This window comes from Phocoena sinus, chromosome 4, assembly GCF_008692025.1.
Source record: "Phocoena sinus isolate mPhoSin1 chromosome 4, mPhoSin1.pri, whole genome shotgun sequence".
Classification (NCBI taxonomy): domain Eukaryota; kingdom Metazoa; phylum Chordata; class Mammalia; order Artiodactyla; family Phocoenidae; genus Phocoena; species Phocoena sinus.
The window spans coordinates 105,073,881-105,218,059 of record NC_045766.1 but is presented as its reverse complement, the minus strand read 5'-3'; the positions used below and the strand labels follow the sequence as shown (position 1 = coordinate 105,218,059).

Below are 144,179 nucleotides of genomic sequence, written 5' to 3'. Positions count from 1 at the left end.
AATGTTCTCTCAAAAACAGACTTAATAATAAATATATTTTAAAGGGATATTTATTTTAATATGCTGATGATGTGATGAAACATTACAATGAAATCTGAAAATAACCGAAATAAGGGTCTTCCCTGGACAATTTAATACCATGAGCTGAATGTACCAGAACAGTATTTTTTTTCACAGAGCTTTTGGTAATATTGAGCTGTACTACCTCAAAGTACATCCCTTGAGACGTTTCAGATATTCCAGGCTGCTTGTTATGTGCACACCTTTATTTTTTCACATTCAGTCACACTGAAAGCAAATATGACAACTACTTTTTTCTTTTTTTTTTGTGGTACGCGGGCCTCTCACTGTTGTGGCCTCTCCTGTTGCGGAGCACAGGCTCCGGACGCGCAGGCTCAGCGGCCATGGCTCACAGGCCTAGCCGCTCCGTGGCATGTGGGATCTTCCCGGACCGGGGCACGAACCCATGTCCCCTGCATCGGGAGGCGGACTCTCAACCACTGCGCCACCAGGGAAGCCCGACAACTACTTTTTAATGACAAAGGTACTAGTGAGGAAACATGCCTTATTAAACATGCTTTTTTGTAAAGTACTTTATTTGAACTTGTAAAACAAATGAGACTTGCTTAAAAGCGACATAATTATATACTAAACCATTAACTGACTTTAGTGACTAGTTAAAGCAAACCTGACACATAATTATAAGCATATCAGACAAGTATGAGTTTAGCTTTGAATAATAAGCCTGCTTCACAAAGAGTTTGTAAATATGGTCTAGCCATAGATGACTCCATCCACATGTCATTCCTGCTCTTGAAAAACTGTCTTCTACTTTCCTTTTCTCTTGAATCTGTGTATGTGTCCCCAGAGAACTGAGAACCCACTGTATTTACTCAATATCCAGGTATGATCCTACCAGGGTCCTGCAGTTTGGGAGGTGAATACAGATAAGCCTTCTTTCCTTTTTCTATACTTCCATTCTCTTCTCTCCCCTTTGCTTTTGTAGTCTCTCTTTTCTGCAGCTGCACCTTCTGGACAGGGTGGCACATTTCTACTGAGACTACCTCTCTCTTTTGAGCTTCTCTTTCGCGCTTCTCTTTCCACACATTTGGTCTCTGTCATGCGGTCACTGCTTTTCCTTCTCCTCCCGTGGTCAACTGCCCTGCATTCATGCCTCACTCTTTGTGCCCAGGTGACCCAAGGGGCAAGTTTCAAGGTATTGCTCCCCCGAGTGACTGACCGGTCCCCCACAGACTCCAAATTCCACGTTCAGACTTTTTCATCCTTTGCATTGAAGGAAGTTCTCAACCATGAGAAACTCAGTGTTGGTGGAAAGAAGCCTCTGAATTCTTAGTGAGAGTCACCAAGGAGACAACTGCCCTCTCCCTGGGAATCCAAACAGCTCGACACGTGATACTTTGCTTCTCCATTGGTTTGAAGTGCACATATCACAGCTAGGAGAGGAAAGCAAAGCGACTTTCTATCCCTAGGGCTGTGCAGACATCGGGAAAACTTTGATACTTAACGTCAATTCAATGTGTGTTACACCTGCAACTTTTTAGTTTCAAGAAGTGAATGCTCAAAAACACACGGATGGAAAAAAAACGCTTTCCAGACAATTTTCTAAGACAGCATAGGTTTATCATCCACCAGCCTAGAGAATGAATTAACAACATTAACAGTATTTGCAGGAAAAACACGCTCCTGGTCATCTGAGGATATTTCTCCCCCCAAATGGCCATGACAACAAATTTCATGACCTCAGAAACTTCTCTTTCTAGCAATACTGGTATAACGGTTTTCATTTTAAGAATTAGGCTGTCTTTGAAGTAAATTATCTCCATTAAACAATATGAAAAAAGGTGAATTAATATGATATTCTCTCATATATATAGGAAAAATATTGTTCTACTTTTACGTTAGTATTAATCACATATATTGGCATCCACTGCACAGAACATTCTACTGCTATATGGTGTCAGAAAGGGAAAAAAGTTAGATCCCTCTATCCCATTATTTCAATTCTGAGCAAAGTTCCCATAAGGAATGTTACTCTTTGAGAGCCAGTCAGGCATGTTGAGATAGTTCCTTCACATTGTCAGATCACATGGGTACTAATTAATTTACTGAAAGCAAAGTAATTCCATGAATGGAATTACTCTCTTGATTCAGATAATTAATTGAAGCTCCCACAGGTAACTGGCACCTGGTGAGCAGCTGACATGCTTGGAAGAGCTAGATCCTATACGCAGGGTAAAGGCCATAAAACAAGCCAGGGAGATACGGTACCATTACCCCATCAAAAAGCTGAGACCAGTCCCAAAGTGCAGTTTAACCCATTATTTTCTTTGATAAACAATATCCAAAATTGATAGATAAGCTAAAAAAAAATCACAGTAAAGGATGAACTTTACCAAAGAAACTATGATTAACAGTAACTAACACATATGGTGTTTTTTCTTATAAATGCTTTACAAATATGCATTTAATACTTACAAATTCTTAAGAGGCTGATGCATCATTATTATCCCTAGTTTAAAGATGAGGTGAGCAAGATGGAGAGAAGTTAAGTAAATTGTCTAGTAAATCATCCAAAGATACACTGCTAGTGAATGGCAAAGGGATATTTGAACTTGGAAGCCTGGATCCAGAATCTGTGCTCTTACTTACTCTACTTTAATTCTTATTTAAAAAACAGAAAATCAAAAGTAAAACCTAATGGGCATAAACTGCACATGATCCTGAACAAACTGTGGTTCTAATGTATTTTGATGTTGACAGAGTTAGGGAGCATTAGTCATTAACAGTAGTAATAGTTCAGTTTACTGAGCAACTACTGTGAGTTTAGCATTTTGCCTACATCACTTCTAACAGTAATTTTTCAAAGCAATTAGTTAATCCATATACATAAGATATATATATATATATATGGATTATATATATCTAAAGTTCTTATAAGAACTTCAGAGAAGTTCAGTCACTTGCTCAAGTTTTTATAGGCAGTGAGTGGCATCACTTGGATTTAAAAACAAGTCTCTCTGGGTTCAAAGACTGCACATATACTATGCTTGGATTCCTCTCACTTAAGACTGATAAAAACTTATTTGGTGTCTATAGTCCATATAAGTCTTAGCAAAGTGCCACCAATATATATTTGTCAAACACATTTGGAAATAAACATAATGGAACAAGAAGGAAGAGAATGAAAAACAGCATGAAGATTTTAGTTTAAATTGCATTAAGCTTTTGTCAGCATGGACCAATGAATGGATAACTAGAAATTGACCCACCACTCCAATTTTAGCTAATGCCATATTTCTTTAAGAATAACTTCCAGATGCTGGCTTGGGTGTCCATTTTGTTATTTCTGGCAAAGAAAATTCTTTTGCATTTTGCCAGCCTAAGAGAGCAGAATCTATTAATCAGTGCCAGCCATGATTTGTTCTTCCAGCATAAAAGCACAGGCCTTTTCTTTGGAATGCTTTTAGTTATAACCATCTTTTTCTCCATTTCTGCCTGCAAGGATGCACATTCATATTTCTACCATGAACTGTGTCAGGGTTTAGTGCTCATCTGTTAATTTAGTGAATTAATTATCATGAATCGGTAAATGGCATACCCCTTAGGGAACATAATAGTCCTTTTAAGGCAATGGTTCTCAAACTTAGGTATGTAATAGAATTACCTGAAGTGTTAATGAAGCACACAGAGGCTAAGCTTATTGAGGTAACATAGGATCTGGGTCTCTGCATTTTTATTAAGCTACCAAGTGATTCTGATACCAAGAAAAGTTTGAGAACCACTGTCCTGTGGTTCATGTCAGCCTTGCCTTTTTTCTGGTTCTCAAAGCTGAGTCAGTGAAGCTTCCCAGATTCATGTCTCCTTCGCTACCCAGTTTCTGAACTGAAGCAGTAGAGTTTAGCAGACATTGCCCTTGCAGATGCAAATGCCCTCTAAGCTAGCTTCTGAGTCACAGCTTCTCCCTGTCCATGTACCCAGTTCCCAAGCCTAAACTTAGGTTCTTCTGGACATGGAGCCCTTCTTCACAATGCCAGCTCTGTGGCCAGAGTTACACGTTGCTCTGGCCAGTCCCACTGCCTGTGTCCTGAAATGTTTCCACTGAAATCCACTTCCAAATAAATATCTCTAAAGCCATTTACCCAGCCTACTTGATTTTTTTCTCAAACTTTGGTTCGTGTTTTAGGCAGCCTGTAAGATGGCCCCAATGATTCTATCCTCCCTGAATGTACACCATGGTGTAAATCCGTCATGTAGCGTGTTAGCTGAACTTATTGATTTACTTCTAATGAAAATGGCAGAAGTGATGGGATGTCACTTCTGAGATGAAGTTATGAAAAGACTGGGGCTCCCATCTTGGCAGTGTTTCTCTCCCACTCTCTCTGTTGGATTGCTCACCCTGGAAGCACACAGCTGCCATGTCATGAGGCGGCCTATGGAAAGGCCCACCTGGCAAGAGACCAACTGCCATAAAACAAGTTGTTGGAAGCAATATTATAGACCTTGTGTGAGCACAAAAACCCCAGTGCACGATTTAAGGAATCAGCACGATTTAAGCTCAATGAGGAGGGCTCACCTCTCATTCTCATTTTATGGAAGGACATGTCCAAAAGAACAAACCATAGTTAACATACAGCAACTACCCACAAAACAAACTGTTGGAAGAAATAAGATAAACCTTATGTGAGTGTAAAAATCTGTTATATGTATCTGCTGAAACTCCTTCTGGCTTGTTCTAAAATATATGTAGCCAACTTCCTGATTTTATACAAAGAGCTTCATTAGCTAAGGGCAAGGAACAGAGAATAAGAAGAGTGAAACACTGTCTTCTTAGGAGTTATTGAAGTTCGTTTGGCACTCATGTGTCTTGGAACAAGAGAGCAATGTTAAAACCGTGACCACACAGAAAGTGCTGTAGAATAAAAATAAAGTATAGCATATTGGGAATTATAATAATTGAGCTACAAATTTAACAGAGCAGGAAAAGAAGTTCCAACATTGTGATGATATTGCACAGAACCCAACTTGTGGTTATTTCTAAGAAAAATATCTTAACATTTTTCATATGTAATCAACTTTTTAATCAAGTAAATCTCTAAACCCCCAAAACCTTGCAATTTTTAGACTAACATATTTTAAATGTAATTTTATTCTTTTTTTACTTGTTTATAGGCTTAATTTATTTCTCAACTATCCTTTTCTAGCTTTCAGATATTTAGCAACTAAGCAATCTTTTTTATAACAGTCAAAATTGTATTTTTTTCTATGTGTAAAAGCTAAATATTATAAACATGCAATTTCCCATTTCCCGACTGAATCCCACGTGTCTTCTAGAAAACAGAACAAAATTAAGTTTACTTCTAGGTCTTCCCCACTTCTGAATATCAACATACTTCAAGTATTCATCTACTCCAATACTACAAGTATTGAGTAGTGTATCCAACTACTCAATTGTATTGAGTACACTATTGTATTGAAATATTCTATTTGTGAAATACACAATTGTATTGAAATACACTATTTCAAGTGTATCCAACATGAAAATGGTAATAAAATCTTTTGGAGTCACTGAACAACTTCACAAAAGCAAACGGTATGGTTTTGAAAGCTGTTTTAACTTACTGAATCCTCAAGAGCATGTGTGGGCCCCCCAATCTCATCACTCTTAAAATGTGATTTATAGACTCATATTCTCTTCTCACTCATAGATTGGCTTTGTCCTACAAATGAAATAATATTATAAATACTGTTTTGTAATTTTCTTTTTTCCTCTTTAGAAGGTTTATCTATCTTCCCATGTCATTAAATATATTGTATTTTATTCTCTGGATGTCTTATTACTTATTAAACCTATTTCTTACCACTGAATATTTAGTTTGCAATTTTTCAACACAATTAACTCCAGTAAATAGTCTCAAGGACAAATTTTTGTGTATATTCAAGATTATTTCTTTAAAATAAGTTCCTAGAAGTGGAATTGGTAAACCAAAGGCAGGAATATTTCTAAGTCATTGACATGTATTGCCAAATGATCTCCCAGGAAGCTTTTTAGCACTGTATCTTCTTGCTGGCACTGTAGAAGAATGTTCATTTCCTTATTTACTTATCCATTGGTGCTTTGTTGTTGATGCTGTATGCTTGTGTGCTTCCTTTGATTTTTGGCTAATTTTATAGTAGAAAATATAATCTAACTGCCTTTTGTTAGTATTCCTTTGGTTATCTGTGATTCTGAACATTGAAAAATTGTAAATATTTTTAGTGGTTTCATAATATTTCATCCTAGGGAGGTACCAAAATTGCTCAGTCATTTCCCATTTTTTTCCTTACAGATTCCTTCTAAATAATTCCATTAAAAATGCTGCAGAGTCTGTCATACAGAGCGAAGTAAGTCAGAAAGAGAGAGACAAATACCGTATGCTAACACATATATATATGGAATTTAAGAAAAAAAAAAAAACTGTCATGAAGAACCTAGGGGTAAGACAGGAATAAAGACTGTGTCCTACTAGACCTACTAGAGAATGGACTTGAGGATATGGGGAGGGGGAAGGGTAAGTTGTGACAAGGCGAGAGAGAGGCATGGACATATATACACTACCAAACGTAAGGTAGATAGCTAGTGGGAAGCAGCCACATAGCACAGGGAGATCAGCTCAGTGCCTTGTGACCACCTAGAGGGGTGGGATAGGGAGGGTGGGAGGGAGGGAGACGCAAGAGGGAAGAGATACGGGAATATATGTATATGTATAACTGATTCACTTTGTTATAAAGCAGAAACTAACACATCATTGTAAAGCAATTATACCCCAATAAAGATGTTCAAAAAAAAAAAAAATCAAGTAGAGAAAGACAAATACTGCATAATATCACTTATAGGAGGAATCTAAAAAAAAGTTCAATTCATAGAGACCAAGTAGAAAAGTGGTTATCAGGTGCTGGGGGTTGAGGAAAACAGGGAGAGTTTGGTTAAAGAATATACTAAAAGCAATTATACTTCAATAAAGATGTTAAAATAAATAAATAAATGTATGAACAACAACAACAAAAAAAAAATGCTGCAAATAGGGCTTCCCTGGTGGCGCAGTGGTTGAGAGTCCGCCTGCCGATGCAGGGCACACGGGTTCGTGCCCCGGTCCGAGAAGATCCCACATGCCACAGAGCGGCTGGGCCCGTGAGCCATGGCAGCTGAGCCTGCGCGTCCGGAGCCTGTGCTCCGCAACGGGAGAGGCCATAACAGTGAGAGACCCGTGTACCCAAAAAAAAAAAATGCTGCAAATAATATTTTTGTATATTAGTTTACACTTCTGTTTATCCTCACGGTAAATTCCCGCAGAAATTAGTAGAAGAAATAGTATTGCTACGGTGCTTTGAAGAAAGGCTTTACTAATTTATCAGAATGGGATAGTGTTTGCTGTGGGTTAAATTATGTTAAAAGATATGCTGAAGTCCTAGCCTGGGAACTATGAATGTGAGTTTATTTGGAATTAGAGTTAGATGCTATCAAGTTGAGATGAGGTCATATTGAATTAGGGTGGACTCTAATTCAATGTGATCTGTATCTTTATAAGAAGAGCAGAGACAGACACAGAAGAAAGATGACCATGTAAAGACTACGGCATAGATTGGAGTCACAGTACCACAAACCAAGGAAGGCCTGGGGCTATCAGAAGCTGGAAGAGAAAAAGAAGGATTCTCTCTTCAAGGGAGCATGACCCTATCAACATCTTGATTTCAGACTTCTATTTTGTAAAACTGTGAGAGAATACATTTAAATTGTTTTAAGCCATTCAGTTTGTGGTACTTTGTTACAGCAGCCTGGGCAAATAATATAGTAATATTCTCAAAATATTTGCTAATTTAAAAGATTTGTATTTACCTGTTCTGATTTTCAAAAATATCTGCTAATTTAAATATCAGAATGACATTTAACTGTTTTGATTTTCTTTGAATTTAAAAATTTATGATGTATTCTGGACATTTATGTCTTCTTTTATATATTGTCTCTCAATATTTTTTATATTTCTTCTCTTGTTTATTATAACTTTAGTGTTCTTTTTCATCAATATATTAAGATTATCACTTGTTATCTGTCACATTTACTATACATTTTTTCCTTTAGTTTTTGGTTTGCTATATAACTAAGTACCTAAATGTATAAAATAAATAGAAATCATTTCATAATGTTTATGAAATATCTTTGCTTCATGAAAATAGATTGTCAAATTACAACTGACAACAACAAAAATATTTTTTGGTTTCCCTTATTTGATGATTCTGGCATGAGATTCTCTGGAAAATTATATCTAAATTCTATTAAAAGTCTAAAAAGAATGGTCTTTTAGGGGAAAGAGAGAATGAAAGGACTGCATATGTGGTTTTATTTTTGTGATGGGTAGGTTAGGGATAAAGAATATTTTTCCTCATCAGAGACCTTCACATTTACAGCAAAGAATATTTATTACTCTCAAATGAGTAATATGGAGTTAAACTTCCATTAAACACAGCAGAATAGGAAGTTGTGCAATTATTAACAAGGTTAAGAAAAATTAACATTTTTATTCCTTAGAAGAATTAACATTTTTATTTCTTAGAAGGAGGAGGAAAGAATGGAAGGGACAGAGGGAGTAAAAGAGAATGAGCAAAAAAAGCTCCGGAAAACTTTGAAGAAACGAGTAATAGGAATATTTTTAGATAACAAAATAAGTGTCTTGTGATAAAGAGATGAAACTGAAGGTAAGTCGTACAAGAGCTGCAGGAGTTATGATTCTGTCAGAATCCCCTCTCTACAATAAAAGCAAGAGGCCATGATGATAATCACTGTGGGAACCTCTAAGATAAGGATTTATCTCCAAGAATGGCAATGAAGAGCTGACAAGTACAATTTAATTATGATGAAGTAGGTCTTGAATGACTGTAAATCTATCACTGGGGTCTGTATAAAAATTAAGATGCAGGAGTATATGTTTTAATTTATAGGATTCTTCTTTAGACTGCTTATAAATCAAAAGAATAGCAGAAATTTCAAGGGCAAAACACATGCTCTGATCATTTTCTGAAGACTTCTTGGGTGGGTTAGGTTTTTTCCTTTGATTCTATAAAGTCAGCCAGCCAGAATTCTCATGCTTACATTTTTCTTGTTTGCCTTACTATGTCCATATGCACAAGGCCTAATGAATAGATACTATACAACGATATGGTGTAGAATCTTAAGATTTACATGCAATATCTGTGAACAAGGAATCAAGTAGAATCTTGCAAACCTACTTAATAAATAGACCCTAACGTGAAATAATATGTGAACATAGGAGCTTGTTTAGTTACAGATAATGGCATAGATATTTATTCTGTGAAACATTCAGTTTTATCTATTTGGCTTTCACAATTATAACAAGTAGTCTTAATTATGCCCCCCTTCTTTTAACCAATGCAAAAAATGATTTCCCTTGATATAAGAAAAATAGAAAAACAATGAATAATTTGTTCTCCCCCTTGTCAAAGGAAAATGTTAATCTATAAATCTAATTATGGCTAATGATTTTTCTTATGTTATATTTGAGATAAATTGCTTGAGTATACATATTATGTTTCAATGTGGGTAAATAGTATAAAAATTGTTACCCAGTCTTTTGCCCAATTCTTATTCTTTACTCACCCAAACCTTTTAAATAACTTTCCATGGTAACGAAATAACCATTTGACAACAAAGACTAGGTAATGTATTAGTGCAGAAGCTTAGAGAGTCTACATGAGAAAAGCAGGACTGGAAGACGAAAGGTATGCAGAAGACTCAGGTTGGGGTGTCTTCCTAGTTCACAATAAATTGAGGATTTATTCTTTCTCCCAATCCCACCTCACCACCCTGCTCTGATATAATGGGATCCTATATTTCTGACCACGGTGATTAAGGCAATGGTTTTCAATCAGGGGACAATTTTGTCCACCAGGAGACATTCGGCTACTAGCACTTAGTGGGTAGAAGCAAGGGATGCAGCTAAACCTCCTATTATACACGGGACAGCCATCCACGATGCATAGTTAGCTGGCTCAGAATGCAAATATGCCTAGGTGACAAACCGGATCTAAGGACAAATCAAGCAAGGTCAGGCAAACCTCTTTCTTAAGAGCTTTGATTTTGTTTTTTAAAACTTAAAGATGGGAGAATGAAGCTCAGTTTCCTTGCATGATAGAGCTTGGAATATGGAGTCTCGAAACTGCCTCATATGGAGGCAGTAGAGGGTGAGGCTGAAGCCACCACACAAAAGAAGCAGAGCTGGAAGCAGAAATGTCAGAGCCAGCGCAGGTTTCAGTTCTATTTCTGGCTGCATAGCCCCTAGTTACAATCCAGCTTCTCTCAGTTAGGTTAACCATTTTCTAAATTCTGTATTTAAAGTACCACACTCTTCTTTATAACCTGTCCCTATGTACAGAGAGTCTAGGGCAAAATGTTGGCCCCAAAGTCACACCACCCAGGGTGGTGGACCTGCATGCCCCCTGTGTTTCCTCTCAATGGGGAAAGCCCTCCCACTGACTAACAAGGGTCCTCCAAGCCTTTCATTCCACTGCCTATGCTTATATGGCATAAGGCATCCTCAGAGGGGCAGGGACAGGCCATTGTCAGGCTACAGCAATTGTTAAAGTAGCAAATGTGTATGAGTTATGCTCTGTGAAGCTGGCTCCAGACCCTTATAGTTATGAGTCACATTTTTGTAACTCCTAAAAATGAACACTTTTGGTTCCAGCCCCTGCCACTTTGGGGATGCAAGGCGATATTGGAAGGGTTCAATCTGAACCCAGAATCCCCTCATACTTCTTTCTCTCCTGAGTTGGTACTAGGGCCAGACCACAAGTCCCATCTCCCTCAGCTTTCCTGAGGTGTTTATCCATCTCTACGTTCCTCATACAAACTGAATGGCCTCATCTGAAGGGCCCTGAATACCGTGATTCCAGGCTGTTTTGCTAAGACAAGCAAAAGACCCTTTCACACATTCGCTCTAGGGCAAGTTAGCCTGGTCTAGACGGCATAATTATTAAGGACCATAATGATCTGCTCAAAGGTGAAGGATCCGGACAGTTTCTTTCCTTTCCCTGAAAAAAGCAAATCAATTATTTTCTCATAGGACATCCCATTGATAAGATGCTGTCACAATAAAAGTTCCTATCTCAATACAGTTTCACATTGTACACAGAAAGAGAAATTATTAAACAACTGTCTCTACTGCTCTTTACTATAACTTGCTTTTATTAATTTTGTGATTCAGAGAGAATTTTTTCAATAGTGTGTTTAAAATACTGTAAAATCACACAGCTGCTCTTGGAGATTTATGCCTGAGGAAAAACAATGCTCCAGGGAAGGTTGGCACACTGACCTGTATCCACCTGCTGCTAGCTATTCTCTTCCCTCCCTCCATTTCTTCCCTTTCTCCTTTCCTTGCCTCCTTTCCTCCCTCCCTTCCATCCTTCCTTCTTTTCCAAATGATAATCCTAATGAACTGTTATACAAGTCCATATGCTCTCCTGAAATCACTTGTTTTAGAATCCTAACAAATTAAATGAAAATCCACTTAATATTTCCAGTTTAATTGGGCTTATGTGCAATTAGAATAAAAGCACATATTAGCTGTCAATTAATAAGGAGTTATAATTTTTCTTGTATACTTTATAGCACTTTCCTACGCCAAAAAGAAAAAATAGAAAATGAGAGGGGAAGATTTAATTTCACTTCCGCCTAGTCAGTTCCCTATGTGGCTTTATTTCCCCATAACTACCTTCATTTTATTTTTTCTAATTACCATTAAAGATGTTACATTGACATTATAGTTAAAATTTCACATCTTTAATAAAATGTACTGCTCTTGAAAATTCTTTGGTATGGCAGAAACCTTCAAATTTAAGTCCCCTGGTAGGAAGAAACTCCTATATACTAAAATCACCATTTATTTTAAAAAAATATATTTTTTGTATCTTACTCATTAATTTAAGAAACCTATATTTTTACTCAGTTGATGTAAAATGCTAGAAGGGTGGGATAGGAAGGGTGGGAGGGAGACGCAAGAGGGAAGAGATATGGGGATATATGTATATGTATAACTGATTCACTTTGTTATAAAGCAGAAACTAACACACCACTGTAAAGCAATTATACACCAATAAAAATGTTAAAAAAACAAACAAACAAAAAAAGCATTGTTGAATTGTTTCTAAGGCAAGGCAAATTTTCCAACACATAGAGTTATTTCTATCTTTGACAAATGGAAATTTTACAAGAAAAATTATTGCTTTTTATGTTCCCTTTCTCAATCCATTTCCACAGGGATTCACTACTTGTGGGAGTTAAAGGTCAAATATACTTGAAATATGCTTGAGAGCTAGAAGTGCTTAGTGGCCCTGAGCAACATGGTTCTAGAATTGATGATGTCAATAACAGTCATGCTGATAAAGTTTTATTTGTGTGTATACACATAAAAGTCTTTAGAGCCATCTTCACACATGTGCAAAACTTTTTTTTCTAATGTATCATGTAGTACTCAACCTTAAATGTGTTTTACAGCATCCTCTTCTTCCATCAAAATCCATTTTAAATTTCCTGATCTGGACTGTAAATCTCCTTTCTCTATGTCCACAGACTATCTCACATTCTAATGCACAAGCTTAACATTTAATAAAAGCCAAAAGTAGAACATAATAAAATGTGAAAGTTTAGAATGAGGTGAACAGGGTCAACCCCACTGCTAACTGGGAGATCATCCATGTTTGTCTTCAACAATCCTCCCTTCTGCAGTATTCACCCTCTTCTCCTTGGAAGCCTCCTTTTCTCTGAATCTCTGTACCTCTGTGCTGCCTCCTAGATTCCTGGGTCAGAGAACTCTCAGAAATATAGACCAGCATTCACCAAAGAAGACTAAAGAATCCTGAGATGTGCCTGCCCGTGGTCTCATTTTCCAGTAAAAAGAAGAAGGATAAAAAATAAAGAAGTTGAAACAAACTTGTTCCTTACAATTTATTTCAATGTATTTGTTCATTTACTTAAAAATTACTCAATTTACAAGGGAAGAATTGAAGCTTATACACATGATTTTATTTTGTGAGACAATATCCTGCATATATTTTAAAAATAACTCAAGAATTTTCTTTTACTTATTTTTATAGTATATTTTAAGTTAAATGACTCAAATTCAGAGATAGGAAGAGATGGTATATCTATTGGCCTTAGCAGCAGATATATGAATGATTAATATTTTAACAACAATGTATACAAATTTTAATTACGATAAAGCCAAAAAAGGCAATTCTTACCCTCTATTGTTATATAAACAGCAATCCACAATAAATTAAGCTGATAATGAGGAAGCTAATCTCACTGTAACTTACACGCACGCACACACACACACACACGCACACACAAGACTGTAAGAAATAAAGGACCTGAACCAACTGAAGATCAAGGTGATTCATGAAACAGTGTGCTTGCAGAGAACCATTAATTCCAATGGTCCATGAGTGTCTGTAATAGGAACTCTGTAATAGTTGGTAATCCTACCTTGAAGACCAGTAATTATCCTCCTGAGCTGAACATGTCTCTCTTAATTGCCCTTAAGAGTAAGTATGTTACCCTTAGTAGTACAAACAAATGAAATTCTATGGAACTTCTTTTTATTGGCCTATATGAATCAAATAAATGACTTAGAATTTTAGAGTTAAGGCTAACATTTTGAGAATCAAACATCTGAAGTCTTCACATTGATCCATTTTACTTCTGTTTTGGCTCTTTCTTTGAATCAAATTTACCTGTCCTGAATAATTTATTTAAGATCCTACCTGTTTTGTATTTAAAAAAATCCTTCTGAGAATACTTATTAATTGCTGGTTTGTCCTATTACACTTCCCAGGTGACAAATACATAAGGGACAAGAAACACTTCTGAGGACATTATTTTCTTGGAAGGGACTTCAGCGCTATAATCAAAGCAACAAATTGAATGGCAGGAGTTTAAGAAGAAGGTAGAATGGTAGAAAGATATTTTTGTTGAAGAAACTTTTTTTTATTAAAATTACCTTATATGGACTCCAAGTTACTCTATACTTATTTCTTTGCTTGGTCACAACATCAATATAATACATAATAGATATCTGCTATCTCTGTAAAAGGAACTTAACATAGATATACTTTTTGGAGTAGGATCCTCATATCTAAATTTATTTAGTTGTTATTGTATTTCATAGATTTAAATTTACTGTTAGTATCTTTCTTCTTGATTTAAAAGCAATTAAATTTGAAGTGGAAATACCTCCTTTTTATTCTAGGTGGAATATATGGACCAAAATTCTTGGGATTAAATCTCAGCCCTTCACATTTTGGCTTTTGGGCCAAAAAGATTCTTGACCTTAAACTCTCCAATGTTCTGTTTTAATAAAAAAAATCCATACAACTTTTAGAGTTTTTGTAAAAATTAAAATGAGACTCTGTATGTTAAATACATTTATAAACAATGAAGATCATAAGTCATCATTTTTTATTATTATAATCAAGAGTTCAAAATTACATCTAGCATATCACTAATTTGTTTTCTTGTTTCTGGAACTATTTCTTAGTTAAGAAACTATTGATCGTCTTAAAAGGTTATTTTTTTTCTTTCTGTAACTTTTTTAATCATACTTTTTATTTTTAGATAATTATAGGATTACAAGGAGTTGTAAGAAATAATACAGAGATGTCCTGTGTACCATTTACCTAGTTTCTTCCAATAGTACTATCTTGCAACACAATAGCACAAACTACAACAGGTATTGACTTTGATATAATACACGAGTCTTATTCAGATTCCCCAGTTTTACTTGTCTGTGTGTGTGCACGTGCATGTGTGTATATTTAGTTCTATAGAATTTTATCATATCTGGAGCATCATGTATCCACCACCACATTCAAGAACAGATTCAGAACACATTCAGAACAGTTCCATTGTCACAGGGATCCCTCCTATTGTCCTATCATAACCATGTCCACCTCCTGCCTGCCCCACTACCTTCTCTCCTCCTGGTCCTAACATCTGGGAATTGCTAATCTGTTCTAAATCTCTAAACTGGTGTCTTTTAAATAACTTTTATATAAAAGGAATCATACATTATGTAACTTTGGAGATTTGGCCTTTTGCACTAACATTATTCCCTGGACATTCATTCAATTTGTTGTGTCCATAACTGTATTTCCTTTTCATGGCTGAGTAGTATTCCATTGTATGGATGTACCACTGTTTGTTTAACCATTCACTGGTTAAAGGGAACCTTGTTTCCAATTTGGGGATATTACAAATAAAGTAGTTATGAACATTTCTGTAAAGTTTTTGGTGTGAACAGAAGTTTTTATTTTTCTGCGACAAATGCCTACGAGTGCATTGGCTGGGCTGTATAGTAACTGCAGGTTTAGTTTTACAAGAAAAAAGAAAATTTTCCAGAGTAATTGTACCACTTTGTATCCACAGATGCCTAAATGGAAACATATGACTGGCATCCCCACATATGACTGGCATTTGATATTGTCATTATTTCATATTTTATTTCAGCCATTACATGCACACACACACACCACACATACACATTTATATATACATGAATATATAAATACATATATATGTACATATGTTTATTTTAGCTATTCTGATAGGTAGTTAGTGATGTCAAGTTGTGATTTTAATTTGCATTTTCCTGATGACTAGTGATAGTCAACATTTTTTTATGTGTTTATTTGCCATCTATATATCCTATTCAGTGAAATGTCTGTTCATTGATTTTGCCCGTGTTCTAATTGGATTGTTTGTGTTTTTACTGCTGAGTTTTGAGAGCTTTTGTAAATTTCACATTCTAGTCCTTTGTCTGGTATGTGGTTTGCAATTTTTTTTCTTCATAGTCTCATATTTTTTTATTCTCTTAACAGTGTCTTTTGCAAAACAAAATTGTTTTTATTTTTGATGAGGTCCAGTGTATCAGACTTTCCTTTTACAGTTCATGCTTGGATATCAAGTGTAATACCTCTCTACTTAGCTCAGGATACCAAAGATTTTCACCCAATTTTTCTGAAAGTTTTATAGTTTTCAATCTTATGTTTAAGTCAATGGTCCATTTTGATTTAATTTTTGGTATAAGGTATGAGTTTTAGTTTAAGGGTCATTTCTTTGCCTATGGATGTTCAATTACTCAGCATCATTTGTTGAAAAGGTTATCCTTCCTTATTGAATTGTTTCACAGTTTTTCCAAAAATCAGTTTGGCATATTTTTGTGGGTCTATTCCTGGGTTCTCTATCATCTTCATAGATTTATGTGTCTATCCCTCCCTCAGTACCACATAGTCTTGATTTCCATAGCTATATATTAAGTCTTAAGTCAGATAGAGTAATTTCTCTCACTTTATTTTTCTTTTCCAAGATTGTTTTAGTTATTCTAGTCCCTGTGCCTTTCCATATATATTTTATTTTATTTTTTATTTTTATTTTTTTCCTTTTGCGGTACGTGGGCCTCTCACTGTTGTGGCCTCTCCCATTGTGGAGCACAGGCTCCAGATGTGCAGGCTCAGTGGCCATGGCTCATGGGCCCAGCCGCTCCACGGCATGTGGGATTCTCCTGGACCGGGGCACAAACCCACGTCCCCTGCATCGGCAGGCAGACTCTCAACCACTGCGCCACCAGGGAAGCCCTCCATATATATTTTAGAATAAGCACGTCTGTGTCTACAAAAAGACTTGTTGTGATTTTTGTAAGAATTGTGTCAAACCTGTAAATCAATTTGGAGATAACTGACATCTTATTATGATGAATTTTCCAATCCATGAATATGGTATGCCTCTTCATTTATTTAGGACTTCTTGGGATTTCTTTCATTGCATTTTGTAATTTTCATGTACTTTTTTTGAATTTATACCTAATATTTTATTGTCTTTGGAGCAATTGTAAATGATACTGTGTCTTTAATTTTGGTTTTACACATACTCATTGTAGTATATAGAAATGTGTGTTGCTCTTGTATCCTATAACTTGCTGAACTCACTTGTTACTTCTAGGAGTATTTTTATAGTTGCCTTGGGATTTCTATGTAGGCAATCATAGCATTTGCAAATAGAGACAATTTTACTTCTTCTGCCTTTAATTTGTGCCTTTTAATTTCATTTTCTTGCCTCTTTGCAGTGGTTAGAACTTCCAGTACCATGTTGAGTGAGGGACGAAAAGGGACATCCTTGCCTTGTTCACAGTCTTAGGGGAAAGCATCCAATTTTTCCATTAATTCATTTAAAAATATTTATAGGGCATGAATATGAGCTTTTGTGTTGTTACTTGCATTTCTGAACTAAGTGTCTAAAAGCAAAAGTGACCCTTAAACAGATGAGTTAAATGAAGCCATGGCAAAAATTGGAACAAAAACTTTCACACCCTAAGCTTTAACCAGGTGTTAAAGCAGGTATCAAGGAAATAAGGTATCATTGTGAATTATAAAGATTCATTTTACAACTTATGGGTAGAATAAAAATGCATCTAAATGTATCAATAATATTCTGAGTTTAAATTTAAGATTAGCACCTGAATTATGACATGACATGTGGTAGTTAAATGGTAGCTGTTAAATAGGAAATACTTATACATATATAGATGTTTATAATTCTAGAATGACAAGTAGATTATACATAGTTTTTCACATGTATCCTCTTGTAAAACACTGAGAATAAAGGTTTTTTTTTTCTGTATCTCTTAACTGAAATTCTATTACAAGATATTCAAATATAGTTCTGCCCAATAGAAAAGAGAAGATTTGTAAGAAAGGAGTATTGAGCAGCTTTAGTAGATATACATCCTATCAAAATTTACTAACAAAAGTAATAAATATTCTCAGAAACATCATAGATAGAAACATGTTGGATATACCACATAGCTCTAAAACTTGGAACTTGATGGAGACTGGTGAACTGATTTACTCCGGCTGATTTGCAAACATATGTAATTTTCAAATATATGAGTTCTCCTTTTGAATTTAAAGAAATATATTTTTAGTATAGCTAAAATTTCCAGATGTGTAAAATAAAAAATTATGCATATTAGAAATGAGACAGTCACGGTCTCCTGGTTTTCCATTTGAATTGGGCAAATATGGATTTGGTAGGTGGCCTGTCTCCTGAAAATAGTGTTACATTTTATAAGAGTGATTAAGTCGTCCAGTGCTCAAAGAGAGAGATAGCATTTTGAAATCAGCAAGAACTCAAGGAGCCTAGAAAAAGTTGATGAGTGTTCTTAGAAGGATCTTATGAGCAGGTTAGTTTCAATTTTCTGATTACTGCAACAGGGAAAAAGAGACTGCTACTGCCATCTGTTGGTCAAATAAAACATCGTTCACTCAGCTCAGCCGATTACCTTGCTGCTAAGCACAATCTTCCCCCAAAATGCAAAGGATTCTTGCTAACACTGACTGCATTAGTTCTGAAAAACTTAATGTTCTGTTAGAATACCAAAAACAGGTTATTCTTCAAATAAACTTCTTTCTGTCCTGTGCATTGCACTGTTCCTTCCTGGTGCTTTCTGTTTAAGAAAGGGGAAATGTTCGTGTTCCAACAAAAATCAAGAGATCTGCAAAAACAGTTTCACTCAGAAGTGAAGAGTGATTCACTGTGTTTCCACGTGCGGGGGTGGTACAGGGTGGAGAGGGAGAGAGGGAGAACAGAAAGAGATGAGCGGTAGAAAAGAAGGGACAACAAAGAGAGAAGCTGTGATATAGCAGATATTCCTGGAATGGGGCACAAGTAGTTTGAAATACCATTTTTATCATTCTGATGACAGCATTATATTTAGGAAACGACCCTTAGCTAGGATGTAAGAATTCTGTGCCTTGTTCTCCAAGGTGTGGACCCCAAACTGGGTGCATTAGCATCACTTGCTTGCTTATTAAAAATGCAGAATCTCAGGTCCAATCCAAGAGTCAGAATCTAATTCAGAAATTGATTTTTCTTAATCAAATTTGCATTTCAAAAAGATTCTCAGATGATTCTTATGCAAATCAAAGTTTAAAAAGGGACATTCTATAAAGTTGGCTCCCATTAACGCATCAAAACAGATTATTTGACATGTTTGTCTACTACGTTTATTGATTCTAAAATGCACGTTTATATTTTAACATCTTTAAAAGTAAAATACGCATTATAATCTATAATGTCTGATATTTTAGCTAGCAGAAGGGTTTTTTCCTTTTTTTTGGTACATAATGTAATGATGCACCTTGAAACTGATGGAGTCTTTGATTATGAGAAACATAGTAGGCATCATTTTGTTAAACAGAGAAAGAATCTAGAGGGATGAAGCATAAAGCAGGTAATAATAGAAGTAGCTAATATTTCCTGAGCACTTACTACACACTACATATTTTGATAAATATGCATTTTACACTAAATCATAAGAGACACTATAATTGGCCCTATTTTGTACATAGAAGCTAAGACTTCAGTTAAATAAATTTCTATGTCACCATATGGACTATAAATGCAGATTCAGATACAAACTTAGGTCTATCTGATTCCAAATGCTCTTAACCATGAAGGCATCGCTTCTGATAGACTTTTTGTTAGTACAGGAAAGACTAGAAATGGGAAAGAATCTGACATTTTTGGGAGGGTTGGGAGGGGATGTTAAAGGACATGGCAATTTGAGGACCTAGAAATGTAAGAAAGGCATATATCAAAGAGAAGATGATATTCAAAACTGTTGTTATAGAAATAAGTTTCAAAACTCTGAGTATGAGGAACAGAAGAAGAGAACAGGCTGCAGTAGGGGCTGTGAGCCACGCCCATTATATCTCTATCATCAATTGAGTACTTGCTATTTCCCGGGTACCATAACAAGACCTTTATATACAAGAACCACCATATCAGTATGCCCACTTTAAAGATGAAGAAAGAGATGCTTAGTGGACTTGAGATCTTAATGTTAATGTTGCACAAACAGTAAATGGTAGAGCTGAAAATTCCTAATTTGTATTCACATGATCAATTAGTAGGAGAGGCAGGTAAGCAGGTATGAATGAAGTTGCTTCACCCATAACAAAGGTGACCAGGAAGGTGTCTAGTTTGCATGAAATAGTCTGCTTTATAGTTCTCCCAGGTAAATTATAAATGGGACCCCCATGCACTCTAACAGTTGTCATGGGTTGGACAATAAACCATATGGTCAACCTGGGCAAGTCAAAACAGTGGGTTCCATTCAGGTTACTTAGTGCACCTCAGTCAAGTAAGTGGCTACCAGATACTAAAGTCAGAAAGGTAAACAGAGAAGTATTTTCATGACTTGGCCCAAACCATATGCAACTATGATCTCTAAGAATAACTGCATCCTACAACTAGATCCTCAAGGCAGGGATTCTCTCTGCTGACACCAGTTTAGAAATAAACATTATTTATTACACTATATAAATATTACTAATAATGATGCTGATAATATCTTCCCATTAAAGGTTGCACTCACTGCTGTGTAAGCCTCCTCCTGATGATAAATGGCCCACAGATTAAGTCAAGTTATGTATAAATACTACAGCATGCCAACCAAGAATAAAAGTAGCACAACTTCAAAACAATTGTGGCAGAAAGCCATTTCCTATTGTCACTAAGTGTTTTAAAGGTTTTTATAATATAATAAAAACATGCCCACGTGATTTGTGGTTTCACAATATATATCTTCTTTCACAATTGGAAAATTTATTAAATATACAGTCCATCAACTTAATTGCTATGAAAGCCTGACTGAGTCCTGAGCAGAATGAATTCCCTCAGGTGCGCTTAGATCTGTTTGGCTTAGAGGCACTTTAATGCTAGGTGGATGCAGGGATCTCTCTGTTCCAATCCATTGATCTCCGAAAGTCTAGAAACACTTCCTGTATTTTCATGTACAGTATTTCTCCCGTCTTATTTGAATACATAGTGAAGGAATACAGTTACCAAGTGACTTTTTTAATTTATGCATCAGTGGGATGATATTTTTAAAACATAAAAGTAGAGAAATACTAGCACTTTAACAAGTGAGAAAAACTACAGGAAAAGAAAAAGGAAAGCAATTCAAAATTTTACAGCTGGAAAAAAGTTTATATTTCTAATATTTTGCTTGTGGAATTTTGATTTTGAAACTACAAATAAGGATCTTAGATTTTGTGGCTCTAAATCATTTGGGGTGAAGCATATGGCAAACCCAAACCTCTTTAGTTAATAGAGACAATTTACAATGCTTCATCTTTTCTTCTCAATAGTGCAAATTTTGCTTTACTTAGAGGAATATTCTCGCGCATAGCCTATATAACCACGATCTCAATCACTGTCTTTTTTTTCTTTTTTTCTTGAAAAATGGGTAGAGAATATTAGACTAGTAGAAAAGTCAAGGAGGAAAAAAGTGCATGATTTGTCTTGAATACCTGTATAATAAAGACTGGGTTACTAACAATTCTCTGGAAATAAAAATAGAATTTGGGTAATAAAATTGTCTAACCTTTTTTTTTCCTTTGTGCTTACTCTTGTTTCAGTTGCTTATAGGGTGCCGCGTGCAGAGGCCTCACATGCCGCCCTCCAGACCAGAGTTCCCAGTGTGAAACGGCTGCGCTGACACCTCAGCTCAATCTGTGGACAGAAGCGCCCGCACGCTGCTCAGTTCAAGATGGCGGGGGGCCGTGTGCAGAGACGCTGCACCCAGCCCTGCAATCTGGAGCGTGAGCAGCGCAGCTGCACCTGCCCGATGAGAACTCCGCCCCTCCCCCCCACACACAGGAGATCCCTATAAAGCAGCCCCGCCCACGGCCTGTGGGGAGATGAAGCGCTGCGGGTGCTCTAGAGTGGGAGCTCCCACCTCTCCCTTCTCTGATCAGAGAACAAAGCTTTCCTTTGCTTCTGAAAAAAAATAAAAAATAAACCTGGGTCACTAAAAAGAATTCCTACCCTTGAACTTCATAGTTGATTTCCCATACTTTCTACTTTCATCATATAACTTTCTTTCCCTTTCTGGATTGTGTGAATAGGATTATTTGCTGGGTTGATTCGTTCATATTCTTATTGTTACAGCCAGCTCTGTATTCCAGGTGTTATTAATATATATTTGTTCTTATTGTTGTTAAAACTGAAATTAAATTAGGAATGATGAGTTATTTTCCCAAGGTCATATATAAACAATTAATTACAGCATAGGTCTCTCTGATTAAAAGGCCATAATAAGACCTACCAGTTATTTAAGCCTACCATGTGCCAGGCACTGTATAAATTATCTCAACAAAGCTTCAAATTAGTATCATTTTACAAATGAAAAAATTGAGATGCAGAGAAATGAAGTGATATGCTGAAGGCTACAACATAGAGTTTGGATTTGAACTCTTATCTGTGTGGTGCAAAAACTGTACATTTTTTCTTATACCAATTTTGAGATAATTGATTAATTAATCTGTTACATGAAAATACCAACATTAGATGTGCTGTTTCAGGCATTAGATAAGCTAAGGTGTGAAGACTAGTTACCGCTGAAGAAAAAGTGTTATATCTTTAAGGTAGAAAAGATCTAAATATGAGGACTAGTTTAGGCAGATAATAAGCATGGAGATCCTATACATGGCCCAACTACTTATAACTTTTGTAGGAAAAGGTAGTTTTGCTTTAGAGAAATCACTTATATGATTTGTATTTCTCCCTGATGAAAAGAAATTTATTCACTTTCTTAGAGCAAAACAAACAAATATCAATTGATATCCTTATCTTTAATCTATTAGGAAATCATACTTATTTGATGCTTATATGACTCATTCCTCAATTTATTCCATTTTATCTTTGTTTTCCCTTTTAGAAAAAAGGAATTCTTCACAGTAATTTAAACAATAACAGAACTTTAAAATTTTGAAATTCATCTCTATATGAGACATTTGTTCCCTTATTGTTTTTCCCCTATTTATACATTTTTTTACTCAAAACAATAAGATAGTCTAGTGATGTGTTTATGGAATAAAAGTAAAAGGGAAAGTTCAGGTAATTATCCTCTGTATACGAATTCCCTCCACATAGAAGTGACAGGCAGAGAAGAGAAGCTGGGTTTTCTATGAGTTAACACAGTTGGCTTCATATACCAATTAAAAGCACTGTATAATGGCTCAGGTTTCCTCTCTTTGCCTGTAGCTATAATGAGAAGAAAGAGAAAAGAAGTTAATTTTACTAGTAACTACTCATGCTTTGCCTAATTTTGAATTGGGCAAAATTCAATTGTTTGAGCACATGGTAGAAATCATGTTTATTTTAGTCCTGAGACCCTAAGATATTTTTCTAGCACATGGTAGGCAGAGACCTCTATTTATGCATTTAGGTCATGTTTTTATTTATGCCTTAGTATTTTTAAAAATACCAGATCAAACTGTAAGCCAATCCATAATGCCTTCTGCATAACTGTGTGGGAGTTAAACCACAAATATTATCTATATTTATGTTGGGCCGCCCCACCCGTTGGCTGTCTTCAGAGCCCTGGTTTACTAGGACTGACACTCTTGAGTAGCAGTGGCGCCACATCCATTTGGCACAGCTGTCTACATGGGACCTTCCGTCTGTTGTCTTTCTTTGGCACGAATCAATGAATAGAGTCATGCAAAAGTGTGTATCTAGTCACTGGGGATGCCTGGCATTGTGATAATGGAGACTGCTCATCTGGCCCTCTGTCCTATGGTTTCTGAATTATTTCCTTGCCATTCAGGTTTTTGGCTGGTCTGATAAAGATGTGTCAAACTCCCCATACTCGAGAGCAGTGTGCACAGGAGCAGGGGACATGGAGGAGTGTACTTCAGTGGAGAGACGTCACCTCAATCTTCTGGTTGGTAAATTCTCACTGAGCCGCTCAAATAGCCCTTTAGTTTGGGTTTTAAGGGGCATACTTTCTTGGAGTTATAGAGTTGTACTCTGTGGTTTTACATACACTACTCTTAAGTCCCAGATATACTGATGACCCAGTTGTATCACAGTACAACAGTTTCACAGAAGTCTACAGATTTGTGACCTGGAAAAAGATTCAGATGTTTTCAGAGGAGCTACCAGTCAATCACAAATACTTATTATACAAGCTTGCAATGTGCCTACAGTCTTTAAAAGAAGGAGACAGACTCTCCTTCTTTTAAAGGAGGGGGAGGGAGAGAAAGAAAAATTAATTGTGGTGAAAAAAATGAAACTCACTAAAAGTATGAAAGAATTTTCAGAGAATGTAAAGTTACTTAGGCTTCATAGTCAGGCAAGGTCAAATGCAGCAGGCAGATTGGTACTGGGCGTGGAAAGCTGACCAGGAGTCACACAGGTGGTGAAGTTAAAGGATCATTGACATCATCAACAAATGTTCAGTGGGTATCTGTAATATGCATAGTGCAGGAGATTGTACAAGAATTGGGGAAACAAAGTGATATAAGACAATCTCTTTACTCAGGATCTTACGATCTAATCAGAAGCACACATTACTAGAAACACAAATAGTAATTCATGCCAACAAATTATAATGCTAAGGTAGAGATTCTGACAGTAAATGCAACCTAAGGTCAGAAACATGGGATTAGGTGGCCAGGAAAGAATGACTGAATGAGGTGAAATTTAAAAGCCTCTCTAAAAGGTAAGCTGGTCTCAGATATGTAGAAAATACACCCCAAACATTGTTTTATATCCAACATGAATATTAATTTAACATAAACAAAGTTTATAACAGGAATAGTGGGAATAAGTAAGAATTAAGGTCAAAAAGCTATGAATCGTAGAGTCATAAATTTAGAAGGGACTAGAATACCACCCAGCTTAAATGTGGCATTCACAACCATGGCTTTCACAACCAGGAAGCTTCTACAAAAACACTTTACAGTGTAAGGGGTACTCTATTAGGTAAATTGCACCTGGATTGTGTAGGACTATTCATGCCAGGATTAATAAACGTTTATGAATTACTCTCTAAGAGGCAAAGAATCACTGAAAATCACTAAAAATACTTGAGCAGGGAAGGTATGTATTAAAATATATATGCAGATGATAGGTATTAAAATCTATCAATCAAAATACCAGTTTTCTGATCAATTAGAAGATCTGAGCAAGAGCGATCAATGAGGAGACCTTTGAACTTGTCAAGCCATAAGGTGATATGAATAGGTGAAGGGTGGTGGCAGCAGAAATAGTGAAGTGATGGGTCCGTTGTTAGAATTAGGAGAGGTTGAAGAAAATGCTAGTTTAGTGGGAAACAAACATCGATTTCAGTTTTAGGCATGCTCATTTTGAATTAACAGTGGGACAGGACAGAAATTTAGCATGAAAAATATACAAGATTGACACCTTCCAGGATGCCTATAGATCGAGAGAGAAGACTCAGCTTGATCATTGAGCGTGGGGTGAGGTCTTCATCCTGCATCACAATGGAAGTTAAGATTGGAAGTATAAAAACAAGTCATAATTATCATGAAATTGAAAAAAATTCTAAATGTTTCTGTTTATAAAACTGACAAGTTGAGTTTTTAATTAATTTTTCTTCCCACATATTCAAAAATGTTTCAGGTCTGTTTTCTGTCCATCAATCTGTGTGGCAAAATGCAACCCCAAGATGGAACTGAATCCTTCTGCTGGTCTATTATTTATTGGTAAGCCTCAGATACTCCTAGCAATTCTGCTGCTTTGTTAAATGGAGAGCAGTAGCAGAAGCATTCACATAGACATGTTTCTTCCTTGCAAAACGAAGTGGCCTTAAATTCTACTTTCCCCTCCTACCTCCTGATTTCCAAACACCAGGCAAAAAAAACAAAAACAAAAGAAACATAAACAGTAGGGTTTCCTTCTATATCTAATTTCTGTGTCCAAATGAATACCAAAAAACTTGATGTGATAGCTGACTAAAGATAAACATAAAGCAAATAAGTGGAGCAATCAATAAAGAATATGGTTAAATCCATTCCACGAATACTTTTATTGCACCATATTGAATTAATACAAATGCCTTTGGTACAAAAGCAAAATTATTTATGAAACAATAGAAAATCTGTTCTTGAGTAGAAGAAAAAGCACTGCACATGATTTCAGTGAAAAAAAGAACCAGATGTTACACATACTTTAAAAAAACACAATCCCATATGCAGTTACCCATGAAATATTCAACACACAAATAAGTTTAGGGTTTACTGCCTTGATTTCTTTCTTCCCTCTCACCTTCATGCTAATCTTCCACATGTCAGCATTTCTTTGAAATCAGGGTGTGTCACTCAAGTAGAGAAGAGAGAGCCAATTGAGGATTGATTCCAGTTAAAATTTTTGTTGAGTGCCCAGGGATGTCCTCATCCATAAAAGGAAGAGAGTGCAGTCACTGCATGTCAAGAATGCAGGCGTGCAGACATCATAGTACCATTTGCCTTCTGTAGAACCAGAGTGGATAGACCTCTGGAAATGACGTTAATAATTAAGAGATGCCTGTGCAAGAAAAGGGGTTATTTAAATCGTCCAGATTCCTCTACTGCAGAAGAAAGGTCGACATAATATTATCGATTTAATTCCCACCTCTAAAAGTGACCTATGTTGTCTCAGTTACAAAATCGAACCCTTGATTATGGTATTCCAATTGAAATTAAGTTTATATATGAAAGGTTTTTTTTTTCTTTTTTTTAAGATAACACAGAATTACAGACAGCCAACTACACCAACCATATGTTTACCATCTCTTTGCTGTCTTTTCAACTGACACAAAAGCCCTAGGAATTTCCTACATTTGGGGTTTTTGTTAGCTCTTCTTTTTAAATTTGCTCTTAGACTTTTGACATTGATTTTATTTTTATTGTTTTTCCACTTTTAGATCTGGTATATTATGAAGCCCATAGCCATCACTAGGAAATACACAGATACCATATCACCCATTCAAAAATGCAAACCTTTATGTTCTTATATGCTGGTTTCTCTCTTTATACGTTTAAAAATACTGGTACTATCTCATATGCCCACATTACTTCCAGATTTCTGCCTGAAAGTAAGAGGCAATCATTTGGCAAAGAATCTCAGGACCCCAGATCCTAGAAGGTTCAAAGGGCACTGGAGGCTGACAGTGTGGGTTTTCCCTAGACCAATAGCTAAGCCCCTGTAGGCAAGATTAGATGTCTGGGCTGGAGGAGAAGGTGTTCTAAGCACTCTAATTATTTCACAAATATATAAATCACAAGCTTTCCCTAATATTTTATAAAGCATACATTAGCAGCCAACATCCCTTCCTTCATTCAAAGCAAGTGAGTCACAGATCTAGGTATTTGGGATTCATTAATTAACAAAGACAGAAAGACTCCCTGCCCTCCATAGAGCACTTATATCAAAGATAGTATAAATTTAGAATTGGATATGAATATGGATATACACATATAATGGTCATGTTTTATCATATATATATACATATACTTATATAAATGCTATTTCTCTAGATAGATATATCTATATAAGTAAATATATACATATAAAATGAAAACACACCCATTTATATATATGCATATATACGGCTGTCTTAACAGAGCATGTATGGTGTATACGCATACTCTTAGAAGGCAAACAGAGACTTGACTACATCTTGTTTGAGAACAAGAGTCATGGCCTTGTCAAATTAATCTGCCTTCTCTAATAAGGAAAAGCATGGCACAGGCAGAGCAAATACTCTCATGACACATGTAGGAGATTTTCCTGAAGTTTTGCCATAACCCTTTTAATCCATTTTAATCCAAAAAATAATTTGAGTTGGACCACAGAAATAGATCCCTCACAAGACAAGATAATGAAGAAAATTAGAAGCAGATGGGGAAGAGTGCAAAAAATTCAAACCACTACATCATCAGATACTATGAACAGAGGTAATGTATAAACTATTCCAATCATCAGGACTGAGCAGAGAGTCGCCTGTAGATAGTATTATACAATACCTGGTGATGTGCCATTTAGTCATCAGATATTCACCACTGGATGTATTACAAAAATGTTTTCCCTGCACAGTAAGAAGAGCTCACGTATTTGGAATTATTGGATTGGCCAAGAAGTTCGTTTGGGTTTTTCCTGGAATATGTTACAGGAAAACCCGAATGAACTTTTTGGCCGACCCAATAACTAAGCTAAGCAGAGGCTTTTTCTTTTAACATTGTCTTCCCTTAGAGAAAAAAAAAAAAAAAAAAACTACAAGAAGGGCATTGAGGAAGGAAATAATTAAAAACTGTTTTGAGTGGGAAATTACCAATCATGATTGTTGATATTAAAAACTATAAGCTCCAATAAGCTTTCTCCTCTTTTCCTCTTTACCTCTCCTTCATCACTTTTAATATATCTTCCTTTCATTCCATACTCAGTCTTATACAGTTTCTCTTAAAAATAAGCCATGATCAGGAAATTCTTTAACTCTTTAAATCTATGCACATTTAAAGAGACAGTGGATGGTGTCAAGTGTAAAGTTGGGAAGAAGACATGTCTGCAAATGCCTGAATAAAAGCCCAACTGGAAACAGAGCAAAAGATTGGCATTTGAAATATCCCAGAGGGCAGAATGGTTGTTATGAGTGGGTTTGGCTACTATTAGCCTTTCTGCAGGGTACTTAAGTCATAGATGGTGATTTTCATTCAATACCTAGGTTTGAGGTATGAAGCTTTAGAAATGAGATATACCAGCAAGGTAGTCAAGCACGAGGATGGGTAATCTAGTTAGATGACACTTGGATGTCCACTTAGGCAGGAAGACACTGGCCTTGAGTAAGTCAGTCCTTAAAAATGGAAGCCCAAGTCACCAAATGAGTTCGGAGGCAACTCCAGCACCCACGTAAGGAGCAGATCAAGGCAAAGCAAAAGCCAGCACCCCAGGGGCACTAAGAAATTAGACAGGCAATGAGAGCATGAATTAAAATAGAAACCAAATCAGAAGCTGAGGGCAGAGACAAGTACAGTTAGGACCTTTGGTATAGACACTCTGGTGCCAAAAACATCTTCAGAGCAGAAAGAACACAGAGAGTTTAAAAACTATGTGAGGTCCAAGTGTCAGCCCTGTGAACCATGGTCTCAGGTCAGGCTTGCCACAAATGTAACCAGTGGCACAGGAGAGAGCCTGGGAGGATATCATGATCTTAGTTAGTTTGGTACAAAGAATTCAGAAAATAATACTACCATTGATCAGATTCCATCTGTATGTTTGGCACAGTGTCAGATGCTATGCCTACATTTTTTCTAATCCTCACAAGCACTCTTTAAGGTAGGTATTATTAATCCCATCCATACTAATGAAGGATTTAAAGACAAAAAAGGGGCAGACTTAAACTTTTAAGTCCAGATTGGTCTAGGAATTAAAGCAGAGTTGACTGCATGGATAGGGATTTCAAGGAGAGGAGGAAAGCATGGGGAGACAATGAACAGATGGTCTTTTAGCTGATTTTCTGGGAGCATTATCTGTAGTTACCTGCCATATGTAGTAGTCATGAGGGTTTGAATATCTACTCAAAATTATAAGGTGAAACCCTATTATGTGCCAGATAATATCTAGGCATCTGGAATAGTCACGAGATAGATAGTATACACTCTCCCCAAGTCCATATGCTAGTAGTGGATGCCCAAATGGATTTTCTAAACCAATCATGGAAATCCCATGTCCAATATCTAACCTAGACTGTGGGACATGAGAAGTCAGTTGAGGACATTTGAGGAAGATTTTCTTTCCATAAAAGTTACAATCCGTCCCTTTCATGATGCAAGCACAAAGAAAATTAGCTCAATGTGAAGTTGACACTGAGGATGACAGAATGACAGAGAAAACAGAGGTACCCAAAGACATTATTGAGTATCTGATCATACTATTCTCTGGCCTGCTCTGTTTACGGACTTTGGTTATGTGAAATAATTTCCTGACTCAATGTGTAAGCCACCATAAACTGGGGTGTTCTGTAATTTGTAGCTAAAACTTCTCAACCTGATGCACAGACCAGGAACTGAATCAAAGTACCTGTCCTATCAGCTAATTTTAGCAAATAAATTAAGCCTCTGAAGGGACAGAACCAAAGAATATTATATGGGTTGGGGTGGGGGAGGTAGAGAGACAAAATCCAAAATGTAACAAGTAGAGGAGTAATGTTGAGAGGATAGAAAGAAAATGACCAATGAAAAAGCAAAGCATGAGATGTGAAAGGCCTTTTCTAAAAAATAAAACAAAAATATAAGGGAAAGAACCAGAATCAAGTACTGAAAAGACAAATCACCAAGTTGCCTTCCCAAAAGATTTTCTGGAATAAAATTTGCTTTTCCCAGAATTCCAGGAGCAGATTTAATACCCATCATTTCAATTTGTCCTTATTAATTTTAAAGATGCAGATTGTAGAATCTCCTGCCAGAGTCAAACAGCATTGACCTTGAAAATTTTCATTACAATGAACTCACTATCTTCTGTGAAGAGCCCTTTCAACCGCTGTGATATTTCTACACTTGGCCCCAGTTTCACACTGGAGATATTAACTCAAAGGTAGAGCCAGTGTAGAAAAGGAGAAAATGAATTTGATGAAGAAGACTCTTAGATTTAAATCTCATTTTTTTAAAATGGGCTTTTTAGTGAAACCAGCTATTATTAATATTGTTTTGTTCTGCTGATTGGCAGATTTTACAATATTTAACTGAATTCTCAAGCTTAAGTGCAAGTAGTTTTCTTTAAACAGTAAAAAGAAATATTACAAGGAATATGTGCATTTAAAATATCAAAATATCCTTTAAAAGGATTAAACCTGAGAATGTTAGTGAACACTACCATCTACTATAGTAGCAATTAAGTATTACTTATATTTTGCAAGCTTTAAATACTGTTATTTTACAAAGAGCACAGTTTTACATAGAAACAATATAAAATTAAAACAATAGCTCATTGCTAAACTTCCATCTAAGGATACCACACATAATTGAGTTACATTAACTCTCACGAAATAGGACCCTGTGGTGACATCCTGATTACCATTCTCAATTAACACTGCTACATTTTTTAATGCCTATGTTTAATGTCAAAACATTAGAGGCTTACAGGATAAGAAATCTATTAGTGTTTCAAAAATATGTTCCAAACCAGAGAGACTAGAAACAGAATGAAACCATATGTCATTTGCACTAAGGTGATAATTCCAGCAGTATGAATTAATCAAGTTTCTCAAGGGAAGGCTATAATTTAAAAAGTAGTAAAGAAATTCAGAACACTAGGCTGAATCAGCTTGTTTAAGATGCAAAACAACAAATCTGAAAAAAATTGAGAAGTATTACACATAGGAGAGAGAACATTTCCATATTTCCAACTGCCATGTGTGTCTATTCAAATCAAACGATGACCTTTCCATGTGTTCTTGTTTATTAATGATGACCCTCACAATACCAGGCAAAACGTTTGCCCTCAGTATATGGTTTTTAAATAAATGAACAGCTTAAAGAAAAAAAAATCAGGGTAAAAACCTTCAAAATTTAGGATTATAATGGAAAGAAGCCTGAAGAAATGTAATCTAGATCTGGGTTCTAGTCCTAACTTTGCAGTTATTTATTTTTAGAAACATGTGCAAATTTTTTGACACACAATTATTACATCTCTAAATTTACTTAGTGGATTACTAGGTCTCTAGAAATTCCTCCCAACTCTTCATTCTGTCACTAAAACTGTGACTTAGCTTTCAAAAATCAAGCCAATAAAATATCCCAGAAGTTGAGACAAAGAAAAAGAAGTATGGAAAATGGCCAAAAATTAGTAACGGTAAATGATTTGAAAGATTGTGTTTGTTTTTAAGACTGGAACCATCTGAATAAAATTAGATGAAAATGATCCCTTAGGGTCTTAATACATTTAAATAGAAACAACCAATCTAAAATACAAAGAATACAACCTTGAAGAAAAGAAAAAGGTAAATTTCCAAATAGAAGATACTAATATTTAGAAGTTGTTAATTTATACATCCAGTCAAAAAAATGTATTAAATGTGCTCACCACGCCAGGTACCCTGCTAAGGACAGAGGGTATAAGGATAAAGGAGAGAATCTGTTCTCTAGGAAGTACTAGTCTGGCAATGAATTCACAATATATTCTAGAAATATAATTCTAAGGGTTGAAAAAAAATGCCACAAAAAAGAAGTTCAGACAATAATAGTGTAGTCCTCAGATTAAAATTTATGTATTTTTTAAACATACAAAATTAAAATATAATTATTATGTTCATCTTGGATTTGTTGGGAAAGTCAAATTAATTGAATTGAATATTAATTTTTCAAAATGACAAGTTAAATGAGAAAATAGGCTAAAACAGGATGTTCTCTTGCATTTGACTTACCAAATGCATAAGCATTCTAAAACATCTTTAGAGAGACCTACAAGATGGTGAAGGAATAAGAGGTGGAGATCACCTTCCTCCCCACAAATACATCAGAAATACATCTATATGTGGGACAACTCCTACAGAACACCTACTGAGCGCTGGCAGAAGACCTCAGACTTCCGAAAAAACAAGAAACTCCCCACGTACCTGGGTAGGGCAAATGGAAAAAGAAAAAGCAGAGACAAAAGAATAGGGACGGGACCTGCACCAGTGGGAGGGAGTTGTGAAGGAGGGAAGGTTTCCACACACTAGGAAGCCCCTTCGTGGGCGGAGACTGCGGGTGGCAGAGGGGGAAAGCTTCTGAGCCACAGAGGAGAGCGCAGCAACAGGGGTGCAGAGGGCAAAGCGGAGAGATTCCCGCACAGAGGATCGCTGCCGACCAGCACTCACCAGCCCGAGAGGCTTGTCTGCTCACCCACCAGAATGGGCGGGGGCTGGGAGCTGAGGCTTGGACTTCTGAGGTCAGATACCAGGGAGAGGCCTGGGCTTGGCTGCGTGAACACAGCCTGAAGGGGGCTAGTGTGCCACAGCTAGCCAGGAGGGAGTCTGGGAAAAAAGACTGGATCTGCCTAAGAGGCAAGAGACCATTGTTTCATGGTGCGTGAGGAGAGGGGATTCAGAGCACTGCCTAAACAAGCTCCACAGACAGGCGAGAGCAGTGGCTATCAGTGCAGACCCCAGAGGCAGGCATGAAACGCTAAGGCTGCTACTGCAGCCACCAAGAAGCCTGTGTGCGAGCCTAAGTCACTATCCACACCTCCCCGCCCAGGAGCCTGTGCAGCCCGCCACTGCCAGGGTCCCGTGATCCAGGGACAACTTCCCCAGGAGAACACACGGTGTGCAAATCCAAAGCTGGACCCCAGGAGCTGTGGGAACAAAGAAGAGAAAGGGAAATTTCTCCCAGCAGCCTCAGGAAGAGTGGATTAAATCTCCATGATCAACTTGATGTACACTGAAACTGTGGAATACCTGGAGAGACAAAGAATCATACCAAAATATAGGTGGTGGACTCGGGGAGCAACTGTAACTTGGGGTTTGCTTTCTGCATCTAATTTGTTTCTAGATTTATGTTTATCTTAGTTTAATATTTAGAGTTTATTGTCATTGGGAGATTAGTTTACTGATTTGGTTGCTCTCTTCCTCCTTTTTTTTTATGTATAGATACATATGTGTTTTTTTTTCCTTTTTCTCTTTTTGTGAGTGTGTAGGTGTATGCTTCTTTGTGTGATTTGGTCTGTATAGCTTTCTTTTACCATTTGTCCTAGGGTTCTGTCTGTCTGTTTTTTTGTGTTTTTTTCTTAGTATAGTTTTTAGAGCTTGCTATCATTGGTGGATTTGTTTTTTTGGTTTGGTTGCTCTCTTCTTTCTTTCATTTTATTTTCTTTTTTAAATTACTCTTAATTTTTTTAATTTTAATAATTTTTTATTTTAATAACTTTTAAATTTAATTTCTTTCTTTCTTTCTTTCTCTCTTTCTTTCTCTTTTTCTCCCTTTTCTTCTGAGCTGTGTGGCTGATATGGTCTTGGTGCTCCTTCCGGGTGTCAGACCTGTGCCTCTAAGGTGGGAGACCCAAGTTCAGGACACTGATCCACAAGAAACATCCCAGCTCCATGTGATAACAGTGAAAGCTCTCCCAGATATGTCCATCTCAACACTAAGAGTCAGCTGCACTCAATGTCCAGCAAGCTACAGTGCTGGACACCCTATGCCAAAAAACTAGAAAGACAAGAACACAGCCCCATCCATTAGCAGAGAGGCTGCCTAAAATCATAATCAGGCCACAGACACGCCAGAACACACCACTGGATGCGGTCCTGTCAACCAGAAGGGCAATATACAGGCACATCTCCAGAACACAGGCACTGGTCCCCTCCATCAGGAAGCCTACACTACCCACTGAACCAAGCTTAGCCACTGGGGACCGACACCAAAAGCAAAGGGAACTACAAACGTGTAGCCTGTGAAAAGGAGACCCCAAACACAGTAAGTTAAGCAAAATGAGAAGACAAAGAAACACACAGCAGATGGAGGAGCAAGGTAAAAACCCACCAGACTAAACAAATGAAGAGGAAATAGACAGTCTACCTGAAAAAGAATTCAGAGTAATGATAGTAAAGATGATCCAAAATCTTGGAACTAGAATGGAGAAAATACAAGAAACATTTAACAAGGACCTAGAAGAACTAAAGAGCAAACAAACAATGATGAACAACACAATAAATGAAATTTAAAATTATTTAAATGAATCAATAGCAGAATAACTGAGGCAGAAGAATGGATAAGTCACCTGAACATAAAATAGTGGAAATAACTACTGCAGAGCAGAACAAAGAAAAAATAATGAAAAGAATTGAGGACAGTCTTAGAGACCTCTGCGACAACATTAAACGCATCAACATTCAAATTAAAAAGGTTCCAGAAGAAGAAGAGAAAAAAAAGGGACTGAGAAAATATTTGACGAGATTATAGTTGAAAACTTCCCTAATATGGGAAAGGAAATAGTCAATCAAGTCCAGGAAGTGCAGAGAGTCCCATTCAGGATAAACCAAAGGAGAAACATGCCAAGACACATATTAATCAAACTATCAAAAATTAAATACAAAGAAAAAATATTAAAAGCAGCAAGGGGAAAACAACAAATAATATACAAGGGAATCCCTATAAGGTTAAAAGCTGATCTATCAGCAGAAACTCTCCAAGCCAGAAGGGAGTGGCAGGAAATATTTAAAGTGATGAAGGGGAAAAATCTACAACAAAGATTACTCTACCCAGCAAGAATCTCATGCAGATTTAACGGAGAAATCAAAACCTTCACAGACAAGCAAAAGCTAAGAGAATTCAGCACCACCAAACGAGCTTTACAACAAATGCTAAAGGAACTTCTCTAGGCAGGAAACACAAGAGAAGAAAAAGACCTACAAAAACAAACCCAAAACACTTAAGAAAATGGTAATAGGAACATACATATCAATAATTACCTTAAATGTAAATGGATTAAATGTTCCAACCAAAACACATGGACTGGCTGAATGGATACAAAAACAAGACCCTTATATATGCTGTCTACAAGAGACCTACTTCAGACCTAGGGACACATACAGACTGAAAGTGAGGGGAGGGAAAAAGATATCCCATGCAAATGGAAATCAAAGAAAGCTGGAGTAGCAATTCTCATATCAGACAAAATAGAGTTTAAAATAAGGACTATTACAAGAGGCAAAGAAGTACACTACCTAATGATCAAGGGATCAATCCAAGAAGAAGATATAACAATTGTAAATATTTATGCACGCAAAATAAGAGCACCTCAATACATAAGGCAAATGCTAACAGCCATAAAAGGGGAAATTGACAGTAACACAGTCAGAGTAGGGGACTTTAACACCCCACATTCACCAATGGACAAATCATCCAAAATGAAAATAAATAGGGAAACACAAGCTTTAAATGATACATTAAACAAGAGGGACTTAATAGATATTTATTATTATTTAATTTTATATATAATATATATATATATATATAAAATATATTATTAAGGACCTTTCAACCAAAAACAACAGAATACATTTTATTCTCAAGTGCTCATGGAACATTCTCCAGGATAGATCATAGCTTGGGTTACAACTCAAGCCTTGGTAAATTTAAGAAAATTGAAATTGTATCAAGTATCTTTTCTGACCACAACGCTATGAGACTAGATGTCAATTACGGGAAAAAATCTGTAAAAAATACAAACACATGGAGGCTAAGCAATGCACTACTTAATAATCAAGAGATCACTGAAGAAATCAAAGAGGAAATCAAAAAATACTGAGAAACAAATGACAATGAAAACACAAAAACCCAAAACCTTGGGATGCACAAAAGCAATTCGAAGAGAGACATTTATAGCAATACAATCCTACCTGAAGAAACAAGAAACACCTCAAATAAACAACCTAAACTTACACCTAAAGCAATTAGAGAAAATAGAACAAAAAAAAAAAAAAAAACCAAAGTTAGCAGAAGAAATCAAAAAAATCAGATCAGAAATAAATGAAAAAGAAATGAAGGAAGAAATAGCAAGGATCAATAAAAGTAAAAGCTGGTTCTTTGAGAAGGTAAACAAAATTGATAAATCATTAGTCAGACTCATCAAGAAAAAAAGGGAGAAGACTCAAATCAATAGAATTAGAAATGAAAAAGGAGAAGTAACAATTGACACTGCAGAAATACAAAGGATCATGAGAGATTACTACAAGCAGCTCTATGCCAATAAAATGGACAACCTGGAAGAACTAGACAAATGCTTAGAAAAGCACAACGTTCCAAGACTGATCCAGGAAGAAATAGAAAGTATAAACAAACTAATCACAAGCACTGAAATTGAGACTGTGATTTAAAATCTTCCAACAAACTAAAGCCCAGGACCAGATGGCTTCACAGGGGAATTCTATCAAACATTTAGAGAAGAGCTAAAACCTATCATTCTCAAAATCTTCCAAAATATAGCGGAGGGAGGAACACTCCCAAACTCATTCTATGAGGCCACCATCACCCTGATACCAAAACCAGACAAAGATGTCACAAAGAAAGAAATCTACAGGCCAATATCACTGATGAACTTAGATGCAAAAATCCTCAACAAAATACTAGCAAACAGAATCCAACAGCACAATAAAATGATCATACATCATGATCAAGTGGTGTTTATCCCAGCAATGCCAGGATCCTTCATATACTCAAATCAATCAATGTGATGAACCATATTAACAAATCAAAGGATAAAAACCATATGATAATCTCAGTAGATGCAGAAAAAGCTTTAGAGAAAAGTCAACACCAATTTATGATAAAAACACTCCAGAAAGTAGGCATAGAGGGAACTTACCTCAACATGATAAAGGCCATATATAACAAACCCACAGCCAACATTGTTCTCAATGGTGAAAAACTGAAACCATTTCCACAAAGATCAGGACCAAGACAAGGTTGTCCACTCTCACCACTATTATTCAACATAGTTTTGGAAGTTTTAGCCACAGCAATCAGAGAAGAAAAAGAAATAAAAGGAATCCAAATCAGAAAAGAAGAAGTAAAGCTGTGACTGTTTGCAGATGACATGATACTATACATAGAGAATCCTAAAGATGCTACCAGAAAACTGCTAGAGCTAATCAATGAATTTGGTAAAGTAGCAAGACACAAAATTAATGCACAGAAATCTCTTGCATTCCTATACAGTAGTGATGAAAAATCTGAAAAAGAAATTAAGGAAACACTCCCTTTTACCATTGCAACAAAAAGAATAAAATACCTAGGAATAAACCTACCTGTGGAGACAAAAGACCTGTATGCAGAAAACTATAAGACACTGATGAAAGAAATGAAAGATGATACAAACAGATGGAGAAATATACCAAGTTCTTGGATTGGAAGAATCAATATTATGAAAATGACTATACTACCCAGGGCAATCTACAAATTCAATGCAACCCTTATCAAACTACCAATGGCATTTTTCACAGAACCAGAACAAAAAATTTCATAATTTGAATGGAAACACAAAAGACCCCAAATAGCCAAAGCAATCTTGAGAAAGAAAAACAGAGCTGGAGAAATCAGGCTGCCTGACTTCAGACTATACTACAAAGCTACACTAATCAAGACAATATGGTACTAGCACAGAAACAGAAATACAGATCAATGGAACAGGTTAGAAAGCCCAGAGATAAACCCACGCACATATGGTCACCTTATTTTTGATAAAGGAGGCAAGAATATACAATGGAGAAAAGATAGCATCCTCAGTAAATGGTGCTGGGAAAACTGGACAGCTACATGCAAAAGAATGAAATTAGAATGCTCCCTAACACCATACATAAAAATAAACTCAAAATGGATCAAAGACCTAAATATAAGGCCAGACACTATAAAACTCTTAGAGGGAAATATAGGCAGAACACTCTATGACATAAATCATAGCAAGATCCTTTCAGACCCTCCCCCTACAGAAATGGAAATAAAAACAAAAATAAACAAATGGGACCTAATGAAACTTAAAAGCTTTTGCACAGCAAAGGAAACCATAAACAAGACGAAAAGACAACCCTCAGAATGAGAGAAATTATTTGCAAACGAAGCAACTGACAAAGGATTAATCTCCAAAATTTACAAGCAGCTCATGCAGGTCAATATCAAAAAAAAAACAAACAACCCAATCCAAAAATGGTCAGAAGACCTAAATAGACATTTCTCCAAAGGAGATATACAGATTGCTAACAATCACATGAAAGAATGCTCAGCATCACTAATCATTAGAGAAATGCAAATCAAAACTACAGTGAGGTATCACCTCACACCTGTCAGAATGGCCATCATCAAAATATCTACAAACAATAAATGCTGGAGAGGGTGTGGAAAAAGGGAACCCTCTTGCACTGTTGGTGGGAATGTAAATTGTTACAGCCACTATGGAGAACAGTATGGAGGTTCCTTAAAAAACTAAAAATATCACTTACATACGACCCAGCAATCCCACTACTGGTTATATACACAGAGAAAGTCAAAAAGAGTCATGTACCACAATGTTCATTGCAGCTCTATTTACAGTAGCCAGGACATGGAAGCAACCTAAGTGTCCATTGACAGATGAATGGATATAGAAGATGTGGCACATATCTACAATGGAATATTGCTCAGCCATAAAAAGACATGAAAATGAGTTATTTGTAGTGAGGTGGATGGACCTAGAGACTGTCATACAGAGTGAAGTAAGTCAGAAAGAGAAAAACAAATAACATATGCTAACACATATATATGGAATCTAAAAAAAAAAAGAAGGTTCTGAAGAACATAGGGGTAGGACAGGAATAAAGACGCAGATGTAGAGAATGGATTTGAGGACACGGGGAGGGGGAAGGGTAAGCTGGGATGAAGTGAGAACGTGGCATGGACATATATACACTACCAAATGTAAAATAGATAGCTGGTGGGAAGTAGCCGTATAGCACCTGGAGATCAGCTCAGTGCTTTGTGACCACCTAGAGGGGTGGGAGGGAAACACAAGAGGGAGGAGATATGGGGATATATTTATATGTACAGCTGATTCACTTTGTTATAAAGCAGAAACTAACACACCATTGTAAAGCAATTATACTCCAATAAAGATGTTAAAAAATAAATCTATAAGTCATTGTCTATGCTTGGGGTCTAAGGGAAATTTTTGCTCTCCATCAAAACTGTAGTCCCCTGGAATGTTCATAGGTACTATTTATTTATTTATTTATTTATTTATTTATTTATTTCTGAGTTAACAGCAGAGTCCCTGGTAAGTGATTTGGAAAAATCCTGAATTAAAACGAAATGTTTCTTTCCTGTGGGAATTTTCAACACTTTTTACAAACATATAGGCACCATTATTCTCCAAGAAGATAATACAATATTCAGTATTGTCTATGCGCATTTCACTACAGAATGTCTTTTTTTTTTTCCCTGTGAGCCTAGAGATTCATGGACTACTTTAAATAATATCAGATTAACCATTTGTATAACAGTTCTTTATGGAAATAGCAATCAGGAGATTGGGTTACAAAAGCCCTTCTCACTGGTACTGCATATTTAGAGGGAGCTCCCTTGTTAAACCATTAACCTGCAGTCTTACGGTACTCTGATAGAGGAAACTTCTGCCAAGGGAAAAACTTAGAAGAGAAATGGAGCTCAGAGAAGGGAAGTGTTTATGAAGGCCAGATATTTTATGAAAACTTTCAAGTGTCAGATGATTTTCCAAGTTCTGGGGATAAGGAAGCTTAAAAGGGCCAGAGAGAGCTTGCTAAGCAAACAATCACAGTACCACAGTGCAAAGTTAGGATAGTGGTGTTCTGGGAGCATGGAGAAAGAACACTCAAAGTCCTCTTAGGAGCTGTCAGAGAAGGATAAGGGAGAAAGGCATTTTTACCTGAATCTTGAAAATTGAGCTGCTGTTAATTAAGTTCATAGGTGGTGACACACATTCCAGGAGTGGTAATAAACAGGACAAAAGCATGGAACTTTGAAACGATGCATTGATTGCTTGGGAAAGCAAATGATTTGGTAGACTGCAGGTAGGGTAAGTCACGGAGCTAGAACAGTAATCAGGGATCAGATTAGAAGAGCCTTGTGATATGAGCAAAATAATTTTTGAAAGATTTTAAGCAGGGTAGTGACATAAGAAGACAGGTTTTTTTAGAAAAGCCTCCTGGGAACTCTGTGAAAATGAGAATGGGAGAGTGTGAGAATGTGGCAGCAATCACAGTTAGAGGCAACACAACAAGTTGTGAGAAAACCTGAGGATTTAGATTTATGCTAAACAGAAGAGAAGGTGGAGAGAGGACAAAGTTGGGAGCTGTTTAAAGATATTTAGAAGGTTACAACAGGACTTGGTGACATGTTGGCTGCAGATGCCTAGAATGAAGGAGGGGTTAAAGATAACAGCTTTGTCATGGGAACTGGGACCCTAATAGAGTGTTTTTCTTCCAAAAAGATCTGATACCATTGCATAGTCCCAATACAAAAGTGAGAAAACTGCACAGTCTTCAGGATAAATAACATATTTGTGGTATTTTCATTCTTATGCCTGTTTGTTCAGATTATAAAAATAAAACAAGCTTACATTAAAATATTTTAAAAATATAATTGCTATAATATTTGAGAATATTTCCTTTCAGGCTTCTTTTCTAAGCATATGGAGAGGGGCAGTGGGTGAGGGTGCACATTTATGACTGTGTGTGGTGGACATCCAGTTTTTATACCATGTGCAGCCTGCATTTCTATTTAATACTCTATCATGAACATTTCCCTATCTGTCTTAGTCTGTTTGGGCTACTATAACAAAAATACCATAGAGTGGGTGGCTTAAATAACAAACATTTATTTCTCCCAGTTTTGGAGGCTGGGGAGTCTGAGGTCAAGGTGTCTGCATAATCTGTCTAGTAAGAGCTTGCTTCCTGGTTCATAGACAGCCACCTTCTCCTTCTGTCCTCACGTGGTGGATGGGATGAGGGAACTCACGGGGGTTTCTTGTTTAATGGCACTAATCCCATTGAAGAGGGCTCCACCCTCATAACCTAATCGTCTCCTAAAGTCTCCCACCTCTTAATATCATCAATTTGAGGTTTAGGATTTTAGCCTATGAATTTTGGGAGACACAGCATTAAGTCCATAACACCATCATTAGAAATTATTCCTCAGCATCATTAACGTGTTTTTTAATGATATTAAAAAACTATATTAAATTCTGCTTTATAAGTGTCTTACAATTAATTTAATCTTTCCCTCTTTTTTGATATTTAGGTTGTTTCTTTATCTTTTTTTTTCATTTAGAAGTTAGTGCCTTGATAAATACTTTTTCACCTGTTTTTAGATTCTTCTAATAATTTACTTGTCATAGATTCCAAAAGGTGGAATTATTTTGTCAGATGGTATAAACATTTCCAATATTTTATGGATATTGAAAATTGTATTTCAGAAAACTTGAAACATCATGTTACTTATTTAATTAACCATTAACCATATGACTTTTATTTAGTGTATTTAACCTATCCCCAAATTGTATTTTCCAGATATTATACAATTATTTTGATTCTACTGGTTTTAAGTTTTAAAAAGAGTAGCTAGATACTGTATAATTGCTAATCATAGTTCCTTAGAAAATGTATTTCTTTTTCCTAATATAAACCACATAATTCCTTTATAAATTTAGATTTTTCTAAATTAAAAAATGGAAAAATTGATCAAAAACAAAGTTATTTGTCTCTTCTATGTTTAATATATGTTTCTGCTAAAATCAATATTGCCCATGGTAGAAAATTTGGAAAATATGCTAATATCTACAGGAAAAAAATTACTTACAACACTACCATCCAAAAAGAACCATCTCTAATGTGTGTTCCACAATGTTACCTTGGGGACTTTTTTGTTCTCAGATCTGACCCAAGTTTAACAAATGTTTGTTGAATAATGAATAATTTTTAGCTTAATTTTTAATATTTTGCATAGATATTTACAATAACTAACATTTATTGATCAATGTACCAACCTTCATTCTAAATGCTACATACTACGCCTCATTTAATACAACAACCCTATTTCGTAGGAACCAGTATAGTGCTCAAATGGTAAATGTAGAGTCTGTGTTTTAAACAGATTAAGTTGCCTGTAAAATGTCACATAATAGCCAACAGTTTAAGCTGTGGCAGGGCTTGCTTCTAACCATTACACAAGCCTGCCCCCTTGACAGGCAGATAAACCACAGTCATTTTATTAGGGTTTATTATTTTAACACTGCTATTGTTTGTAAATCATTTCTTAAATCCCTGAATGTTTGATTCCCTGGATTTAGTAGCTTTTAAAAAAAAATTTCCATTTGTTGGGTAATTCCAATATTTTACTACTTTAATATTGTGATTTTTATCATTGTAATTAATATTTAGTCTGCTTTCTGAATATTACTTGAGCTTTGATTGTTATCAGTGGAAGTACTAGATCAAGGAAATGATTATTTTTAAGTACTTTACACTCAGAAAGATTGTTGATGTGCTCATTACAATACAAGTAGCCCTCAATCTTTTTAGTCACCATATCCTTTTAGATTCTTAAAACTTATTGAGGACCCCAGAGAGCTTTCACTTATGTGAGTCAGAGCTATCTATATTTACCATATTAAAAATTAAAACTAGAAAAAATTGTAAACAACAAAGCACACATTCCATTAGTTATCAGAGTGATGACTCATCACACACTAAGTAACCTGTAGAAAACTCTCCAGTACACTTGTGAGAGAATGAGCGTGAAAGGGCAAGTGATGTCATGGTGTTATTATGAAAATACTTTGACCATGTGGTTTTTGTAAGTTCTTGGGGATTCCTAGGGGTCCGTGGATCACTTTTTGATAACCACGGCACTATATCATACTTAGTATTTTAATTTACCATTTTAAAAATCTTTTCATTTTGATGGGCAAAGAACAATATCATCCTTGTATTAACCTGCATTTACTTGGATCATTGTTATTCGCGTACTTGGATCATTGTTATTCGCGCCTCACCTTTTATGATCTTCCCTCCTCATGTTGATTTCTTTCTTTGTTTTTCACTTTCACTTTCACTTTGAATCGGAATTGTCCAATTCAAAATCTCTTTACATTTTCCCTTGAAATGTAGACAATAACTCAAATTAGGTTTTCATTTTCTTTCTAGCTCGCTGAAGCAAATTTATCTTACTTGTGGTTGACTGTTCTGGCAGACCTTAAGCTCATAAGTCCTCAGAATAAGTCCCCCTGACTTGAATAAGTCCCCCTGACTTCATACAGGCTGCAGCTGATCTGTGTGTGCCCTACAGACCCTTCCAGAAAAAAGAGACCTCTGTCTTGAAACATCAATAACCTGTTTAACTTCTCCATGTTTGTTATACATAATCTCCCTTAAAATTTACCCAACAGTAAACTTCTCACTTTTTCCTCCTCATTCTGTTGTCACAGGTTCAGACAGGAGAAAAGTCATAGGAAAAGAAACAGAAAAGACACTCACAGCTTCACCCACTGCTATTGTGCCACCAAATTTGCTTCTTACTGCTTCACCCATATGGGTCTTCAAACACTTGTTGACAGAATACCTGATATTCTTTAAAACCAACTCTTTTGCTATTTAATTTTATTCTTGACTTTAAAAATAATTAATTTCTAAATGATGCCTACACTAATATTTCTAACTATCATCTGTCTACACATTCTGCTTTAACATATAAAATTTGGATTCATTTTAATAGAATATTGCAGAAATAATATGGTTTCAGCTGAAATTGTCTTGTCTGAATATTAATCATATGTCCTTCTGTTGAACATAACGTCCCATGTTTAAAAAAGCTAATTTAATTTTTCCACAATATGGTTGAGTTTATCTCAAAAAAATCCCTTGCAGCATTTAGGTTTACAGAAATTATGTCCTCAAAATATCTTATAATGGCAGCATTAAATATTGCCCTAAGGAAAAATATAGCTAAAAGTTGACTGAGAAGTAATATCTTGGTGCTATGCCACATTAGAATAATTTTTTATTTCCTGGAGATAATAGTTTATGGCTATAATTTGAAAGAGAATCTATATTTGCCCACAAAGTAGAATATTTAAGTGGGAAAGTTAAGGATTCATGATGCATTGCTAAATTATGAACTCGACTGCCACCTCCATGCGTTTCTACTCATAAAAGCCCCCTTTCCACTTTGGACTAAATGAAGTGGTTAATAGTTTGGGCAGAGTACTTAGCTTCTGAAAATAGCCTGCAGATAAAGGATGACATTGGTGATAAATATAATATACAACTGACAATTTACACACAGTGCTTGTGCCTACAGTAGTACATGATAATTAGCAAGCACACCTGGCGACTCTATGTATCCTCCCCTCCATCTGTTGCTTCACTTTGAGTTTTAGGCAACTAGAATACTGAGTATTAGGAGTGTTTTTCAGTGCTGTGAAATTTAGTTTTAATGCATATATATTATATAATTCAGTAAATAAGTAATATTATTGACTCAAGTACTCAAGAACTTTTCTATATCTGGCATTGGATAGGTTACATGTCAGATATCTGAAAGACATTTCCAGCCTTCATCTGTATATCTAGCATTCCTTTCGATCTTTAAGGATGGCAAAATCAACTCTGGGCATTGTGAAAGCAAGATCATACAAAAGATTACATAGAATAGCTGAAAATAGCCCATACCAGGGAAATGATCTCAATGGCTTAAGAAAAGAAATATTGTCTCTTTTCTGGGATATGAGACCAAACATTTAATCACATCAATGTGATAAACTCAGAAAGCAAAATTTTGTTATAGAATAGTCATTAAAATATGGATGATAAGAATCAGACTTCCTGGCTTAAAATCCATATTCTGCTGCTTACTAACCATTTGAACTTGGTCAAGTTTCTTTACCTCTCTTTGTCTTAATTTTTCTCTTTGGCTCAATATTTAGATTTGTAAAATGAACATAATAATTGTATATGTAGGGTTGTTATGAAGATTAAAGGAGCTAATATTCATAGACACTTATAACAGTAACTGCCATAGAGTAAATCATGTAAGTGGCTGTTAAATGAATAAAAAGAAATAAACACACTATGCTTACCTTAACTTTGCTCATTTTAGCCCTGAAACTGTGAAAGACGCCCAAAGATTTGCTTGTGCTAATCAATCACGAAATTCTTATTGCTCTCATATTATTCTCTTAAAAATTATTTTAGTAAATGTTAATATCATGACAGAATGGATTCAGTTGACTTCTATCCACATTTTATCATGAATAAAATATAATGTTTTCACTTGAAACATAGGATATCTATTTTCATACTGACCATTGCTCTTTGGCAGTGTTCCAGATGAGACATGTTAATTAGTATAATAACGAACTGTGCTTAATTAGTCAATGTACCCCTACATTTTTTTAAATCTCAAAAAGTCTTGTATCGCATGTGAATATTTTTAATTGAACAAGAGACCATAACTAAAACCCTGGAGGTATAGATTAGATAATTAGTCACAGTTTGCTCTTTGCTGATCCCAATAGAAATTAGCTGAATCTAAACCCCTAATGATCGACACTATAATATGAGAGTAAATAGTGGTCCTATTACTCTTTATTTGCTGATATAGTCCTTTTAAGAATGTTTAAAAATATTTTTTTTTATATCTTGGTCTGAATATCTTTAATTTTAGGATGGACGATTTTACCACATAGTTGTAATTAGCAGTAAAATAGTAATGCGACATGGATAAAAAATTGTTCAACTCTCTCCTATTTTTGGTATAAGTTCTAAAATATAAGGCAAACAGTGAAGGAAACTATCTTTTGTTTCCTTTCCTGCTTTTAAAAGCTTAATATCATTAATATTCCTTAATATTCAAATAATCTTTCTAATATCATAAAGTTAGAAAATCATACCCTATTTAATCTATGTTATATCTGTATAATTTATAATAAATATAAATAAAACACAAATAAAATTCTATAGTTGTAGACAAAGTCTAGCTGTTTTGTTGGCTCGTATAACTGTCATTTAAATACCTGCAGTCAAACCTTAGTAAATTTCTCAAAAAGTGGGAGAGTTGAGCAAATTAAGCTTCTCAATAATTTATTAAGAATAGCTCCTGTCCCAGTTAGCTTTTGCTATGTTACAAACCACCCATAAAAGGTAATGGTTTAAAACACCCACCATTTATCATTTTTCACGAGTCTACAGGTTGGCTGGGTGGTCCAGCTGATCTGGGTCAGACTTGACTGATCTTAATGGCTGGGTACTGGCCGTCTGGACTAGCCTAGCATACATGTCTGGATGTTGATCAGGTGACATCTGGGGACAACAAGGATAACTGGACCATTCTCTCATCACATAGCAGTTTAGCCTAGGCTTGTTCACATGACAGTAAAGAGTGAGAAAGGGAAGAAGTACACAGGTCTCTTGAAGCTTGGATTCAGAACCAGTACATCACTCTGCCAAATTCTGTTGGCCACAGCAAGTTACAAGTTCAGCCCAGATTCAAGGAATGGAGGAATAACTCCATCTCTTAAAGGGAGTAGCTGCAAAGAACTATGGTCATTTCTGCAATTTACCACAGACACTCGGGGTAATTTAGTAATAAATCATATTCTTTTCTTTAACTGAGCTGAGGCCTGATCTAAGTACAATGTTCACATTGTGAGCCCTGTAATTAACGAACTGAAGTTTGTTTCCAATTTTTTTTTTTCTTTTTGCCTCTGAGGAGGTCTCTATATAATATTAACAAGGAGATGAGAAGCATGAAAAAAACAGCTAGTCCATTTGGCCTCAGAAAGCCCTGAATATTTTAGCCGTGGTTCAACTAAACTATTTGATGGTTGATTCACAAGAAAACATTTCCAGGCTAAAGCTTCTTGATTTCATGTCAACAAGTCAAATTCCTACCCTTTCTTTACTTTAAATTAGCTGAATGGGAGTAGCCATTACAATGGTGAACAAAGTTGTATTCATTTAAAAATACTTATTCTATCAAACCCCAGTTGAATTGGCCTCCCTAACTTCAGCATAATAGTGTAATATAAAGTTAGTATTTCAGCTATGCACCTAAGATATTGTTAACTGAAAACGTATCTGTAACAATCTGAAGTTTGTGTTTTTCTGTTCCAAGCACCACAGTCCTGCCTGGGGTTTGCAATGGAGGCCATCTGATCCCTGTTTCTTTGTGAAAAAGTCTTCCAACCTGGATCCTGCTAAAGGCGGCAGAAATGCTTAGTTAAGAAGAATTTACATGATATATGTAACGTTAGCACAGATTACACGCACACGTGCATAAACATGTATCTGTCTTTGCTGCATAACTGACAGGATCTTTGACACCGTCTCTCACCTGTGTTTTTCCCCCTCCCATACGTCCCATCTCAATTAATGGCACTACTTTCTGTTTTGTTACTTAAGCCAGAAATGGAAATCCTTCTTGACATCTCCTCTCATTTATTCCCTGTCTATAATGAATAACCAAGTCATACAGATTCGAATTCCTTGATACCTCTGCCATCTGACTCCATCTCACCATTCTTCACAGCGACTGTGTAACTTCAAGCCTCACTGAGCCTTACTTAGGTTCCTGCAACTGTGTCCTGACACATCTCCTTAAAATCAGTCTCCTTTCCTCCAACACATTGCCTGCTCTGCTGCTGAAGTGAACTCCCTAAACATAATTCTATTTATGTCATACACCTACCTAAAGTCATACAGTGACAATTCATGGCCTTAAGGATAAAAGCCAAACCCACATATGCATGGAAAAAGATTTTAAAGCACAACTCCTTCTGTATTTAACTGAGTTCTTACTACAAGGTCTAAAACAAGGCAACAGGTACTACGTGCTGCCACATTCCAAAAAGGAGGTGGTGCACTTTCTAGATGGAGTGATTGAGAGAGTGGCAAAATCTGATTTACAACCCTCCAGCTATCACCCACTTCTCTGCTGAAGTTGCAGGGAAATTTTAAAGTGGTTTAACAGACACCTCCCTCCACACTCAGACACACACACACACACATATGCACGTGCACTCCCAAGCACTGGGTGAGGGAAAGGTGGTTCTTTCCTCTTGACCTAAGCTGAGTGGCAGAGTCTTTAAGAGAAACACTTGGCCACTGAAATTTGCTAGGTACAGAAGCCGGTACCAGAACCATATCTGAAAAAGTCCAGAGAGCATGGACTGGACGGCACCATAAAGAGGCTACGATGGGAGCAAACTTAATTAAAGGCAGAAGAAAGGGATCTGTTCCTCCTTGACTTGTGGTCAAGAGGTGCTCTGTGTTCAGGCTGAAGCCCTTTTAAATGTTACATAGATGACTGCCTGGTGGATCAGGGACCCCAACAGAGGGATGGCCCTCTGCGTGTCCAGGGTCCTGAAGGAGCAATCGTAAGTAGAATGGACTGTTCGAGGCCAGCATTTCCCACATTAAAGGTACTGTAATCAGAGGCCCCCAGCAAGGCATGTACCTGAGGAACCCAGGGATAATCAGGGAGTATCAGTATGAGCAAACATTCCCAGGCATCGTCACTAGATGACACCTGTGCCTGTCAGTACGCTCTTTTCTATTTCTTATACCTTCCCAATTCTAGTCATTAACCCTGCAGTGGGCCAGAGTAGCCCAGGGATGAATCAGGAAAACAAGGTGATCTTTGCCCTAGATAAGCAAGGTGATCCTTATGAGACAGAGCAAGGTGATCCTTACTCTGGACAAACTCTCCTTACCCTTGGCAAAGAAACTGGAGTTGGTATTGTGAAAAGTGGGAATGGGAGATAGAGGCGGATTTGGGGATCAGGTAAAGATAACGCAACAATTTTCCCTTATGCAAACTTTCTTCCCCAGGAACTGACTTTAAACTTTTCTACAGAATGTATTTATATACAATATCCAAAGACATACAAAAATTTGATGACATACCTTTGCAGCATTTGGTTTCTTCTTTATAGAACTAACCTCTTCTTAGCCACAGATACACTATGCATTTGAACAGATAATATAAAATGCCTTAATGTGTCTCTCAGAAAGGGAAATAAAACGTCAAAACCTCAAAAGTTTCCTCAATGGTAACAAATAAATGTTCATAAAACTTAATGAACTCTCTGGTTAAAGGAATTTAAGAAGCTGGGGAGGGGCTTCCCTGGTGGCGCAGTGGTAGAAAGTCCGCCTGCCGATGCAAGGAACACAGGTTCGTACCCCGGTCTGGGAGTATCCCACATGCCGCGGAGCGGCTGGGCCCGTGAGCCATGGCCGCTGAGCCTGCGCATCCGGAGCCTGTGCTCTGCAACGGGAGAGGCCACAACAGTGAGAGGCCCACGTACTGCAAAAAAAAAAAAAAAAAAGAACCTGGGGAAAATTCTCTGATAACCCGCTGGCAATATTTTAATTATAATGCCGTCCCCCTCCCCAGGCAATGAGTCCAATCTATTATAAAATGAGCAACAATCTATTTATTACAACACATTAAGAAATCCAAATATCTGGAACAGTTCATATCTCATTTGCTATTGCTGATTAAAACAAATAATGGAGTAAGATGGCTTTCCATCTCTTTCTTTTTTTTTTTAATCACCATTGTGCTTGTGTCCAAGATTGTTTTGAAAATAGACTAATACTTTAGTACTTGAATAAACATAATTTTCTAAATTGTATTAATCATATGATACTTAGTTTGAGAAATGTTCTTTTGAGTATTTTTCTTAGTGGTGATTTAGAAACTCTTACTTATCAGTACTTTATGTATTTTGTTGAGTATTTCAAAGAGAACATTTCCACACAGGTCATTAGAGTGTGTCAAAATATCACTTCTTGAGTCATGGAAAAGTGACATCCCCTCTATTCACTATCTTAGATCATTTCGTAATCATTTGCATGAATTACCTCTAGCTCCTTTTTTTTCTCTGTGAATTACAGAAATGGTACTTAAAAGATGGCCTAGAGCATGCCACTGGATTCTCAGCTAAATGATAAACAATGGGTAGAGCTGAGCCCATCCTGGACTTGTCACTCCGTGCCCCATGTTAGAGGACAGACCGCCTTTCTCCTTCTCACTCACACCACATTTGTCAGCTCTTTTCTGTGAGTTTAAGGATTTCTCAGACTCCTGTCGGTATATCATTAGTTCCACTTTTCATACAAAACAAAATCTTGAAAAGACAGATTATCTATGCGTATAAGAAATGATTTTCCCTGAAGGGCATTTTCTTTCTCTTTATCCAGTGTATTTTTAAATGTCTCAAGTGATGAGGCTGGCTGTTCAACCAAGTTCAAGAGCACACTTTTATTCAGCACATTATCTATCATTGTGAATTCAAACCTGCTGTTCCTCTCTGCTGATAATCTATCATCTAACAAGAGCAAGGGTGGTTTTAAACCACAGGAGCAAAGAGCAGCCATGGACTTGCCTTACAAGGAGATTTATACATTGAACTCTACACACAAAAACCAGATTCAATACAATATTTCCTTGCTCAAGTTTTCCACAATGCTCCATGCCCTTTACCCTTTTTGGAAACTTAGAGAGCTACTACAGAGAATTAACCAAATATTAAAAAAAGTAGAAGAAGAATGAACGAATGAATCTAAAATGTATACCTAGTCTCTCAAAATTAATTTTCAGGATATTATTTTTTAATCTAATTTTTATTTTGTATTGGAGTATAGTTGATTTACCATGTTGTGTTTGTTTCAGGTGTACAGCAAAGTGATTCAGTTATACATATATATCCATTCTTTTTCAGATTCTTTTCCCATATATGTTACTACAGAATATTGAGTAGAGTCCCCTGTGCTATATAGTAGGTCCTTGTTGATTATCTATTTTATATATAGTAGTGTGTATATGTTAATCCAAAACTCCTAATATTATTATTTTTAATGGGACATAAATCATTATTTTCTGCACATAAATAAAAAACAGAAGGGATGTCCTACTGAAGGACTCTCTCTCCTGAATGTCCTTATTTTTCCTTCATTATGCTATCTATGTTCCCAGGATAGCAACATTAATTTGACATGGCTGACTTATGCTACCTACTGTTTCCTGTATAGCACTTTGAGTGCCTGAGGCTGGGTTTTCCTGCTTTGGGGATAGGGTGCAGAAAGACATTTCTAACTCTACTCTAGTATGAGAACCAATTAAGCTACAAGTTGTTTAGCTGTAAGCAGTTAACCTTACAAACCTAATAAATTATTTGCTTATATGGAATGTTTAGAACTTTGACCCCTTTTGGTAAATATGCATGAAATTGCAAAACTTGTATTATTTTTTTGGCTTTGGTCACTTAATTAATTTAACATTGCCCCTCTTATTCCATGCTTTGGGATGTACAAATAGCAAACAGGATAGATGCATATGCTCTTTCATTGCCAAATCATTTGGTTTATATTGTCTTTGCCACTGCTATTATCACTGGTTCAGTTGAAGATTGCACCACTTTATTTCTGCATTTAAGAGAAAGCAGCCTTTGTTATTTTGGTCCCCTCTACTCAATTAAAAACAAACAAACAGGCATAAAACCCTTCATGGACACTAATAAACCCAAAATAGTCTGTAATTAATTTCAAATTCACTGCTAGTTTCAAAAATTAGCTAACACTGCAAATTGCACTGACCATGATCAGGCCCTTAATAACAAGGCCTATTGTGTGAAATGTGCAAGTCAGCAGAAACACAAATGAAAGCCTGCCGGCTTCAAACACATGAGAACAAACAGAGCAAGACGAAATCTGAATTTTCAAAAAAACTTTAGACCACTATACCTCACACCAGATCAATTAATAAATCACTTCAACATGTCCTTTCTTTTTTGAATACTCATTTTTGTGAGGTCAACCCAAAAGAAGTATGAGAGCAAAATTCCACCTTTTTTTCTAAAACCTCAAAAATAATATACCAGGAAGTCTTAGGTCATCTAAGGGGCTCATGACAGGTAAGTATATAACTGACCTTTATCTTTATTATGAGAATTAGTTTGAAAATATGCAAAATTATAGAAGTTTGAACTGTTATTTAATCTAACACAAAGAAAGATAAAGAGTTGGATTATTATTTACAGCTGAACAATTCTCTAACCCTGTTTTCAATTTAAGCATTCCTGAGATTTTTTTCGCTTTTAAAGTGCTCTGACAACTAAATCACGAATTTATTTTCATTTTCACTGTCCTATATATTATACTCACTGTTTATGTATTTAAGGTAATACAGACTTGTAGTAATCATTTCATATTATTTGTATTTGCTGTTCTTATTTGTTTGCTTTTAAAGCAATGCAACTTTGAGCTATGATTTTTAGAAACAGTCCAAATGTTTCAAATAGCCTACTGAATCACAGTACATCCTCAAGCATCATACTCTACGGGTTTAAATTCCAGTCTCATTATTTGTCAACATGGGGAAATCACTAAATCTATTTAATACTTGAATTTGTCAGTCGTATAATAGGGATAACTACGTATTACATAGGAACAAAAATTGCAGGGGTAATCTATAGGACTGACTGCAAGAATATAAGAAAAATCTTTTTCTTCTTCCATAATTGCTCTGCTGATGACCAGTTTCCACTGAATTCACTCCCTCACCCTGTCTAGGCCTCCTCGGCATCTCTGTAACTTATGGCCAGTCTTTCTGTTCTTCAGTTCTCATCATTTGCTGCCTCCCGTCTTCTCACTATGAGAGTGCAACAATTTTCCCTCACTGAAACTCTCTCTCTTGAATGCCCTCTCAATGAAAAATTTATGCAACACTTCCTCCTATCCTTTGAAAAATCTCATTCCAAATTCTTAACGACTTTCCCAGCAAAATAAAAGCAGATGCTCCCCACAAAACTCCAGATACCATATATATGACACCACACACAGCTAATCTCTTATAAACTAAACATTCATTTTTTTCTCTTCCTTAATTTTTTTTTCTATAGCACATGTTCTGCTTATGAATGTTATACCTACAGTCAATTTTCCAAGCTAATGGAGGCAAGCTGTGGGAGAGATAATTAAGAAGAGTAGATAATCTACTCTCCTATTAGTGCAGGTGTCAGCGAAGAGTCTAGCTTGAGACATCATTGTGAGGGGTGTATGGTGGAGAGAAAGGAGGCTAGTAGTCCCAAGACAGTTATAGAGTGGCAGGGAAAAGACAATAAGGAAGGGTGGGTGATCTAAGCCTGGAAAGGGAAAAGCATTAGGACAGGTGATCACTCGTTTATATGAAAGTTGTGGATAATCTGGAATTTAATATTATGTTTAAATGCCTACTTGGAATATGATACTAATTGGTCTAAAGACCTAGGTTTGATTTACACCATGAGCAGTTAATTTCCCCTACCCCGTTGTTTATATGTTAAGATGACAGACCCTACCATCAGCCCAGAAGTCAATATCACAAATGTGCCCTTGTGATCGATAAAGGAACTGGAATAACCCAACACCAGCACTGGAAAATCACTTAAATTACGTATTATATTGATTATGGGTCATTGCCATTAATTTTGTACATATAAGTCAGAATGTATACCGTAAAATCATGACCAATTGGTCTTTAATTATTTTGTTTTTCAACATTGTTTTAATCAAGTGGTCTGTTTAAATGTGCAAGAATATGTGAGCATCTCTTCACTAATTCAGGAACTATTAGGTAAAAGCCTATTATATGGTTTCCTGACCTAATAATGCTTATGTAATGGTACAAGTCTGTGTGTTCCAGAAGGCAATGAACTCTTTCCATATTGTAAAGACAAAGTAAGCATTTCAATACTCCACATATAGAATAGAATCAAAATCATTAACCAGTGAAAACTAAAGAAATATTAAAATCTACATGGGAAAGTAGCAAGAGTAGTTCAGAGTGCTTTCTTTAGTGTCTTAAAAAAACTGATAATAATGGAAATTCCTTGGCGATATAAGAACTTCTGTCATTTTTTACCTTCAAAGGAAGCCAAGAATAGCAGATGCAGACCTTTCAATTTGCAGCCATCTTCCCCCCAGCTTATGCTGTGGTATCCTTTGGGCAGAAACACTCCAGGGTCTCAACTAGTGTGTTTTCTCATGACTGATACTATCCTGCCCTGATAGCTAGGAAGTGATAAAACAACAAGTAAGAAATCATTTTTCATAATTCTTCAGAGTCCAATCTAGCCTCACACCTGCTTCTCTTGCAGTCCTTCATGCTGTGGAAGCTGAGTTTTAGTGGATTCTACAGCCTCACAGTAGAATCACTTCACATATTTTTCAGTAGATTAGCCTCTGGAGTATTTCTTTCTTACTCTCAAAGTCTAGTAAAACAAAGTATGGCCTATAAGCATCCTCTCTGAGGAGACATAAATATGAAACAAAATATTAAAACAACCTTGCTTTCCAATATTTCAAACAATATATTTTCACTGAATAAACATCCCAATTTTTTTCCCAAACAGTTGAAGGAATCTGGAATATTTAGAGAGACATTAAGCCTATAAATTCCCAGCTGATTTGTAAACCAGGAATTATGAAAATTATGAAATTTCTTTGCTAAAAAAAAGTTGAATGTCCAAGAAAATTAAACTGCAACTTGCCATAAAATAATTTCCTCTTTCAAAGAAAAGGATCACTAATATATTAAAGTATTAAAAATTAATATAAGGAGTCCATTTTAATTGGCTTCACTTTTGAGGTTAATAGGTATTAACTTTCATTTTTATAAAATATTTCCATGTTAATGACTCCAAGATCTATTGTTTCAAGGATTTTCCTGAGGCACATGAAGCTAAAGTTGAAAGCAGCTAAGGGTGCTTGAATTCCTTTACAAGCCTACTATAAGCCAATATTCAATCAAAACGATTATTGCTAGGCATTAAAAAATCTACTAAGTATCAAGGGTAATAACTCTTGCATGTTATTACTGGGAATTCCTACAAAGCAAAAGACTTTTGTATTGCTGTTTGCAAAGACTGCTTAATTTATTTGATGTCCTTGACCAAAAAAAATCTGCTGTTCAACCAGAAAAGAAAAAAAAAAAAAAAAAAGAGTAGTTTTGTCCCCATTATCTCTGAACAAGAAGTATCAGGAAGCTTCAGGCTAGAATTAACATGAGATACGCTATTACAGTTGTAAGAGCATTTAGCAGCCATCCCTACTGACTTCAGGGTGATAATATACACAGCCCCGTGTAATCTGTCTCTTCTGCTGCTCTTTCTTTGCCTCTCTCCTCCTCTCATTCTTTACTAATATACATGCCTTATTGTAAAGCATAATAAGCAGTAAACAGCAGCATTTTTCTACCAAAGTGACACCACTGGTTGGAGTTTTACCTTCAGCAAAGCCATATAAAGAGTCACTGCTTATATGTAACCATTTTTTTTTAAAGCCAAATACAACATTCAAGTATAGGAATATTCTACGACTCATGCTCTAAAGAGTAGGCTATATCTGGTAACCTTTCCACTAGAAAAGTTGTTTTCAAATATTGTTAATTTTCACAGACAGAGAATGAAAATATAGTTAAATCGAAGTTCAAGAAAATAGTTGTTTAGAATGCAGTATCATAGTTCATGAAATAAAATGCAGTAGTGTAAATAAGAGGTGAAAAATGTTTCTTGATGCCTCAGTATATCCATAATTACTATTGTAAATAATATCATCTACCTGGAACTGAGTATGGTCCAAAGCACATTTAAATCAAGGCAGCCCCTTTCTTGAAACTTACAAGATAGAATGTATGAGAACTGATGTTTGCACATTTTTAGCTCCTAAATTTCTTCAGGTATTTCTAGTTTAATTTCCCTGTTTCCCTAAATTTATATTATCCTCCCTTGAAATTAAAAATGGAAAGCAAGGGGCTTCCCTGGTGGCGCAGTGGTTGAGGGTCCGCCTGCAGATGCGGGGGACACGGGTTCGTGCCCCGATCCTGGAGGATCCCACGTGCCGCGGAGCGGCTGGGCCTGTGAGCCATGGCCGCTGAGCCCGTGTGTCTGGAGCCTGTGCTCTGCAACGAGAGAGGCCACAAGAGTGAGAGGCCCGCTTACCACAAAAAAAAAAAAAGCTTAGGCATCACAAAAATCCAACAAATAACAAGCTAGCATAAAGTCAAATTATTTCTATGGAAATTTCTTTTAAGGCAGATGTTTTCAGCCTTGGCACCATTGACATTTAGAGATACATAATTCTTTGTCGTGGGAGACCAGTCCATGTACCATAGTATGTTTACCAGCATCTCTGGATTCCAGCCATTAGATTTCATTAGCACCCTCCACACTACACCATGAGTTGTGACAACCAAGAGTGTCTCCTGAGGGGCAAAATCACCCTCAGTGAGAACTCCTGCTCTAAGTGCAAGACCTAACCTAAATTGATAGTGTTTAATTGCATCATTAACATTGGAAAAAGGAACTATTGCTGAACTCTCAGTTGCAAAATTTGAAAATGATACACATACCAGCTGTGGCAAGACAAAGCTTGGCTTCATGTACATTTCCTGTACACATTCTGGGAAACTGAAATACCATTATGCATACACAAGAAGCTTAAGGTCCAAATACCATGAACATTTGTAAATACAGTTGTCTTAGTTTTCTCTGGCTGCCATAACAAAATACCATAGACTGGGTGGCTTAAACAACAGAGATGTATTTCCCATAGTCCTGGAGGTTGGAAGTCTGAGAGCAGGGTGCCAGCATGATCTGGTTCTTGTGAGAGATCTTCTCCTGGCTTGCAGATGGCTGCATTCTCACTGGGTGCTCACATGACCTCTTCTTTGTGTGTACAAGGTGAGAGAGAGAGAGCCAGAGAGAGCAAGCTCTCTGGTGTCTCTTCTCACATGGGCACTAATCCCATCACAAGGACCCAATACTCAAGTCCTCACTAAACCTAGTTACCTTGCAAAGGCCTCACCTCCAAACACCATCATACTGGGGGGTATCTGTTTCTCTGTTCCTGGAAGATAAATGCTTGCCAGCTACTTTTTAGTATCTCATACAAACTGAGTGTTCAAATTAGATAAGCATTATTAACACTACTTGACACTTCTATTGGCATAGTTAAATTTGAATTATTCTTGGTCTTGAGCTTGTCATCAGTTTGTGTTTTATATATATATATATATATATATATATAAAAGGGAAAAATAAAGAAGGTACAAATTTATTTACCTCAAAATTACATAAGATCACAAAAACTATATAAAATAGTTTCTTACTATTTACTACAAAACTAATCTATAATGTTAAAAGTTTGAATGTGGTTACTACTGGACAAGGGGAAGGTTTTAGACTGAGGGGTCATGAGGGTAGTTCTGCAGGGTCCCCCTGAGTGAGAGGTGACTGAGAAAGATTCTGGAGTGTCATTTCAAGTTGTACACTTAGGATTTGTACAATTTTCCTTTATAATTTATACTGTTACTCAACTGTTTAAAGACTTGTTTTGAACTACATAGAATCTGAGTCACACATTTATTGCTTTTCTGGATTCAAAGATAAGTAAGACAGCCTCAATCCTCAACTGGATCAAAGTCTAAAGAAAGATTCAGACCTATAAACAGATTGAGCAATACAATGTGATAAATGATAAATGACATACATGAGCAGAGTTGTTTGAGATCAGGAGGTAATTAACTCTGCTTGGGGAAATCAGGAAAGATTTTGTGATAAGTAGTCTTTGAATTGGTCGGGATGCATGATAAGAGCCCATCTTGCTTACATATAAAGTAAGTTAATTTTGAAGAAAATGTATAAATAGAGGTTAGCTAATGGGATAAGGATTTCAGTGTTCTGATAGTTTCTATACTTTTGGTTGAGACAAAAAATGTGAATCAGATGCAACTAAGTAAGAAATCTCTTGCCTTATTACCCAGAACTTTATCTAAATAGTAAAATATTAAAATAGTAGACATGGATATTTGTTTATCCTCCATCTTTGGATGATTTTGTCATTGAAATAAGCTTTTTAAAAAAATGTAACAGTTACAAGCAAAGGGTGAGAAAACAATAGAAGAGATAAAATAATAAAATATCACATAAATGCTGATGGAGTACATTATGCAAATTTATACTACGCAAATGCTTAAGCTTGGTCTTAAGAATAAACAGGTAGGCAACCATGGGCACATTTCTTCAAAAATGATTGCCAATCTTCAGTGACTGATCATGAATACGAAGATTAACCTTTGAAGAAGAGCAATGGTTATTGTTCTCATAGATCCAAGCTTTAACCTTGAGGAAAATGCAGGCTTCTAGAAGTAGATTAACAGCAGTAGCCAGATTAACCAGAATTTGGGGTCCAATGGGTATTACTCTCAGTCCTGTGTACTAGTAGAAGGTCTGTTTTAGAGAGTGATGAGAGGAAAAAGGATCGCTTTTCAGGAAATCAAAAGTTAGGCATAGGAATCTGTGTGTTTTTGTTAGAGATGTATTCGTGAGAATTACTTTTCTCTGTCAAGACAAGTACCGTATGCTAACACATATATATGGAATTTAAGGGGAAAAAAATGTCATGAAGAACCTAGGGGTAAGACAGGAATAAAGACACAGACCTACTAGAGAATGGACTTGAGGATATGGGGAGGGGGAAGGGTGAGCTGTGACAAAGCGAGAGAGAGGCATGGACTTATATATACTACCAAATGTAAAATAGATAGCTAGTGGGAAGCAGCGGCATATCACAGGGAGATCAGCTCAGTGCTTTGTGACCACCTAGAGGGGTGGGATAGGGAGTGTGGGAGGGAGGGAGACACAAGCGAGAAGAGATATGGGAACATATGTATATGTATAGCTGATTCACTTTGTTATAAAGCAGAAACTAACACACCATTGTAAAGCAATTATACTCCAATAAAGATGTTAAAAAATAAAAGCTGCTAGTGAAAGATATGCTGGAAGAATTACGCAACCAGGAGTAAAATTCAAATTCTTTAAACTCTATTTACTTTACCAGACATGATTTTAACTTGGGGATTTCTCATTCCTCCTACTTCAGCAAAATTCTTTCAAGATGGAACACTAGGACTAGTCAACTCTCAGGGGTGATCCTGAAAGCTTAAACTCTGAAATTCTGGTGTTCTTCTCACAACCACCTATTATTTCATATTTCTCACTGTTTGTCTACACTGCATTTCTGCTTTGACACCAACTAGCAATTCTATAATTAACCACACCCTGCTTAGCAGCTCTGTGCTGATTTCACCCTAGTGGTACTTTCACCGCTTTCCTGAATTCTCTCCCTTTCTCATCTTTCTGCTGCACCCTCAGTAACAAGTCACTATCTATGGATCAATACAAGAACCACCTTCAATTCTCTTCTATTATCAATGCCTTACACATTGGTAATGATGAATCACACGGAAATGTTTATTGGAGTTCACACAAGTTATAGTTTCTAATTTAAACTGCACCAATAAAGTGCTTACTATTATAATTCTCTTATTTTCCAGTTCCTTGAGACATTTGTTGTAAATGTTTACTATACTCTTCAAATCCTCAAACATATCCTACGCTGTTAAAAAAAAAGATGAATATCAGTCAATAACTCCATAACTCCTCTACCGTACTCAGTTATCTATATATAATGCTACACATTCTTTTTTCCTTTCCTTCTGTGAGTTCAGATTTTTCCTATTCTCAGAGAGTAAACCTTTGACCCATGAACTAGAAATTTTATTCTTTCCTTCTCTGGGCTCTCATTCCTCTAATTAACCTCTTTCCCTTTTGCATTACTGAAACTCTGTTTTTCTTAACTAATTAAAATAACTCAAGTCTTCTTCAATCTAAAAACAACTCTGCCTCTCACCCCAAACCCTTCAAAAAAAAAAAAAAAAACCTTCCTCAATATTACTACCTCCTTCATCTTCTTCCTTCCTTTCTTTTGTGGTCAAAAGTCTTGAAACAATACTTTGTACTTACTTTTGTAAACATCCTAAGTTTCTATTTACTCCTTGTCAATGGTATATAAAGTAGTATAAACCTGCTTTTGCCTTTATAGAAGGCTATAGAAAGCTATATGTCCTTGTGAGTTATGTAACTTTTTTAAGTCTATAAAATTTTAATACCTACTGTGAAAATTTGGTAGGGCAATTACATGTCATAATGTTACATAAGACTTGCACAGTACCCAGCACTTTGTAAGTGCTCCATAAATATTATCTGTCATTACACTTACTCGTTCATAGTCTTATTATTCCTACTATTGTTCTTCAACTCACTATAATCCACTTTTGCCCATGACCTCATCCCCAGTTATCCTATAGAACTGCCCTTTCTAGACTCACCAATGACCTCCTAATTGTCAGATCCAATGAACTATTTTAAAAGATTTATCCTGTATGAGTATTAATATTTGATACCGTTAGATGCTCTTGTCACTTGAAATACTTTCCTTGCTTGATGTTATTGTATGTATCTTTTTTTTGTGTGTGTGTGGTACGCGGGCCTCTCACTGCTGTGGCCTCTCCCGTTGTGGAGCACAGGCTCCGGACGCACAGGCTCAGCAGCCATGGCTCACACGCCCAGCCGCTCCGCGGCATGTGGGATCTTCCCGGACCGGGGCACGAACCCGTGTCCCCTGCATCGGCAGGCGGACCCTCAACCACTGTGCCACCAGGGACGCCCCTCAATTCATTCTTTATCTAGTGGCTTTGCACTCCAGTTTACCTGCCACAAAATTACCTTCTCAAAAATCCAATGTTAGCACTACAATGTGAATGTACTTAATACTATGGAACTGTACACTTAAAATAGTTAAAATGGTAAATTTTATGTCATGTATACTTTACCAAAATAAATTTGAAAATCAAATGCATCGGCACTTCCCTGGTGGTCCAGTGGTAAAGAATCCGCCTTCCAATGCAGGGGATGCGGGTTCGATCCCGGGTCCGGGAACTAAGATCCCACATGCTGCGGGGCAACTAAGCCCGCGCCACAACTACTGAACTCTCGCGCCTCAACTAGAGCCCGCGTGCCACAAACTACAGAGCCCACGCGCTCCGGACCCCGCACCATAACTAGAGAGAGAAAATTCGCACTCCACAACTAGAGAGAAATCCGGGCGCCACAACGAAGAGGCCTCGCCTCAATGAAAAGATCCCGTCTGCTGCAACGAAGACCCGACGCAGCCAAAAAAAAAAAAAAAAAAAAAAACCCCAAAACAAAAAAAACAAATAAATAAATAAATCTTAGAAAAAAAAATCAAATGCTGGGAAAAAAAGTCTTCAGTGATTCCAACTACTACAATCTTCTCATTGCAAACAAAATACTTCAAAATCTGTTCCGATTTATCCCTCTAAGTTCCTCTGATACTGTTGTTTCTGTCACTCTGATCTTCACACTATTTGTTGAATATTCTCAGACACTTCACTACCAATGGATCTTTGCATATATTGTTCCCTCTACCCAAAACGTGTTCCTTTTGTTGTCGAATAAAACTTACTCATGATTTAATCCCTAGTCTCTCTTCTGTTTTCTCAGAATCTCCAAGGCAGAGCCAGTGACTTCTTCATAGTTACCCCAATAATAGCATTTTTGGTACATACTTTAATACAGTGTTTATAGCATTATATTACAGTTATTTACTTCTACTTTTCTCCCCAACTAGACTATGAACACTTTAATCACAAGACTTTTTATCCCTAGTTTTTGTAGAATTCCTAGAACAAAATTGCTACTTATTATGGGTTGCACAAATGGATGAATGAGTGAGAATACGTAGAAAAAGTGACAAATAACATTGTAAAAATCCCTATTATAACACTTTATTTAATCTAAGATGCCATCAGTTCTCAGAAGTACCATTTTTTATGTGTGACTGAGAAGGAAAAGATTCTGTCAATTAAAATATGACATGCTTTCCTGAAACTTATGTATTTTTTTTTATTTTACACATGTTGAAAGAGCTCTTTTAGACTTATTTAGATGTAAAATTTTTTAAAATATAATTTTATGCATACACTTAAAGAAAAGTATAATAAACTATATCACTTTGGGGAGGGCACATAATTTTCTAAGTCTCAATTTCAATTGGTATGGAATTCCTGAAATGTTTACTTTCAGAGCCTACTCTTTTGAATAGCTTTTTTGACTCCTTCATTAATGTTTTCATATTAATTATCATCTCCTGTCCTGCTAACTGTGTTTTTGATGCATGGTTATGTCTTACATCTTCACTATTTTCTTCAAGATTTTCATCTAAGTTCTTGACTCTCATTCGGCAGTTTCTGATATCTGACACTTCAGTAATCTTGCTAGCAGGTGTTAAAAGATAGTTTTCTTTCAGAAACAAGGGCTCATGCCCTTTTTAAAATAGCCCTTAAATAGTTAATTGATTGAAAAATCATGAGGTTGCAGTTGTCCACTCATACTGGTAGCAATAACAACTGAGTCATTATAGTTTGGGGTAAGTTTGTGTTTAAACTGTTTCAGTGCATGTCCACTAACTAAAATCAAGAAGTAACATATTGATACTCACTAGGAAAGGTTCCTAGGTGTCTCTTCCAGAAAACCAGTCTAATAGCTGTCATTTTCCAACCATCTGTGTGTGTGTGCCCGTGCATGTGCACATGCATTTATGTATGTGCGTGAAAATATAGAGTAACATTTTTGAGGAGATAGTTTTCAGAAATATTTTGAGGTTAAAATGCAACATGGAGGGAACATTTGGCCGTTGGCAATTATTCAGAGCTTCACGGTGCTACATCGCCTTTCTTCATCCAGGCTCATGCTCTTCATCTTCTTAGTGCTTTGGTATTTATTGTCTAATTTGGGGACATGTCAAAGAGCTGCAGGATTCACCAGTTTATCCTGTTTGACTCAACTGAATCATATGTTGTAAAAATAATCCTGTGTTACAGTTGCATTGGTCACACTAACTTCTCATTGATTTGAAAGTTCATTCATCTACGCTGAGGTACGTGGAAATTTCTCTTTCCTTCAGTTACATTGTCTGGTGTGTAATTGCCAATCTTTTTACAAACATCTCAGTAATAAACATATGAATGTCTTATGTTCTTGGATCTCATTAAAACTTTTGGTTGTTCTTTGCAAGAAATTATAGAATTGTGTTCATTCCTCCTCTGAAGAATATTTGCTTCATTAATATCAAATTCATGTCCCACTGCTCTGTTTCCATGTCTTTCTAAGTACAAAATAACTTATTGTTTCAATGCTGAAACACAGAGTAATCATCTTGATGACATTTTCAGCAATGCACATAACTCAATTTAAGTGACAATATGGGTAGCCATGATAGAATTCTCATATGTGCTGGAAATAGGAATTACATTAAGACTTAGCCAGCACTGATTTTAAGTTGCCATCAATCATTAAAATGTTAGAAAAATTATGCCTTATAAACAACAAAATGTTGTTGATTCCTAGGGAGTTCAGCAAGGTGACCATTCCAAAACTTCTCTATTTTTTTCTCTACTCACAATTCCACCCATTTACTTCTTTCTCAGTAGAGGACTTTACTTCCTCATCATTTAGAGAATCAAGATGCGATAAGTAAGCTGTGTATGTGCTCACTTGTTCACTTTTCCTTAAAGCTCATCCAGCCTCTATTTTTTTTTTCTTAAATCTCAGAGGCAAAGATACTCCTTTTCCTTTCTAAAGATAAACATTCCTTTGATCTTTGTCTAGCAAATCAGTGACATAGATAAACACCACAGATGATTGTGACGCAGGTAGTCTTCAGCTCAGTTTGATAAACAATGTTGCCACCATCTTTCATCTCTGTCTCCACAAGGAGCTCTCGTGTTGTTATAAATACACTCATTGGGGAATAGAAGTTTCCTGTTCCTTTTGTGCACTTCCTTCCTTTAAGATTGTCAATATTAGTAAAGAAATGTTTACCTCTTAGATGTTACACTGAAAAGAATCCAGATGCTCTAAACTATTCCAAACTCAGGACAGGATGAAACCCCAAAACCAAATTAGTTGCCCTGACTTCAAGATACATTCTTGACCTTGGTCCTTGGAAGGTAAGGAGATGAGAAGGATGAAAAAGATAAGTTATGAATGATGAAAAAAAAAGTGAAAGTACTCATGGGCACCTATTCAAGGTTGATAGAGCTAGGACTACAGAGAGCCATGTACAAAACATGGAGGCATTTCTCACTTTTTCCATAAATATGCTTGGGTCCCCCAACTAAAAGAGTTTTCCCGGACCTACACACACACCCCACCAGATGTTGTGAGGTTATATTTCAAGTATCTTGAAAACAACCTACTTCCTTTTATTTAACTCTCAAAAGTTTGAAGTGTATTCTTTATTCAATGACTCCACTTTTTTTCTCACAATCATTTGCTCTTTATCTCTAAGCATTTTGACCTTTAGTTCTTAAACTAATGAAACTGCACTTCTGAAGGTCACCAATGATGATCACAAAATCAAATGGCCTTTTTCTCTGCCCCATACTTTCCATCTACTGTATGTGATTTTCACAGATTTGACTACCCATCCGTGAAATTCTCTTTCCTTCTGACTTTCCTAACACTAAACCACAGATCCTCAACTTATTTATTTGTGTCGTTTATTTCATTTTTCTTGGATGAAGCTCAAATTTCACAACAGGAAGAAGCTGAGGGAGAAGGGTAAAAAAAAAAGGTTTGTTGAGAGCAAAATCTTCCCAGAAAGTTATACAAAGAAAGGAATTGGAGACACACAACTTCCACCTCCACATTTCTAAGCTCTGTTTTCTTCCATGGAGGGTAAAGGAGTTAAGACAAAAAAGTGTTTATCAGGCAGCAGAGATAGGAAATGTTCTTTCCAGCATGAAGAGAAGAAAGTCAGCATGTTACCTTTCTCCCATATACCAAAGGATGCTAATTTGCTTTTAATAACATTTAGTAATATACATTTAGTAGCATGCTTTTAGAAGTCAGCACCGGGGGTGATTCCTTGGTTCACAATGATTTTTTCCTGTATTTGCAAATAATCCACTAATAAGCAAAAATCGTGCTTAATGGTCATATGTATACTCTAATCTTTCTATTCTGAGTGTCTCTGAATATCTAGGGGTAAATATCTGTTCTAAATTGGAATATAGATTTGGTATCCTTGGAATTCAAAATTTAGAAGAAAGAAACACAAAGTTTTGTTGGGCATTTTGCCTGTGTCATGATAATAAGCGTCAATACCCGGAATAAAAAGGCATTTCTTCAACTCCTAACAGTTGCCCTAGTCCCTGTTCTTCAACTAAAGTAGTTCAATCTTTCAATTAAAGATGTAGTTCGATATTAAATACTGCATAGACTTACAGGGAGAATGCACCATTAGCTGATCCCTCGTGTAAGAGATATCAAAACAATGTAGGGTTGGGCTGTGTTTTTCTCTTTTGTTGTTCCTCACAAACTTTGGAATAAAATGCCAAAGTCCAAATCATGCACATTTTGTAGATAAAATTGAGCCATATAAAAATTTTGGTAGGTAAACACTGTTAGAATATATATTTGTTATCGGGTTAAATGTGACTCTCAGAGTTTTATTAGAAAGTTCAACTCACTTGCTTTGTATCTCTTAACCATTTATTTTCCTTATCATCTGGGCTCTGAGAATGGTTGTATGTTCAGAGTTACTTTTTATTGTCTATTCTTTACAACACACCTGTGAGTTAGAGAAATATGATTATTCATACCATACAGATGGTGGGACTAAGGTATAATGCCATCTAAACCCTGAATAGCAGAGTCAGAACCAGAATTTATGATTCCCCAAACCTCATGTAGAGCAGTATTTCCTATGATATCCCTGCCCTCTCTTTATTGTTTGTGAACAAAAGGCTGCATATAATTGTAATCTTTATAAATGCCAGCTACTTTTTTCAGAATGGGTTTGGTTCTTTCACTGTGATGGGAATATATTGTTTATTAAAATGTAGATAATGGTTATCAGTAGTACTCAGAGATAAGTTTTAGCTGATTTTGGAAATCATTATCTTCTGTGTTAGGCATAAGCTTAATTCTTTCCTCATTTGATTTCTTGTTTGGAGCATGTTCGTTAAAACAAGCAGTGATCTCTGGTGGGAGAAATGTGTTGTTGGAAATAACATGGAGCTAAGCATTTAACCCTATGTACCAGGTTTGGAAACCTGCCAGCTTAGTCACCCAAGGCAAACAATGTTTTGTGCAGAAACATATGAAAATTCAGATTAAACTTATTTTACTACTGGTAAAGAAAAGGAGTACATAAGGAGGAAAATAATTTGGACTGATACATTTTTGGTCTTATTTATAAAGCAGCTATACATTAATATTAATAAAAAAGGTTTTTCCCCTCTAGAAACTAGGTATGGGAAGAAAAGATATTGGCCTAATGTATGTATTTTTCCCATTCCTTTTTTTCTGGGGCCAATTTTGGAGTAACTAAATTAGAACATATAGAATAATATTACAGTTGATTTTCCATAAGGTAGAAATCAAAATACATCTTTGCTGTACTTATCATCTATATAATATCCAAATTAAGATTTCTTAAAGATTTTTCAAAGTGTAGTTTACCATCCATGTCATTCAGACTTTTTTTTCTGTCAGTTAATGAAGCTCAGGGGCTAACCTAATTCGTATGATTCCCATCTGTCATCTCTGCAGCAGTGATGAAGCCCAAAATGAAATTCCATTCTTCATTTAATTCCTGTAGCTTGATATTAGTCAGGTAATCAAGCACAACTCCTGGGGTCTTGCTTTTTTAGATGAGGAAACTAAGGTCAAGTGACTTGCCCTGGGTCACACAGCAAGACATCATAAGAACAAGGAAAAGATCCAGCAACCTTGGACTTTCTCAGATGTTAACAAGACCACTGAACCATACTATCTTCTCAGGTAATTGCCTTCTCTGACATCAAGTGGGTCACATTTTATTACCTCTATTTTTTCTTTTGAAACAGAATCCTTTTTTTCTTTCTTCTTTCTCTGCTTCTTTGAAACAGGCATTTAGAAATGCTATTCTCTGCTTAGTGTTTCTGGTAATTATCTTCAAGGAAACCAGAATACAAATTTAAAGTACTCATTAGCATGCTGATTAGAAATTTCTCTCAAAGACTCAAAAGGCTGGAACAGACCCCCAGAGATCATCTGATCCAGCCCCCTGACTTCAGGCGTGCTTCCCCTAAACAGTTTCCAGCAGATGGAAAACTATATTTATGACCCTCAAAGGGAGGGTCCCCAACCTCCCTTGGTAACACAACCCTGTGCTTAGATCTGCTTTACTACGTAATAGGTTATGAGCAAAATGCAGAAAAAGAAACTGCCCTCTCTTGTAATGTCAGATATTACTAAAATGACAAAGATTAAGCATAATTTATATTTGCATTCATATAAGTTATCTGACCAACATTTCTGACTTGATTTTGGAAAAGTCTTCCTTGTCATTTGGCATTCTTTTGACAGAAAACTTTTTGTTTTATGTCAAACCATATTCTGGAAGAAGCTTCGTAATTTTAAACCATATTCTGGAAGAACCTTCGTAATTTTAATTGAGGTAAAATTAAAAATTTTTATTAAATTAAATAATTTAATTAAATCAAATTATTTAATTTAATAAATAAATTAAAGCCTTTTTATTTTTGTGCCTTTTGCTTCTTCTATGAAGAATGTATCCCACAGAAATACTAGTACTTTCTCCCAATCTCTATTTCACCACCCTAACCTAGATAACCTTACATTGGGTTTGAGGGAACTGTGAGACTTAAGAACTGTTTCTGATGTCTTAGAAATTAAAAGATGAGCTGGGTACCTGTGTACATCCTGACTTGTTCATGGGAATTGCCTACATCACTTTCTAATTTCTTTAGCAGATTGTAGATAGGGCTTCAGAAAATCCCATTTCCATAATCACAATCCCATTTTGGCATCATTCCTTTCAGGGACTGATCACTCTCAAATTTGACATTTATGCTTCTGATCTAAAATACTTTTCTGTCTTCATTAAAATCAGAATGTACTTATAAAAATATTTACGAGTGCTCTCCTGAATCTCAGTTTTGAATGGCAGAAATAATTTGCTGAAAGAGAAAATTCTTAGCTCAAATGTACCTAAGAGAATGGGGAGTTTATCCAAAGGGCTGGTCTCTCATATTTACACAACCTGTTTCAGTGAGCTACATGAATTATATCATGGGCACTGAAAGTGGTGGGAACATTCTGTTATTTCTTCATAAGCCAAAATGTGTAAATGTATCAACAATGCCTACAGATTTCTCAGAGACTGCCTTCCAGATTGTCTCTTTATTCTTCTTTATTTACTGCTTCTTTTCTGGCCTCTCGCGTTGCGGAGCACAGGATCCGGACGCGCAGGCCGAGCGGCCATGGCTCACGGGCCCGGCCGCTCCGCGGCATGTGGGATTTTCCTGGACCGGGACCCCGAACCCCTGTCTCCTGCATCCGCAGGCGGACTCCCAACCACTGCGCTACCAGGTAAGCCCTTACTGCTTCTTTATTAAGACAGATCTATAGGACAGGACAAGCATTGACTTGAGACCTGAGTCATTGGGGTTCCTTGAAGAACTCCCACTAACAGTGAGCTTCAGCAGTTCCTCGTTATGGGGTCCTGATATCTATTTGTAAAATGAAGAGCTTGTAATGGATGACTTTTAAGATCCCTCTCACCTCTAAAATTCTAGCATAAGTGAATGAACAAATGAAGAAATAAATGACTGAATAAATTATTGAGCATTCTGGTCTAGTTCTACCTAATTTGTCTTTCTTACAATAAAATTGAGTGGCATTACTCCAATATGCATTTTTGAAATGTATTTAAATTATATGCTAAATGTTGATTGAATATTGTTGACTTGATGTAATACATGTTTATTGAAACCTTTTTTGCCAGACATATGTGGAAGATGAAAGGAAAAGGCAGTCAGTCATTTAAATATGTAAATACGTTGATTGTCAACACTATAAATGCAGCTTGAGACCAAAATTAAATATCAATTAAATAAAATTTGATTAAATACATATGCACTATATCCATAAGGAAGAATTTGGAACAAAGTATTAAACCAAGTCTGTTCCAATGAAAAATCCCATGTCAGGATTTGTCCAAATGTCTTTTACTCCCTTTCCTAGAAATCTGCTACAGTTGATGTGAGAAAGCACCAAGAATACTCCCACCAATATATACATATGCTGTGTTGTGCTAGGGGGCACAAATCCTGTCTTGATTTACTCATGTGCAACTCCATTAACACTGTGAGAAATTCCGGGCAAAGTTTAGTTTATTTTTCAAAAAGGATCATGTTTTTACATACTCTAAATAACGCACAAACTCTTTTTGACTGTAAAACCAATGATGTGCAGCCATACACATTTAGGCTACTCATTTAGCTTTTCATTGACTGAATGTCTGACTTGTTTGACTCATTCTCTATGGCAGATATTTTTAAAAGCAAGATTTGACAAAGAGAAAAATGAGGTGAATTTCTAGAACCATAAAGGCATGGAGGCAGAAATTATAGGAAAAATCTGAGATTTTAATGCCAAAACATGGTGAACATGCTAAAATATGGGAAAATGTTGCATACATTATTTGGTTTGAAATGGACAAAAATTATCTATGTGTTTGAGATAATCTCATTTGAATGTTGTCCTTTGTTTAGTCAGATGGAGTAAGTGCTGCCTCTTCTGCGCTGAATTTGGAGAAGTTGATAGAGGGGGATCCACGTGTAGATGTTGAGCCCTGACAAGAGATTGGAACCAGGAAGTAAAGGTAAAACAGGAGGTCCTTCTCTAACTTTCCTTGCCCTGAAATCAAACCTTGTATTTCTCTGTGAGCAAATGTGGGAAGTAGCAACCTTAGACAGTCCACACTCTTTGATGTCCTGCCCCCTGAGCACACACAACCTACTCAGTCACAGTCACATGGTAACTGACAGAGTCAGCATCATTGACTATGAAGTATGAACTCACCAAAGGAGTCTGTCCTCATGTTTTCTGACTCAAAACCTTGTTAGCTATATGACTTTGAAAAGCCTTTTTATTTCTCTCAACTGTTTATATCTCTTAAGAAATAAGAGATTTTAAAATTTTGCCAATGACTCTTTCTGTCCTAAGTTTCTGTCTCTAAACTAATTTTTAATGCTACGTAAGTTGACATTATTTTACCATAACATTATTAAATATAAGGCAAGATATAGTGTGTAAGAATATAGTGTGTATATTCTGTACTGTAGCATTAGTAAATATAAGGCAGAATGTATTGTGTAAGGTAGTTAGTGAAATAGCAAAACAGCTTATGGTCTGCTCATATTTGAACCTAAGTGAAACAGGAAACAAAAAAGGGGTTATCCACATTAATTCTTGGGTTATTTATTGACTCAGAACCAGGCTGTCTAGATCTATGTTGTTTATGGGGATGGATAACGTTGGCTGCTTTCAGATATATATAAAGCCTCAAAACTGAGTATGTCAATTTAATACAAATGTACTAAATACACATTATGTCCCTTTGGCATTAAAAATACAGAAACACAGGTAATAAAAGATGTTACTGCATTATTAAGTTTTGACTAAATTTTGATATATTTATATTCCAACAGGAAATGATTGAAGCATATGACAGGATAGTCTCTCTGAATCCAAGGAGCTTAGGATGGGATGCTGGGGAGAAAAGACGAACACAAACAAACCTGTAATGGATCCTCCCAATATAATAAATACCAATGTTAGACACATATTCCTATAACAAGTCAACTTCTATAAATATAATAGAATCAAGGACAAGAAAAACAGATTTTTTTTTAATTAAGGAGAAGGAAATTGGCTAACTGGGGGATAAGTAAGGTGTGGTGACTGACAGAGTGAAGGTAACCAGGATCAGAATTAGAAAACACAAATCGAAGATTTATATTTTCTCTATTACAGATTAGTGAATTTCAGAGTGAAGTGATTACTTTTGAGCAAACATGGAAAGGTAAGATCTAGGAATATTAACACAGAGACCTAATATCTTATAGTGCTTAATATGTGTTAGGCACTACTCTGAGTATTTACATATATTAACTCATTTAATTCTTTCAACAGCCATTTGAAGGTAGTACTAATATTATCCCTATTTTACATGTGATGAAATGGACATGGAGAGGTTCAATGACTTGCCCCATGTCTGATAGCTAGAAAGTGGCTGAGCTGGTTATAGACCTGGGCAGTCTATGTCCAAAGTCAGCACTCTCAACCATGATGTTGTATAACAGCCAAACGAGTAGAAGAGGGTGTCCATTAAAATTATAGCCTATGACAGCAAAAGACTGGAGAATGGCAAATATTCTGGTTCTCAAAGAGGAAACTATGTTATAAAATACTTCAGAAAACACTCTTAAATAGATTATTAAATTATGTTTTATTAATACTCGAAAAACAAATTATCATGTGGAGTGAATGTCGTTTCCTCTGGAATAAATTACGCCAAACTCAACTCATCTTTTTTATCTTTATGGTTGTTATAACTGATAAAATGTGATATAACAGGTATATTGTACCTTGATATCAGCAGAAGTTTTTCTGTCTTAATAAAGATTACAAAAATCTTCAAAATGATCTTAAAAATGAAAATTAAATAAAATCTTGATGATTTTGTATAAATAGATTCATAGGTAGCTACAATACCTCAGAAGTACTTATAAATGAATCGATACAAAGATGAATGGATGTCTCTAGTGATGCATGAAAACTTTTGTATTTGGGTTAATATTATCCATAATCAAGAATAGGATGAGTGGACTGAGTAGGAATTTATATATTTTTAAAATGCTAAAAGTTTTACTTGACTAAAAGTTTGATGGATTTCAAAGAACATGGTAGTCAAAAATGGTAATGCAGTCGAAGAGAGTGCTATCAGAAATTCCATGTACAGAGCAAGGGAGGTAATAGATGGCATAATTTTAGGATCGCCTGTAAACAATTACGTTCCATGTGAGTGACTCATAATGAAGGGAAATAATTAGGAGGGCAACCTGGATGGTAAAATTTTGAACATATAATGAATGAATAACAGAAGTTCAATCTGTAAAACGTGTGTGTGTGTGTGTGTGTGTGTGTGTGTGTACGCATTCACATATATATGTGTGGTCCGGACATAATTATTGAGATTATGTTGATCTCTTTCTGAGAAACAGATAAGCATCATCAGGATGCTCTGATTCACATTTTAACAGGACCACTCTGTCTCTATATTGTGACAAAAAAAGAGCGAGGTAAGGATGGAAACAGAAAAATAACATACATCAGCGGTCTCCCACCTTTTTGGCACCAGGGATCGGTTTTGTGGAAGAAATTTTTCCATGGAGGGGGGCGGGTGGCGGGATGGTTCGGGATCGCGATCGGGGAGCGGCAGATGAAGCTTTGCTTGCTCGCCAGCCGCTCACCTCCTGCTGTGTGGCCTGGTTCCTAACAGGCCGTGGACTGGTACCCCAGGGGTTGGGGAACCCCGACATAGATGGTAATGATCTAGAAGAAAGATGAAGGTTACCTGGATTGGGATGATTCAGAATGGTACAATGCTATTTTTTTTTTAAACAACTTTATTGGAGTATAATTGCTTTACAGTGGTGTGCTAGTTTCTGCTGTATAAAAAAGTGAATCAGCTATACATATACATTTATCCCCATATCTCCTCTCTCTTGCGTCTCCCTCCCACCCTCCCTATCCCACCCCTCTAAGTGGTCACAAAACACCTAGCTGATCTCCCTGTGCTATGCGGCTGCTTCCCACTAGCTATCTATTTTACATTTGGTAGTGTATATATGTCCATGCCACTCTCTCACTTTGTCCCAACTTACCCTTCCCCCTCCCCTTGTCCTCAAGTCCACTCTCTATGTCTGTGTCTTTATTCCTGTCCTGCCCCTCGGTTCTTCAGAACCGTTTTTTCTTTCTTTTTAGATTCCATATATATGTGTTAGCATATGGTATTTGTTTTTCTCTTTCTGACTTACTTCACTCTGTATGACAGTCTCAGGTCCATCCACCTCACTACAAATAACTCAATTTCGTTTCTTTTAATGGCTGAGTAGTATTTCATTGTATATATGTGCCACATCTTCTTTATCCATTCATCTGTCAATGGACATGCAGGTTGCTTCCATGTCCTGGCTATTGTAAACAAAGCTGCAGTGAACATTGTGGTACATGACTCTTTTTGAATTATGGTTTTCTCAGGGTATATGTCCAGTAGTGGGATTGCTGGGTCATATGGTAATTCTATTTTTAGTTCTTTTGAGGAACCTCCATAGTGGCTGTATCAATTTACATTCTCACCAACAGTGCAGGAGGGTTCCCTTTTCTTCACACCCTCTCCAGCATAAAATGCTATATTTTTTTGGCTTCCCATATCTTTAAAAGTGAAGCCAATAAGATTTGATGGTATTACCTGTAGGATATGGGACACCATACGCCAAGATATTTGTCCTGAGCTATATTTTATTCATAATAAAATTCCAAAATTTAAAGGAAACTTAGAAACCTTCTAATCAAACCTTTGATTCTTCAAAGGAATTCTTTCTACAAAAAGCTGCTCCCGCTTGAACACTTCTGTGACAAGGAACTCACTATCTCACACGGCACCCATCCTATTTTAGAGAAGTTCTGCTTTTAAAAGCTCTTTTTCTTATACCGAGCTAACGTCTGTTCCTCTGTGATGGACAAGTGTGCTATTATGATTTATAAAAAAGAAATATATATTTGGTCTTCCTCCTCATTTCTCACACAAAGCTTCTAAAACTCTTGGGAATTCATAAATGATAAGAGCAATAAATGTATGTTGACATTCATAACAGACACCTTTCAAACACACCTGAGTTTATGTTAATAAGGTGATTTTGGAAAGCCTCTAAGGATGGGGGCTGGTCATGAAGGGAAACAACCATGTGAATAAAGGGTTGGAACTTCCAGTCTCCTTCCTCCAACCTCTGGAGGGGAGAAAGGGGCTAGAGATTGAGTTCAGTCACCATGGGTCAATGATTTAATCAACCATGCCTATGTAAGGAAGGCTCCATAAAAACCCAAAAGGTCTGGGTTTAGGGCGCTTCCAGGTTGGTGAACCAGAACACATCCACATGCCACTGTGCCTGGGTCCCAAACTCCATGGAGACAAAAGAACCTGCATTCAGGACCTGACCCTATGTATCTCTTCATCTGGCTGTGGATTCCTTTAATATCCTTTGTAATAAACTGGTAGTCTAGTGAATAAACTGGTTTCCTGAGTTCTGTGAGACGATCTAACAAATTAATTAAACCCAAGGAGGGGGGTCATAGGAACCTCTGATTTATGGATGCTTGGTCAGAAGCACAGGTAACAACCTGGACTTGCGACTGGCACCTGAAGTGAGGATGATCTTTTGGGACTGAGCCCTTATGATGTGGATCTGATGCTATATATCTGAGTAGATGGTGTCGGAATTGAGTTGAGTCGTAGGACACCAAGCTGGTGTTGGAGAATGGCTTCGTGTGGGGAAAAAAATCCCACATGTCAGAATTCATGTCAGAGAGTAACAAGTAAATGATAAAAGATGAAAAACCTGGTAGGAAAGCGGGTAAGAGAAAATGATGGAGGAACTGTATTTGTTTCTTCACGCAAAACATGGTATGTGTCATTAGGTATAAAACAAATATATTTTTCACTGCCTGAGCAGTTTGGAAGACTATTATTGGGTCATAATGACCATAGAATATTAGTTCATTATTTCTTAATGAGGTTTAAAAAGAATAACATTAAAACATCTTCTCTATCCACTATGCTTATATATATGTCTTGTTGATTCAGTGAGTTTGTATGCGATGATGGTGGTTTTGAACAAATGAAAAATACCATTGTATTCTAATTTATGGCACCTTGGTGTCCTAAGTCTCAGTTATATTTAAGTGTACCTGCCCTTCCATAACGAGTGATCTACAAAATATAAACCAGTAGTTTGGCCAGCAACTAATCAGAATGGATGCCAGTTTGCTTATCAGCTGCATTTCAGCCTGCTTCAAACCAGAGAATTAAACTATTTGAGTGCTGAGCTTAAATACTGCATATTTCTATTTTGTCTTTATTGTAATGAGGAAGCCCTGCCTTTAGCTCCTGCTGTGCACTTTTGGAGGGTCTTCCATATGGTTGCTAAGTATTCTGGCATTTTCCCAACTGTTACAATTGGGTCAGTGGGGGGGATTGTGTGGGAGTAATAAAACAAGGGTGACTGCATCAGGGAGGAATACGATCACTAGACACATCACAGTTTATTGCCTCTCAGGCACTCAAGCACAGCTCAATGCTATTCATTACAACAGGCAGCCAGGGCAAACTGCCTTTTTGCTATAGAGCTTACCCCAAGAAAGGCCGGGACTTGGGGGCAGAGGCTGTTTACTGCTTATGTTTTTTTTTTTTTTTTTTCCTGTTTCCTTACTTCTTCACCTTCCCACAATATCTCAAATAACTTGAGAAGGAGTAAGATGATTATACCTTGCATACTACTATGTTATTCTGAGAAAGTTTTCATGAGCAGACTCTTAGCTAAATTTTAGCAGCAACAGCAGGATGATCAGTGGCTCTGAGGGCTTTGATGTCTCAAGAGGCGGAAAAATGGGGAAGGAAAGTCTGACTACCCCAAATACTTAAAAATCCTTGAGACATGATTCTTAAAGCCAGAGGTGACTAATAATACTGATACTATTATTGAGGTGTCTTCCTATCATAAATCACATCTTTGTAAAAAAGGTACTATGATTTTCATCCTGTGGAAGGCAGTGCTGCTTAAAGCACTAATAGGTTGGGAGAAAAATGTTCAAAGCAAAATTAAGATTCCAAATAGCAAAATAATATATTAAACAGAGAAAGAGAGACACACACACTCACAAAATGAACGATGAACTCAAGGTCTTGATCCAAAGACAGTGTTTCCCATATTTACACTTATACACAGGATTCTTGAAATAATTCATTATGCTTTTCCTTTTACATAATATGGAGCTTTTTTCCACAGTGAGTACCAATGTACAGGTATGTAGCATTCTAATAGGTTCACAGTGTAGCCATAAATTTTCCTTGAGCAATTACAAGAAGTTGAGATATTAAAGAAATAGAGTTGGAGACATTTAAACCGGTATACAACAAATGTGTATGGATTTTTTTCATGTTTCCAGTCAAGAACATTAAATAAAAAATGTTGCCTTAAGGAAGCTGCTCCCCATTCCCTTCCTCCCCCGCCACTCCCAAGCCTAGAAACCTGATCCCCGGAGACCCACACCTGGTGGTCAGAGCCTCGGGCTCAGGGCTGCAGTGAGCGCCTCGGGTCCGGCAGGGGGCTGCGTGGGTGGCGTCGGAGAGACCGCTGAGCAAGTCAGGGCCCCAAAGAACGTGAACTCCCGAGACAAACACCACCGGGGATCGGACCTCAGCATTAATACCAGCCCCTGCACTTATGAATGCCTTGATACAGACAGCAAGGGGATGGTCGTAAATCAACTGGTTCCAGGACGACCCACGCTTGTCCTAGGATTCTGGGGACCCCCTTACTTCCAGCTTCTCCGGGGCAAGAAGAGCGCTAAGTAAGGCTCATCTCTGTCAGCATTCAGCACGGAATCCGCACCTAGAAGCTACCTGACACAGCCCGCAGTCTCCTGCGCACTGCTACCACCTCTAGCCTCGCAAGATTCATCACACTGGGACGCTGCAAGCAGGAGAGCGGGCAGCAGCTGAACTGAGGGCAGCGGCTGCAGCTTCAGGCGCCGCAGTACGCAGGCGCGCGCGCAGATCGCGCAGGCGCTGCCTGCAAGTGACTTCTCCAAAAAGTGTCTTAGTTCACGGTCACCTGAGCTGAGGGCAACTCCGCTGCGGTAGGGTTCGTGGATACCCGCCCTCCCCGGGTCCTGTCTAGAGACCCCACCCTCTTCTCTTGCCCATCCGCTCCGCCATCCCGAGCCCTCCAAAGGCCTGTCCTTTCCCTCCGGTTCTTTCCCAGTCGCGGGCCGGACCGGGCCGAGCCGGGCTGCCCGGGCGCGGTCCCTGACCATGGCGTCCCTCTTCAAGAAGAAAACCGTGGATGGTGAGTTCCAGGCCGGGCCGAAGGGGCCCAGCTCTGTCTTTCCCCGGCGTATTTTGCGGGCTTCCGGCCGCGATTCTTGTTGCTGTTCCTGGGGGCGGGGCTGGATCAAGTGGCCCCACAGGTAACCACTTGACCTACCTCGTGCGTCACTTTTCTGTTACCCTATCTCTTCTGACTCACCCCACCTCAACCTCACCTGGGCAGTCTGGCTTCCTCTCTCTGATAACATAGTCCTTAACAGCCTCGCCCCCAGGTTTCTCCTTTAGCGGGATCCTGAGCATACAAGGAGGCAGGATGCGGCTGACCCTTGAGTGTCATTAGATTTGGTGATTTGATGAATTTCTTATTGGTTTCCCCTGCTTGGTTTACTGCTCCTTCAGTTTGGAGCCGTACTACTTCTGGGCATCCAAACCGGAAACCTGTGTTGAGGTGGGGGAGGGTGTAATAGGCTACTGTTACAAAATGAACTTGGGTACGGGCCGGTCTTGCCCTAGGAACACCCCATCAATAGAGACGTGAAAAAAATGCTTCTTGACTGACACCGGTAGAAAAATTAAAGAAATCCAGGGGAAGTGCCTGGACTTAGTTTTCACAGTAGATTTTTCTCCCTTATGATTATCTTTTGCTATCTAAAGAGATATGGTATGCATTATCTGCATAGAAGTTTACATTTTAAGATACTTGCATTGCTTCAGACATTTAGCTCAATGTCATGTTAAGGGGGAAAGAAATGAATGTACAGGAATATACAAATGGGTATTTATAAGGAATGACTGTGATATGTGTTTATATAACTGTTTAATTAGTCTTGATAGTTTCATTGACTCTACTAGGAATCAAATTCATTCAAGTTATTTAAAAATCGTGTTTCTCATTACATGTTGAATCTAGGTTGTTGTTGGTTCAGTCGAAGAATCACTTCTTTGTAAGGGGTCTAACTCTGCCACAAAAGGAGCAGTGGTAGCTAGACAGTGATTGGTACAAACAGGGTGCTCAGTCCAGACCTGGGGTAACTCCTTCATTCCTTTGTAGTGACTTTTCCAATGCCAGCACAATTATTTTGTGGAGGATGACAAAAACATCATCTTTACCCTGCCACCCTACCCTTTACTTCAACACATAATGTCATTTTACCCCTAATTTATCACAGAGCATAATAATATTTTTGCTTATTCTGAGTGGGTGAAATTGACCTTTTATTAACTGAGAAATACCACTTACAACACCTGAAATAACTACCAAATTGGGATAGGAAGTAATACAATTATGTGAAATGAGTTTTACGTGTGTTTTACCTGAGAATCCTATTTAATCTTTAACATGGCACTTTAGTTTTTCAGTGTTTCAGTACCAGTAATATGATTTTCAGTCATTGTATAGTACTCCAGGGGAAAAAAAGGTTCATTTTTTTTGTTTCAGTTTTATAGAGTGAGAATTTACTAAACAGAGGAAAAGGGTTGCATCTTTCTTACTGTGATGTTACAAATTAAATTTTAAAAATTAACATTATAAGCCAAACATCCTGGCTTTAATTGCTTGATATCTGTAAAATATTTACAAAGACATGAATATCAGTTCTATATTTTTAGTGCTGTGCTTCCTGGTGCTTTTGGCAATCTAGGGATTATTGTACTTGAAGTATAGAGCAGAAAAAAAAAAGACAATGAGGATGTGCAGTGAAGGTGTTTAACTGTATATTTATTTGAAGTTAGGTTAATTCATCCAAGAAATAATGTTTTTGCTAAATACACTTATTTGCGAGAAAAAGATTCTAAGGACTTTTGGCAGGAACTATACTACTGTCTTAAAGATCTGTGTATGAAATTTCTGAATATAAATTTGGCCACTGTGTACATTTACTATAACTACCAAACTGCATACTTGACGTTTTCTTAAATTATCATGTCAATTCAGATCACTTAATGACATCTTAACTGTCGACCTGTACTTTCATTATTTTGATCTAGAGATCTACTGATGTTTTTATTCTTTGTTTTATCAAAAATCAGGTGTTTTGTTTAAAAGGTGACAGCATTCTTCTTAGCAATAATGAGGCTATATACTATGAAATTAAATGTATTCTTATGCATTTCTCCCAGATCCTTAGACTCGTTGATTATTGATCACAAGATCTTTTACTGTATGCTGTCTTTTTATCTGTTTCAGCAATAATGAATTCTGATATAAAAGAAAATATGTAACTGCCTATAGAGCTGGAGAATAATTGAATCTTTTTGTCTCTTTGGATTGGCTAGAAGAGTTGAGTACTATATCATTAAAGAATACTGCACATGTAAATTAAAAAGGGAGACAACATTAGAGCACTTATTACTATTCAGAGTTATGTTTAATTCATTTTTGACATAAAGATGAACAAGTCTCTGCAGTGTATACTTTGTTACAAAAATTAATGAGAATTGTACCTCAGTGCTAAAGAAGAGATTCTTTTGAATTTGAAATTACAGTTAAGTACTTTTACTGATTTATAAGTTATACACACACACACATATATATAAGGCATATATATGGCAATGTGTTTATCTACAGTGTTTTTTTGTTTTTTGTTTTTCTTTTGTTTTTTTCCTAAGTGGACTAATGGTGACCTATTTATTAAGCTAATTATGAACCTGTGAATCAGGATGCCATGAGGACTTGTCATGAATGCACAACTAAATATGCCTCTTAAAAAGTGAAGTTCTTTAGGCACTATATACTTTTTGTCTGTTATCCTCACCAAAGACAAATTTGAGGTATTACTCCAAGCCAGCACTGTTAGCATTTTGTATCAGTATCTTATTTAATTCTTACAAAACCTATAAGTACTATTATTATCCCCACTTTATAGATGAGGAAACTGAGAGGCAAAGGACTAAGTAACTTGCCCAAGATCACACAGCTACTAAATTAACTTGGGTACGGGCCTACAGCAGAGCCAGGACCTCATCTCTTTGGGTATTATCATTGTTATTTCTTCTTATTGGAGGGCCTGTGGCACAGTTTAATTTTGCTGTTCTTGCTAAGTACATGGAATTCTCAGCTTTTGGTAGGTACCATGTACACCTACCTTTTGTCTGTGAGCCAGACTCTTTTCTCTCAGAATTAGTATTAGAACTTTAATTTCTAATGGTGGTAGAACTGGAAACAACCCTCCTTTTCCTGACTCTCCCTTAACCCAGCATTTTCTTAGGGAGTATTTTCCAGTCTCTTTTTGCTCTTCACCGAAACCTCTCGAAGGAGTGGTGATGTCTCCTATCTTCACTTCTTTACTTCTCTGATGCCCCCCATTGTACAGCAGTTTGTTTTACATCTCATGTAATGAATGAGATCTTGCTAAGATCATCAATGACTTCTAGATCACCAAATCCAGTGGTCATTTTTTAGGCTTATGTTTTGCATTTGATTTTGACAATAATTTCTTCCTTGAAATTTTCTTTCAGCTCGCATGACATAAGACTGTCTTAATTTTCCTCAAATTTTTCTGACTACTCTTTTTCTTCTTATGTTTTTCTTTCATTTTTCCTTTCTTTCTTCCTTCCTTCTTTCCTCCCTCCTTTCTTCCTTTCTTCCTTTTCTGTCCTCCTTTCTTCCTTTCTTATTTGAACCTGCCCTTTAAATGTTAGTATTTTTCTTGGTTCCATCTTGAACTACCACTATTCTAATTGTACATTCTCTCCCTACATGATCTTATCTAAACTCTTATTATTTTAGATATAACCCAAGTGCTGACGGATCCCAATTCTGTATTTCTAGATATATTTTTCTGAGTTTCAGACCAATATATCCAATAGTTGCTAAGCATCTCCGCCTTGATGTCCCAGATACCTCAAATTAAAACAGATCCCAAACAGAATTCATCACCATCTCCTTCAAGTCAGTTCCTTTACTGGGTTCTCCTCTTCTAGTGTTTGGCACTTCTTGATTTTGCCCTCTACCTTCAATTAATTACCAAGTCCTATCCCTTTTGCCTCTTAAATGTTTGGCACATTTGATCTTCCTTGCTCTTATTCGGATCCCATTTATCTTACACTTTACTACATCACTTTTCTGTGTTTCTTTCCTGTAACTTCATAGCCTTTAAATCATTCATCTATTGGGTTGGCCAAAAGGTTTGTTTGTGTTTTTCTGTAAGATGGCTCTAGTAGCACTTAGTTGTCTTTAACTTCATTCGAAACAATTTTGTTAGATTGTGTGTAATGGCTGTCATATCAGCGTGCATTTAAAAAAAAGACTTATCAAAGCTGGTGAATTTTTGTGTAGCCATTTTAATATTGAAGATGGAAGAAAAACATTTTCGGCATATTATGTTTTATAATTTCAAGAAAGGTAAAAACGCAACTGAAATGCAAAAAATGATTCGTGCAGCGTGTAGAGAAGGTGCTGTGACTGATCGAACGTGTCAAAAGTGGTTTGCGAAGTTTCCTGCTGGAGATTTCTTGCTGGATGGTGCTCCATGGTCCGGTAGACCGTTGGAAGTTGATAGGGATCAAATAGGGATCAAATCGAGACATTAATTGAGAACAATCAATGTTATACCACTTGTGAGATAGCCAACATACTCAAAAAATCCAAATCAAGCGTTGAAAATCCATTGCCCCAGCTTGGTTATGTGAATCACTTTGATGTTTGGGTTCCACATAACTTTAATGAAAAAAAACTTGACTGTATTTCTGCATGTGATTGGCTACTGGAATGGAAGAGATCATGGGGCAAGCAAAATGAACCACCACCAACCACACCAAAGGTCGGTCTTCATCCAAAGAAGGTGATGTGTATATGGTGGGATTGGAAGGGAGTCCTCTGTTATGAGCTCCTTCCAGAAAACCAAATGATTAATTCCCACAAGTGCTACTCCCAATTAGACTTAACTGAAAGCAGCACTCGACAAAAAGCATCCAGAATTAGCCAACAGAAAGCGCATAATCTTCTATCAAGATAATGCTAGACTGCATGTTACTTTGATGACCAGGCAAAAACTGTTACAGCTTGGCTGGGAAGTTCTGATTCATCCGCCGTCACCAGACATTTCACCTTCGGATTTCCATGTATTTCGGTCTTTACAAAATTCTCTTAATGGAAAACATTTCAATTCCCTGGAAGACTGTAAAAGGCACCTGGAACAGTTCTTTTCTCAAAAAAATAAAAAGTTTTGGGAAGATGGAATTATGAAGTTGCCTGAAAAATGGCAGAATGTAGTGGAACAAAATGGTGAATACGTTGTTCAGTAAAGTTCTCGGTGAAAATGAAAAATGTGTCTTTTATTTTTACTGAAAAACCAAAGACACTTTTTGGCCAACTCAATACAGAGTTGCCTGTGTGATTGATATATATGAAATCCAAATCTTACTATGCTACTCCTAAGTATATATCCATTTATTGAGTCTCTAGCACTGAAAGGATCAAGTGAATGCTCTTTAATAAGGTATGTATGGCCCTGCTTGATCTGGTCCTTGTCTTCCTTTCTAGCCATGTCATTTTACTCTCCAAGAACACTTCTCATATTCATCTGCATATACCATACTCTCTCTCACGCTGACATATTTTAAATTATGATGACTTTTTGCATAGAATTCCCATCTGCTTCCCGATTTGCATTCGCCAGAATCAAAGTAGATCCTCACGCACTTCCAAAGTTGGATTATGCTTTTTCTAAGTTTTTCCTTCATTCCACATTTGCAAGGTTGCAGAGAGTCTTCAGCATAAATGAAAATAGCTGCAGCAGTTTAGAATTTAGAGAGTAAATTCCAAAATAGTAGCATTTACTAACCAAAAGTTGTGTTCCCAGTATCCAGAGCTTACTATAGTCTACATCCATATTATCGCCGTTCACCTCGAACCTTAGTACAAGTTTAGAGATAATTTGAGTAATGTTACTGACAGTAGAGGAACAAAGCTTCTTGGGTTTTGCCTCATTGGGGTGGTATCCATGTATGCTAGTTTTCCAGAGTTCAGAACCTGTGAAGTTTTGACTAAGTTGGATAAATCTGTCAAGAGTCAGTTGTGATGCCACATTTTTTATAGCTCAAGAAGGAATAAAATTTACCATCTCTATATATTAGATCCCCTTCAGAAACATTCTGCTTTCTTCCAAGTAAAATACAAAATTCTTATGGTGCTACCTACAGTAAGTACCCAGATCTTTCCTAGCGTGTTGTGTGTTCCCAGAGTGATTATTATTCTGAATATTTAAAAACTCAAATTACTTTCTGTTTGGTCCCTAAATTCTTGGCACACCAAAGAAAAATAATTGAATAAGGAATTCAGGAGCACCATTCTCTCTTCTGAGCATTTTTCTGAGCAAAAATTTTTCATACTTTTATTTATTTATTTGTTTAATTTTTAGGAATGTAGACTATTCTCTTTTTATTTTGAACAATTTCAAATCTACAGAAAAGTTGAAGTGACAGTATTCAATGAACACCCATTTTCGCATTGCCTAAATGCACCAGTTATTAACATTATGCCACATTTGCTCTCTCTCTCCCTCCTCTATGTTTGTATATCTTTATATGTACTTATATACACACATGTGGGTTCTTGTTGAACTATTTAGGGTAAGTTATAGACATAATGAAACTATCTCTGAATAGTCCACCAAATATTTCCCAAGAATAGGATGTTCACCTGTATAACCACATGCCATGATGACTCTCAAAAAATTTAATAGTATACAATAACATTATTTAATATGGAATGAAATTCAAAATTTCCTCTATTGCCCCCCCCCCCAAATCCATTATTGCTGTTTTTGTTGTTGTTGTTTGTGTGTGTGGGAGAGTGGTTACCTGAGTGATGAAAAAAGATTTCCCGACTTATGTGGCATTTGAGGGAAAAACAGAATGTTGAGAAGAAATAGTCATGTGATAATCTGGTACGTGAACCTCCTAGGCATAGAGAACAGCAAGGCAGGAGGCCCTTTCAGAAGACTAGGAACAGATATTTCTGTAGGAAAATATCTTTCCTCTGTATTTCTCCATCCCAAGCATGATACCAAAGACTGGTATTTCTTTTCATGCTACCATTTTCTACCTTCAAGTCCATCCATATATCTGTGAGACTGTTCTTTCAAAGGGTCATTCCCTCATTCCCTTACTTATCTAAGCTGAAAACTGCCCTTTGACAGTTTTCTGAAGCTGTTATTGATGATGATGCCAAAGGCTGTGTCTTTGAGAACCACATAAGACCCAAAGATGTGCCAACAGCTGACATCTCAAAACCTTCCTTCAGCTCTTGAAAACACTGATATTTTAATAATAATGAACAAATTCATTTCAATGAATTCCTCAGGGCTTGAGTGACTTTTGAGACTTTACTGGTGGGGGAAAAACATTTCTTATTGCTTCCTTTTATCCTACCTTAGGGCTAGACTCCTATTCTCTTCTTAGTGTTCTACCTCTTCCTCCCAAGTGAGTCCTGCTGAGGTTTTCAACTTCAACCTTGTTCTTAAGTGGATCTATGTATAGAGTAAAGCTGTTGGCATGATTCTCTACTGTCCTTTCTGTTTCCTATAGTTTATTTATTTTTGTTTTTATTTTTTCTTTTTCATGTGTTTAAAACTGGTTAATTAAGCTGATACCTTTTCTCCCTGATTTCTCATATATCATGTCCAAAGCCTGAGAAACAAGTTTGCTTTGCATATCAAATTCTGATTTCTCCTCACCCACTCTCTCATTGTCATTGTCCTTCTGCCTCTGAGTAAATTTGGCTTTTAGAGCTGGTATTTTTGGGTTACTGGCCTTTAGTATTTGTTTCTTACCCCTTAACCTTTGAGTTTGGAGCATTTTTGCAGTTTTTTTCTCCTCATCAACCTAAGAAAATGGTATAGCCCCAAATGGCCAGGACCCCCATCCCCCTTTATTGTTCACTGGTGAGCTCCACCATGACTGCTTTAGCTGAACTCACACTCCCAGCTCTTCTGTTCATAGCCACGATCAGGGTTTATCTAATATCCATTGTCCCACTATACCAGTGCCAGAGTACCCACTATTTCCATTGATACTAGCTTGCAGAGCTTGCACATGAAATCTGAAGAGGAAGCTCACTTTCCTCTTGGATCTTGATTTCCAAAACCCAGTTAATGGAGATGGTAAAGCAGGATGTGGGAGCATTTTGTGCTCCTTTCTCAACCCATGTGATCATTAGATTCAGGATAATTGGTAGGCAATAAAGTTGCATAAATCAAAATGATTTTTCTCTGAAGAAATATATTTAAAAGCAGAAAAAATATATTAGATTAAAAAGTCCATCATGACCTTATAGTAAAGTGGCAAACCCAGTACATGGTACGCGGATGCTGTCTAAGAGACCAGCTTGAATCCAGCTGAGTGGTACAGTCGGTGAGTTGTGCCTTAGCGCTCATGGGGCAGTAATCCTGAACTTTCCGGAAAGCTTGAGACAGGCCCCCTCTCTTTTCTCAAACGATAGGCACTTTAGAGGATATTACTCGCAAATTAATGAATGTCTGTATTTGCAGTTGGTAACCACTTTTTGCTTTAAGCCTCAGATGTGCAAATAGCATGTAGATGAGCAGGGTCTAGAAGGACAGCCATAGTCCAAGTTGGGGCTTGGCCTCAAATCCCAGTAGAGAATTCTAGTGAGCTAGACCACATGAGAGGCTCTTTTAGATTTTATTTTTTATTTTTTGGCTTTTTTCTTTCTTTTTTCTGTAAGCAGATAGGCCTTATTGGCTCAGAACCAAAGAGTACAGAATGAGCTTTTCTGTCTGTATCTTCTTAAGTCCAAAATTTACATCAGTGATCTTATCACTCTAATGTATACATGCCTTCTTTTGTTCAGTTAAAAAGAGCCTGAAAAGCTTGAGACAGGCTTTAGCTCCCAGAGTGGAGCAGGCCTGAGTGGCTTTTTCTCAGTGTTGTGCTGGGTGTGGGTGAGGAGAGGGTGGTGGGTGAGGAGAGGGTGGTGGGTGGGGGAGTTCCCAGACCCTTTGGACCTCACCAAATGGTAACAGAGAGAGCACGCCACAGGCACTCCCATGTATTTTCACATTGTGCAAGTTCCCTATAGCCACCTGCTACGAAACACTTCACAGTGCCCCACGAGGTAGAAGAAGTGCTGGCGTATGAGAGTTCAGGGAGTGATCTTGACTAGAGGGGGAAACGGGATGGACAGGGAAGCACAGGATAGGCAGAGCCAAGCGCTCCATCTCTCCTAGGTCAGCAGTACTTGCACATATTTCTGTTATGGTCATAACTCAGAATGAAAAACGGGACAGCAAAAAATTGTAAGAGAAACATCTGATTATTTCAGTGTTACATTTTTCCATTGTAGAAAGGTATCTATCGTAGTTCAGATCTTACTATGATAATTTGTTAAATTATCAGCCATCTTTCTTGATAACCAATAGATTTTATTATACTTTTTTAAAGAAATGTGTTAAATTATGACTATAAGGCAAATCCTTTTACATTTTGATATATGTTTGTGCTGCCTTAGATTACCGTTAACTAATATATTGGTATAGTTGTTGACACAAAGTAAAATGGGAATACAGATAGGTAAATAAAATAAAATGTGTTCCTTGCTCTTAAAGAGCTTGTAATCTTAGGAATCAATCAGACCTACTAAGAAATAAATATGATTGGGAATAAACTTGGCCTTAAAAACATTAAAATTGTCTCAGAATCTTTCTCATGTTATTCCTTCTGAATTATCTAGAAGACCAACTGGGGGTTTAGTGTAGGGATTGTTTTTAAAGAACATTAAAGAGTAATTTGTTTTATAAGATATACCTATCATCTCATATGAAAAAATATTTTACTGTCTTTTCCTACTTACCTTAATATGTTTTAAAGTGTTATGACTGTTTTAGTATAACATTAGATGCTCTTGGTTTATAGCCTAGAACTGTTTAAATATTAATAGGTCTATTAACAATAGGCTGTGGAATATGCAGTAGTTAATTTTCTTTATTTTCCTTCTCTTATATACAGTGACAGTTATGGTACACATAGTTACATAAAATTAAGAAGAGTGAAGTCAAACTATTTAAATTACGTTTTGTTAAAATTTCATGTCCTACTTGTTTTTCAAGAAAGATGGATATATCTGTTCTTTACTCTGATTCTCTGACACCAACTGGGTGTCTCCAGCAGTTCAGTTCAATACTAACACTAACTGTCTAGAGTTAGCACAGACCCCACACCACAGGTTAAGGGCTCTGTCCACAAGACTGTCCTCACTTAAGAGGCCAGTCACAGTCCTAGATTACCACCAGTACTTCTGACCGACCAGCTATAAATTCTAGTGTCACCACAACTCCCTCTTCAGGTTTGGTAATTCACTAGAACAACTCATAACTCAGGAAAGTGCTTTACTTAGTATTACCATTTTATTGTAAGGATGCAACTCAGGAACAGCCAAACGGAAGCAAGTTATTATGCAGGGGGGCGGTGGTGAGGGGTGCAGCTCAGAGCTTCTCTGCCCTCTCTGGACATGTTACCTTCCCAGAACATCAATATGTTCACGAGCCCAGAAGCTCTTCTGATCTCTTTGTTCAAGAGTTATTATAACCCAACCTCTGGTCCCACTCCCCTCTCCTGAGGGATGGGGCTGAAATTTCCCACCTTCTAATCAAATATTTGGACTTTCTGGTAACCAGCCCCATCCTGAAGCTATCTAGGTGTACCCCTCTCTGAGTCAAAAGATGTTTCTATCACTCAGGAAATTCCAAGGGTTTTATGACCTTTGTGCCAGGAACCCAAGCCAAAGACCAAATAATGTATTTTTCATTATGCCACCCAAGTAATGAAAAAAATGTATGTGGATAACATTCTAGATCTTAGCAGTCAAGGCTTTCAGTAGTGTTTCACAGTGCTTTGCACTGTGTCAATTACCTGGTCACAATTCAACTTATCAATACAGTGACTTCTCTTTCAGCCCAGTACTTTTGTAACTTTAGGAGACGGTCATCATTATTTTAATATTTCATCTTATCCTAGTTGAGTTCAGGGAGTTTTTAGTATAAAGGGGCTGTACTCTAAAAGTTCATTTGTAATTTCATAGTTTTAAATTTAGGGCATATTTTCTATTGAAATAGTAGGATAAGTGGTGAATGTTTTCATACCAATCCATTGCCTTGGGCAAAATAGGGAACTAAGACCAAAAGATAAAAATTTAGAGGGTTTAAATGTTGAGGATGAAAAGGCTGACGACTGTTTTGAAAGGGGAAATGAGAGCTTTCTTTGTTATTTTGTTTAGTATGAATCTGTAGATGTCAGAGGAAAAATATCATGTGTTGTGGACCTAATTATGTCCCCTTAAAATTGGTATGTTGAAGCCCCAACTCCTAATGTGACTGTATTTGGAGATAGGGTCTTTAGGGAGATTATTAAGGTTAAATGAGATCATGAGGGTGGAGCCCTAATCCAATAGGACTGGTGTCCCTGTAAGAAGAGGAAGAGATACCAGGGATGGGCACACACGGATAAAAGGCCATGTGAGGACACAGCAAGAAGGTGGACATCTGCATGCCAAGGAGAGAGGGCTCAGGAAAAACCAACCCTACCAGCACCTTAATCTTGGATTTACAGCCTCCAGAACTAGGAGAAAATAAATTTCTGTTGTGTAAGCACTCAGTCTGTGGTGTTTGTTATGATAGCCCTAGCAAACTAATAAGTCATGTTATTTTAGAATAGGATCCCAACCAATGCTCCATGAAACATTTGTATCTGAGAAATTTTAATAGAGATTTCTCAAAAGGGATCCTTGGCTTAATAAATTTGGGAAACAATCTATCACATATTCTCCCCTTAAAGATTGACAATGTATATTCTTATGTTAAATGTTCTTAGAAGCCTTGAAGCAAAGAAATCGGTTTATTTTTTTTTCCAACTTAAATGTTCTTAGAAGCCTTGAAGCAAAGAAATCGGTTTATTTTTTTTTCCAACTTGAACATTTCCCAAATACATTTGTCTATAGAATATCTCCTTCCCTCTTTTTTAAATGAAACATGTTTCCCATCCAGAAGAAAGTTGGTGGAGGGAGAGAGCTCCCTCTCTTTTCACCTCCCATATAGATATTTTATGGTTTCATATTCTTATATTTAAGGAACATATAGAATGTGTTCTTAGTAAATCCTGAGCATGAGATGTCCACCAATATAACTTCATTGAGAAACAGAGTAAGAAAAGGAGGAGAAATAGATGTCTTGTATGTAGGATATAGGAGCTCTGGCATCTTATTTTAACTTTTATTCAGAAAGTCATTGTAGTTGATTAGTTATATTCTATATAATAACATGAAATGTTTTTCATTCTGTTTTAACAGTATTTTTATTGATATGGATCTATATTTATAAGGATTGTGTCTCTGATAACTTTACTTTTTGTTTTCCTAAAAGCTTCACAGTGTAATAGCATATTTGAAATCAGAGGCCTTGGAATCAGAATGGCTATATGTGAATCCTACCACTTTTTCTCCCTTGGGCAGATTACCTCACCAAATACCAATTCCCCCCTCTGAAACAAGTGAGATAATAGTACCTACCTTTGGGGGTTGTTGTGAAGCACTTAGTATAGTGCCTATTACTCAGTGTAATTAGTTATTTGTATTCTGAGTAAAGTTTCATTAAAACAGAAATGTGTAGTATATAAGTTGTGATGCTCCATCACTAAAATGGATAACGGTTGCTGGCTTTGCTGCTGTTTTAATTGAGATGAAAGTCACATGACATTAATCATTTTAGAGTGAACAGGTCTGTAACATTTAGTGCATTCACAATGGTGTATAACTACGCTCTCTAGTTCCAAAACATTTTCATCACTTTAAAATAAAACCTTATATCCATTAAGTAGTGACTCATCCGTCCCCCCTCTCTCCAACTCCTGGCAACTATCAATCTGCTGTCTGTCTTTGTGGACCTATTCTGGATATTTCATATGAGTGTAATCATAAAAGACCATTTGTAACTGGCTTCTTTCACTTAGCACGCTTTTGAGGTTTATCCATGTTGCAGTATGTATCAGTACTTCATTTTTTTAAATAACTGAACAATATTCCATTATATTATATGTATACACCACAGTTTGTTTATCAATTCATTAGTTCATGGATATTTGAGTTGTTTCCACCTTTTGACTATTGTAAATAGTGCTGCATTTGTGTAGAGAGTATTTGTTTAGGTACTTGTTTCAGTTCTTTTGGGTGAATACCTAGGAGGGGAATTGTGAGGTGATTTGGTAATTTTATGTTTAACTTTTTGAGGAACCACCCAACTGTTATCCACAGTGGCTGAAATAATCTACATTCCTACTGGCAAATCAACACTTATTTTCCTTTTTCTGATTATAGCAATTTTGGCAGATGTGAAGTGGTATCTGGTTTTCCTAATGACTAATGATATTTTGCATCTTTTCCAAGTGTTTATTGGCCATTTGTGTATCTTTGGAGAAATGTCTATTCAAGGCCTTCACTCATTTATTGAGTTGTTTGTCTTTTGTTTTTGAGCTGTCAGAGTTTTTTATATATTCTGGATACTAGACTCATATATAATTTACGTATATTTCCTCCCATTTTCTTTTTTTTGCGGTACGTGGGCCTCTAACTGCTGTGGCCTCTCCCGTTGCGGAGCACAGGCTCCAGACGCACAGCCTCAGCGGCCATGGCTCACGGGCCCAGCCGCTCCGCGGCATGTGAGATCTTCCCGGACCAGGGCACGAACCCGTGTCCCCTGCGTTGGCAGGCAGACTGTCAACCACTGCACCACCAGGGAAGCCCATATTTCCTCCCATTTTCTACACTGTCTTTTCACTTGGTAATGTCCTTTAATCACAGTTTTTAATTTTCACGAAGTCCCGTTTATCTATTTTTTCTTTTGTTGCTTGTGATTTTAGTGTCATATCTAAGAATCAGTTGCCGAATCCCAAATCATGTAGATTTACTCCTGTGTTTTCTTCTGAGTTTTATGATTTTATCTCTTATATTTGGGTCATTAATCTTTTATGAGTTAATTTTTATATATGGTGTGAGGTAGGGGTCCAATTTCTTTTTGTGTGTGTGTGTCATGTGGATGTCTAGTTTTCCCAGTGCCATTTGATGAAGAGACTATTCTTTCTGTTGTGGTGGTGGTGGTTTTAAATCTACCTCTTTACTAAAAAGGTACTCTAGTGAAATGATTAAGATCACTGATTCAGGAGACAACACTTGGATTCCTTGGGCACATTATTTAAACTTACTAATACTTAGTTTTCTCATATATATAAAATAATAGAAAAACCAACTCCATGGCATTATTGTGAACATTATACTGTATACTGTATGTAAGCACTTAGCAAGATTCCTGACAATGAGGGAACAGTTTTGGCAAGCATTACTATCCATATCTGTGATCCTTTGAAGAAATCACTGTTTAGTAACAGTTAACCCATGATAGTCTGTCAGTCTCAGACTAATATTTTAATTCTTCAAAAGGTAAGACTAGGACTTCCCTGGCAGTCCAGTGGTTAAGACTTCGCCTTCCAATGCAGGGAGTGTGGGTTCGACACCTGGTCGGGGAGCTAAGACCCCATATGCCTCACAGCCAAAAAACCAAAACATAAAACAGAAGCAATATTGTAACAAATTCAATAAAGACTTTAAAAATGGTCCACATCAAAAAAAATCTTTTTTAAAAAAAGGTGAGACCGGTGGACTCAGATGAATTGAGATAAATGAGAAAGACATTAACAATGACTGGACACTTACAATATATCAGGGCATTGTGTATGTTATTTACTCCTTAACAACAATCCTAATTTTGTAAGAAACCTGAGGTTTAGAGTGTTAACTAACTTTGCAAGATATCATCATATAATTATCAAGTGGCAGAGGTGCGATTCAAATCCAGGTCTGCTTCATTGGAAGGTCGGCTGGTTCACTCTGTTATGATGACTTAGTGTAGAAGAAAAGATTTAATAAACACATTGCTTGTCTTCTTTCTTGGAATTTCATGTAATACTGGAGTAAGGAGAGATGAGAAGGGTGTGTGTGTGTGTGTGTGTGTGTGCGTGCACGTGTGTATGCATATGACATATATATATATGCCGTATAAAACACTGTATAATAATCAGTTCTCTAAGGGAGTATTTTACTGTGATTTTTATATACTTTTGGCTAAACTATAGCATATTTGCACTTCTGTACTTTTTTATATAATCAATATTTATAATTTGTTTTAACATTTGATTAATTTTTAATATATTGAATTGAAAAAGAAAATTTAACATCTTGTAATTTAAGGTTTTTTTTTTTTTTAAATTGAGGTTTCTGAGTCCAGTATTTTAAATGGTATTGAAGAAGATTTTACAGCTCATACATTTAGGTTTCTTTTGTGGTTCTCTTAGATGTAATAAAGGAACAGAATCGAGAGTTACGAGGTACACAGAGGGCTATAATCAGAGATCGAGCAGCTTTAGAGAAACAAGAAAAACAGCTGGTAAGTAAAACATTAAATTTCAGTTTAACTTTTCAAACAAATTTAGAAATCAGTGTTGGAATAATTAGCTAACTAGGAAAAAGACACGACAGGTAGTAAGCCTTCTTGTCAGTTAACAGCAAAGATAAAATAGTCCTAGAAAACAAGAGAGTGTTACAAGAAAATAATTATGTTAACTCATAGGTGTCTTACTTGATATTTTAACTGTTATTGGGTCTGTGATAATAAATGTACTTTTTTAATAGATTGGCTATCTTTCTGTATTTTTATGTTATGCTTTTAAATGTATGTTGCTTAAAATATTTTTTAAAACCATGTTTGAGGTATACTTGACATGCAGTTGACTGTACATTTTTAAAGCATACAATTTGATACATTTTAACATATGTATTAACTCATGAAACCATTACTACAGTCAAGATAATGAACATATCCATCATCACCAAAAGTTTCCTTTTTCCCTTTGTAGTCCCTTCTACCCATCCCTACCTGTTTCCCTCCATAGTTAGGCAACACTGATCTGTCATTGTAGATTAGTTTACATTTCCTAGAATTTTATATAGATGGAATCATAAAGTGAATTCATTTTTATATGGCTTCTTTCATTCATAATTATTTTGAGATTAATCAGTGTTGTTACATGTATGAATACTAACTCCTTTTTATTGATGAATATTATTTCATTGTGTGGACATTTCACAGTTTGTCTATCCCATTCACCAGCCAGTGGACATTTGGGTTATTTCCAGGTTTCAGCTATTTTGATAAAGGTTGTTATAAACATTCAGTTGAAGTCTTTGTTTGAACATATGTTTCCTAGGGGTAGGATTGCTTGGTAGATCACAGGTTAAATGTATGTTTGACTGTATAAGAATGCTAAACAATTTTTCAAAGTTGTTGTTCCCACCAGTTATATATGAGAGTATATATATAACTATAATATTTTCTGTTCCCACCAGTTATATATGAGAATAAAATTGTTTCACATCCCAGCCAATAGTTAGAGTTTATAGTCTTCATATTTTAGCCATTCTAGTGGTGTTTAGTAGATTGTCATTTTAAATTGCATTTCCCTAATCACTAATGATGTTCAGCATCTTTTCATGTGCCTGTTCACCATTTAAATATTTTCTTTGCCAAAGTGTCTATTGAAATATTTTACCTATTTTTTTCATCAAGTTTTCTAATTATTTAGTTGTGAGAGTTCTTTATATATTCTGAGTGCAAGTGCTTTATTGAATATATGTTTTGCAGTTATTTTTTCCAGTTCTTGGCTTGGTCCTTTATTTCCCTAAGAGTGTCTTTTGAGGAACAGAAGGTTTTTATTTTGATCAAGTGAAATTTATTTTTTTTTCTTCTGTGATTTAGTACTTTTAGTGTCCTATCTAAGAAATCTTTGCCTAACCCTAAGTCACTAATATTTTCTCTGAGATTTTCTTCTAGAAGTATTATAATTTCAGTTCTTACATTTAGGACTATGAATCTTACTGAATTAAATTTTACTATGTTGTCAGGTAAGGGTAGAGGTTCCCATTTTGCATTTGGATATTCAGTTGCTCCATCATCATTTGTTGGTGACATCTTTCCTTATTCAAATATCTTGTCATCTTTGCGGAAAATCATTTGTCCAAATACACGTGGGCCTCATTCTTGACTCTATGCTATTCCATTGACCTATATGACTATTCTTTTTTTTTTAACATCTTTATTAGAGTATAATTGCTTTACTATATAACTATTTTTAAGCCAATACCACACTGTTTTTACTAACACTTAATAATTAAGTCTTAAAGTTGTATAGCATTAACCCTTAAGTTTTGTGCTTCTTTTTAAAATTGTTTTGGCTATTTTAGGTGCTTTGTATTTCCCTATGAACTTTAAAGTAAACTTGTCAATTTCTACAAAAAAGGATCAGATTTTGATTGGGATTACATTGAACCAATTTGGCATCTTAACGTTAATCTGTCAACCCATGAGCATGCTATATCTATTTATTTAGATTAAAATTTTTCTCAGCAGTATTTGTACTTGTAATTATACTGATCCTGTGCTTCTTTCATCAGATTTCTGATTTTGTGTTGCTGGTATTTAGAAATACATTCATTTTTTTGTATATTGATCTTTTATCCTGTAACCTTCCTAAACTCACTTATTCTAGTAACCTGTTTGTGGATTCTGTTCTATTTTATTATCTCTTTCTACACAGACAGTCATGTCATCTGTGTAAATAAAATTTTTCATCTTCCTTTTCAACCTTAATGCTTTTTTTTTTTTTTATACCTTATTACACTGGCCAGGACTTCCAATGTTAAAAGTGGTTTATAACCTCTTTTTACTGATTTTAGGGGAAGACATTCAGTCTTTCATCATTAAGTATGATATTAACTGTAGGCTTTTTGTAGAGGCCCTTTCTCAGGTTGAGGAAGTTCCTTTTGTATCTAGTTTGTTGAGAGTTTTTATCAGGAATTAATTTTGTCAGGTGCTGCTTTTTTTTTTTTTTTTTTTTGCGTCTATTGAGATGATGATTATATAGTTCTTCTTTAGTCTGTTAGTATAGTGAATTACATCATTGATGAATTCCAAAGTTGAATTCCAAAGCTGAATCAAGCTTTTGCTACTGGGATAAACTTTATTGGTAAAGATGAATTTTTTAAAAATACTTTTATTTCAATTTGCTGAAATTTTCATAAGAATATTAGCATCTCTGCTCATAAAAGCTGTTAATTTGTAGTTATCTTTTTGTATAGTGTCTTTATGTGGTTTTGACGTCAGAGTACTGCTGACCTTAAAGCGTGAACTGGCAAGTGTGCCTTACTGTTTCATTTACTGGAAGGGTTTGTGTATTTCTTTCTTAAATGTTTGATAGGTTTCATCAGTAAAGCCATTGGGAGTGAAGTTTTCTTTGTGGATAGATTTTAAGCTACACAAAAATCTATCTTTGTGGATAGATTTTTAAATTCTAAAATTTTCAATTTTTAGAAAATAGATATAGAATGGATCACGCTATCTACCTTTCTGAATGAGATTTGGTAGTGTGCATCTGTCAAGTAATTTGTCCATTTCTACTAAATTTTAATAGGTAATGACATCATGTTTATAATATTTTTTATTATTCTTTAACATCTTTAGGATATAAAGTGATGTCTCCCTTTACATTCCCAATATGTATCGTTTGTGTGTTCTCTCTGTCTGTCTCGGTTTTTTTCCCTCTTCTGACTGGCTAATGGTTTATCAATTTAATCAATTTCCTGTAAAAAAACAGCCTTTGATCTCATTAATTTTCTGTATTTTTTTCTTTCCTAGTTCATACATTTCTTGTTTATATTATTTCCTTCCTTTTGTTTACTTTATGTTTCATTTGCTCTTCTTTCTACTTTCTCTATTTTGAAGCCAACGAGATATTCATTTTTTTAATGTAAGCTCTAATGCTGTACATTTCTAAGAATTATTTTTAACTGCAGCTCACATGTTTTGATATGGAGCATTTTCATTTTATTAATTTAAAATATTATCTCATTTCCCCTCTGATTTTTTTCTTTAACCCATGACGTATTTCAAACCACATTGTTTGATATCTGCTTCTGTTTTTCCTTTCATATTTTTCTTACTGCTTTCTAGTTTAATTTTACTGTAGTTAGAGATCATACCTCATATGATTTCAATCCTTTTATATTTGTTGAGCCTTGTTTTCTGTTACAGAATATGGTATATTTTGGTGATTTTTATTTTTAGTGTACACTTGCAAAGAGTGAGTATTCTGCTGTTGGCGATGGAGCTTTTAGTAAATGTTGCTTAGGTCAAGTTGGTGATAGTGTTTTTGTAAATCTTCTGTATCATTACAGATTTTCTGTCCACTTGTCCTAACAAGTACAGCAATATACTTAAGAAAGGAGCTGTTGATACCCCTCATCCTAGTTATGTATTTGTCTGTTATGCCTTTCAGTTCTATCAGTTTTTGCTTCATAAATTTGGAAGTACTGTTTTAGGTTCGTACACATTTAGGATTGTTTTGACACCTTTATGTATTAATTCCTTTATTATTATTGAAATGCCCCTTTTTATTCTGGTAATACTCCTTTTTCTTAAGTTTTTTTGATCTGGTTAATGTAACCACTCCAAATTTCCAGATTTTAATAAGTATTTATATAGAATATATTATTCTATCCTTTTACTTAGCTCTATTTAGCTTTGTTTTGGTAATTAAAGTTGGTTTCTTGAGATAGCATATAATTGCCTTTATGTTCTTATCTAATATAACAGTCTGCCTTTTATTTGAGATGGAGATGGATCTTTTCACCTAACATAATTGTCTATATTACTAGCTTTAAATATACCACTGTGGTCTTCTATTTTGCTATCTCCTACCAACTCTTTGTTTGATTTTTTTTTTTTTTTCCTTTTTTTCCTACCTGCTTTTGGGTTGAGTTTTTAAATTCTCTTCTGGGCTTTATGTGAGTACTGTTTTGTATTCTGGATGAAGGTACTAGTTCTCTCTTTTCCATGTAAACATGTAGAATAAATTTCCCTCTCATATTACTATTTCTGTGACTTTATACTAGCCTCTTTCTTTTTTCATAATCAGGGTGAAATTGTATTTTCACCCTGAAATGTATGTACAATATACATATATTGTATATGTTCAGTCTATTCTTCTTAAATCATTGAGGACTTCCCCTTAATGATTTTGTTCCCCTCTTTTTATTTCCTCTCTTAGGAATTAGAAATTAAGAAAATGGCCAAGATTGGTAATAAAGAAGCTTGCAGAGTTTTAGCCAAACAGCTTGTACATCTAAGGAAACAGAAAACAAGAACTTTTGCTGTAAGTTCAAAAGTCACGTCTATGTCCACACAAACAAAAGTGATGAACTCCCAGATGAAGATGGCAGGAGCAATGTCTACTACAGCAAAAGTAAGTGGGAACCTTTATATCCATAGCTTTATGATTTTATCTGAGATATTTAAATGTCAGTATTCAGATTAGATTCAAATTAAATTTAAAGCACCCTCTGATATATATGTGGTACAGAATCTTTCTAATTTTTAATAAAATGAGTTATAATACTACATAATCCAGATAAATATTTCTAGATTTTTTTATTGATATGTTTTAATATAAAAATTTTTGTTCCAGGGCAGTTCCACTGTTCCAAGATTATATGTAGCTTCTAAATTTTTAAAATTGACTTAAAACATCATTTTAAGATTTTTGGCCCTATTTATTATGTCGTAAGTTTTGGTATAATAATTTGAATAATAATTTTCTCTTGATTCATTTTCATGAATGTGTCAGAAGGACACATGAGTATCGTGAGAAGAATTTATCAGTTAATTTTTATCAGGAACTTAAGTTTAACTTACAGTCTTTACATTTAAAAAATTAGTGTTTTTACTATAGACCTTAAAGGACTGTGAGCCTTTCAGACATTTAATAAGTAATGAGCTCTTTGATGTATATTAAGAATTGTGAGAAATCAGAAATTCCAGACAAAGGCTCTGCCCTCACAGATCTTATATAGTTCAGTCGGGGATGTGAGGAGGTTAAGATGTGTCTGACAAGGAAACTCACTATACATCAGTCTATGCTAGGTTTCAGTAAACTGCACAGATCCCTGAATAGTACTTACTGTACATAAGATGGACACATTCTATTTCCATGTGTTCTGCAGTTTAAAAGGCAATTATACTTGATCTGAAAGACTTTGCAGAAGACCTATGTCTTAAATATCAATAGGCTTTAAATAAAGGGAAGAAAGAATATGAATGTGAAGAGCAAAAGGAAGGAAAGCTACAGAGGAGAGAAAGTACAGGTTTATATTAGGAAAATAGTACATAACAGTTGATTCTCATTATTTGCAGTAGTTATGTTCTATAAAGTCAGGAATACTGAATTAGGGAATATCAAACCATTGCTCCTAGGGGAAATGCAGGCTTAGGTTCGTTCCTGTGAGCCTTTGATCACAATTTTTGTCAACCAGTCTATACCTAACCCTGTTTTATATGTTTCTGTTGAAAGACACCTTACTTATCATAGTTGATCATTAACATTGAACTCATGGTCAGTAGCACTGTAACTCATGCCTGAAAAAAGCTTATCTAACAAATGTATTTTTTCCACATTTGTATTTTTTCCAATTTTTCCACATTTGATCCAAGGCACGTCACAGGCTTCTTGCACTTAGAAACGCTAGACCACACTTCAGTACATTTTAACCCTCAACCAACCAAAGGCACAAAATAAACCGCAAAGAAAACACTAATTAACAGTATTAGTGCTGAGTCAAGATGGCAGAGTGTCACCTTGCTTGAACAAAGCTGGAAATGTGTGTTGGGTGACTCAGATGTTTTGCAGCTCTGCGCATGTCCACAAGTGAGCACAAAAGTACTGCAAGTGTTGACTTGTTACAAATATATTTTAGTGAGTAGGCAAATTCAAAACTAAGGAATCCAGAAATAATGAGGATCAAGTATAATTGCCTTTTAGACTGCAGAACACATGAAAATAGAATGTGCCCATCTTATGTACAGTGGCACATTTGTTCCTTAAAAAAACAGAATATTTCAATATACCTTCATTCTGTTAGTTTTTACTCTCTAGGAATCTTAGTCATCTTACAGTGAAAAACACAGTTAAAGGCAAAAACTTTGTTTTCCTTTTTTGGTTTTACCAAATTGACAGAACTAAATATCTGTCTAATTTGAGGGAAAGGTCATATCTGAAGATCACACACCTGGACTGGATAACGTTTCAATAATGTTGAGGAGGAAGACTACTCATTTTGCAATTTTCTGCAGGTGACAGGGGAGGAAAAGGTACCTAATGTGGTCCTGCCATATAGCAATGTATGAATTAGTTTTCACTAAAATTTCTCAGAAATTTATTAATTCAGGAAATATTTGTTTAGGTCCCCTAAGTAGGAATTATAATAAGTGATGGAGATGAAATGGAAAGCAAAACCAGGCAAGGGCTTAACCTGTAATAGGTTAAAGTCTATTTAAAAGGCAGCCCATTTGAGATATAGTTTAGTGCAGTGATTAAAAACATAAGCTTTGGAGTCAGATTACTTGGGTTCAGATCTCACTTGGTAGCTATGTGACCTTAGCAAGCTATTTCACCTTCCTATACCTTCATTCTCCATTTGTAATGGAGGGGAAATGGTAATACCTAGCACATAAAGACTTGTTAGGTTTAAATGTCAATTAACTTTAAATATTGTATGTAAAGTGCTTAGAACAGTGCCTGGCACACAGAAAGCTAATATATATAGGCATTAGCTGCTCTATTATCGCTGTCAGCATCCTTGTTGTTTTTAGTCTATTATTTGCGAGTAAAGTAATATAATTTACACCAATAAATAAAATTTTATCTATAGTGAGTAGGATTTAACAGGGGTATCTGTTCGAACCTAGGGTGTCAGGGACTACTTCCCTAAGGAAGTTGTATATAAACCGAAATCTGAAGTATTGATAGTGAAAACAAATAAAGAAGAGCATTCCAGGTGAGGGACAGTATATGCAAAGGTCCTGTGGCAGGAGGAAACATGGCACATTTAAGGAAATGTAAGATCAGTGTGTCTAGAGGACAGTGGTGTAGAATGAGACTGGCTTGTTAAGCAGAGTTCAGATGGTGCTTGGTATCACAGGTCAATTATGGAATTTGGCTTTTAATACTAAAAGCAATGCAAAGCCACTGGAGAGTTAGGTATGTGTGGGCTGGTGGGGGTTGCGGGGGTACAGTGTCATACTTGCAAAGATTACTTTGGCTGCAGCATGCATAAAAGACCGTGTTTGCTTTGTATCTTTGAAACTGACATATTTCATATAATACACACATATAATATATACACAGACACATATATAATAATAATATATAAAATATTTTGGCCTTACTAGGTGGCATTAATTTCTTTTAACAAAAGTAGTTGTGAATATAAAATGTAAGAGAATTCTTTTCACGGATTTTTGCAAAACTCAGTGTTTTGAACATTTCTTGAAATCATGGTTTAAAATGAATTAATAGGTTAAATATGTATGCTAGTATATCCTTTAATTTAGACATTAAAACTTTTGAAAATTTTTGGAAAAATTAAACAATTCTTTTTAATTTAGACATTACCTGCTTGCCACATTATAGGCAAATGTAGTTTTCCCATTTGAGTAGCAGTGGATTTTATGTTGTCAGTGTTTTTTTTTTTTTTTTTTTTTTTTTGTGGTACGCGGGCCTCTCCCGTTGCGGAGCACAGCCTCCGGACGCGCAGGCTCAGCGGCCATGGCTCACGGGCCTAGCCACTCCGCGGCATGTGGGATCTTCCCGGACCGGGGCACGAACCCGTGTCCCCTGCATCGGCAAGCGGACTCTCAACCACTGCGCCACCAGGGAAGCCCCAGTGTTTTTTATGATATAATTTTTTGCCTACTGTTCAGATGAGGTTTTTCGCAGTTGTCTTTATTATATAGATGTTAAGCAGATGGTTTCCAAATGAGCATTTCATTTTTTTTCTAGAATACTAACACTATTATATTTGATTATGGTAGAATATCTTTAAGAAACCTGCCTTTTATTGATGTGCTCCCTTTGGACTTACCCCATAGTAAAATTTTCATAATTATATAGCTAACGTGAATCTTTTCATATATTTAGACAATGCAGGCAGTTAACAAGAAGATGGATCCACAAAAGACATTACAAACAATGCAGAATTTCCAGAAGGAAAACATGAAAATGGAAATGACTGAAGAAATGAGTAAGTTTAATAACTTGTAATGAAATTTACAGGTTTTTCTCTTTGAATTAGCAAGTTTATTTACTAGCAACCTCATATTCTCATCCACGAAGGCACAAATGATGAGAAAAGAAATGATACAGCTCCCTTCTAGATAGATGACTATATTGTAATTTCATTGTATTTTTATATAAGGCTCAAAATTCTATTAACATTTAACTGAAGGAAAAATATAAAATATGTGATGCCATATTTCTATGCCATATTGGCCTCAGCAGTCTTACTTTGTTGATTAGAGGACCAAAACCAACTTGTGAATAAAATAACTCTTCCTGGTATAAGTTAGATAGTTTAAGAGTTGTGTTGATTCTTTCATACTATAGAAGATCTATAAATACATATAGAAGATATATTTTTATTTTTTCGTACTATAGAATATCTAATGTATATCTATCTATATATAAATTTAATGTATATATTTCATGCTATAGAAAATCTATTTATATTGGAGGTAGAGATAACGGAGTTCTTTCTTTTTTCTTTTTCCCTTTCCAGAGTCTAAATTTAATATTTAATTTTCTTCTTTTTGAGTATAAACTACAGGCTGTGGTGGAAATATGAGGAATAAAATGAACAAAGCTATAAAAAAAAATTATCACACCACCCAGATATAGTTAGGATTAACATTGTATATGTCTTTCCTATATTTTTCCATATCTTATAAAATGAGATAATATAACCTGGACAATTTTGAATCTTGCCTTGCCTTTAAAAAACAGTAGTATAACATAAACATGTACTCATTACCTTGAATTTTCTCTTGTCTATTTTTTTTAATGGCTTTAATATTATGTAACATCAATATACCCTAATTTATTGAACCATTCTTACATTGGTCAATAAGATTGTTTTAAAATGTTCAATGTATTCGATAATCCTTTGATAAATATGTTTCTTTGTCTGAATTTCTTCAATGTTCTTAGAGTATTAACTTTTATAAAGCTTTTGATTCATACTGCCAGACTTTTTCCAGAAGGACTATACCCATCTTTATTTCACCGATAATAAATGAGTGACCCTTCACAACACCCTGGTCAACATTGAATCATTATTTGTATGATATGTCAAAGCTGGCATCATTATTTCGCAAAGATATTTTCTAATTGTTTTACAACTATGTCGGGATATGCCAGTTCTGCTTGTCTGCTAGCATTTTAATTTAATGGCATTTATTGCATAAAATAGTATCTAATTAAATTACTAGGATTACTAAATTTACCTTTGTTCTAGTATTCTATTTCAGAGTATCTATTTTCCTTCTAAGGTTTAATGATACTGTACATGTATCTTTGATAGTTCCAAAAATTGTTTACTTTAGTTTTTACTTTGAACCTTTACTTTTAAAAATATAATTTTTCGAAGACATCATTAGTGAATTTTTAATGACTGAGGGAATTGTCATTTATATAATGATCACGGTATCTAATATGTTTATGTGGATTCCAGTGGTGGCACAGGTGTGAGCAGATCTTAACAGAGGGATTAACTATTCCATTAAGCTATAATGAAGAGAATCAGTAAGCTCATACTTAAAACTTGTATCTGTCACAGTTCTTGTTTGTGTTTTAGTAATTTGAAAGTGAGTCTGAAAGAATAGTAGTTATTGGTGGTTACTTGTTTTTTCAGTAAGGTATTTTAACATTAGTATTTTCACCCAAAGATAAATTCAAGGTTTAAATGGACATGTCTTTGTCCAATTAGAATTTATATTGTACAGTGTTGCTCCAACGCTTGTTCACATTTAGATTTTGGAAAAAAGATCTTTGGGAAATTTTTATTACATCCTGGTTACACCATTCTGGTGTTTCTCCTCCATCCTTTTCTTTCATTTTTTCTGCAAGTCGTTTTGCATTCAGGCCCTTATAAACTCTGACCTGGACTCCCCACCTCCCTTGTTACTTCACTATAATCTGAGTATCACTGCTAAATTATTTTTCTAGAAGCTTACCTCTGAGTGTGCTGATCATATTCCCACAGTGGCTTCTTTCTGACTACAAAATAAAATCCTACATTATAAATCAGAAACAATTTTCAGGTCAAGCCCCTTTATTTTGTCAATGCGAATACTGAGGCCCAGAGAGGTAAAGTGACTTCCCCCAAAGTTGCACAGGTACTAAGTGGAAGAATTGAGATTGTAATTAAAGTCTTAACATTCATTTTACTTCTTCGGAGATGATATTCCACTTTTTTGGCCTTTAGCTGCTTAGCTTTTTCCAATTGACTTTATACTATTAAACTAACACAAAAAATTAAATTATCAAACCGTGCTCATACAAATCAGAGATCTTAACCAATATCAAGCTTTAGTAGCAATGTCAAGGATACAAGCTATTAAGATGCACATGCAAAACAAGGAGAGTGGTGGACATCCCAAATGACTCTCCAAATCTTTTCTTTCCATATCAGACATAAGCTCTTTGACGTAGCATAAGAGATGATGTGTCCAATAGGTTTGCTTATCATCTCATGTTGAAAAGAGCATTTTAGGAAATATATTAAATTTATACCTCAGATGGTCACCTACCTTTTATGTTATTTTCTAGGGAGTCATGGATATAAACCCATAGATAGTAGCTATAGCAATACCAAAGCAAAAACAGCCTGCTAGGAGCATTCCATAAACAAGGACTCTCTTGCTAGCAGATATTAGTCTGTTTACCAGGAGCCCAATTCGCAGCGTGCTTACAGAGAGATCAGACTAGGTTACTTGTCTTCCTTTCTCTGGGGGCATTCCCCGGTGATCATGTTAGTAATGATCACAGGCCAGTTGCTTTAATTCTTTCCTTCTCAACCATTTTCCATTTATACATCTTAAATAAACAGAGGAACTTACTCTTTCTTATATATATTCCCTATTGTCTTTGCTCACACTACGCTATCTCTGTTTGGTTAAGTCCTATGTGTTCTTCAAGGACCATCTCACATTTTACTTCCCCCCAGGTGGATATACTCTCTTCCCTTTGAAGCTTTATAATCATTTACCTTTCCATTTATCACAAACTGTTTATTTTGTTTTTCTGTTCTACTTAAGTGTAAACTACCTGAGATCTTTACTTTTCTCCATCTATTCATAAATTTTATTTGTACTGTGTAAATTACATAGTTGGGCCTTTTTCTAAAAATATAAACCTAACCTGAAATCTGTTTGAAAGTAACTGCTTTGTTTCCTCCCCTCCTCTCAAGTCAATGACACACTTGATGACATCTTTGATGGCTCTGATGATGAAGAAGAAAGCCAAGATATTGTGAATCAAGTTCTTGATGAAATTGGAATTGAAATCTCTGGAAAGGTATGAATGTCTTATTCTCTCAGTTGGAAATATTTTCTCTACCATTTGTGTCACTTAATTGTTTTAGGTTTTCCTTTATGTTAGGTTGTATGTTTTTAATATTTGTTTGAAAAGTAAATTACACCTGTTTGCAGCACATCCTTTATGTCCTATCCCAAAAGTTTGATAATACACATTTTTTCTCTTTTTCTCTCTTTAATATAGATGGCCAAAGCTCCATCAGCAGCCCGAAGCTTACCATCTGCCTCTACTTCAAAGGCTACAATCTCTGATGAAGAGATTGAACGGCAACTCAAAGCTTTAGGAGTAGATTAATCAAAAAAGCCATTATATTTTGCCTATTATAATTATTTAGTATAAACCAGGCACAGTGCAGATTACTTTTACAAAACACATTTATTTTGCAAAAATGAAGACCATGAGTAAACAGTTGTTTCCTAACCCATGGCTGTTTTGAATCTTTTGCCAAAGAATGACAATGATGCAAAAATGGGAACAGTTTGGATTTTAATTAAAACTGTTTAGGAGTGATGATGTGTAAATGTTGACTTCTGCATGGCATAGAGAAATTTTATTCATTACTTAGCGTAGTTTATGTTCTAAATCTTTTTCACTGAATACAAATCTTGTTAAAGCCACTAGGCACCAGCTTAAAGAGACCTGTAAAAATATTAAAAGTATATCATTAATTCTGTATCTGTTAACTTGTCCTTTGTAAGCGATATGTTATGACCATAGGCGGTTCGGCTGCCAAATTATTTTTAAATTACCTAAAAGAAGAGTGCTATTTAAACATCTGTCTTAAACAAAAACTGTTACGAGCTTTTCTTTTCTTTTTTTTTTTCCTTTGGGAGAACATTCTAGTTGGTAAGTTTCTTACCTTTCAAAATGTGCTTGGCACCTGCCTTAAATAGCACAAACATATTGTGCACATCTTTAAATCATTTTAACTGACAGAAAAGAATTACATTTTAAACTCAAATTGAAGCCTTTTACAAAAATTATCCAGGCTCTTTTTTGTAAAGCTCATAAAAGTGAATTAAATATAATTAGCAAAAAGAGACACTGAATTAATAACATTTTTTAGTAATAAAACAGTATATTTTGATCTTTCTTCCAAGAACTGAGATTTTCTCCATATGAGTTATAATTTAATCTCCTTAGTTTTGAACTGTATTAATGTGTACACTGAACCCTCTAAATTGAAGCCATCATTCTCAGTTAAATAACACTACTATGACAGTACTCAACCTAAATTTTAAAAATTAGCATTTTTTCTTGGTAAATAAACTACAACTTTGTCAGAAATTACTGCCTGAATGTGTATTAATGTATTAGCTGCATTTTTTAAGGTAAAGTTGCTATGGTATTTAATGTATGGATAGAAAGTGAGAATAAGTGAAGAAGTGGCAGATTAGTTAGAATTTAGAATTAGGTTAGCTTTGAAAAATGATGTTGTCATATATGGGTTCTAGCACATCCCACCATAAAAACTCTTCTGGAGGAGATCAGAGAGCTGTAACCTGGTTAATTTCGGATAATGGATATTTTGGACTAATATGGACAACATCAATACATTTTAGGACTAGTAGACATGTGGCATATGGATTGGTGGGAAAAACAAAAACCTAAACTTTACAGTTTATAATCCATAAACCATTTTATAGTGTTCAAAGGTAAGATTCCGTTATTGATAACATTAAATGCAGTTACCCTGAACATTGATGGGTCAAAACATTTTACTGCATTATGGAGTGTTAACCCAGAACTTGTTTTGATTCTTGGATGTACATAATAATGCTAACTAACTTTCTTGTTTACTTTCTTGTTTACATGTGGGGGGTTTTGTTTTTAAAATTATTTTGTTAAAAAAAAATCCCAATAAAGGTTTATTGCTGTTATGCTTTTTTTTTCCTTTAACTCTATTTTTGGTTTCTGCTAAAGTTAAAAGTTTTATGCATATCTGGTAATTTTTCAAAAGACTGATTTTTACTACTTTCTTGGAAGGAAAAATTAGATAACGCTGCTACTTACATTTTAGCAAAAATTGTCTTTTTAAGAATTAGCAGCCGGTACAAGACTGATGTTTGTGAATGGAGTAAGTCTAAGAATTGGTGGTTTTACATGACATTTATCTGACAGTTTCTTTCCTAGAACTTCCAGGGGATAACCATTTTTAAACAGATAGGTCTTAGAGCTTATTTTTTAAATTTCAGTCAAAAATGGATGCCACAGAAGGCTTTGGGACCCAAAGGAAAAAGTAGAGTCATTCTGACTTGGCTACATTTATAAAATGCTCTAGTGGCAGTTTTCACAAACAGTCCCTATAAATTTGTAATGTTACACTATCCTTTGCTAAAAATAAAATTTCCTTTTAGACCCTTAAGATTAGGAAACAAGGATTCTTACACACTGAGTTTAATGAAAATACTGACTTTTTTTTTTTAAACTTGATTTCCCTGATTTCCCACTTTTGGCAAAAGGATTTCTTTAACAGCTGTAGTCAAACAAAAGTTTGCCAGTAGAAAGAGAGCAGAGGAGTATAGCAATTTCTCTGTTACTGAAAGGGATGCAGCCCAATGTCATATTCTATTACTGGATGTAAAAGTCATGGATGAAGGAGATTGCTGAGTCTCAGAGAACTAGAATGTGGTACAAAAATACGGAACTTAGAAAACATAAAATGACCATCTGTCACATGACTGTGTTGCACAGACTGTACTCTGTGCTCTGAGAGGAGCACCTGGTCATGGCAGGGATAGTGGAAATGGGCTCAGGAAATTAACACAATATTGAAAATCAACTATACTTCAATAAAATAAATTAAAAAATTTTTTTAAAAACATAAGTGACCTTGTAGACCAGAGTGGGGAATCTAGTAGCCTGTGAGCTTTATGTTATTTGACCTGCACAGTGATGTGTATTTTATTCTTTGTAATGAATGCCTTTAGGAGAAGCCTGCCCTTGCCCCTTGGCCACATGTGCATTCCTTACTAGCCCAGTAGCGACACTTCTAGCCTGATCCCAGTGGGCCCAATTTAAACATGTACCCCTATTTCAGACACTCCCATGTTAAAATAGTGTATGTGCAGATCTGAAAAGAGACCTGTGATGACTTTCTCCTTTGATGCCATTACTCTGCATGAATAGGGTTTTGCAGCTACAAAAAAAGAGATCTTTTCCAATTTCCTTTCTGTAGAAGCTGAGTCTCATAAAGGTATTTAAGACCATTCCTGTAACTTAGTTCCTTCAAGAGTCAATTGGATTGAAGCCTGAGGATCCTGAAGTCTGATTTGAGGTACCCTGCAATTGGAACAGCACATACGCTTCCTCCTCCCCCACAAGCCATCCTCCTAAGAGCCTGAAAACGCACTACACGCACACACACGTGTGCACGCACACACACACACACACACACACACACACACACACAACACCTCTGTCCCCAAACACTGAAAGTGTTTCCTTTAACAAATAAATACTTCCACCATTAGATATGGAAAGGTAAATTACATGAATGAGTTTCTCAACCACCTCTACAGGGTAAAATTGAGTATACCAATAGCTAAGTGACAGATCTTTCCATTTTAGTGGAACTCTACTGAATTCCTGAAGATTTACCACAGAAGAGCTCACAAAAACATGAGATGGAAAGCCTGTGTGGCTAAAGTCAGCTTTCGACGTTTATTCCCAAATGTATGAACATGTAGATACTGCACAGCAAATCACATTTGTCATTTGTTTAATTGCAGTTTAGGATTCTAAATAACATTAACCATTTTCTATTTTTTAAAAAGGCCAGCATCTGTTAAAATTCTATCAATATAGTTAGAAAATACAGTCTCAAAACTCATTTATACAAATGAGTTAATAGCAAATACCAGTGCATTTACAACCAATGAATAGCTAAATAACTAAGGAATTGCTATTTCAATATTAAGTATTGATTCAAAATATTTTTAGGGAGAAAAATTGGTTTCCAATGTTAATTGTATCTAAAGTTGCAAAGAATGACCTTTAAAATGAATGTCTGATAATATGATCTAAACATACATCTGTAATGATGACTAAGCATGTATACATGCTGGTTTTTGCTATATAATGTCAGATAAAACATTCCCAGCAGTTTCATATTTTAAGTGCAAAATGTCTGGATTTTAACTGCAAAAACTATTCTAGATTTATATTGCATTACATTTGCGTCTATTTGAAAGGTTCAAAGGCATGCATATATGTACTTTTAGGTGTGTATATAGGTATGTACATTTTGCCCTGCCTTTTGCAAACTAAAGAATCACTGCCCCCAGCTAATGTATGCTTTAAGCAGGTGAATTATCAAGAGAAAGTATTTGTAAATCCACATAGCTGAATAATTTGGAATTTACTCTCAAATAAGAAAAACCTTTATATATAGATAGTAAATATATATATATTATATTAAATATATTATACAGTTATATATATATTATTTAACACCTCCTGGGTGCTAGATGTGTGCTTAAGCATGGATGATCAGGCCACTGAAAACTATTTCTTTTTAATTATTGGGGTATAGTTGTTTTACAATGCTGTGTTAGTGTCTACCATACAGCGACATGAAGTAGAGTTCCCTGTGCTATACAGCAGGTTCTCATTAGTTATCTATACATATCTGTATATATGTCAATCCCATGAAAACTAATTTTTTTTGTTGTTCATGATATATCAAAGTTTCTAGCCATCCAGTTAATGCTGATTATATGTGCACAAACATAATCTACATAGATTATGACCTGTATGATGCTTGGTCTTTATTAATATTATAAAAAGCAAGAGACAGGACAGTATAGTTTATTTAGTAAGCATTCTAAATAAAAAAAATTTCGTCTAATTGTTCCATAAAATAAGTTAGATAAACATTGCCAGCAGATTGACATTCAAAATGCAAAACAAAGTCATTATTTGATAGTGCTATCACATTACAGTCTACTTCTGCCTACAAGTTTTAAAGAAGTGCATTCTATTTTTAAATTGAAGTATAGTTGATTTACAATATTATGTTAATTTCAGGTGTACAACATAGAGATTCAATATTTTTACAGATTATACTCCATTTAAAATTATTATAAAATAGTGGCTATATTCCCTGTGCTGTGCAGTGCACATTCTTATAAATTAAATAAATATGTCCCTCAAGGTACAACTCTCTGAATTGAAAAGCTCAATATAGTAAACTTTTTTATTAATAATAAATCATATTCTAACCAATTACATAAAAAATGATCATCTTTTCTGATAGGACCCCAGATGATTTTCCAGGTTGTGAGATTTCAAAAATAAGTTATGTTATTAAATTAGACTCCCTTCAAGTTTGTAGCCATTGTTAAGAGCACACCCCTTTGTTCATCTAACAGACTGCATGCCCATTGTGAGCACAGGCTTTGCCAGACACTGGAGAAACAACAGCAAACAAGCCAGACATCTTCCTTTCACTTTTACAGCTTACAGAAATAGCAGTGTGGGGCTTAAGAATCAATAAAGCATGTTTTCTAAAGCTAAACATCAAAAAAGCTAATGTCTGGGAAGAATAAAAAGAACATAACTTAATATTTCTACAAATTTCTTTTGAAACACTTCTTTGGGCTCTATGTCCTAAATGTTAACTTCAAAGGTGTCACTTCTAAGATGTATTCCTAAATGCAATATTAAAATTCAAAGGCCCCTGTGGTTCTTAAGTGCAAAACTTTTAGTTCAGGACTTCCCTAGTGGCGCAGTGGTTAATCCACCTGCCAACGCAGGGGACACGGGTTCGAGCCCTGGTCCGGGAAGATCCCACATGCCGCAGAGCAACTAAACCCGTGCGCCACAACTACTGAGCCGGCGCTCTAGAGTCCGCGAGCCACAACTACTGAGCCCACATGCCGCAACTACTGAAGCCTGTGCACCTAGAGCCCGTGCTCTGCAACAAGTGAAACAACTGCAACGAGAAGCCCGTGCATCACAACAAGAGTAGCCTCTGTTCACCGTAACTAGAGAAAGCCTGCACACAGCAACAAAGACCCAATGCATCCAAAAATAAATAAATAATAAAATAAATTTATATATAAAAAAAAGTTTAGTTCAAACAAACTATTAGAGCTGATGGTAAGCAGGACATCAGTTAAGGAATTTTCTAATTGGAACTTCTCTGGTGATATTCTTTATGTGACATTACTGACTAAAATATTAAAAAGCAAATACACAGCCTTTGGAAAAGGAAACTTTAAAAGACCACTCCCGTGTGTGTGTGTGTGTGTGTGTGTGTGTGTGTGTGTGTGTGTAAAGAGAGAGGGAGAGATATATTGAGAGAGAGAATCACTGTTTTATTCCTATTAGTCTCTGGCTTAAAAAGTACAACGTGGCCTCTGAGAATAATTCATCAATATAATTTAAATTGTATTTATTTCTAAAGTAGAAAAGAAAAGCTTCTGCAAAAGTTACTGATAGGATTTTTTTGAAGCTAACCAAAAAAGGAATTTCTATTTTGGCTGGAGAAGAGAAAGGAATGAAAAATAGAAAAACTGGCTATTACACAATAGGAAATCTTATCTGCATTCAAGATGCTCCTTAGAAATAGTAAATAAACTCTGATTCAGACTTGTTTTCACCCGTTTTTCTCTCTGCCTTCGGTTGCAAAACCAAACCCTCACTACTTCTTTCTCCAGGTTCAGTTCTTCAGCCATCCGCAAGATCTCTTGAGAGGAAGGTTTATTCTGTTCTCCAAAATGTCTCTCCAGAGCGTCTTTAGCAGCAATACTGGGAGGTGGGGAGTTGACAGGAGAGAAAGGGAGATAGGATATTTTTAGGGATGTTTTTGGCAGATCAAAATTGTTAGGTTGAATTTCCTAAATATTAACATAAAAAGGAAATTTAAAGACTCCGAAAACACCTTCAAAGCTCTTCAACAAAGATAAATGTGCAGTTTGTTGAACGTTTGGATGCTTGCTAGTCTTTCGTAGGCTACCTATACCAGAGTCACAGGAAGAAATAAGTAGGGGAACCCAGACATTGTGTTTATCCCACTTTGTGCCACAAGAGGGCACTGACTTACTGAGAAGGAAATAATTCTGTAGGCATTTCTAAATGTCCCCCAGAAATCATTTATTTACAATAAATGAAATGTTTTGTGTACAACTAACCCACTGAAACAAAACTGTATTTTAGCAATTCCTCTGTGAGCCTCATGGGAATTACAAAAAGATCAATGAACAATCTTTCTGGCTTGAAATGCAAGGAGTTACCTTGAACTTTAAGCAGCTAAAATACTGATGACTAGTTTTGTTATTTGTAATAACATAGATACCATACTGCCAGAGCAAGAATTATGTCTAAAAGGACAATAGAGGGCTTCCCTGGTGGTGCAGTGGTTGACAGTCTGCCTGCCGATGCAGGGGACACGGGTTCGTGCCCCGGTCTGGGAAGATCCCACATGCCGCGGAGCGGCTGAGCCCGTGAGCCATGGCCGCTGAGCCTGGGCGTCCAGAGCCTGTGCTCCGCAACGGGAGAGGCCACAGCAGTGAGAGGCCCGCGTTCCGCAAAAAAATAAAATAAAAAGGACAATAGAAACGGTCACTCTATTTAGAAGTGATTGTCCAGTTTCTGCAGAGTAAAACTGTTCTTGAATCAAACAATACATATTTTTCCATCAAATTTTAAATTTCCAGCTATATCTCACCAGTAATTTATTAAATGTTATGCTTTTTCACCTATCTTATTTTCTCAATTGACTCTATTCATTTTTATGTTATATTGAATCTATATTATGCTTAAATGCTCATTCCATTTGTAAAATATCTTTTTCTTCTCCAGTAACTCTTAATATCTCAAAAGTATACCTGATAGTTGTTCTCCGTTTCCTTTTTCTTTCATTTGCACCCACTTTCTCATTGTATAAAGCTGTGATGGGGAAAAGATGAATAATTACAAAAACAAAGTAAGTCTTTTTATTTTAACTATCAGATTTGGATTCAAAATTTTCTTTATAAAACAATGCAAAATAAAATTATCACACATTTTTGTTTTAAAGTTTTGCGGTCTACATCATTTTAGATTACAAGCTCTAGATTAAAATGTTAACACAGAAATAAATATTAACTTAGCAAAAACAGTTGTCTTTTAAATCATATCCCTACTTTTGGTTGGAACACTTCCTCTGAATGCTCTCAAACCTTGCTCTTTATCCAGCCTTGACATTAATATAAGTAGATAATTTTATCACAATAAATTGCTCATCTAGCAATTGCTTGTGTGTGCAAATGCTCTGGCTACACTTATATTAGATTATGAAAATGATTCATGTATAATTACTACCGTATATAGCCCAGAGGCAAAACAGTCTGGATGTGTTAAAAAGAATCATTTTACCACTTCACACCTATGCCATATTGTCTAGAAGTTCTCCTTATACCATTTATTCTCTCACAATTTACATTCCCAGTAAACTTATTTCTACACTTGCTCTGGCCTTGCTTTTTTAGTGTGATGAAACAAGATATTTATTTTTCACGTCAAAGAGAAAAAGCAAACCCAAACCAAACTTCAAGCCTCTCACTTTAGCATTAATCCAACCAAGGGAAGGCATTGTGTTCAGGTTAGAACATCACTGAGTCTCCAGAAACAACTTTAGTACCTCCTACTTGCTCGGCTTCCTCCAGCCATTTGGATAATATTGCTTTTAGTTTGCATGCATTTTTGAAGCTGAGCTGCAGGTTTTCAAATCGGCAGATAGTCGTTTGACTGAATTCAGAGCCATGCACGGCTGCCAGGGCTTCCCCAACATTTGTTTGGGTGTATCCTGTGAAAAAACAACAAAGGACATTAACTTGTTTTTCAAGAAGCATTCATTTTGGTCCATTATTGTACAATTTTGTGTATCTTTGTCAATTACCACTTTTAACCATATATTTGTTGGCAACTTAGAATAACAGTAAGGTTCAGTGTAGAATTGATCAGTATTTCAAAAAAAAAATTCCTTCTAGTTAATAAATTACTTTTTTAGAAGTCAAAAGAATTCAGGTAGGAACATCTGCCATTCATAATATTTAGCCAGATTGGTTAGATGTGTCATAAACACTTTAGAAGACATTTAAAAATTCTCTCTTCATCATTTTTATTAAACATCTGATGATATATACTCAAAATCTATAGTATATTAAATATAATGCATAAAATACATGATGGTATATCATAAATATTTTTATCTCAACTTTAAGAGTGAAAGATTCAACATGTTGAAGATAAAACTAAGAATTGTGTTTACTTTCCCTAAAACTAAGAATTGTGTTTACTTTCCCTAAAAACATGTTTATTATGAGACTTTGATCACACAATATTTTATGTATACCTCCAAGCATATTTATGATATCATCCAGTAATGCTTCTATCTCCAGGCAAAAAGTTCTCATAGATTGTCTCAAACATTTTTAGAATACAAGTTGATATAAGCCATCAATATAGAATTTGAAACATTCACAGCAATATAAATAGCAAATTGAAAATGAATGTTATAAAGATGCCTACTGCTGTGTTTATGACAAATAGTTACTACATATTAATTCAGGGCCTAAGGCTATATACCTGTATGCACAAAATGATTACATATGATGCCCATCAATAAATATCATTAAAAATGACCAGTGGCTCATTTCACAAATGCAAAAGTTTGCACCATCATTTCAATCCATTAAAAAATACATTTCATGCATTAAAATCAAGGTTAATTATTATGGTTATTTACATTAAAAACACTTTTCAATAGAAAGTGAGCAAAGGCTGAGAACAGACAGTTCACAGAAAAGGAATTACACATGACTGTCAAACACATGAAAGAACATCTTTCACTCTTCACTCATAATAAGAGAAATTTAAAATGAAACTACCATGAGGCACCACTTTGACCTATCTGATTTGCAAAGATCCAAAAGATTTAAGCATCTTTTTCCTTCAACAACTATTTTTTTATTCTATGTGCCAATCACTGTTCTAAGTGCTGAGGATATGCCCCTAAGGAGAAAACAAAAAAGAAATAAATAAACAAAAAACTCCTGCTTTCATGGAGCTCATATTCTGAAGGGTGGCAAAAGACACACCTATGGTGGTAGTAAAATTTGGTACAACTTCCACAGAGACCAATTTGACATCTATCGAGATTCCAAACACACATACTCTTTGATCAGGCAATTTTGCTTTTAACACTTTCCCTTCACATGTATTTACACAGGTGCAAAATGACATTTATGAAGTTAATTATTGTGGTATTGTTTTCAGTAGCATAAGATTAAAGGCCATATAAATTCCATCAGCAGGAGACTGGTAGTATATTCATAAAATGGAAATTGGCAGATGCATTACAGAAAGCTCTCTAAAAAACTAATATTGAAAGCTCTCCAAAACAAATAGTTAAATGAAAAAAAATCTGTATGAAGAAATATATGTATCTGCTTGTATGTATATGCATAAAATACCTCTGGAAGGCCACACAACACTGATAAACAGGAAAAACAAGCAGAAGGGATATATTTCACTTATACCTTTTTAGCCTTTGAGTCATACAAAGGTATCTCTTCAAATAAAATATAGGTTAAAAAGGCACTTCAAAACTTATCTCTGAAAAAGAGTACCATTAATTTAGAAATCTATGTATTTTGGCTACTAAGAATTTACAGGGAAATGAAGGTTTTTGTGGGTGTGTCATCATTCGAGTAACTTACATCCACAGTAGAGATGTAGAATGAGAACTGTCTTGGACTTTTGAGCAGAGTGTAAGAGACTGAACAGTAACAGAGTAAGAATTTGCAGAGCAGGTTGTGTGCCCCACTGCTCATAACAAGCACATACCTAGCTTAATTCTTCTCACTTTAAATTCATTGGCAAACTTTTCAAGTTCTCGGATTTCTGGAGAATCCATGTCTATTGGCTCTTCAGCCAACTTGCTTTTCCGCCTGAGCTCCTGCTTGAAATCAGCGGCTGTGAGGTCCTCTGCCAGGAGAGGCTGGTGCATGGGAGGAAAGCCATGACTCAAGGTGTGGTCGGGAAACTTATAAAGACAAGGGGCTAAGCTCCCTGTAACAGCAAGAAAAGGAAAGGACCGTTTGTAATTATCCCCCATTTCTATACATGCAAGAGTTTGGCCCATAAGATTATTGTGACAGCCAGTCTCAATTCTGAAAGGTTACCTGACATTCAGTCTTCTGAAATAGAAGGGTAACTTAGTATAAATGCGATGATTTATTTTCCACCTTCCTGAGAGCAGCAAAAACAAAGATAATGCAAAGCCAAAGGGAAGAAGCAGGGACTTGCAAATAATTAAAATAGAAATAAGCAAATTTCACAGAAGTGTGAGTTTTCCATCATTTTTTTCTCTTAAAAGACATCTATTCCTGGGAATCTGAGGTTCAACTTTAACCAGAATGTACATATTCATCTCTGTTTTCTTAATTCATTGAACAAATAATCTATGATGTTTGTTATAATCAGGTACGTGGTTAAAGGCTATGCTGGGAAGTTTTCGTAGGATTGAAAAATTGATTTTACATTATTAAGAAACCCCACTGATTTTTCAGTAAATGCTTAATTTAGTAAAGGCAGGTAAAAAGAAAATTATGAGAACACAAAATACATTAATATGTTTAAATAGATTCGACGTTAAAAAGCGACAAACATTAACAAAAAGTAATTTTTAAAGTTCTATTAAAAAGTCAGCAACAAGAGTTCTTGAAAAGTATAAAATATAATGGAATCACTTCTTGACAATTATTTAGGAAGCAAAATTAAGTGGCAAGGAAGGGTGCAGTTCTAGATATGATAGGTAATCACCCATAAATGATGAAGCCTTGAATCCATTTAGTGAATTAAATAAATCACAAAAAACTACGAGTTAATTTTTTAATTGCTTCTAGATTTCATTCTTCATTTGGAAAGAAGAGTCTGCCTCAGTTGTGGAGCGTGGGTGAGAGGATGGTATAAGCCAAACTCCCACGCATTTTATTTCTGTTTTCTTCATCAATACTTTACATTTTTATTCATAGAGATTTAACTTTAATTTATATTAAATGACACCTGTATAACCAAGACATTTTGATGTAAATAAAATATGCAATAATTAATAATCTTTCTTATGAGTATAAATAAGTATTTAAACTAAAAATAAATGACTACAGAATACCTGCAGTAATCATTCTTAGAAACTTACTGAAAAAATACATCGAGTTTATGCTACCTATAATTTCTCTAAATATATTCACAAGTCAGACATGAGTAATAGTGTATTTTGCCAGGATATATAAAGCTTACATTAATATATCAACACGTAATGAGCAAAGAATAGTGTAAGTCAGCAAATTGTTGGCTTTTATTATTTACATGAGAATATGCAATTATATAGTGTACCCCTATCCAGTAGACTATATTACTTTTCTGAAGCAAAATACACATGCAATTGAGAAATTAAACAAAATAGCATAAAATAAATTTAGCCGTTTCACAGATGTAAAAAATATACAAAAGAAACTATTCCTGTCTAGAGCAATTAATGTTACTTCTAAAAATCAAAATTATCCAGTTTTATTCTTTTTTTAATATCAATTTTTAATTTATTACATAACTCAATTTGTTAATGTTTATTACCTTTAGGGTTCATTTTTAGCTTTCTATTAGTTTTAGATTTCTGCTAGTTGAACTAAAAGAAAGGACTAATATATAAAAAAGAAAACTGATCACTTTTATTTTAACATTTACTTAATATTTATCTCAAGACTTTTCTTTTTCTTTGCTTTCAGAGTTGAATCTTACACATATGAAAAAAATCTTCACTTCTTTCGTCATTCAGAAAGAGCAAATGCCACTTAATACACTTAATGATGAAATACTCTGAGAAACAGTAAAAACAGAGAGACAAATCAGGCTGCTGTTTTATTTTGCATATTTAATGTATTTTAAGGCACTTTGGATAACTCATGTAATCTGTGTCAAATTATTTTTATTTCACATAAGTAATTTGTTGCATATCGTTTACATGAGATGCAGAAAGGTCTGAATGTGTTAGCAATCTTGATCACTCTTTTCAATTTTTCTTGCTGATAATAGTTGCACTGCTACAAATCTCCGTGCTGTGTTCATTTTACATTTGTCATCTTCTTATCCTTGTATAAACAAATGAAGTAGAAAAGATATGTATTTTTTACCCACAATTTAAAATTTGAATACAAAAAAGTTAAATAACTCTCCTTGGGTGCTATGATGAATTCACTACACAGTTGAAACTAGAAATGAAGTCCAATGAACACTGCAGTAAACCGCATCAAAATAATCAGTTCATTTTGCAGGTAGTCTGTACTCAGGGAAATCAAATGACTTTAAGGATTTCTGCATCTTAAACATATTTGGCTACATTAAACAAACGCTCTCAGACAAAAGTATTATATTTATTTAATAAAATATTGGAAGTGTGCCATCTCTATTTCTGGAAAATTTTAAAGCTAGTTTATACATTATAAATACTCTGGAGAAATGCACATTTAACAAATAAATTTGAACATGAGTCCATAAGAAGTACACAGAAAATACCATGTTCAGAAGTCTGGCATCCAGAGGAAAAAGGAAAGCACAATGTGTGACATGTTTTTATTTTCCGTTAATTGAAAGTATCCACAATTATCTGCAAGGACACGGTTTTCCTGGAGCTAACCTTAAACAGAAATTCATGACAGTCACAAGCACAGCCAAACAACCTGTGGTTTCTATCATATGATCCTATATTTGGCAGAAAATGGGGAGTGATTGGTATGGTATACATGACAAGATATTTAAAATTTTTTTCTAAAGCCTGGATTATTGAAAAGTCAGGTTGGGGAGGAGGAGAATAAGATGCAGTGAGTCATGTGCCGCAGAAATTTCGTGAACAATTTCCAAAACATTGCTAAAGCAAAATTGTCTATAAGCCTAGAACAAGTGCACACCTAAATAGCTTAGAAGTGTTTGTACATTCTTTACAGCCCAAGATGTATTTTCACACTGCAGATTAATCCACCACAGCCTTTCTGAACTGCTCTGCATGTACTTCTGGGTGGCGGAGGAGGGAGAGGAACAGAGGTGAGTCTTTTAAAGCAGGTGATGGGGAGGCCATGGTCTTGCCTTGCGGGGACCTGGCTCAAGGTTCTGTGATTCAGGGCAGGGGCCTCTTCTGTGTCATGTGGCTCAGCCAGATGCTAACTGACAACATCTCTGAGGTTACGAAGATTTAAAAGAACAAACAGGGAAAGCAGAGGGACACAGTAAAATACTCCTACCTTGCTGTAGACGTGCACAGCAAAGTACATTTGAATATCTCCATTTCTTTTTTTTTTTTTGTCCTCATGCATAACAACGTGAAACAAATCATAAATTTGAATTGTGATTTTTTTTTCTCTTTTGTGCGTTTGTACATCCTATTCACGTACAACAGGGTCCTTTTCCTGGTTTTATAAATTAGGTTGATTTGGAGCATAGCCATGCCTGTTTGTTTAAATATTGCCTGTGGCTGCTTTACAATCACCGAGTTGTGTAGTTGAGACAGAGGCTACAAAATTTAGGGAAAATACATAGAGTCAGTGCTACTGAAAGTCCTTTCATGATCCAGAGGCAAAAGATGGTCAGAATTACTCCTTCCCTTATTGTCAACACAACCAGAATAAGTTAGGGAAAAGTAAGACTAAATGAAAGAAAAAAATGAAACAGAAAAAAGAAAAAAGACAACTTAAGAATGAAGAGATGGACTCCAAAGTAGACTATTTCTCTATGTCACTGTCAAACAGATTTCTGTTACCCTTTGCCTTAGCCCAGGTGTAAAGGGCACTTGCAGCCATACTAGTCTTTTCTCTTATTATCCACTTCTCATAAGAAAAGAACATCCATCTTCTTGATTAATTCTTCAATATCAGCTATTTTGCTTTCCTGATAAAATTAATTTTTAAGCAAGGACTCTTACAGCACATCTTGGGTGGCCATTATGTCATAACCTTGCTGGATTTAGCAATCATTACCATGTAGCTGATTTGCCCAGTTTCCACAGGACGGTGGACAAAGTATGCAGCTCATTAAGCTTGTTTTCTAACTTGGACCCAGCTTTAGAAACTGGAGAAGAGACACAACGTCAGATACCCAGGAATCAGAGTTTTGAAGGGTTTTTGTTGTTATTTTGTTTTATTTTGTGTTTTTCCAGAAGAGATTTTTGAATAGCATTTATAATTCCCTGTTTCCTATTATCTATACTGTAGGCTGTTGAATTACCTAAGTTCTCAGGAGAAAAGAGACAGAAGAAGAAATGTAACTAAGAATGTATCTGAAGAGAAGATCAAGGAGAAAGCCAGGTTGAGTTGGTACAAAGTTGCCACAACTCAACTCTGATAGACCTGTGGTGCCCACTGCAACTTGGATATGAAGAGACTGACACTTGGAGATGCTGACTTGAACAAGGTTTGTAATTAGTTCCTGGTGTGGCTAATTCATTTCATCCAATCAGTTATTCTCTTTGGTTATGTCCACACCTGGTCTGTGAAGCACAGTGGATTCATCTGATGATTAGAATCCTCCCTACCAACCTTATCAAAATATTAGCTATAGCTCTTGTCTTCCGATGGGTTATTAATTTAATGAAATGCTCAAACTAAATGTAAGCATCAGAGTATAGTGACAAAATAACCGTATTCAAATAAAGCAATTTCACACCCTTTGAAATATGGTTCTTTCTGCAGCTTCGCTTTTATATGGAGTATGTGACAAGGCATCTGTCTTTGTTGTTGATGATTAAACGCTTCTGTGGATTGTGTGGAAGCAGCCGATTTGATGAACGCCTTGAGACTTCTCAGAAAATTCAAATGACATTGCCAGGTTTCTCTTGTGTTTTTTATACCTTTTCTGAATTCCTGAATACTTCTGAAATCTTGTGTTTTGCAACTCAATTTGTGTAGCTTCTCTGGGGATGACGGCAGAAAGGTTCAGATTCTCTGAGATTTAATCGGCCATGATGCAAAGGCTAATTACCAAATATATGTCAAAATAGTGACATTGTAACAAATTATAAAGCACACCATATTTTAATGATATCCCTCTCAAAAAATATTCAAATATAATCTCTATGCTTGCTATGGTGAATATTTCTTTCAGTGACAAAATATATTTAACTTTGGTTTAAGACTACAACAATACCTCCAAATCTTAGGGCAATTTTTCTCGTGATTGTCACCAACCCAGGCTTTGAATCATTTTAAAGTGCTTTTCCAGGGGCCTCTCCTTTTTAACTTTTAATGAGGAAGAGAGTTTGCTGAGCCTGCCAGGGAAACTTGTACCAGCACAATCTGAGCTGCCTGTGGACTCTCAGTGTGAACCTGGGCCTGTTCTCTCCAATCCTGGAAATTGGAAGGGTGTTGGATTTCTCAGGCCAGCTGTGAACTCCACAGACACTGGCCTAGATCTGGTGAGAGGGAGGTAGTAGCAAAATCCGTCTAAAAGTATTTGGTCTGTGGCTGGTTTTATCTTTGTGCCAACCTCAATCCATTCCTGCCACTTGCTGGGTATAGAGGGAGCCTATAGTTGTACTGGGCTTCCTGGAACTTACTGTGAAGGATGAGCAAGGCCTTTTTCCTCTAAGAAAGGGCAGCACGTGGCCATGAGCTTGTTATTTCCAGTCTCCATAATCAAAATGTGGTGGAGGCCACAGAAAGAATTCTGCCTGCACCTCTAGGGGCTAAATGCATATTATTCTATTTTATAATGAAAATAGTTCATCGTCGAGAGCTGTTCTCATTAACCATGAATACTGATTAACTACTACGTATATGAATCATAAATGATCTGTTTTCAAAGAGGAAGAAAAAATATGGCTTTCTTTATTTCTTACTTATTAAAGAGAGACATTAGGATTTACAGGTAACCATTAAGAACATCAGTTTTCATTTTATATAAAGGTGAGGATACTAGTTTATTCAGAATGCTGCCTAATAGAAGGTAAAAGAAGCTAATTTGTTCTGGAATATTTCATTTTAAAGTTTTAATGTTTTATTGAGTCTTAAACTGAGAAATTCTGAGAAATGAAAGGTTGGTGAACTAAATTCTTTGTTCAATTTTATTTCAAATGTATAAGCATAAATCCATATTTGATGTTTTATTACCTACTCTGGATAACAAAACACAAGAAAAGATTTCCCTAATATGTGATTTCTCTATCCAGAGTTTCTCAATATCACACAAGCGTGCACGCAAACACACACACACACACACACACACACACACACACACACATTCACATTCTCCCATAGATCCTTGGTAGTTTATTGTTACCCACAGTATTTCTCTCCCTGCTGCAGAAATAAATATAAAAGATTAAGGGATACCCCAAAAAAACTTCTGTGCCCAGCAAAATTGTTTCTATGGCCATATCCCAAAATTAAGTCATAAATTTTGTAATGAGTGGATCTCTTAGGTCATATTTTCTTTTCCTTAAGAAATGTGCTATCAATATCTTCATGCAAGTGTCAATAAACAAGTAGTTTATCTTGATCTAGTGATGCTTTACTTATCCAAAGGGAAAAAAAGATACGTAACTTCAACTATTTCAATCTCATCTAAGACTCAGAAGCATCTCAGACAGGGCTGCCAAAGACTCAACTATTGCTAAAGCAGCTGCAAATCACTCTTAGCCTTCAATGTCTTATTTATCTTTATGGACCAAATGGCCAGAAGAAATATTGTGGTGGGGAGAATGTTCTAGAAGTTGGTCTATCTGCTTTGGTAGCCACATAAGATTACTGAGCACTTGAAATATGGCTAGTGCAACTGAGGAACTGAATTTTAAATTTGACCTTAGTTTAGTTAATTTACATCTAAATTCAAATAGACACATAAGGCTAGCGGCTACCTTATTATTACTGTAGGCAAGCCCACTAATGGCATAAACAAGTGACAATGAGCAGTTTGGCGGTAGAGAATTAAAATAAAAATCATACAAAGCAAACACAAGAGTTAAGAAGCATAGCAGCTCAGAGCTGGGTAGAATAGGGGCAATCAGGTATAACTATTATGGTCTCTGAAGACATCACACATCAGAAAACATTTCAATAAGCGGTGGTTTTACCAGCATTTCCAAGGTTGAGAGATCTGAAATTCATGATATACTCTGGTCAAGATTCCCTCAGACCCAGGAAATCCATCCAAGTGTCCCCAAACTCAATCTTATACGTAAAGACAATTTTTCTTACCTGCCATCACTCCATAGGTCGATGACTGGTTTCCATAATGACAGGAAGGAACAGAATAATGAAGTCCTGTGGCTGTGTTTCCCAATGTTGTCACCAAGAAATATGTGCACAAACATTTAGGAGTTTGGATCAAAGACAAAATAGACGGGACTGGTAAGAAAATGTACGAGGATTCAAGACACATTCGTTTCATTTCAAAAGTACACGTTTAAGCTGTTCTTAAAGTTATATGCCAATAATTTGTTCTCATTTGGGGGCGGTTCTCTGATGAGTAGGTTAAAACTAGAGGTTGAAATTTGTCTCAAATAATGAGATCATGAATCATCAAAGTGGACTAGAGCCTTCATTAATTATATCCTGTGCTCTGTGTTGGGGTGATTGACCAGTTTGAAACTTGGCTAATCGGAAGTAGCCGAATTCTCGCAGGTTCCACTCAATATAGACATTGCAAAGAACTGACGAGAGGATAGTTTCCTAAAATTCTTGTATAACATAGTATAATACTGGTCTTTCTCTGGAACAATGAATACAGAAATCAACTCCTGATCAGTCTTTACTTCTGCTTATTCACCTAACAAATTTTTTCTATCAAAGAGGAAATGGCAGAGCCACTAGCCTTTTACTGGATATAATAATAAAAACCCCACTAAGTTCAGAGGCTTATGAAAAGCCTGTGACAATGTACAATGTATTTAGGCTGGTGTTGAAACCATGAGGTTGTAGGTTTTCTTCATGCACACAATTAATTCAACAATTCTAATGATGAAGCTGGTCAAAAAATAAGTTCGTTGATTGTTGAGTAACTTGAGGTTTATAAAGGTTGAACCTAGCATATAAACTTAACCTCATTTATAAATAGTTATAGGTTTCATTGAATTAATGTATATGTTGAAAGTATAAATTTGAATTACTAAACTTTTATCAAGCTTTAAACATGAATAACAATGGACTACTGACAATAAAATCACTAGCCAACATTTTCTTATCTATTTTATTTTTGCTTTTTTTCATGATATCCTGAATGTAGTGGTGGATTTCCATAAATAAAATTGTATCTTCTTGAATAATATGAGATATTATAAAGAATAGATTTAGAATCCTTTGAAAATATATGGTCTATCGATTAAAGACAAAATTTCTTCAGAACGTAAAACATATTTTCTCTAACTATAACTCAATTTTTAATATTTTAAAATATCTGCATAAATTTTCATTTTACAACTGACACAGAGAGAGAACTGAAATCATTTTACTTTATAATGATTACTATGCATTCCAAAATTAAACAAATAAACATGAAATGCATTCAATATCTAAGTGCTCTTCTCATTATAATCACTATTTTTAATTCCTTACTTAGACAATTAGATGTATATGATTACAATTTGATGGAAAAATTATAAAAAGCAACGTTATTGTTATTTAAAACATGTTAGGTCACTTTTATTGATTATGAATTTTTTTACTTCCAAGGTTTAAATACCTTTTGTCTTTCTGATGTGGGGAAGTAGTGTAAAAGGGTAGGCTAACTTACTAAATACACTATTTATTTATTTTTAAATTATTTATTTATACATAATTATTTATAAATTAGTTATAAATAATATTTATAAATTAGTTATAAATTATTTATACATTATTTACTTATTTTTAAATAAATAAATAGGGTTTTGACCTAAACTTGCTGAATTTTAACTTCAATTCCTAATTTTACTTTTATTCTAGCCAAATACTATCCACACACAGTAGATTAAGCAAACAATGCATTATCCTTCTCATCACCAACCTATATAAATGCCTATTATGTAAAATATACAATTAGCTATGTGATGATTGTTTAAATTTATTTATACCACAACTCTTTGATAAAAATACTTTATTACATTTTCCAAAAAATATGTTTGAGGATATTTTCATTAGTACATTTTAAATTAAATTCTGAGAATGTTTAGTAGATAAAAAGTCACTGCATTAATAATTTTCCCAAAGTCTAAATATACGATCTCTAGATACCTTAAAATTCAGCCAAAGATTAGTGCCAAACTTACGCATAAGTTTGAAAGCTGCTTAATTATAACAAAAGATAAGGCTAAAATACTTTAAATCAGCATATAAATGTATCAACTCAAATTTTGATTTTTAAATGTATAAAATTTAGTTCATATTTAGATTGCTTTTAAAACAAGTGGAAAGTGCTGTTAAACAGAAGACATTTACTCAACTCAAGACTTTATAAATCAACTTCAAAACACTTTGTTACTGCATAAAAAATGGACACATTAACAAAATATACTTATTTGCTTGGTTGTGTTTGAGACAATATATTTGAATTCTCAAGTTTAATTTTCATTTAAGAAAGTTATATAAGAAAATATAAAAACTTTGAAGTCTCTTCAGAACTCAATTTTGAGAAAATCCAACTCAGTCCATGGGCTCTAAATATTATATTGCCTCTAGATTTGATTTCTGAGTTTTTAGTTATGCTAAAATTAAAGTAATTAAAGTAATAAAGTATTTAAGTAATTAAAGTAATTAAGTATTTAAATACTTAATTATTTTATTCTTTGAAACCCATTGTTGTTGGTATTGGGAATCATTCAGTTGTGTTTACTGTGAGGTGTATGACTGTTTTTAGACATGGTAGTAAATGTAATCTAAAAACCAAATAAATCTCAGACTCACTGTTTACTTATATAGAAAACAGATCTCTTTTATAATAAAACCAACAATAATAGAAATTACTACACTTACTAATATTTCTTGAAAATTTTCTTAGGCATTTTGACCTCTTCAATATCCTGAATATTTAACTTAACACCAATGAAAATAAAAGAAGCAATGAGATTCTAAACTAACAAGATTCAAAGCGTCCACCCTGACATGTTAGGCCCAGCCACACGTAGATGGTTATTGGAGTCAGTACCTGTGGACATCACGTTGGTGGCGTGGTTGGAGACTGGTAGGCACTCGGCAGCGCTGTGATGCATTATCAGAGGCAGAGTTGCAGAAGACTCAGAATTCAGAGGTATAAAGGTATCAGCCGAAGTAAAAGGTTGGCAACTCATTCCCACAAAAGAGTAGAAAAATGAGGAGAAGTCTGCTCCTCAAGTCAGAGTTTTATTATATCACCATCTCAAAGGGCCGTTTCAAATCTCACTACCTGCATATATACATCAGGGAGGCTCTGAGCACCAGGAGGGCGCGTGCTGGTATTTATACTGCAGGGAAATCCCTTTATACATGTTAATCGTCTTTTCCCAGGGGTATTGCTTCATCAATCTGGACAGTCTTCCTTCTTACCCAAACATAATCCATGCCCAAGAGGGGAAGCTGGTTCTTGGGTACAGACTGAAGGCCAAGGAGAAATATGAAACTTTATTTGACAACTTCAGTAATTCAGACGTTTTAGAAAGGAATCAAGAGCTTAAAAAAAAAAAGTGACCCTCAAAGAAATAACACTACAATGAATTGAAAAACACTAGGTGTGTTTTTGCTACTAACAAAATGATAAATTTATACATATGAGATATTTTTCTTTTTTCATAACCTCATTAAATCTGAAAAATAACAAGAGAAGTACACGCTACATAATTTTAAGAAGCAGAATTTTTAAGTTTAACTTGAAAGAAGCATAAAAGACTAAATGTGAGAATGAATATATTGCCAACTAGTGATTCACACTCAATATAATTCTGAAAAACTATAAAAACAATTGAATTTTTACTATATCACAAATAGAAAATGATAAAATATTAAATAAAATTGTAGTAATTTGTAGAGAAGATGAACATTAGTGATAGTATCTCTCCCTCGGTTTCAATTTATTCAACAAGAACATACACTTAGTGAGCTCTTACTAGATGTCAACACTATTCTAGTCACTTTCTACAGTTATGTCAGCAAATGTCACATCTTTGTGAGATCTGTACCATTCTCACTAACCTTGATTGTGCCAGAGCCTCTGATCTTTACCATTCCGCTCCAGAACCTGCACTGGGTGTAAACTTTCCACACAAAATATATTGACATTATAAGAGTATGAAAAAAATAATATACTATAAACAATTGATTCAAAGATAATTATCAGTATAATGATTTCACAATGATCATGATTTCTACATATAAATGAATGAATGCAATACTGTCTTTGTTATGTATACTAGGGATAATATAGGGACCAGAAGTAACCTGACAGGCATAGATATTACTGACATAAGCAAGGACTTATGCTCCATTAGATATTTTTGAAATTTTATATTATGGAATATTTACCTTGGAATTGGTTACTTTGTGCTAAATTTAATGTTGATACCGATGAGAATACACTTTCAAAAACTTGAAATTTGAACGCTTGTCATTAACCAGTTAATATTTTGTAGGAAAAAGATGTTATAAGGTTGCCCAAATCATGAGATATTGCCTGAAAATATTTATTGTAAAATTGACATATTTTCCATTCTGAATTCTCTTTGAAGCTCCATTTGTCTTCTCGAATGAGAGAAGAAGGTTACAGGTAATCAAACGTATTTATTTTACTTTTGCAGAATTCTTGTAATTTTCAGACTTCACATATACAAAAAAGTATTTTTTGATGTGTTTATAAAGAGAATTTTTTTATAAAGAGATTTGCTAAGAAAATTAAAAGTTTATAGGACATCAAATAATTTTAAAAATAAACTAAATGATATTTAGAGAGAATAGTACTTGAAAATTGCCCCTAATAATCTTCCTATAGTTCAAGTCATTGGAATATGTCAGTAAAGTATATGAACCAAATGATAAAGAGGAGCACTGTAAAACTTGCCTGGAACAGCAACAAAGAACTTCACCAGTATTTGCCATCTAAAATTCTAAAATTGCAATTTTAGACATAATTTCCTTAATAATAGTTTAAAAATTTTTAACTATTTAAACCAGACTGTTACAGTTTAAACTGTGTAAAGCCAGGAAGTAGATGTTCCCATTATAATCTTTACTTAGCACTGTAAGTTATTAATTTATCAGATTTTTAAATCAGCTTTTGTACACAGTTTTGCTTTTGCATAGTATTGAACAATATAGCTCTATTACAATTTAGCCATTTATTGTTGGGTGTTTGTATTGCTCTTTGCTTTTCATTTTTATAAATAACAGTGCAATTAACTCTTTGTCCAAAATGTTTTTTTTACACAATGCATTTTTACAACTTATCTATAGGATTGTTTTGAATATCCCTCCTTATGATGGGTTCTTAGAAGTGGGATTATGAGTTTGCCTTATGATATTTTTAAAGTTCTTGAAAACATTCTTTAATTGCTTTTTGAAGGACTTTTTTTTTTTTTAGAGCAGTTTTAGGTTCACAGCAAAACGGAGCAGAAAGTACTAAGAGTTCCTATATGTACTCTGCTCCCACACATGGACGGTCCACCTCACATCTGCACCAGAGTGATACATTTGTTACAATTAATGAAACTGCAATGGTATATCATTATAATCCAAAGTCCACGGTTTACATTAGAGTTCACTCCTGTGTATTCAACTAGTTTGAACAAATATTTAATGACCTGTATCAACTATTGTAGCATCAAACAGGATAGTTTCACTGCTCTAAAAATCCTCCTTACTTTGCTTATTCATTCTCCCCTTCCTCCTAACCTCTGGCACCATTGATCTTTTGACTGTCTCCATAGTTTTGCCTTTTCCAGAATGCCATGTGGTTGGAATCATACAGTATATAGCTTTTTCACATTGGCTTCTTTCACTTGGTAATATGCATGTAAGTTCCCCCCAGATCTTTTTAGGGTTTGGTAGCTCCTTTCTTTTTAGCTCTGAATAATATTGCATTGTTTGGATGTACCACAGTTCATCCATTCACCTACTGAAGGACATCTTGTTACTTCCAAGTTTTGGCAATTTTGAATAAGGCTGGGGTATACACCTGTGTGCAAGATTTTGTGTGGGCATAAGTTTTCAGCTTCTTAGGATAAATACCAAGGAGCAAGATTGCTGGATTGTATAGTAAGAATATGTTTAGTTTTGTAAGAAACTGACAAACTGTCTTCCAAAGTGGCTGTACCATTTTGTATTCTCACCAGCAGTGAATGAGAGTTCATGTTGCTCTACATCCTCCTCAGCATTTAGTGTTGTCAGTATTTTGGATTGTGATCATTCTAGTAGGTATGCAGTAGTATTTCATTGTTTTCTTAATTTACTATTCCCTGATGGCATATGATGTTGAGCATCTTTTCATATTTATTTGCCATCTGTATATCTTCTTCAGTAAAGTGTTCAGATTGTTTGTCCATTTTTAAATTGGGTTGCTGTTTGTTCTTATTGTTGAATTTTAAGGGTTCTTTGTATATTTTGGATAACAATCCATTATCAGATATGTCTTTTGCAAATATTTTTTCCCAGTTTGTGGCTTGTCTTCCAAGTTTCTTTTTCAAACAATTTGTTCTATTATGATTTGGTTTCAAATACCAGGAACAAGTTGAGCAAAAAATAATTGTTGATTATTAGGTGATACAGAGGATTCTTGGAACTCACAGAGGTCAAGCCATAGGAAGGGACTGAATAGGAAATGAAAGCCATCTGCCACATCTCTCTGACTCTCCTATCTCCTTTACTCTGTGTCTCTCACTTTTTAACTCTCTACAACACAACCTATGTTGAGTCCATCTATGGCCACCTCACAGATCTCCAGATCACATCTTAAGCTCTTAACCAAAGAGATTATTTTGCCATTTCTCAGTCTACATTTACGAGAGAAACATTCTGATTGGCCATGGCTTTTGTTGTGTTCCAGAAGCACAACGTGGTTCCGTGTCCACATTTGTGAATGGATTGGGTTGCATTGGTAGCGTTCAGGCATTTGTAGACAATGAAGGATGGACTGCTACCTGGGAAGACACCCTTAAAATGTGACTGATGGGCTTCCCTGGTGGCGCAGTGGTTGAGAGTCTGCCTGCCGATGCAGGGGACACGGGTTCGTGGCCTGGTCTGGGAAGATCCCACATGCCGCGGAGCGGCTAGGCCCGTGCGCCATGGCCGCTGAGCCTGCGCGTCCAGAGCCTGTGCTCCACAACGGGAGAGGCCACAACAGTGAGAGGCCCGCGTACAGCAAAAAAAAAAAAAAAAAAAATGTGACTGATGCTGTTCTGCACTTTCATAATAGCCTCAGTAGAGTAAAACTTACATTTTTGTTGCTTTCTCAATGGTATTAATAAACTAAATTTTAAACACTTAACTCTATTAGTCACTTAAGACAATAGCATTTTATTAATTTAATTTGCATTTTTATTGTTAATATGCTATATTTTCATATTTATATTAGCTATATGTATTTATTGTTTTGTTAATAACAGATGTTATGTTTTACCTTTTTACTTAATATTTATTTTTATTATCAATTGTATGTGTTTTTTAAATATATTAAAACATTAATTTTAATTATCATTGTTTCATTTTCATTGTTTCCATCATTTCATGATTAAATTCTTTAAAATTTCTTGTTTGTCTTTTAAATTTATATTGGATATTGACATACATAATGTTTTGTCCATGAACTAAATACGTTGATCTTTTCCTCTGTGCATTTCTTAGTGATTTTAAGTTTTAAAATTCTCTTTTGTCTAGAGGTTTTGTTTTTGTTTTTGGTGTTTTTTGTTATTTTGGAGGCTTAAAAAATTCCTCTTAACATTTTAAGCTGGTGTATGCATTATGTTTCTAGAGTTGATTTATTTAAAACTTTTTTCTACTGAGATATAATTGATATACAGCACTGTATAAGTTTAAGGTGTACAACATAATGATTTGACTTATATACATAACGAATTGATTACCACAACAAGTTTACTTAACATCCATCATCCCATATAGATGCAATATTAAAGAAATAGCAAAAAAATTTTTTTCCTTATGATGAGAACTGTTCGGACTTACACTTTTAACAACTTCATATATAACATACAGCAGAATGAATTATCTTTATCATGTTATACATTACATCCCTAGTATTTACTTTTCTTATAACTGGAAGTTTGTACCTTTTGACTACCTTCATCCAATTTCTCTTTCCCCTAACCCCCACCTCTAGTAGCCACAAATTTGATCTCTTTTTCTATGAGTTTTATTTGTTTTTGAAGTATAACTGACCTACAACACTATGTTAATTTCTGGTATAGAACATAGTGATTTGGTATTTCTATACATTTCAAAATGATCACATTGATAAGTCTAGTTGTCATCTGTCACCATACAAAGAGACTACATAATTATTGACTATATTCCCTATACTATATATTTCACAACTGTGACATTTATTTTGTAACTGAAACTTTGTACTTCTTAATCTCCCTCACCTATTTCTCTCCCTCCACTCACCTCCCCTCTCGCAACCACCTGTTTTTCCTCTGTATTATGACTGTGTTTCTGTTTAGTTATGTTTGTTCATTTGTTTTGTTTTTTAGATTTCACATCTCAATGAAATCATACAGTATTTGTCTCTCTCTGCCTGACTTATTTCACTTAGAATAATACACTCTTGATCCATCCATGTTGTCACAAATGGCACAATTTCATTCTTTTTATGGCCAAGTAATATTCCACTGTATACATACACCGTGTCTTATTCATTCATCTATTGATGGACACTTAAGTTGCTTCCATATCTTGCCTGTTGTAAATAATGCTGCAATAGGTTCATTTATAATTGCTTAGATACTAATGAAAATTATAGCATAATTTGAAAACTATCAGATAAATAAGAAGAAAAATCCACTTCAAGTTAAGGTAATAAAAGAAAATATAGCAGACGTCTTGGTGAGGCACATTTGTTAGTTTGGCTCATTCACTGTAGCTCCTCTTCAATTAAGTAAACAATTATTTTTTAAAAATAAACTGAGTTTTGACAGAATAATCACATTTTGACAAAAATATATAAACCCAGAAAAAATGCTGTTACGCTATTAGGAAACAATACTCAAATCTATTTGTCTCCAGATAATAGAAGTGAAATCTTTTTTTCTTTTTCACATCTTTTTTCTTAATTTTTCTACATTTTTGTATGAGTTGAGAAATAAAGTAATAGTTCAGCATGTAGATAGATTTTGGAGACAAAATCTTTGGGCTTGAGCTCAAGCTTGACACCTTAATAGCTATGAAGTGACAGGAAAGTAACTTCACCTTACAGTGTCTCAGTTTACTTTTTCTATAAAATGGAGATAATAAGTTCTCTATAGATGTTAACAATTATTAATATGTGAATTTTAAAATAAACATTTATGCTTATTAAGCCTATGTGCTTTATGGTTATTATTTTCTTTGATCCTCACATTAATCCAGCAACCTAGGCACTGTTTTACAGACTGGGAAACTGAGGAATAGAGAGGTTAAAGACTTACCAAAAGTCATACAGTAAGTAATGGAGATGGTATAGGAATCCAAGCCATCCATTTAAAGCCAGAACAAGCTACATAATACTGCCTTTTATTGTATAAGGAAAAGGTGTATTGATTTTGAGATTTATTAACTATAGTTCCCTGACTCTTTCTATGTATCTTTATATTTAGACTTTTTGCTTGTCACATGACTTCAGGGAGAAAACATGGAAAAAGAGCTAATTCTCTACAAGATGTAGTATTCTCACCTTCTCAGCATATGGGTCTCTGTATAAACCTATATTAGTTCCCAGGTGTATTACATGAATAATATAGATATTATTTCTTGTGGGGTAATTGACTGGCACTACTAAATAATTTAACCCTATTCAATATGTTCAATTAATGTTAATATTCTTTCTTTACCAATTTGTAATTCAAATCACTTTGAACTAATTAGAATTTATATATATATATATATATATATATATATATATATATGTTACATATGTTCTCTCTATATATAAACACAGAGAGAGAGAGGGGAGAAGGAATTAAGATGGGGGATTCCCATCAGGATATGAAAATGAATCTAAATTAATTTATTCAGTTAGTGTAAGTGACAATAAAATGTAGTATTCCCACAACTCAACATTTGAGAAGATGATAGATTTTACTCAAAGCAGTTTTTAAAGAAAAGATTATACAGACATATGGCTTGAAAAGAAACTCTGTTACATTGGAAGCTGACATTATTCAAAACATGCAGCAGTCATGCATGTCATATTTAGCTCTTTGTTGATTGTGAAAGCAGCAACGAATGTGTGCATTATGCAGTTTATTCTTGCTTAAATTCTTTCGTATCCAGAAATCAAGGTTCTTTATTGCCCAAGGAAGAGATAATGTCAATGACTTGCAGCCTTGCTGAAGATGAATGCTTTCTTAATGCTGTCTAAAGGGTAAACTTGGTACTTATGGAAAATAAATGTCAAGGTGAGACATTGACTTAGGAATGATGCTCTTCCACAAGGGCCATATCCCTGTTGTACTACAGTTCATGGGTAGATTTATTATTTGCCTCACTCACTTAATAGAGTAAGTCTTGTCTAAACAATGGACTGCTGCACTTGAATTAACTTAGTTGGAAAACATCTTTGCTCCAAGTTTCATTAGACAGCGTTAACACATGATGCATAGAGGTACGTTCTGGAGTGAGTAAATCTTTCACAAGAGGTGTTTGCTATTTGAACCTAAATTAGAAATTATATCGTTATTCCTTATACTCATGGTGTAAAAAAAAAGATTAGCTCCTTAGTAGTCTTATTGGGTGACACAAGGATATCATGTGGTGTAACAAGAAATGTATACAGAACACAGCAAATTAATTGATACTGTGCCGAGTGAGTCTGACTCCTTTTTTCATTTAGGTATCTCTGAAGATGAAAGAAGCAAATGCTTTCCTTAGTTACTGCAGTGAGATTATTTAATTATAATCATCTGGCTGTGGCTTAGTTCAGGACACAAGATAATCTAATGTAGGGGTTGTAGAAGGGGGACAAGGTAAACAGGGGTGCAAAGTAGGAGAAAGAAAGGTGTTTCATTTCCTCTGATAGAGATCAAAGGCTAAGTTTGATTATTTGGGATTGCCTCAGTATTTTGTGTTCTTTTTGAGGCGGGCTGGAATATGTCAACTAAAAAATTCAGTTATTTATGTGTGATTCCCAACATTTGCTAAAAAATATTTCACTCAAGTTAATGTGGTAATCATTTCATGATGCATATAAATAGTCAAATCATTATACTGTACCCCTTAACCTTATACAGTACTATATGTCAATTATACCTCAATAAAACTGGAAGAAAAACATGTTCTTAAAGTGACGGTAAGCAAGGCATAATGAAGAATTAGAAGGCTTTCAGAAGACAAATTAATACTATGTTCTGCTTTAAGACTACCTCTCCTGAAATGTTATCTATACCATTTACTCCTCTTCTGCTTATCCTATGCTTTGTTTTTGTTTTTTTTACTACAATGTTTATGCTGCTTTTATATTTCCTACTTATCAGGCAGCAATGTCATGAGCAGATAAAGTGTTTTTAAATTTGTGTGATCATTTGAGAAACAGATCTAATAACCTAAACTTTCATAAATCTATATTATTCTGAATCAGATGTGGCTATATCTATTTTCAGTTCAGTCACTGATTAAAATGGGGGAAAAATGAATGGCTTGATGAATGTGGGAGAACTAAGTAGCAGCGAATCTAAATTTATTGAAAAACCCCAGTGTCTGGGGGTCATTATTTAAGAATAGTTCTGAGGGCTGCTCTTGGCTCACAGGCACACATTTCTGGTTAGTGCCCAATTATTAGGAAAGAACATTCTTTTATTGTAAACAATGTTTTCTAATTTGAATACAGATTCAATTATTGTTTATTGAACATCTACTCTGTGACCCATTTGTGCTAAGTGTTTTGAAATATATCATCTTACCCCAGCATATGTTACTTAATTGAGTGTAATTTTAACAATATCCAAGTGATTTTATGCTGATCTCTGTTCTATATTTTCCCGACATTGTTAGATATATAAATTTTAAATGTAAATTTGTTATTTATGTTTCTTTAGTTGAAAATACTTCCTTTATGTTTCTTGTAGTGTTACTATCACAGAAATATCTAAATATTCTGACTTGTACTTACTTTAGAAATCTTAATCTCTCCACATATATTTTCTTCCAGTACAAGAACTATTTCAGTGTAGTAAGTGAACAAGTCTGTGGAGAAAATTTCAATTCTTTCTTGAGTGTCTTATTAAGCAAGTAAAGTGCATTTGTTTCTGCAGGGGAAAATGGAGAGAACAGAATAAAACAATTTAGCAATTAACCATATACGTTTGTGTCCTGTGTATGTGTATGTATGTGTATACATATATATTTTTTATGAATAATTAGCTGCCTAGATCTTAGGTCTCTAAATAAAAATGAAGGTAATTACATTACTCCTGACAGGAGCCTAGAAGTTTAATTAAGAAAAAAATGAAAGGTTCAATAAAGGGTAAATAAAATTAGAATTTCTTTCACTGAGACACCTGCCTTGAACCAGATTGATTCTGCAAATGAAAACCACTCTGTTGTACATTAAAGAAAGGAACTATCTCTGAGGATAAAGCTGTTCTTCCCACGGTTCTCAGAGAACATGTAGAGTGTAAACAAGGTGTTTTGACAGAATTTTTTAAAGCTAGATTAGCTAAATTTTGAATTTTAAATAATGATAAATAATGAATCTTAGTAAAACAATAACTGACTTGGAAATGTTTATGACAATAAAGTTGAACACATAAAATAAATAAAACCAATAAATGTCATAAAACCAAAGACATTGATATTCTTAGGATCATGGAAGAATGAAAATTAAAAACTGAGTTTTAATGGAGTCATCTATGAAACTGAATATGGTCAGAATCACCTAATTACTTCACTGCATGAAATGAAGTCATTTCAAAATACATTATATATTAAAGTGAATATAATAATTCTATTTCTAATGAAAAATTGAGTCAATGAATCAGACATCATGAATGATGAGTGATTAAAATATTGATAATATTTACAAAATATAAAAAACACATGACAATTATTTTGCAAAATACATTTCCCTTTAACAAACAAAGGTATTGACTAGTTGATACATAGTGAAATAAACATGTTTCTTATTTGCCTTACTTTAACTCTACATATTTTCCAAGGGGTCAAATAGGTTGGAGAGGGTGAGGGGAAAAGTGAAGGGGAAAAGCAAGAGGGAGTTGTGGGAAAGGAGATGAAGGGACCAGAGAGGGTTAATGATATGTCATGTGTTTAAAAGATCCACTGAGAATCTTGTGTAATGGTAGGTAGGAACAGACGCATGAGACATATATAGCAGGAAACTGGTCATGCTTCACATGTGATAGATATAAAAGATAAATATACCACATCATCTGATTCAAGTAATTTTGATATAGTAAGCACCATGTAAAATATTACAAAGAATTTTGTCTTTTTAAATTATTCTTCTTAGTACATCCTTTACTTGTATTTGATATCCATAATCTGGAGAGATAACTTAGGGAAATAAGAAGGATGAAAATAGGAATAGAACAAGTTCCTAGAATTAGCCAGTTACGTAAGTTTGTAAAGCTAACTACAGAATTCCAGTTTAAAAATGATTAGTAATGAGAACAAAAGTTCTTCAGAGTTCAGGGAAGCTTTGCAATATTTTAATTGCTCTTTTTATATTGAAGAACAAAGTACAAATCATAAAGATATTGAGAAATGATGACCTAATGGAGATTAACATGTAAGCACCAAGAAAATCCATTTCATTTTTATTCATACCTGAACTTTGGACACATACTTCTGTTTAATGAATATTGGTGCCTTAAGCAGAAAAACATCATCTGTTCAAACACAGTTGGTAGTTTAAGGTTTCATTTTTTTATCAAACATCTTGCAAAGCAAGCGATTTCATCAGCATATTCAAATCAATACCCATCACCTGTAAAAGGTCACTTGTAACACTTTGAAACATAAAACAGAGAAGGTAAGATTGTTAACTTAAAAACATTAAAATGAAATTCTTTTCTGACAAGACAGTTTTTAATCTTTTATATTTACAATAATTTGTCAAATTCTACTAATAGTTTCAAAATAATTTATACAAGTATCAATGTGAGAATTTTGGTTTTGATGTAGGTGCCTTTATGAATCAGTAGGAAAAGAAAGAGTTATTTAATAAATGGTCCTGTGACATTTGGCTCACTTTTGAAAAATACGTTGGAAAAAGAGCTTCACTTTGGAGCATATATCAAATAAGTACACGTGGATTAAAGTGTCTATTATTTTTAAAAATGTTGTCTTACAAGTAGAATTTATAGGTGATTTTTTAATCTCATGATGGAAATTTTAAAGAAAAAATAAAAGGATTTTTTTAAAGAAAAGACTTTCAGATTTAGCTTTACATACATATATAAAGATCTGTATATCAAAATCACCATAAATACACTAATTTTAATACTTGCAGTTCTGAAAGAATGGCACTCATATAACCCAGAAAACTTTCTGCAACAAATGGAAATGCTGCATAAAATAGTTTTCTAAACATATAATAACTAAGAGAGAGAGAAGAAAGATGAAATAAAGAAAGGAAAAGAAAGAAAATAAGAAAGAAAGGAAGGAAGCAAGAAAGAAAGAAAGAAAGAGAAAGAAAGAAAAAGAAATATTTAGATAATAGAAACAAACAAGGATAAATACGTTGGTGAATCTATACCAGACCTGTGTTGCTGGTATGGTAAAGTGAATGCTTGCTTAGTAATAGTCGGGACCTTGGGTTTAGTGACCACACTAAACTATATATGTTCACACAATTAACAAAAGGTGTAGCTATCCAAAAACATATTGAAGCTTAATTAAAGAAGAAAATAAAGACATTGGGCAGGAAAAATCAACAGTTATCCAATATAAAGCTGGATCACTTAGTAACAGAGTAAAAGAGAGACTGGAAATTGGAAGCTGAAATTCAGACTTTTTAAAAGAAGTTTGGAGTAGGGGAAAGTAAAGAAATTGAGTGGTAATTGGTGTAGGTAGGGATATTCATAAAAAGCAAACCTTACAGAGACCGCTCTGGATGGGAGCCTACAAATCTTTTGGCGGTTCCTGTTCCATGTTTCCCTTCCTCTCTACTCTCACCACAAGGACCCATCTCCACCTTGTGCATCTGAAGGTGTCATGCTCCAGGAGACACTTGCCTGCTACATAGAAAAACAGTACCTATGACTTTGGGAATGGAGCATCTACAAGGCAAAGCAAGTTCTCTCAAAAACAACTATCACATGCCAGAGCATAACTTCAATGAATATTTCTTCTAAAAGACTTCCTTCTCCACCCAACCACCTACCAAAAGTGAAGTTGGAAAACACAATTCTGGGGAAGGGATCTGAGATTTCTGCCTTATCTATGTTGTAGAGAACAAGAGATCAAATCCAACAGGTCCAGAGAAGTTAGACAGCTTCTTCGAGTTCTCACAATGAGGAAATGGCAGACCTGGAATTATCACCGAGGTGTCTGAACGCTAAAGCTGATGTACGAGGATGAGACTTAAAGCATCAAGAAATTTGTAAGAAACTGCTTCTCACCAGCTCTACTTTAATATGAAGAATCATGATAGGGCATAATTTCTTCCCACGAGGCTCTATAAAACAATTTCAAAGCATCTATACATTTCCATTCGGAAATTCAGCTGTACAAGAAAGACTATATTTGTTAATTTCTATAAGTAGTGTCCTTTTAAACTCAAAGACCCCCACCTCATAAGGCCTGTGGGAAATGTAATATAAGACATTCTTGAAAATCCACATCCCTGCTCTTTTTTCAGGGGTCCTTAGTCCCTGAAGATGTGATCACACTGGTTACTGTTTAGATACTTTTTGTTCCAATCTACATGGTCACTTCAGGCCTTCATCGTTACACTTCTGCCATTATTGAGAAACAGAAATCTTTGGTGCAGAAGCGCTGGGTGTGAATTAAACCTCTTCAAGCACTTGTGTCTATCCTTCCTGAGGTCCTTGGCTCCTGCCAAGGAGTTGTCTGCTAGTCTCCTCTTCAATGCCGACACCACTGTATTCTCTTAGCCCAAAGAGTTTGAAGGCTCCCATCTCCCTTCCCCCTCAAGTACTTAGATTTTTGGAAACATAACCTAGAAAGCCTTGCCATAAAATTCATGGAAGCACTTGAAGAGATGGGAAGAGAAGACGGAGAAAGAAAATATGGAAAAAGTAAGAAGAAAAATATAAATGAACTTCTTCAAAAAGTATTTTAGCCTAAATTCTAAGACTTACTTAAAGGAGACTGTGAATATTGTTCAAGTTGAAGTCATTATGAAAATTATTTATGGAAAATTTGAGGCTGGAATCCGGCTTTGAAGAATAAGCAGTAATTGAACTGGAGGAAAGGCAATTAGGCTGGCAGAACTCTATGACCAAATGAGAAAAGCAGCAGAGGATGTTGGAGGGAACGCAGGGAGCAATCGGGACAGCTTTCCCTCCTGTCTGCATGGCCACTCGAGCAATATCCTAATTACACTACTGTTTTCAAATATTGCTTCTTTTAAAAATCCCAAATGTAACTTTATCCAAGAAAATAAGCAAAGAAATAATCTGAGATGTGGAGAGGAGCTGGAGCATGTTGAATAATTCTTTTAAGAAAACTAAAAAGAATATTACTATTATATAATCCTTTTAAAATGTCTTCATGTGTATTTTTCTTTAGAATAATGGTTTTTCTACATTTTCTAAATTACACCTTTGAGATTTGCAAGAATCATGTCTGTTTCCACCTACTCCCTGACCCCTCATCCGTTGCATTTGGAGGAGCTAGATGCTGGCATAAGGACATCTGTTGGTTTTAACTGTTCATTTGTGATGCTGTATTATCCCATTTACTGAATGCATAGCTTGTAGAAAGAACATCTACACCTTCTTCAATTAATATTTAGTATTAAAATCTAAAAGAGTATATTTGAAAATGAAATGAATAATTTCATGGGAAGCTTTTTAAAAAAATCAAACTTAACCCCTTTGGTTAGAAGGAAATCAGCCTTCTTAGGAAGATACAGAGTAAATCATAATGTTTCATGAAAGTACAAAGAATGAGATGCATTAATTAAAAATAGAAGTAACCAGAGTAGATGTGACCAAAAGAGGCAAATCTTTGTGAAATAATGTTGCATATTTTCTCTTCCAATGAACTTAAGGTAAATAATTTACTAAATTACACAATCCATTCTGGGTAACTAGTATGGGAGATATTAGTCTTGGTTACAGATGAGGAAATCAAGGTTCAAAAAGTTACTTTTATCAGTGACAAAAATAGGATGAGTAAATCATCATGATGCACCGAGCAATTCAATTTCTGACACTAAGTCATATCGGGACTAGTTCTACATGAAGGCTAATTAATATAGCTGCTTACGTTATGTTACTGACCACACCTTTCTTACTCCCTGATAATTATCTCTACTGACAGGTCTTTGATAATAAGCACTGGTTATCTCTTTATTCAAATAGTCCTTTTCTTTATGATTAAGGTGACCATATAATTTATCATCCAAATATGGACAGCCTTTAGAAGCAAACAGATTCTATTCAAAATTATCCTGGGTAACAGGTGTGAACTGGGTAAACTGGGATATAGGGTTCTATGTGATGCATCTCGGGCATGGTTGAGGAAACATAATTATGGCCCATCATAACCATAACTTGCCAGATTTATATAGAACAGAACCCCAAGTGGACATACAACAGATATACATTGACTTGGACTTTAGGATTGGATGGTGGGAATACTTAATTTGGGCATCCTGGTGGGACAGCTTGTGACTGAGAGGCTAAGAACACAGGCAAAGCATTGAAGAGGGCAATGACATTCACCTTCTAAAGCTTAATGGGAACAAAATAAAAACAACCTAACCATTATCAAGAATTGCCTGTGTTACCTTAGAGATTGAAGGAGTTATAATATTGTTTTGTAAAATATTGATCAAAATGAACAGGTATGTTTCTTCCTTTTATTAACTAGATTGTGATAGTTATGTAAATTTTTATTAAATTTAGTATTTGAGATCTAATTTTAAATCTACATAAATTTTTAATTATAACCTATTTTATTTGCCCAGTAATTTCAGGGTTTCACACATCCTTAACAAAGACCACCCCTACAGCACAAGCCTGCTATCTCTTAGACAGGTATACTTTCTATCCCTGGAGAGAAGGGTAGTATAGATTTTATATACATGTGTATATATATATATATATATATATATATATATATATATATATACACACCTGTACATAGTTTATTAAAAGTAAATATTATTATTAGCAAACAAAAATGTTAAGGATAAAGGAAAATAACGATCAAAGAAACTAAAACCCCTTAGTTATTTTTTACAACCTTAGATATACATGTATAGCTGCAATATACATATGTGTATTTATTATATATACTATATATCTTATATTGTATATTATATATCTTATATGTGTATATATAATTGATGCAAAACCACTTAACATAATGCTTTTGCATTGGTTTCTTTCTTCTCTGTGCAGGATTAGAAAGTCAGGTGCTTGGTTAAAGCACAAGGTCTGGCATGTTGGGAATAATAGCAACTGTTTTAACCATTGGCCCCTTCTCTGGCGATCAGAAAGGCTATTTTTAACTTCTTTCATTCCAGTCCCCTGTCTCATAGCCTTTTCTTTTCCAAATGACATTTGCCCATATAACAAAGGAAAGACTAAGACAGAAGAGACATGAAAAACATTAGGAAATATTTGTTTAGTTTGTCAAATATAATTTGGTTAATAATTTCTGTCAATATATATTTATATCATCTTTTTTATATAATAGTATGATCATTTCTCCATATTTTTAAAAAGTTTAAAAAGATATTTTTGATGTCTACATAATGTTTCATCATATATCATTGTATTTTTTATAGTAATTTGTAAAATATTTTTATTGGAGTACAGTCAATTTACAACGTTGTGTTAGTTTCAGGTGTACAGCAAAGTGAATCAGTTATACATATACATATATACACTCTTTCTTTTAGATTCTTTCACCATATAGGCCATTACAGAGTATTGAGTAGAGTTCCCTGCTCTATACAGCAGGTTCTTATTAGCTAGCTATTTTATATATAGTAGTGTGTATATGGCAATCCCAGTCTCCCAATTTATCCCTCCTCTCCCCCTGCCCCCGTCCCCTAGTAACCATAAGTTTGTTTTCTACATCTGTGGCTCTAATTCTCTTTTGTAAATAAGTTCACTTGTACCGTTTTTTAAATTCCACATGTAAACGATATCATATGATATTTGTCTTTCTGTGTCTGACTAACTTCACTCAACATGACAATCTCTAAGCCCATCCATGTTGCTGCAAATGGCATTGTTTTGTTCTTTTTTATGACTGAGTAATATTCCAGTGTATATATGTACCATATCTTCTTTATCCATTCCTCTGTTGATGGACACTTAGGTTGCTTCCATGTCCTGGCTATTGTAAATAGGCTGCAGTGAACATTGGGGTGCATGTATCTTTTCGAATTATGGTTTTCTTCAGGTATATGCTCCAGAGTGCAATTGCTGGGTCATATGGTAGCTCTATTTTTAGTTTTTTTAAGGAACCTCCATACTGTTCTCTATAGTAGCTGTACCAATTTATATTCCCACCAACAGTGTAAGAGGGTTCCCTTTATATTATTGTATTTGTTAATGTTAACTTATTATTGAACATTTAGGACAATTTCAGTATTTGACAAATTACACATAATGCTGCAGTGAAAATCTTTGTATATATTTGTTAACATCTATGATTGCTCCCTTAGACTAGACTACTAAAAATGAATTGTTATGAAAATGAGTTCTTCAAAAGATAGGAATATTTTAAGGATTGTAATTTGGTAATTGAGATTACCAAATTACAGTCTGTAAAGGATTTTAAAATTTACACTCTGACTAGCTATTTATGAGTGTGAAGGTCTCAACATACCCTTGAAGTATTGAACAATATGTATAGAGAGATGGAAAGAATATAGTATCTGATTATTGCTCTTTAATTTGATTCTTTTTCATTACTAATGAGAATGTTTATTATTTTTTTGTTTATTGGTCATTTTTTTTGACCTTTCAACTATTTAATTATTTTTTGACCTCTCTTAATTTGTGATCTGAAGAGACCAACATGGAAGAATATCAAACTCAATGTGAATATTATTATATATGCAATTTCATCAATCCTCCCTCTCCATTGATACAAATATAGCTTATTTTGAAGGCTACCATTCAGGAAGGAAATATTAAAAATGTCTGATGGGCACAATCATGCTGACATTGCTTAGGGACATTAGAGCAATAAGGGACTTTTGAAGTTATATAGACTGCTGAGAATTCAGCAGATTCCTTACATGATAAACTCTTGGTTCTAGAAGGTTTTTCAGGAGTCGTCTAACCTAGGCCTACAGTTCTTTTTCTAAAAAGGGTCTATAGATGTTACCTGTCATGCCTGTTAATAGCCAACTATGTGGTTGCAGCACAGGAGTTATGAAAGGAAGAAGAGGAAGAGGAAAGAAAGTTGGGCAGAGTGGAGTTGCAATGCGGGTGAAAGGAGAATTGGTAGTTTGCTGTCAGTTTTTTGTTGTTGGTTGTGATAGTATGAGAAATAGTCTCTTACCTGTGCTTTAACAGTAAATCAATCTACTGTCTGGGAAACGCTGACGAAAGCTCACAATATCTGTCTCAGAGACATTGCACTGGTGAATCCTGCAGCATGCACATATGCAGAGAGCTAGTTGAATTAAACCATCATAATAATGCAGAGCAGGTGTAAGGAATTCCATCTGTGCAGTGCAGGAATTAGAAATCCTTATTTAGAAAGTGAAACAAACTCATCTATTTCTCAAGAATTTGTTTGGTTTAAATAAATGTTCCCAAATCTCTACTGCCCCAATAAGAAAAAACTATACATTAGGAAAAAAACAGGGTATATGTCCTATAATTCACATCACTAACCAGTTCAGGTCCTTCATTTGAATAATTGCTCTTTTAAAACTTCTGTTTTTTGAACTTGTTAAAAACATACTCTTCTT

The 144,179-nt window shown here is 35.4% G+C and overlaps 2 protein-coding genes across 3 annotated transcripts; one reads left to right on the top strand and one right to left on the bottom strand.

The window, feature by feature from the left end:
• Positions 1–77,103: 77,103 nt before the first annotated feature.
• On the top strand, positions 77,104–106,795 carry CHMP2B (charged multivesicular body protein 2B). Its single transcript, XM_032631441.1, has 6 exons — positions 77,104–77,397; positions 92,733–92,824; positions 97,539–97,733; positions 101,463–101,565; positions 104,788–104,894; positions 105,099–106,795. Exons 1-6 carry the CDS (start codon positions 77,364–77,366, stop codon positions 105,207–105,209), a joined length of 642 nt encoding a protein of 213 aa, XP_032487332.1. The 5' UTR covers positions 77,104–77,363; the 3' UTR covers positions 105,210–106,795.
• A 4,400-nt stretch (positions 106,796–111,195) lies between these two features.
• On the bottom strand, positions 111,196–126,296 carry POU1F1 (POU class 1 homeobox 1). Of its 2 annotated transcripts, none has more exons than XM_032630596.1 (6): positions 126,066–126,231; positions 123,143–123,214; positions 115,749–115,973; positions 113,542–113,706; positions 112,748–112,808; positions 111,196–111,668 (listed from the first exon to the last, which is right to left on the bottom strand). In XM_032630596.1, exons 1-6 carry the CDS (start codon positions 126,205–126,207, stop codon positions 111,458–111,460), a joined length of 876 nt encoding a protein of 291 aa, XP_032486487.1. In that variant the 5' UTR covers positions 126,208–126,231; the 3' UTR covers positions 111,196–111,457. The 2 variants fall into 2 exon arrangements, with proteins under 2 accessions (XP_032486487.1, XP_032486486.1); XM_032630595.1 differs by having other exon boundaries at positions 111,458–111,668; positions 123,143–123,292; positions 126,066–126,296.
• Between the last annotated feature and the right edge of the window lie 17,883 nt (positions 126,297–144,179).

What these genes read in the sequence shown, in the direction of transcription:
- CHMP2B (XM_032631441.1), top strand. Translation starts at nt 77,364, where the DNA reads ATGGCGTCCCTCTTCAAGAAGAAAACCGTGGATG. An exon ending in CAAGAAGAAAACCGTGGATG is followed by an intron (nt 77,398 to 92,732) that starts GTGAGTTCCAGG and finishes TGGTTCTCTTAG; the next exon opens with ATGTAATAAAGGAACAGAAT. An exon ending in AGAAACAAGAAAAACAGCTG is followed by an intron (nt 92,825 to 97,538) that starts GTAAGTAAAACA and finishes TTCCTCTCTTAG; the next exon opens with GAATTAGAAATTAAGAAAAT.
- POU1F1 (XM_032630595.1), bottom strand. Translation starts at nt 126,207, where the DNA reads ATGAGTTGCCAACCTTTTACTTCGGCTGATACCTTTATACCTCTGAAT. An exon ending in CACCAACGTGATGTCCACAG is followed by an intron (nt 123,293 to 126,065) that starts GTACTGACTCCA and finishes TTTTCTTACCAG; the next exon opens with TCCCGTCTATTTTGTCTTTG. An exon ending in GGAAGCCGAGCAAGTAGGAG is followed by an intron (nt 112,809 to 113,541) that starts GTACTAAAGTTG and finishes TCCCCATCACAG; the next exon opens with CTTTATACAATGAGAAAGTG.